General features: G+C 44.2%; 6 protein-coding genes across 19 annotated transcripts in view; 2 read left to right on the top strand and 4 right to left on the bottom strand.

Annotated features, from left to right (window-relative positions):
• Positions 1-28,289: 28,289 nt before the first annotated feature.
• Positions 28,290-44,051, bottom strand: mmut (methylmalonyl CoA mutase). 3 transcript variants are annotated; one of them, XM_054762044.1, is made up of 13 exons: positions 43,503-43,894; positions 42,459-42,845; positions 41,999-42,366; positions 41,768-41,925; positions 40,750-40,921; positions 40,433-40,681; positions 40,094-40,205; positions 35,700-35,815; positions 35,406-35,521; positions 34,457-34,588; positions 34,286-34,373; positions 32,346-32,513; positions 28,290-30,168 (listed from the first exon to the last, which is right to left on the bottom strand). In XM_054762044.1, exons 2-13 carry the CDS (start codon positions 42,838-42,840, stop codon positions 30,040-30,042), a joined length of 2,190 nt encoding a protein of 729 aa, XP_054618019.1. In that variant the 5' UTR covers positions 42,841-42,845; positions 43,503-43,894; the 3' UTR covers positions 28,290-30,039. The 3 variants fall into 3 exon arrangements, with proteins under 3 accessions (XP_054618019.1, XP_054618018.1, XP_054618017.1); XM_054762043.1 differs by lacking the exon at positions 43,503-43,894 and adding an exon at positions 43,907-44,051 and having other exon boundaries at positions 28,303-30,168; positions 34,226-34,373; XM_054762042.1 differs by having other exon boundaries at positions 28,305-30,168; positions 34,226-34,373; positions 43,503-43,893.
• Positions 44,052-44,324: 273 nt separating this feature from the next.
• Positions 44,325-69,866, bottom strand: fkbp1b (FKBP prolyl isomerase 1B). 2 transcript variants are annotated; one of them, XM_054762053.1, is made up of 4 exons: positions 69,383-69,838; positions 68,748-68,795; positions 46,914-47,026; positions 44,465-44,605 (listed from the first exon to the last, which is right to left on the bottom strand). In XM_054762053.1, the coding sequence occupies exons 1-4, from the start codon at positions 69,417-69,419 to the stop codon at positions 44,477-44,479; spliced, it is 327 nt and encodes a 108-aa protein (XP_054618028.1). In that variant the 5' UTR covers positions 69,420-69,838; the 3' UTR covers positions 44,465-44,476. The 2 variants fall into 2 exon arrangements, with proteins under 2 accessions (XP_054618027.1, XP_054618028.1); XM_054762052.1 differs by lacking the exon at positions 46,914-47,026 and having other exon boundaries at positions 44,325-44,605; positions 69,383-69,866.
• wdcp (WD repeat and coiled coil containing) lies at positions 69,516-78,664 on the top strand. 2 transcript variants are annotated; one of them, XM_054762046.1, is made up of 4 exons: positions 69,516-69,972; positions 71,333-73,456; positions 77,221-77,341; positions 77,494-78,664. In XM_054762046.1, the coding sequence occupies exons 2-4, from the start codon at positions 71,570-71,572 to the stop codon at positions 77,679-77,681; spliced, it is 2,196 nt and encodes a 731-aa protein (XP_054618021.1). In that variant the 5' UTR covers positions 69,516-69,972; positions 71,333-71,569; the 3' UTR covers positions 77,682-78,664. The 2 variants fall into 2 exon arrangements, with proteins under 2 accessions (XP_054618021.1, XP_054618020.1); XM_054762045.1 differs by having other exon boundaries at positions 69,517-69,972; positions 71,569-73,456.
• mfsd2b (MFSD2 lysolipid transporter B, sphingolipid) lies at positions 78,608-116,069 on the bottom strand. 4 transcript variants are annotated; one of them, XM_054762048.1, is made up of 15 exons: positions 115,743-116,066; positions 113,293-113,675; positions 107,507-107,632; positions 107,310-107,434; positions 103,411-103,534; positions 98,224-98,302; positions 96,909-97,093; positions 94,296-94,386; positions 83,666-83,787; positions 83,502-83,585; positions 80,645-80,764; positions 80,421-80,530; positions 80,162-80,305; positions 79,353-79,529; positions 78,608-79,288 (listed from the first exon to the last, which is right to left on the bottom strand). In XM_054762048.1, the coding sequence occupies exons 2-15, from the start codon at positions 113,656-113,658 to the stop codon at positions 79,246-79,248; spliced, it is 1,896 nt and encodes a 631-aa protein (XP_054618023.1). In that variant the 5' UTR covers positions 113,659-113,675; positions 115,743-116,066; the 3' UTR covers positions 78,608-79,245. The 4 variants fall into 4 exon arrangements, with proteins under 4 accessions (XP_054618023.1, XP_054618024.1, XP_054618025.1 ...); XM_054762049.1 differs by having other exon boundaries at positions 80,645-80,728; positions 115,743-116,061; XM_054762050.1 differs by lacking the exons at positions 96,909-97,093; positions 98,224-98,302 and having other exon boundaries at positions 115,743-116,067.
• A 4,102-nt stretch (positions 116,070-120,171) lies between these two features.
• Positions 120,172-133,947, bottom strand: ubxn2a (UBX domain protein 2A). Of its 4 annotated transcripts, none has more exons than XM_054762522.1 (9): positions 133,718-133,947; positions 132,867-132,920; positions 132,509-132,618; positions 130,940-130,991; positions 130,638-130,737; positions 126,704-126,813; positions 126,498-126,635; positions 126,116-126,277; positions 120,172-123,449 (listed from the first exon to the last, which is right to left on the bottom strand). In XM_054762522.1, exons 2-9 carry the CDS (start codon positions 132,899-132,901, stop codon positions 123,245-123,247), a joined length of 912 nt encoding a protein of 303 aa, XP_054618497.1. In that variant the 5' UTR covers positions 132,902-132,920; positions 133,718-133,947; the 3' UTR covers positions 120,172-123,244. The 4 variants fall into 4 exon arrangements, with proteins under 4 accessions (XP_054618497.1, XP_054618498.1, XP_054618500.1 ...); XM_054762523.1 differs by lacking the exon at positions 133,718-133,947 and adding an exon at positions 133,168-133,275; XM_054762525.1 differs by lacking the exons at positions 130,940-130,991; positions 132,509-132,618 and having other exon boundaries at positions 120,173-123,449; positions 133,718-133,934.
• Positions 133,948-137,167: 3,220 nt separating this feature from the next.
• Positions 137,168-144,179, top strand: part of atad2b (ATPase family AAA domain containing 2B) — a 101,591-nt gene continuing 94,579 nt past the window's right edge. For all 4 annotated transcript variants that reach the window (XM_054762140.1, XM_054762139.1, XM_054762138.1 and 1 more), the window contains exon 1: positions 137,168-137,366. In XM_054762140.1, the coding sequence (XP_054618115.1) occupies positions 137,268-137,366 (99 nt within the window). In that variant the 5' untranslated portion in view covers positions 137,168-137,267. The remainder of the gene's footprint in view (positions 137,367-144,179) is intronic.

Genomic DNA, 144,179 nt, shown 5'->3' with positions numbered 1-144,179 from the left:
GGTGTGTTCCAACTATAAGGGGGGGGTCACACTCCTCAGCCTCCCTGGGAAAGTCTATTCCAGGGTGCTGGAGAGAAGGGTACCACCGCTAGTCCAACCTTGGCTACAGGAGGTGCAATGTGGTTTTGGTCCTGGTGATGGAACACTGGACCAGCTCTACACCCTTGCAAGGGTACTTGGGGGTTTGCCCAACCGGTTGCTCCAAGGTGCTCCGGGAGGATGGGATTGGTGACACTTCTACATGTCATTGGGTCCTTGTAGAACCATAGCAGGAGTCTGGTTGGCCAGCAGTAAGCCAGCCTTTTTCCGCTGAGCGTTGGCCTCCACCAAGGCTGCCCTTTGTCACCCGTTCTGTTCATCATTTTTATGCACACAATGTCTAGGAGCAGCCAAGGCGTCCAGGTAGTCCAGTTTGGTGGCCTTGGGATGAGAGAGCAGATCCTGATGGTCCTGATGGTCTCATCGGGCTGTGACCTTCAGCACCTGTTGGAGAAGCTTGTGACCATGATGTCATGCAGTATGACACATGAGAAAGGATCACTGCATGCACGTTCGGCAGCTTGATGTGACAGGCTCCTTCTAATGAAACCATTACAACGCAATAAAGATTTGGTTGAACCTTCTTGCACATCCAGTATATTTAACCTGACTATCAAAGTTGAAGTCTTCTCCAGGATGACACTTAGCTTCATTCACTTCCTCAATCATTTCATTCTTAATTCTTACCTCAAATTCAGATTGAAAAATTTTATGTCATCTGCACAGTAAAACAGGTACTTATACTACTTACTGCAATCAAAAACTTATTCTGTTCATTCTCCCAAGAAAACACAAGAAAATGAATAAGAACATAAGAAACATAAATACCAATAAATTAAGAGCAACTATAAAATGTTCAGTGTTATGAGTGTGTGTGTGTGTGTGTGTGTGTTGTGTGCGTGTGTGAGTGCTTCGTTGAGAAGCCTGATGGCCTGTGGGTAAAAGCCATCAGCAAAAAAGGTTGGGGACCACTGTTTTAGAGGACATGGACATGGACAGTTGACATCTGGACAGCAGCTTGGTAGGTCTTTCATGTACATTGTGAACAACGGAGGGCCAGGACCAGACCCTTGGGAGGATAGCATGGGCCTGCTAAATCTTTGTCTCCTGATTTATGCACTGGGATCATTATTGCAGTTTTCCAGCTCTCTGGGAAGGTTTTAGTTGGTATTGACATGTTTACTAAGTAAGTCATGGGTTCCAACAGACAGCTGAGATATTTCCTAATGAATGCAGCATTAAAGTTCAATAAGTCCTGAGCCATGGAGTTCCTCATGTTGCCAATCTCTTTCTTAACTTCATCACCAGAGATGTGTGCGATCATGGTCCAATTCATCAGGAGATGACACAGTAGATTTCAAATGACTCGCTAATTCTGGTACACAATCAATAAAAAATATTTGAACCTTTTGCAGTAGACTCAGGACTATCAATAACTTCATGACACACTTTGAGGTAGTTTATTTTCGGGTGTGTTTGCTTGCTTGAGTGAGTGAGTGAGTGAGTTTATTGAGGCGTTGCCACAGTTTACAAGTGTTGCCAGCAGCCTCTTCAATGACTTTGGTGTAATAACTGTCTTTTTAATAACTTGCTAGTAAAATCTAATTGTGCTACACACATGTCAACTCTTCCAGCTGGTCTTTTGTATTCATTTGCCAGACTTTCCTGTTTATGTGATAGGACACCCTCTGTTGGACATACAGACCAGTGGGCCAGTTGCCACATGGGCTTTGGGTTTGACCCACGCCATCGACCCAAACTACCTTGGCGATCTACCGGTAGCTTGCTATCCACGTAATGAGCACCCCAGATTTAAGCTAACGTATTCTGCTGAGTTTAACCAGGTCTCCGTTAGACTACTAAGCTGTGTTTGGATGTGTGACATACAGGGTGATTCAAAAAGAATACGTCAAAATAATGACACATTTATTAAGTTTAAAAGCATTGCAATGGACTGAATCAGTGGTCATTTAATTGGGGAGTTCTCCAAGTTCGACTGGGTGTGAACGTCACAGCTGTGGTGGTTTTTCTTTGAAGGAAACTCCGTTTCAGGACAGATGTATCTCGAAATGCTCCAAAACTTTACTGCGAGCAGATTGGAATGAATTCATTTTTCAACAAGATGGGGCACCGCCCCACTGGCATCCTGGGGTTCAACCTCACTCTCTGCGCTTGGCCTGCCAGATCCCTGCACCTCACCGTGTGTGACTTTTTCTTCTCATGTGGGCTTGATGTTGTCCGTGCTGCCGGTGGTGGCCACACTGAGCACTTGTAAGACATGAAATAAAAACTTGAAGGTACGTACAACATGTGTGTCCAAGATGGACTCTTCTATTGCTTTTCCTTTTTGAAATATTGCATGATGGTTCTTATTGAATCACCCTGTATTATTTAAAATGCACAAAGTTTCAACAGAGGTCCAGTTTAAAAAGTATATACTGTAATAATGACTACAATAGTCACAGGGACATGCTGGAGCCTATCCCAGCTGGCTTACACTCTGGACTGGTGTCCAGCCAATGGCAGGGCACATATAGACAAACACTCACATTCATACCTATGGACAATGTAGAGTCTCCAATGAAGCTAACATGCATGTTTTTGGAATGTGGGAGGAAACCGGAGTACCCAGAAAACCCCCCCACACACACACGGGGAGAACATGCAAACTCCACACAGAAATGACTACAATATTACTTTTTGTAATATGGGAACTTATGCGGCACCCTGTCCAATATTGGGGACAAGTATTGTTACAACTATTTTCGTATCCCCTGCATTGGGTTTTTCGGATGAATGCCTTCATTCGTCCTGAGCCATCTGGAAATGCAGAGTTGCATTACTGGTTTTGGTCGCCGGGTGGCAGCAGCGGTGAGAGGAGCCACTTGAGGCGGTGCTTCCTCTACGGTAGTAGCAGACAGTGTTGCCAACTTGTCGCTAGGTCTGGCGGCATTCCAACCCCCCTTGTCGACATATTTACTCAAAAGCGACTTTTTCTCCCGTCGTTGGAGCTTTCTAATGTGGCAGCGGTGGGGGCTGCTGACATGTCCGCCCCGCCCAAAGGCAGTCACAAGCCGTGATGTGGAGCTCTACGCATCCCAAGTGCAGATGAGTTGCTATTACATACATTCACCAGAAGAGTGCGCTAAACACCAACCACATCTGTCATGTTCTTCATTGTGTCGAAGTAAATGATGCAAAAAAGGTTTTCTCCAGGGCGTTCTTCATTGACACCAAAACCGGGTCAGGTGTTCCCTCCAACACCGCTTGTCGGATGAGATGACGCATCATCTCTGCAGAGTTTGGATCGGCACCAGCTATTTCAGTCCACTGAACACACCTGACAAGATTCCACACCAGTTTCAGGGGGAGCATAGAGAGCGTGCAGGGTGGATACATGCTATGCAATACTTGACCCAAATTGTGCATTAGTCCGCCTGGAACTGGTTCGCTGTCTGGCATTTCTAGAATGCCGGCCCGTTGTTGCACGTCCCAGAGAAAAAGGAAGCTTTACTCAAATCTGAATTGTTGCGTTTGCAGGTGCAGGGAGCAAAGCGAGACAACTCAAAGGCCACCAAGGCTGACAAACAAATGACGTCCAAACAACTGACGTCACCCCAGAAGTCTGATTGGGTTCTTCTACCACCTGAACAACCCGCTCGGGGACCCGTTGATGGGATTCAAGCCCCTCAGGGAGTTGCTAAGCGTTGGCGAGGACATGGTAGGGCTATGAGGGTGGGGGTGGAGTGGGACCAGACAACACTCCAAGTGTGGAGACATTTATTGGGCAGCCTTGACCCCGGAGACGCCTGATGAGCCTGGCATTCTCTCCCTCTTCCATAAGTGGTCTCCATGGCTTAGAAGCCTGCACCCTTATCATCCATGACGTATGTTATGACAGCAAAGGTGACGTGTATTTTGACAGGTACACTCGATGCAGGGGGACTCCTGCTCCATCATGCGTCTTTTTCTTCCACAACTGGTGTGGCTTCTCATGTCGTGTTGACCGACCGGGAATCCACAACAATTCCGTGCGTCTCCTTCTCTCCCGGATTGGTGAGTCAGCTGTCAATCATGCTGTTGTGGACATCACATGAGACCATGGTAGGGAAAGAACTGACCATCCCGACAGTCAATCAATGTTAGATGCTCGACCACACACATGAATGGGCCTTTGCCTTTGACATTTCCACCCAGGCTCCCATTTGGCGTCCGCAGTAGCGGTGCTCTCTGAAGGCGGAGGACGGTCGGTCAGCCTCTATAGAGGGCTTGATTGAGTCCGGTGCGCTGGAACCCTCCTGCCCTCCTTGGAACACCCCGATCTTGCTGGTGCCAAAGGGGGGCTCTGACCTTTGCACCGTTAACGCACTAACTACCACACCCACCACTGCGGTCCCAAACCCTTTCTCTGCGTTATCAGCTCTTGATCAGACACCCACGCATTTCACCTTCATTGACCTTTCCAATGCATTGTTGTGCCTCCTGCTGGCTGAACACCAGACATTTTGTCCTTCAGGTTTAGGGGCAGGAAATGGCGCTACACACGTCTGCCACAAGGCTTTACTTTGTCACTCTGCATTTTTAACTCCGCCCTGAAGCAGTGTTTGTCAGGGGATGCGCAACTTGTTTGCTGTACTGGAGCGGACACCCGAAAGAGGCTCTTTCTTTGGCGGCCAACTACTCCACCCCCTTCTTTTTGGATGTTGCTGAAAAACAACACTGGAGGACGTGAGTGGTGTTTTTTTCACAAGGGGATGGAGGTGTGCGTAAAATCTTCATGTACATCAGCGCTCAACTCGACTCCATGGAGCTACGTCACCCAACATGCACAAGGTCATGTGACCCTCACTGACAGTCCTCACCGCAGTGTCACAGCCTACATCACCTCAGCAGCCTTCACACTCACGTCCTTGCCTCAGACACGCTTGGAGGACATTCTCACTGCACCCAACATGAAGCAGGAGGGGGTCCCACAAGTGTGCACACAGAAGGTGATGGACGAGCAGATGTACGGCCAGCCCAGTTAAGGGGCGTGATCAGAGCGTTAGAGGTCGCAGAAGGGAAAAGGGTTAACATGTAACAAACTTGGCTGGAGTGTGGAGTGTGGTACATGATGAGCTGGTCCAGTGGCAGGCAGTCAGGCAGGTTACAAGACCGCAACAGGAAACCCAGTGAAGCATCAACAGGACACTTTCAGCTTCCAGGACACACTTCTAAAGCCAACAGCTGTGCAGCAAAGGAAGCGGCAGGTTATAACCCAGCGTTACACGTGAGTGTCTCAGAAAGTGAAGGTATGTTGCCAAGATTCACATCTGACGTACTTAGAGAAGATCAGGAACAACACCAGAGGAGGAAACTTTGTGGTTAGCAAAGAACTGTAACGAAAAGGAGGCTGGGGCTTGGCTTTCGGGGATGGGCGTCCTGTCTCAGCTGGCTCAGTTGTTCTGGTGGAGGAACACGGACCGGGACATGTAGGTAAACAACAAATGATGTGAGCTGATACACTGGTACCATCCTCACATGGCAGACACAAGTGAGGAAAAGTTGAAAGCAAGTGTACCCGTGCAGGAAAGAGGTACACATTTCTAAAATGTATTTGCAAACAGCACAAAAGGCCGTAGGCTCAGTATACCATCCTCAATCACAGGGCAAAGGTCAAAGGATGAATCTAAACCTCCAAAATAAAATGGTAAAAATGATACAGGACTCAAACGTAACTTGGGTGTGCACACTTCCATCAGCCCTTGTGGCTGCTAGGTGTGCTGTAAACAGCCAAAACGGGGTTCCTGGACGTACTGCCGGCCCATGGAGGACCACGGGGGCCCTGGAGAAAATGAGCTATGGCACATATTATGATGCATTACAATGCTTGGTTGCAGGTTGCTGATACCAAAAGGAGGGTCCTGAGAAGGAAGTACACACAGCACCATGGGAGGATCTAAAGGCAGACTCATTGCTGGGTGCGTGGGAAACGCTTCCTGTCTGAAATACAATAATGGAAGGCCTGTCAGCAGGACTCGGGGCAGGGGGGCTCCAGCCAGATAGCGTGTACTATGTGGCAGGGAAGTAAGAACACTTTCAGGTAGAATTTTGGAAAAAAAATAAAGCGGCTGTCTTTGTGCGACTCTTGGGGACCAGTGATAGCGCACTCCGGCCACTGGACCTCAGCTGAGTTACCAAAAATATTCTCCATGACACGAGGCGCCCTAACTCAAGGAATCACTGATCATGTCACAGGCTGGCACGTGGCCGTTAGCAGGATTCCAGGATGCAGAGGAAGACACAACATTTCTGCATCAACAGTTTACTCCAAAACACAAAATGGTACAAAAACCAGGTAAGACCAAGAACCAAAAACCACGAGCTAAGCCACCAGAAAAAAGGGGTACTAAACTAAAAACGCTGCACACACAAATGGCAGGAGAAAAATACAAACAACAAATCACGACTAGAAGGGAGGAAGAAAGGTAGAACTAAGGGAGCTGCTGAAAACCAAGCAGTAGTGAAGTAACAAAAAATCACTGCTGCTGACCACCAAGCAGGAGAGGGCATGACCAGATGCTAGGGAACAAGGTATGCTGGGCCAAACGAGAGCAAGGATAAGGTGTGCACAAAGAGACAATCTGGCAATGAGCGAGAGAACAAGCAGGGTAGAAATAGTCCAACGCTGATTGGCCACAGGTGTGTCTTGGCTGCTCCCTTAGGTCGGTAGATGTGCTGCAACAACACACCATTAGATGGCAGCAGAGCAGCACCCTAGCTCATGACAGATAATCAGGTACTATATTCCACCTCCGGATTACAACCCCGACAGGAAATAACTGATGGAGTAAATGGGAAGGGAGTTCATGACTATTTTGTAATCATGAGGAAGTGTTGGCGACTCATCAGAATTAAGTTTGTTCCACCCAGTCACCAGAAGGCATTGTAGCTTTTAACAGATGATATTGATTATGTGTTGATTTATGAATACAGTTGGCAGTCGTGTGCCGAATGACCACGGCCCACACTGACGTGTGCAGGTGGAGGGTTAGGAATTTGACTCTGATTTCAAATGGTGATGATTGAGATCATAATAGGGAGGCAGGTGTTAAAATGAGTGGCATGACAGTGTGCTGAGCTATATTGTGCTATTTTATCATGGCTTACAGTATGCTTCACTTCTCTCATACAAATAAAATAACACCATCTCTTTGTATTATGGTGAATGATATCATGCATCATTTCCTGTCATATTGTTCCATATATTTATTACAATTTATAACTGATCCTTGTTAAGAATCATCATTTATCAATAACTGCCGTGATGGGTGCTCTTTTTGGCTTGACACCCCGCCCCGCCCCCTTTCACGCGCCTGTATTAAATCATATGATCAAATGATCTTTAATGTGTGGTATGAGTGGTGGCAGCGACGATGTGAGTGAAACGTATCTTTCACGCCTTGAAATGACTTAGTGACGCCGCCTTTATCAATACGACATGTTTACTAACAAGCTGTGCTCGGAGGCTCCATTCCAAGTACTGCTCGTTGGCTCGGACTGGACTGTGGAATCAACAGGTAATTCCATAGAACTCTTATGGACATATACAGTTGGTGGTATGAGTTCTAATAACTCTTAATGACATATACATGTCCATCAATTACGGAGCCCCGAAGAGGACATGGACAAAAAAAATATGATTGGTTAAAAAAAAACAAAAAAAAAACGAACTTTTGCGTACCCTCTCGCAAAACAGTTTTTCGAGATAACGCACAAGAGACTGTGGTAAAGGTAGAAACATATTCACATAGTCAGACTTCCGGGATGAATAAGTCCCAACACAGTAAACATACCTCTTTCCCACCGTTTACCAAAGTAAATAAAAACACGTTGATTATGTTAAGAACTACAAAAATATATAGGAAGCAACAAGACTGTGAATGTGCACTTTGACATAATATAGTCCAATTGTTATTAGCTTGTTAATAAATTCACTTGTGTGACGTGTAGGACCACAAAACTCACCGGCTGCTGTCTTTGAACCATTCACTTGGGACTTATTCATCCCGGAAGTTTGAATATGTCAATGTTTCCAGCTTTACCACAGTCTCTTAACGCAAAACGCAAAAGTTCGTTCTTTTTTTTTTACCCATCATTTTTTTCTCCATGTCCCCTGTGGGTCTCCGTAGTAAATAGGTCCATGACAAAGAAGGTGTTTTTTGTTATCCAAATGGATGTGGTGCATATTGTTATTTAGTCACCAAGCTGCTCGTACACGTTGTGTGTCATAAATGCTAATGTTCCACAGAGGGGCACAACTCGGCATGCTGGTGTTTGCGTGCGTGCGTTGGGCTTCATGCTGCCACGTGCTCAAATGCGCAGTATGTGACATAAGCTCTAAAAGTATGGTTATTGCCCATTTATGTTGATAAATAGATAATATCTCAGCACGTGACGTCTCATAGGCTCTGTGGTAAAACTCGGCGAGTGGAGGAAGTGACGCACATTTTGTACACATGCAGAACCGATCGTGTTTCCATAGTGACAGGGTGCTAAACGGGGGAGGTGTGCAAGCACTGATCTGTACGAAAAAAATCTGGATAGATCACACCTCGCTTGCGCCCGTGCAAGCCGCTGACGCCACAGCGCACGCATGAGAGGCCATCTTAGCACTCACACCTCGTACGTAACAGACTACATTGGCACACATGATCTGTACTAATATACAGTCAAACCTGTCTTAGCGGCCACCTTTATAGAACGGCCACCTGCCTATAGTAGCCACTGAAAAATCCCCCCCCAACAAATTTACATGTTATAGACCCTGTGTATAGCAGTCACCTGTCCAACGCAGCCAGCAGCCACCCATTTTGTCTCCCTTGGTCAATATCTGACCGCATATAGCGGCCAAATTACCAACTCAAGTAGAAGCTTCATGCACGAAAAAGTTTTGTTTTTCAATCAATGAAGCCGTCGTGTGTAGACTTTAATTACTGAGTCCTAGCTCAGTCACAATCATTCACAAGATCCACACAAACTGTCAGTTGTTCCACATAAAAAAGCCGTCTTCTTTTGAGCTTGCTATTTCCTGGTCAAACATGTAACTTTAAGAGCATTTGCACCAAAACATTACCGCAAAGTAGGCTGGGAACAGGACGTGCTCCCAGCGACGCTACAATAAAAAAAACATACGCTAGCATGCATGCGGCAGCGGGAGCAAAACTGAGTTGGGTTGTACTTAATTGAAGTATTTTAGAATGTACTCACGTTATTTTTCATCAACCCTCATCTTCCGTATTCGACACAAACAAAGCTGTCTTCTTTTCCGTTCGCTACTAGTCTGTTAACTTGTCAGTGTTATTCAGCTCCGAAGCCACGAAGGAAACTTCTCCTGTTGCTTCTGCCAACTTTATTTATTGAACGCGGCCACCAGACAGCAGCTCAGAACACACACACATCTCTCAGCATCGTCTCTCCTTCCTGCTTGCCCACAAGGCAAAGGTTAAACAAGCCCCACTACATAGCTGTCCAGCCAATGCCTGTAAGAAATGACACCGTTTATTTCCTGGTGTGCACTGGTCAATACTGTAATGCCGCTTGTGGGGAAGGAGAGACTCACGTCGCCGATGCACTTTAATGGCTTTATTAACAGCTGAGAACACTGCAGGACTTTACATCCACGCCAACATAAACACACTTCCCAACTCGCTCCAAACTCACAGCTAGCACTGAGCCTAGCTCTCCTGCTCGGGACGCCCACCGTCACTTCCCGTCACTTCCTGATGAACTAAAGCTGTAATGACACTGCCGTATAAAAAGTAAAATATTAAAAACAAGCGTAAGACATTACTAGCACAGCTTTGTTCTGTGGGTGGTGGATATATTCTATCAGTTATTATTAAGCCTCTAGCTTCCTTTTAGTAAGTAAAAACCTTGGCTATGATTGCACTACATTGTCATGTAGACCTACAAAGTACACTTGGAAGAACAAGAGGTGAATAAATGTATTGCAACTGATGTGAAACTGATGAGGGGTAGGATTAAATAAGCTTTGCTTCTTCCTACTCCTTTTTGGACATGCAAAATTGTGAATTGTACTATGTGATGTGCTAATGTTTGACTCATATGCATGTTCAGGATTAAAACCATGAACCATGATAATAACAAGCCTAGTAGTGCTGTACAACTTTTATCCGCAGTCCGCGGTGCCCTCTACTGGTAAACATTATTATTATTATTATTTCCCTTTTTTTTCTTTTTTTTCCCTCTACTGGTCAACATTGAAACTGGACGCCAACCTGTCTATAGAGGCCACCTGTCTATAGCGGCCACTTTTGCAGACTCCCTCTAGTGGCCGCTATAGACAAGTTTGACTGTATCTGGATATCCCATTGGTCAATGACTTGTGAAGCCACGTCTTCACACTAACCTCGCACAACAGGTGTGCTTGAGCTTAGTCATAAGGACTCGTATGATCATTTTTAAACATTCTGTGGATATCATACCATACCTGAGTCATAAGGCTTTACATGGGGGGCCGTGGGGGCTATGTAAACAAACAACCACCACTAGACTACTAAATCATTTGTGGTTGCTTGCAAATATAAAAAAATACATTTTTGTTTTGTGTTTGTTTCCCCGAATTTCAAATGATGCCCCATATGGAGACAATGTTTATATATTATTACATATTATATTACATATTATTCCTGTTTTTTGTTCAAATATATTTCTATATCAGAAAAGAGCTTATTTCTATTTCATAACACAAACAAAAAAAATCATCAAAATGTGAAATGATTTTAAAACTTGTCTCTTTTATGATTCATATTTTGTACAGACGAGAGCATAGTGAATTGTATGAAAGTAAGAATAAAAAGTAAAGGATCATGACCATGGATTTTAGTGGAAAAAAGGGATAGGATATGCAGTTAAAATGAAAATCTCTTTCTAGAGGAGTAAAACTATCATTGCTATAGGGGAGTGCTGAGCCAGGGGGCACAGTAGAATTTTGTCCCAAAGGCAATGAGAATTGGAAGGAAAAAGTACATTTAATATAGCCAAAAGATAGAGAATAACGTATCAAATGGTTTTTAAGGGACCAAGGTTGAATCTCCCCGCTTTTTGATGTAAAATATAGATGTTCTGTTGCCTCTGAAGCCACAGAGAGGCCATCTTAGCACTCACATCTCGTACGTAGCAGACAGTGCTGATTTTTTTTGTTTGTGTTATGAAATAGAAATAAGCTCTTTTCTGATATAGAAATATATTTGAACAAAAACCACAGGAATAATATGTAATATAATATGTAATAATACATAAACATTGTCTCCATATGGGGGTTCATTTGAAATTCCCCATAAAAAACTGTATTCTTTTATATTTGCAAGCAACCGCAAATGATTTAGTAGTCTAGTGGTGGTTGTTTATTTACATAGCCCCCACGGCCCCCCATGTAAAGCCTTATGACTCAGGTATGGTATGATATCCACAGAATGTTTAAAAACGATCATAGAGTCCTTATGACTAAGCTCAAGCACACCTGTTGTGCGAGGTTAGTGTGAAGACTAACCTTGTATTTCGTGTGAGTGGCTAACAAACTAGCAACACACTTAACAACTCACAAGTTCTCACATAAGTCCGACAAGTGTTTCTTGTGAGTAGCAATATGGCAGCCGTGTGGCTTCACAAGTCATTGACCAATGGTCTATCCAGATATATAATACAGATCAGTGTGTGCAGCAGCTCTTTGTTCTTTCACTTAACACACGCCTGCGTGGAACCGCTGATTTAGTTTCCACTCCGATACGGAGTCAAATTCAGGCTGGTATCGGTGATACTTTGTGTAAATTCACCTAACGTGTGGTAAATTTAAAGAAGTTGTGTATTTCATATCGTAGCATAGAAAATACAAGACACTGAAATCACTTATTCATGAAATGAATTATGAATATGAATACAAGAATGTAATGTATTTATTGTAAAGCCTGAAGTATAATGAGGTAGCAGGGTGATCTAGCCAAGCTAATATAGAACACAAAACAGGACAAAATCATATAAAATATGTAAAAGAGTCTTTTGAAATTAACTCCATTAAGAATGAAAACTTTACTGACAATTCACACATGGCTCCGTTTACGATTGCTCATTGTTTCAACAGACAAACGTTTCATAGAACACATTGATCATACAACACATGTATGTATTGTATACAGTGACCTCTGGCTAACATATGCTAGCAATAGTGCTTTCATAGAACACATTGATCATACAACACATGTATGTATTGTATACAGTGACCTCTGGCTAACATATGCTAGCAATAGTGCTTTCATAGAACATATTGATCATACAACACATGTATGTATTGTATACAGTGACCTCTGGCTAACATATGCTAGCAATAGTGCTTTCATAGAACACATTGATCATACAACACATGTATATATTGTGTACAGTGACCTCTGGCTAACATATGCTAGCAATAGTGCTTTCATAGAACACATTGATTATACAACACATGTATGTATTGTGTACAGTGACCTCTGGCTAACATATGCTAGCAATAGTGCTTTCATAGAACACATTGATCATACAACACATGTATTTATTGTATACAGTGACCTCTGGCTAACATATGCTAGCAATAGTGCTTTCATAGAACACATTGATCATACAACACATGTATATATTGTGTACAGTGACCTCTGAATTGGCCGCTGTATTCTCAGTATAAAGTATGATGTGTTTGCTGCTTCCATGTTGGCATGACATCCATGTCGTTTATGTTTTACTAGCTGACTGGTTGGAAGTCTGGTGTGGGGGGCACTCTGCGCACGGTGAATCTGGTGTACAGGGTGCAAAGGCAGTGTTGATGCTGAGTGCTGAGGAGAGGTGAGGCCCCACATGAGTCTCTGGATGGTGACTGTGGAAGTCCTTGAACGTGGCAGGCCCACCTTGTTGGCTTTTGTTGGGGATGATGGCATTGGATGCTGAATAGAAGCCTGGCGTAGGAGGGTCAGGGTGGTGTGAAGGACTGTGGCTATAGCATCCTCTGTTGACCTGCTAGTCCTGGATGGAAAGTGCTAGTGTGGGAGAGTCTATGGATGATGTGTCTCAGCAGTGTGCTCGTGCACAGACATGTTGAGCACACGGCTCGCATCATGCCAACATGTGACTGGCGTTGGCCGGTGGATGTGATGAGGTCACCTCTGCTGTCCTTCTTCACGTCCTCAGGGTGGAATACACTCCAGTCTGGGATGTTGACAGTCCTGCAGCTGTGAGGAGGCTCCATCCGCTTTTGAGGTGGGGGGGTGTCCTTTTCCAAAGGGGATGTAGCAAGGTAATGTAAACAGGACTATGTGTTCTGACTGGCCCAGGTGGGGTTCTGGGATTCCTTTTTAAAGTTTTCTGCTACGTTACTCATTTCACACGCTGATGTTGTTTGGGGAACACTAATTTGAAGGCTACATGGCTGAAACCCCAGCTAGTTGCAAGGATGCTGCTTTTTACCACGTGGACACTTTGGAATAAGTTCTGTAGTTCTAGAAACGTGCACCTCCACTTCATCTCTCCAAATTGTTCAGCTTTCTTCTTAACTTTAGCCCCAAAACTTTTAATTTTCCAAATTTAGTTTCTCATCATGTTATGACTTGGAAAAAAAGATATTTTTTTCTGACTATTTGAGCTAAAATGCTGCACGGTGGTCTAGTGGTTAGCTTGTTAGCCAACACAGGAACAGTCTGGAGATGGGAAGACCTGGGTTGGATTCTCCCTTGGGCATTTCTGTGTGGAGTTTGCATGTTCTCCCCGTGTGTGTGTGGGGGCGTTTTCTGGGTACTCCGGTTTCCTCCCACATTCCAAAAACATGCACGTTAGCTTCATTGGAGACTCTAAATTGTCCATAGGTATGAATGTGAGTGTTTCAAGATTCAAGATTCAAGAGAGTTTTATTGTCATGTGCATAGTAAAACAGCAGTTCTACTATGCAATGAAAATCTTATTCTGTTCATTCTCCCAAGAAAAGAAAGAAAACACAAGAAAGAATAAGAACATAAACATATATACCAATAAATTAAGCAACAAAAACAGAAGAGACATTAATACAAATAAATAATACAAATAAAAAAATAAATAAATAAATAAATAAATAAATAAAGTGCTATGAGTGTGTGCGTGTGTTGCGTGCGGCGTGTGTGAGTGCTTCGTTGAGAAGCCTGATGGCCTGTGGGTAAAAGCTGTTTGCCAGCCTTGTGGTCCTGGACTTCAAACTCCTGTAGCGTCTGCCTGACGGTAGGAGTGTGAATAATGAGTGTTGTGGATGTGTGCTGTCCTTGATGAGGTTGTGTGTTCTTTGTAGGACTCTAGTTTTATAAATGTCTTGCAGTGAGGGGAGGGCTGCCCCAACAATGTTCTGTGAGGTCTTGATCACCCGCTGGAGTGCCTTCCTATCACGTGTTGTACAGTTACCGTACCAAACAGTGATGGAGGCGGTAAGGACACTTTCCATAGTGCATCTGTAGAAGCAACTCAGGATTGTGGTGGGTATGCCAAATTTCCTCAGTCTTCTCAGGAAGTACAGTCTCCTTTGGGACTTCATCATTTGTTGGGTGTTGTGAGACCAGGTGAGGTCCTCGCTGATGTGTGTGCCAAGGAACTTGAAGGTTTTCACCCTCTCCACCTCAGTCTCATCAATAAACAGGGGTCTATGCGGCTCCTTTTCCCTTGTTCTTGGGTCAATGATCATCTCTTTAGTCTTATCTGTATTGAGAAGGAGATTGTTATCACGACACCAAGCTATGAGGTCCTCCACCTCTCTTCTGTATGATGTTTCAACACCACCAGTGATCAGGTCGATGACTGTAGTGTCATCCGCAAATTTAATGATGCTGGTGTTGTTCTGGGAGGCCACGCAATCGTAGGTGAAGAGCGTGTAGAGGAGAGGACTCAGCACACACCCCTGTGGGGTCCCAGTGCTCACAATTCTTGAGCTGGATGTGTGATTCTGGACTCTGACTGACTGGGGCCTGCCTGTTAGAAAGTTAAACACCCAGTTACAGAGGGAGGGAGACAGGCCAAGTGTGAGGAGCTTATCTGTGAGATTGTGGGGGCTGACTGTATTAAAAGCAGAGCTATAGTCTATAAATAGCATTCTGACATATGTGTCCTGGCCCTGTAGGTGAGAAAGGGCTGTGTGGATGGCAGTGTTGACTGCATCATCCATGGACCGGTTCTGGCGATATGCAAACTGTAGAGGGTCCACAGTGGCCGGGATGCTTTTTTTGATGTGGGTCATGACTATTCTTTCAAAGCACTTCATAACAATAGGAGTGAGTGCTATAGGGCGATAGTCATTCAAGCAGGTCACGTTGCTCTTCTTGGGTACGGGCACTATGGTGGTGGACTTAAAGCAGGTCGGTACAGATGCTTGTGCAAGCGACAGGTTAAATATGTCAGCAAGCACATCAGCTAGCTCTGATGAGCAAACCCGAAGTGCACGTCCTGAGATGTTGTCTGGGCCTGCTGCTTTTCGTGGGTTTGTTTTGTTCAGAACCCTGCGCACATCAGCTGATGTCACCATGAGAGGTGAGTCCTGTGTGCTCCCCAAGTCCAGCCACCCTCTCTGCTCATCAGGAGTTTGGGTGTCAAAGCGGGCATAGAACTCATTCAGCTCATCTGGAAGTGTGGTATGGCTGGACGTGGCTACGCTACTCCGCTGTCGATAGTCTGTGATGTGCTGGAGCCCCGCCCACATGCGCCGAGGGTCTGAGGTGGAATAGTAGCCCTCCAGCTTCTGTCTGTACTGTCTTTTGGCCTCTCGTATGGACCTCCTCAGGTCATATCTGGCCTTTTTGTAGTCCTCAGCGGTGCCCATGACAAATGCAGTTGAACGAGCACGTAGCTTAGCCCTTACATCACAGTTCATCCACTGTTTTTGGTTAGGGTATTTTCTGTAATACTTGGTGGTGCTAACAGTCTCTATGCATGTGCTCACCTGTGCATGTGTGTAGCCAGTAACAGCAGAAGCATATTCATCCAAATCAACAGTACAATCTTCCCTCCCCGCTGCAAACACATCCCAGTTTGTGCAGCCAAAGCAGTCCTGAAGTACTTGATCAGTTTCTTCATTCCACACTTTAACTGCTGTACAGGGGGAGCTTGTTTAAGAAGTTGTCTGTATGTTGGATAAAGGAATATGGAGATGTGGTCAGCCTTTGCAAAGTGGGGTCTTGGAACAGCCTTCAAAGCACCTTTCATGTTGCTGTAGACTTGGTCCAGGATGTTATTTTCCCTTGTGGGAAAGCTCACATGCTGGTAATATTTGGGGAGGACAGTCCTGAGGTTACAGTGGTTGAAATCGCCAGATATAATGAATACAGCGTCTGGGTGTTTGGTCTTGTGTTTATCAATGATGTCATGCAGGAGGCCTAGTGCATTAGCAGTGTTAGCTCGTGGTGGGATGTAAACAGCAGTTAAATACACAGTGCTTAACTCATGAGGTAAATCAAAAGGTCTGCATTTCACCATCAGCAGCTCAATGTCCTGCGAGCAGTGCTTTTCCATCATCTGTACGTCTGTGCACCACAGTTTGTTTACGTAAACACAGACGCCGCCACCTCTGTGTTTACCAGACGCTAAAGTCCGATCTCCCCGGTAAGCAGCAAATGTTTCCAACTGGATCGCCGAGTCCGGTATATCCTCCGTCAGCCAGGTTTCTGTGAAGGTGAGGACACAGCATTCCTTGATCTCACGTTGAGCTGTAATCCTTGCTCTTAGTTCGTCCATCTTATTTTCAAGAGAGCGAACGTTGGCTAGCAGCAGGCTTGGTAGCGGTGGCCTAGTGGCTCTAGCTTTTAGCCTAGCATGCAGGCCGGCCCGCTTGCCTCGTTTACGCCTCGGATGCTTTGCTCGCCGGGTATTCAGCTCACCAGGCCCGCAGGCTGCTGCGTTCTCCCGGCGCAGAAGAAAGGCAAAGTCTGAGAGGCTAAATGAAAGTTCATGGTGAACCCTGCCGATGTTCAAAAGTGTCTCTCTGTTGTAATGTACTGCGTGAGTGTGTTGAATGTCCAAAATGAACAATAAAATAGCAAAAAATAGAAAAACACGGGAGAGTGTCACAGAGACGTCTGCCACGGAGGGCGCCATCTTTGATCTATATGTGCCCTGCCATTGGCTGGACACCAGTCCAGGGTGTCCCCCGCCTGTCGCCCGAAGTCAGCTGGGATAGGCTCCAGCATGCCCCCACGCCCCTAGTGAGGATAAGCGGCATAGAAGATGGATGGAACTAAAATGTCAGTGTTTCTCTTGTTGAAATGGTATTGCTGGATAAGGTGTTTATTTCCAAAGCAACAGGGGTCCACAGTGCAACTGAACTATAATGAATGTGTGATGTCCAGAATGACATGGAAACAATGTCCTATGAGTCATGTTCATGAATAAGAACCATGACCCCCACCCTGATGACGTGTTTATTATCCTGTGACATGTTGCTTTAAGGCGGCTATCGTTGCAGGCTGCACTTGTAGAAGACGCTGCACAGGCGACTGGAAGCATCCTGACCTGATAGCCAACTGGTAGGTAAGAACTATTATTGCTTCTAAAGCAGGGCTGGCCAAACCTTTTCCAGCCAGGGCCACAAAGTGAAACTTTATTCTCTTCTGACTTTATTCTTGTAAGATTGCTGCTGATTGGTCAGTGGCCAACAGGCCGCCTGTTGGACACGCCTGTCCTACAGCACTTTGGGGATGAGGCTTGTATGCTGAATGAGTGCATTTTTTGATTTGAAATGATTTCAAAGTGATGAAACAGGAGCTAGAAAAAGGCAACTGAAGTGGGGGCTACTGGGGGGTCATCTGGAGGATGGAGTGCCCCATTGAGTCCACAATCACGTTTCAGCCAATTGACTAGCAGTGTTGTTTTTAGCTGGAAGTCTTAGTCTTTTGGAGCACATGTTAGTCATTTCTACATGGGACAGTTTTCGTCCAATTTTAGCGCTTGACAAAATAAAAGCACTAGCATGTTAAGGAAGTAAAATAGCCTTAACTGTCAAACAAGTAAAACGAAACAAGGATTTGAACCACATGACTGGCACCCACCCTGGGCTTCAAACAGCGGTGTCCAAAGTGCGGCCCGGAGGCCATTTGCGGCACACAGCTGATTTTTTTAAAATTTGAATATTAGGAAAATAAAGTCCAAATATTATGGGAATAAAATGATAATATTTTGAGAAGAAAAGTTCTGATGATTATTTGAGACAAAAGTTGGAAGTGGAAAGTGGAAATTTTAAAAAAACAAAGCTGAGGTCCACTTTTTTCTTGAAATAAATTATATATATATATATATATATATATATATATACACACACACACATATATATGGAGGAAAAGGCTTCTTGAGACGTCATCTGTACTTCTGTGAAGAAGGTGTCGCAAAGCACGCTAGACATACCGTGCAAGATGCCTCCAAAGACCTTTACCATCCCGGTGGCCATCATCCTCTTGGTCTTGATCATTGGACTCACCTGCATCTTCACCTTCATGCCATTGGCACCGCCTAACGTGCAGGATCAGCCAGAACCTAACATGCAGGATCAGCCAGAACCTAACGAGCAGGATCAGCCAAAACCTAACGTGCAGGATCAGCCAGAACCAAACGAGCACGATCAGCCAGAACCTAACGTGCAGGATCAGCCAGAACCAAATGTGCAGGATCAGCCAGAACCTAAGGTGCAGGATCAGCCAGAACCAAACGTGCAGGATCAGTCAGAACCAAATGTGCAGGATCAGCCAGAACCAAACGAGCAGGATCAGCCAGAACCAAACGTGCAGGATCAGCCAGAACCTAACATGCAGGATCAGCCAGAACCAAACGTGCAGAATCAGCCAGAACCTATCGTGCAGGATCAGTCAGAACCAAATGTGCAGGATCAGCCAGAACCTAAGGTACAGGATCAGCCAGAACCAAACGTGTAGGATCAGCCAGAACCTAACGTGCAGGATCAGCCAGAACCAAATGTGCAGGATCAGCCAGAACCAAACGTGCAGGATCAGCCAGAACCTAACGTGCAGGATCAGCCAGAACCTAACATGCAGGATCAGCCAGAACCAAACGTGCAGAATCAGCCAGAACCTAACGTGCAGGATCAGTCAGAACCTAACGTGCAGGATCAGTCAGAACCAAATGTGCAGGATCAGCCAGAACCTAAGGTACAGGATCAGCCAGAACCAAACGTGCAGGATCAGCCAGAACCAAACGTGCAGGATCAGTCAGAACCTAACGTGCAGGATCAGCCAGAACCAAATGTGCAGGATCAGCCAGAACCTAAGGTGCAGGATCAGCCAGAACCAAACGTGCAGGATCAGCCAGAACCTAAGGTGCAGGATCAGTCAGAACCTAATGTGCAGGATCAGCCAGAACCAAACGTGCAGGATCAGCCAGAACCTAAGGTGCAGGATCAGCCAGAACCTAACGTGCAGGGTCAGCCAGAACCTAACGTGCAGGATCAGCCAGAACCTAAGGTGCAGGATCAGCCAGAACCTAACGTGCAGGGTCAGCCAGAACCTAACGTGCAGGATCAGCCAGAACCAAACGTGCAGGATCAGCCAGAACCTAACGTGCAGGGTCAGCCAGAACCTAACGTGCAGGATCAGCCAGAACCAAACGTGCAGGATCAGCCAGAACCTAACGTGCAGGATCAGCCAGAACCAAACGTGCAGGATCAGCCAGAACCAAACATGCAGGATCAGCCAGAACCTAACGTGCAGGATCAGCCAGAACCTAAGGTGCAGGATCAGCCAGAACCAAACGAGCAGGATCAGCCAGAACCAAACGTGCAGGATCAGCCAGAACCTAACGTGCAGGATCAACCAGAACCTAACGTGCAGGATCAGCCAGAACCAAACGTGCAGGATCAGCCAGAACCAAACGAGCAGGATCAGCCAGAACCAAACGTGCAGGATCAGCCAGAACCTAACGTGCAGGATCAGCCAGAACCAATGACCAGCCAGAACAGTGCAGGATCAGTGAACAAGGTAAAAACAACTGATCTTGTAGAATTCAGCTAAAAACAGCTAAAATGAGAAGCCGCCTTCAGCAGATGAGTATGTGAGACCGACACAAGGGTGTCCAAAGTGCAGCCTGGGGGCCTTTTCCACCCCGTGGCACATGAAGAGGTCAAAGTTCTAATCTAATCTAGTTATTTTATGAGAATAATGTCATCCTGATGAAAAGTAACATCATTTTAGTAGCATCAAGCTAAAATATTCAAAAGTTGGCATTTTTGCAAATGAGGTTGCGTAAAAGTTCTGTTAGTTTTCAGGAAATAAAGTATAAGACGGAAGTGAAGAGCGTTGTCAATTGAGCATGTCCAAAAAGGTTGCTAGGATGTTAGCCTTCACAAATGTGGGCTATCACTGACACTGAAATCAAGTAAAGCAGAAGATGAGCTGCAGTTGAATAATCATTGTTTTGTTTTACATTCACAGCCTCAGCTGGTCCATAAAGGTTAGCATGCCAATCAATTTAAGTCTAAGAAAAATAATGTTCCTGTTGTTTGATACCTTTTCTTCATCTTTCATCTTCAGTTTGCCCTTCACCATGGATTAGCCATGACAATCGCTGTTTCCTGTATGAGAGTGTCGACAAGACATGGCATGATGCTGAGGTATGCCAGCCTTGATAATCCTTCAAATTAAAACCTGCAAAAATATTTGCTTTAAGCACTCATTTTTATACATCTACACTGTTACAGCACGCACGCACACACGTATCATTTTAATATGCAACGTAGCCTTGAAGCAAAAGCATTTACTGCATGCTTTGAATGGGAAACAGTAGCAGCAGACTGATCTAAAAGTCACAAATGGAAGAATAGTCCAAATAGGAATTTTAGCATTCGCTAGTGTACAGCAAGTAGAGGCCCTTTCTTCTGTGGTGGGGACATGACATGGCACCACAGCTGTCCAACTCCAGTGGATCATCCCCACGTCATTCCCTGACGCTGGGAACACCAAGCTTCATCAAGCACTCAGCTGCACACACACTGCCACTTCCATAGTATCATTCATAGTAGCCATGCCAGTCCTCACAACCTGATGGGCTTCTGTACTCACCCCCAAACCGCTCATCTCCTCACCTTTCATCTCAAACTCAAGCGTAACATGCATTCCATTTGAAAGCGCATGCAGAGCTGGATAAAGATGCTGTATGTTACTTCCAACACAGCTACCGCCATCTAGTGGAGCTCATCAGCGGTTGCCTACAGCCATGGTTCATGCCAGTCTATGCCATCCTCTGTTGCTTTTTCAGAAGCACTGCGTAGCTCAGGGCGGACACTTGGCCTCAGCTCACAGCCATGCCACGATTGAGCTCTTCCAGGGATTGATTCCTCGGTATGGTGCTTGGATTGGGGGCCACAAAGAGGTGGGTGATGAATGACCACAGGTTGACCAAGACATGCTGTTAATATAACGTGTGTATTGGACATACCAACATGTACGTCCATGTTAGTTTGGGCTGAAATCCTCAATGAAGATTCCATTTTTCATCTTGGAAAAGTAGCTCACAAGACAAATGCTCAGCACTGCTCTTTATTTTTCAGAACGATGTGTGGAAATGGACGGATGGTTCCCAGTTTGATGTGAAGCCGTATTACGAGAACAGGACACATGCTAGATGGCAAAAATACTACCCCTACGATGAGGATTGTATGGAGCTATATCGCTTTAGTAAGACTGCAGAAATGCATTCATCATTTCTGAACATTTTAACAACCCTTCATCTTGTAACGTTTTTACCTGATCTCTTGACAGGTTTACTCCAGAGTTCTGCATGCATTTACAGGCAAGCATTCATTTGTCAGAAGTGATGGGATGGTCTCGGCTGGGTGATCCGGCTGCTCCTTCAAAGACGCCGGTGCGGAAGGATCACCACTCTGTGTTAATTGGGTTTGCTTTCATGAATGGTGATCATAATCGGTGTGCACATGATCCCAAACAATCCACAAAACACCAATTTACAAACTAAGGCTCGTACTATTTGCAGTTCAGGAGCTAACACAATCAGGAGAAAATGAATTCATCCAAAACAAGCACATTTTCGACAACATATTTAGAAGCAACATCCTTTGTTCACATTGAATCACTTATTGAACTCAGCTAAAATGCTGCTACCTGGCAACACCAACATTTTTCTCAACAAGAGGGCAGATAAAACACACCGAAAACAAAACAGCAAAAATTAGAAAAAAAGTCCTCACTCAGTTATTCTACAAGATTTAAGTAGAAAAATGTGTAATCCTACGAGGAAAATAAATTATACAAGAGAGAAACTCACCATAATCGCATCCGGGATCGAGCAAGGGAACACACGGAGGAGAGAAGGATCGAGACCCGTCCGCCCCCACCACGTCCTGTATCGACCCCGCCAATGGAGAGGAGTTCCATACAGTGCTGACCTATGGAGACCGACTCGGCACCAATGGACACCCCGATGCAGCTGGGAGCTCGTCACCTCACACAAGCAGAGAGGACCCGACGCCGCAAGATGGATCTATGTCTGTACTGCGGTGATCCGGATCACCGGCTACAACAGTGTCCTGCCAGACCTCGACGGAGACAGGGATCGACCTCGGGATCGACCAAGAGCCTCACATCGGCATCTGTGATTGATCAACCCAAGGTCGAGGATCTCCCCGCGCTCGGTAACTGTGAGTATTCGACCAATACTGCTCATCGCCAGACTGATGCACCCCCACATAGACTGCAGATCCATGGAACTATCATGGGAGGGGGGGTAATATCCAGGTGTCAGTACTAATCGACTCTGGTTCAGTTGACTGCTTTTTGGACCCTAACTTTGCTAAAGCTTGTAATCTCAAGACATTAGAGCTCGCCTCCCCTAAAGAGGTTCAATCCTTGGATGAGCGTCTCTTGGCGGCTGTTTCTCATCAAACCGAACCTTTGTCACTCCGGTTATCAGGTAATCATTTTGAGAAGGTCCGGTTTTATTTAATGCCGTCTCGCTCCGCTCCAGTAGTCCTTAGAATCAACTGACTGAAATTACATACCCCCACTATTGATTGGAACCAGATGCATATCATTAAATGGAGATCCCTTTTGTCACGCTAATTGTTTGCGCTCTGCCATCACAGACACTCCGGTTATCCCCGTTGTCGAAGAGAAGATCGAACTATCCGGGGTACCCGAGATTTATCATGACCTTAAGCAGGTTTTTAGTAAGGATCGCGCCCAAACTCTGCCCCCGCATCGTCCGTACGACTGTGCTATTGACCTGTTACCAGACGCTACCTTACCAAACGCAAAATTATACAACGTGTCGGTTCCTGAGCAACAAGCCTTAAAGGATTATATTTCCTCATCTCTCGCTTTGGGATTTACCCGCCCGTCCTCTTCTCCTTTAGGGGCGGGATTTTTCTTTGTCACCAAGAAGGATAAGTCACTTAGGCCATGTATCGACTATAAGGGACTTAACAGTATCACTCTCTGCAACCGGTACTCGCTTCCCTTGATGGACTCCGCCTTCTCTGTATTACATTCAGCACAGGTATTCTCTAAGTTAGATCTTCGGAACGCTTATCACCTGGTGCGCATAAGGAAGGGGGACGACTGGAAGACAGTTACACTTTGAATATTTGGTCATGGCCATTCGGACTTACTAACGCCCCCGCAGTTTTTCAAAATCTGATAAATGATGTGTTAAGAGATATGATCAATCGCTTTTGCTTTGGATACCTTGACGATATTCTCATTTTTTCTAGGAGTGTACAAGAACATATCCGTCACGTCCGGCTTGTCCTCCAGCGACTCCTCGAGAATCAGCTATATGTCAAAGCAGAGAAATGCGAGTTTCACACCACCTCCGTGTCCTTCCTGGGGTATATAGTGGAGAAGGGCCAGATACGTGCCGATCCAGCTAAGATCCAGGCGGTGGTGGAATGGCCGACTCCTACAACAAGGGAGCATTTGCAGAGGTTCTTGGGCTTTGCTAACTTCTATAGACGATTTATTCGTAACTTTAGCAGCAAGGTTGAACCTCTGACCATGCTTACATCTTCCAAGATTCCTTTTGTATGGAACCCCAAGGCGGAGGAGGCGTTTAAGCATCTTAAGAGTTTATTCACTACCGCACCCGTATTAATTCATCCCAGTCCTGCTTTACAGTTTCTTGTGGAGGTCGACACATCGGATACGAGAGTGGGAGCCGTCCTGTCGCAGCGGTCCCCAGTCGACCAAAAGGTCCACCCGTGTGCATTCTTCTCGCGTGGCCTCACAAAAGCAGAGGGTAACTATGATGTTGGCAATAGAGAGCTGCTGGCCATCATTCTCGCGCTGCGGAAGTGGCATCATTGGTTGGAGGGTGCGGCTCTTCCATTCATGGTCATCACTGATCACAAGAACCTTGCTTACATCAGGACTGCCCAAAGACTCAATGCCCGTGAAGCCCGGTGGTCTCTTTTTCTCACCAGATTCAACTTCTCCATTACCTACAGACCCGGTTCACGCAATATCAAACCCGACGTGCTGTCCAGGACTTTTGGTACCACGGAGGAGGAGGCTGCACCGGAAACCATAATACCTGTGGCTCGGGTGTTGGGGGCAGTCCAGTGGGAGGTGGAGAAAAGGGTTTCCGAGGCCACCAACGGAATGGAACCACCTCAAGGCTGTCCACAAGGAAGACTATTCATTCCCCAGGATCTTAGGTCTGAGGTCATACAGTGGGGGCACTCGTCCAAGGTGGCTTGTCATCCTGGGGTCAGTCGCACACAAGCCGCGGTGGCGCAGAGGTTCTGGTGGCCATCCATGACGACGGACATAAGAGGATTCGTCGCGGCCTGCTCTGTCTGTGCCAGAAGCAAGACTCCTCACCGTGCTCCTGCTGGACTGCTTCAGCCACTACCCATCCCATCCTGCCCTTGGTCCCACATCGGCCTGGACTTTGTTACCGGACTACCCGCCTCTCGAGGCAAGACTGTTGTTTTGAGCATAGTGGAGCGCTTCTCCAAGATGGTCCACTTCATCGCCCTGCCAAGCCTGCCTTCTTCCCTGGAAACAGCACAGCTATTGGTGAGACACGTGTTCCGTATTCATGGCATACCACTGGACATTGTCTCCCTCAATTCACGTCCCGAGTATGGAGGGCCTTTTGCAAGACTTTGGGAGCATCTGTCAGCCTATCCTTGGGACATCACCCTCAGACCAACGGCCAGACAGAGCGGGCCAACCAGGACCTGGGGGCGGCGTTACGATGTGTTTGCCACCAGCATCCGGCAACATGGTCCTCCCACCTCCCCTGGGTAGAATATGCCCACAACACCCTTATAAGCTCGGCCACAGGTATGTCACCGTTCAAGGTTGCCTACGGTTACCAGCCTCCGCTATTCCCTTCACAGGAGTCAGATGTTGCAGTCCCATCCATTCAGGCCCACCTGCACCGCGCCCGAAGAGTCTGGCGGGAGACTATTGCGGCACTTAAGAGGACAGCGGCACGTAATCAACGCTTGGCAGATCGCCATAGGGTTCCGGCACCGGACTATCAGGTGGGCCAGGAGGTCTGGTTGTCGGCTAAGGATTTCCCGCTAGCAGGAACCAGCAGGAAGCTAGCTCCTAAGTTTGTGGGACCCTTCCCCATCGAGGCCATCATCAGCTCCTTCTCCGTCAGGCTCAAGCTCCCACCATCACTCAAGGTACATTCGGCGTTTCACGTCTCCTGCATCAAGCTAGTTTCCTCCAGCCAGCTGTGCCCGCCGGCCGAGGCGCCGCCCCTGCCGCGCATGATCAATGGTCAGCCAGCATACACTGTGAAGGCTCTTTTGGACTCCCGTAAGAGGGGTAGAGGGTTCCAATATTTGGTCGACTGGGAGGGATACGGTCCAGAGGAACGTTCCTGGGTCTCCCGCTCCTGTATCCTCGACCCTTCACTCATTAGCGACTTCCACCGTCTCCACCCTAATAAACCAGGTAGGCCGTCAGGAGATGCCTTATAAGAGGGGGGAATACTGTTACGATGGTGTTTGTTGCTCTGCTGCCGCCTTCTGTCTGTTTGCCCTCTGTGCAGCTTCAGCCGGTGTGGGTGGAGTTCCCAGCACACACCTGCTGACAACCAGCGGCAACAAGGAGCCAGAGCCAGATTGTACTCCTTGCTACCCCGTTACCTGTTCCGCTAGGTCCAACTCCTTACCTGCTTCCCTGCTTTCTGGCTTCCCTTCGTTACCGCTCTTTGTCGTGCTTATGGACTTGTACAGTATACCTACCGTTGTTCCGCTCAGGTTTGCCTGTAGTAATTCTTTGTTGTATCATAGTTATTTCCTGTCAGCCTTTTGCTGACAGCGTTTTCTGTTGATACTTTTAGTTTTGTACTTTTGCCTTGTTTGTATTTTTCCCTTTCTTGGGTCACCTTCTGTTATTAAACCTTTTTGTATCTTATTTTGGACTCCTGTGTCAGGTTCTGTGTGCTGCTCTGCTGCCCTCTGGCTGTCTCTCGTTATAGCACACCTCTGAGGTTGCAGGTGGGATTGATTAAGCACACCTGCAGACGATTAGGAGCTGCCTACTTAAGCTGCAGCCAGACTCCAAGCCAGTGCCATATTGTTGCCAAGCCTGCCCCAGCTACTTGCTCTTTCCAGCATCTCGTATCCAGTATTGTTGCTCTCTGACCGTGCTTTTCTTGTATGCCTTTTAGTCCCTGCAGTTGTGTGGTTCAGCAGCGTTTTCAGTTCTTGCTCTGCCTATTGTTTTGTGCAGCTTTTTGTGTTTTGTACCTTTTTCCTCTATGCTAGTTTTTCCGCAGCACCCTCAGTTTTCTCGTTTTTCCCTGTGATTAGCTCCAGGTGTTTTCAGTTGTACTTTGTGGTTTTTGTTGTATAACTTGGAACCCTTTGTTAGAATAAACTTTGGCTACTTACTTCTTGTCTCTGCTTTGGAATCCAGTTCACGGCTTAGCCGTTTCCTAACATCCTGTCTCTGGTTGGGATCCGCCACGTCACCCGTGGCTCCACCCCTTGTGACAGTTGGTGTGTGCAAACAGAAGAGCAAACTGGGTGAGATATAAAGCCAAAGTAGCAAGCCAGTTTTCTGAGTGAAAAGTGTGGACTGAACGTTTTACTGCTGGGCAGTGTAACAGATGCGAAAAAAACATGTATTATCATGTCTGAAATGTTTTTGTTTATGGATTAATTTCTCCAAAATCCTTACTTTGTGATTTGTTTTGGTTTCTTCTTAAGCTATAGTTTAACATTTGTAACTTTATTTTCGTATTTCCTTTGTCATGGTATGAGCTTTTATTTTGAAGGTTCAGGGGATGTTGCTCACGTTGCCAGTCAGTCCATTTTTGTGCTGGCTGACAGGTACTTTGGTGTGGGAGCAACTAAGTTCTGTAATAACATTTCAGTGGTTAAAATATTGTTTTATATTAACCTAATGGAACCGATGTTGTTACTTATGTTTGTTTAATAATATGTAGTGTGGTTATGGGGGTGTTTTTGACTGTGGGAGAGCAAGCTAACTATTTAGCTAACAGCCACGTTTTTCTCTCCTAATGGGGGTGTGCGTGAGCGTGCTATTGTGCATTGTGCTGAATGTGCCTTATTCTTGCACAGGCCTGTTGTTATTGAGGAGCTCACGTGCATGTCCTCTTCATATATTCCACCACACTGCAGGAATAAACTTCTGTTCCAAAGCCATCTCTGTTGTCCCTCAATCGTGCACCAGAACACAATGCAGTGTAGTTGGGACATGCGGATACACTGGCAGCCCGGCTACAACAGGCTGGACGTACTGGCTACAGGAAGTGTTACGCCGAGTTTGTGTTACTTGTCACTGTGCACTATGTACCCGGAACGCAATTGGTCCCGCTCACTTCCTCCTTTAGCTCATGTTTACGACAGTGCTTCCGTGACATCACGTGCTGTGGTACTGATTCTATTTGAAATGTATGAACATGAACGGTCAATGACCATACTTCATACACAGTGTGTGACATGCTGGGAGGTTACTTTAAGAGTGACTTGTTAAAAGACGTTTCTATCGTTTTATGACATCCACCAAGGCTGAGCTGTGTAAAATCGTACGCAATGCACGTAGCGCCGACGTAAAGGTCTTATCCGCTTACGTGTAACATACGTAAATACATGTGTATAAACCGCGCTTTTTTTCCACCGGTAAGACGTGAAAAACGGGTGCGGTTTATACAAGATGACAAGTTTGTGACCAGACAGAAATTGACCAGAAGCAGACTTTAGAATTGCCGTCTGTGGGTCAGACCGTTGCTTTGACTTTAGCGCCCTCTGCTGTACAGTTGCTGAAAGTGCAATTCCTTTTTCACTTATCTGACAGCTGTGTCTGTATTTTCACAGAGAAACGATCTCTATATACACTGAAGCTAACCTAAGCTTCCATTAAAACATTGCAGATGGTTTAAAATACAATACAACGTTGGAGTTTATTCACATTCACACTGAAGCAATGCAGTGTTATGTACAGTACATGGATAACTGATGCGCATGCGCAGAACGCCGCTCGCGTCTCCACTAAACCAACATTAGCTACCGTTAAATCAAGGCTAAAGCTAAAGCAGCTAAAGCTAAAATGCCACGGCGATCTTTCACAGCAGCATTCAAACTCTCCGTCTGCCGGTAAGCAGAAGACTTTGGGAACCGGGCAGCAGGACGGCAGCACGGTGTGGACGAGTCAGTCATCCGGCGTTGGAGAGCGGACATCATCGGCAAGTTGACGGCAAAACATTTCTTACATGAATTCCATTGCAGATGAATTGATGGACGGCAGATTTCTCCTTTCTTCTTTTTGAAATTGTTTAGTACCTTTAGCATGTTCATTTGAGATGAAAGAGTTGGCAAGCATTTATGAAGTAAATTTTTTTTCCCCACCGTGAGACTGAAAATAGGGGTGCGGTTAATACACCGTGATTTACAGTAAACCACATCCAAAGCAGTGATTTCAGTGTAAACAACCATTAGCAGTGTGGAATGATGGATTCATCTGGAGTGTTTTTCTAAACGGGGAAATAGCATCCATCCAAACACACCTTCCTGGCATACCTTCCTTGTCTGGATTTTTTTCAGTGGCGAAAAAAACGGCATATAATTTATGGAACAAAGAAAAGAGGGCTCAAATTGTCCACTTGCACCTTGGATAAAAGAAAATATGATCCATCCATCAATTTCCCTCCGCTTATCGTGGGTCCAGCAGTCTCAGTAGGGAAGCCCAGACTTCCTGGTTCCCTGCTAACTCCTCCGGCTCCTCCGGTAGGACACCATGGACTTCCCAGGCCAGCTGTGAGACATAATCCCTCCAGCGTGTCCTAGGTCTGCCCCGGGACCTTCTCCCGGCCCTGCCTGCTGTCATCGGCCGGACTATCAGCCAAATTGTTGCTGAAGTCTAACACCTTTCCAGCGTTACGTGGTGGTGTTGAAGAGTCAGAAGAGCCAACTGTAAGGAACAATGTATCAGTGTCCTAATGTGTGTATTTTGGTAAGTCATCGGACTAAAGGGGGTCTTCTGGGGTGCGACCGATCACAGCAGAGTGGGCGTACCTGGGGTGGAGTAAATGACACGGACCGTTTTGGCGGGAGGCAGGAAACACTGCAGGAAGAGTCTGGTCCCCTTCAAGTGGACGTAACCACCACAATATCATCAGAGGAATGAAAGAAAGCCTTGCAAGATTAACAAATAGTGCCCATCATTATTCAGGATCACAGCAACATTTAATGGGCCCCTGCTTTGCCCAAGCCCCGCCCCTCCAAGGAAACTTTGCAGAAATCCAACAAATATGTTTCATGTAATCCAGCTAGCGCCTAAACAAACTGCAATGAAAGCATAACCGTGTTTGCAGAGACAAATGTCAAACTGTCCAACTAGACGTCAATAATCAAGATGGCGCTACATGAGTGACCCATCGTAGCGACCACGTCACTGTGCTGGATTACAAATATGTCTTTTTAAATTTAATTCCTTTACAAATCCACTTCCTGGGACGCGTGTCCGTTCACATGGCCTGTCTGATCTTTTCCAGGCTCTTCTCAATGTTGTCGATGACCTCCACAGCAGCCTGTGGGATCCTGGTGCCTGGCCCGAAGATGGCACACACGCCGCTCTTGTACAAGTAGTGGTAGTCCTGCGGTAGGAAGCCAAGCATGACGAGAAATCCCACTTAATGACATGTTTTTACTTTGTCGGAATGCAACGGTGGCTGTTGCTTGGTAACAACGCTGATGCTGAATCCCATGTGAAAGCTTCATGTAACGATTAACACCAGCTCTTAAACCCTTGCTAGCTTGCTTGACCAATGACGGCCTGTCAGTTCCACAATGTGGCTCCACCTGCTGGACCTGGTGGGAACTACCCCACTTGGAGCCAGGCCAAGCAGCAAACACAGCCCCTCCCTTCATGATGCTGTGTGTCCTAACTACTGACTTTGTGAGACAAAAAGCATTTTGAAAAAGTAATTTATTGAAAACAACAACTCAACTGAAATAGGCTGTTTATCAGCTGATCAAAAGTTTAAGACCATCGCTCAAAAAAGAACCAAAAACTCTCCAAAGCAGAACCAAAAATGTTGTCAGTAGGACTCTAATGAGGAGCTCCACCGTTCTTGTTCATCACTTCCAAAATGGCATGCTTGATGCCAGTGTCCAGGAGGCTAGTGGGAACATTGCTCCAAGTGGTGAAGATGGCTTCACCAAGGGCATCAACTGTCTGGAACTGATGGCCATTTTTATAAACTTCCCTTGCCATGAATTCCCAAATGTTCTCTATGGGATTTAAATGAGGGGAACATACAAGATGGTCCAAAAGAGTGATGTTATTCTCCCTGAAGTCCTTGGTCAAGCCAGCATTGTGAACTGCAGCGTTGTCCTGTTGAAGAACTCAGCTGTTACCACACAGACGAGGGCCCTCGGTCATGAGGGACGCCCGCCACGACATCTGCATCCTTTTGACGACCCCGCACCACTTGAAACTCCGGTGTTCCACTGAATGAAAAAGCACCCCAGATCATGATGGACCATCCTCCGCTGTGCCGGGTAGAAAACATCTCAGGTGGGATCTCCCTGTCATGCCAGTAACGTTGGAAGCCATCTGGACCGCCAAAGTTACATTTTTTTCCTCATCAAAGTCTAAGCGGGCACTTTTGTGGCGTTGAAGGAGACGAGGTCTTTGAATTTCTTTTTTGTTTTTTAAAGCCTTTTCCTGCAGATGCCATCTGATGGTTATTGCGTGCAGTCGGCACCAGTGAGGGCCTTCATGAGGGTGAAAGACACCCCTGTGTCTTGATGGACAGCCAATGGGATGCTCCGGCTCAGCGCAGGTGTGATGTTCTTGGGTCTACCACTTGACTTTTTTGTTCCATAATGCTCAGGATCTGCTCCCAACCTCAGCAGCCATGGCACGCTGCGAGAGGCCTTGCTTATGCAGCTCCACAATCCCACCACGTTGAAAAAGAGAACGCTTCTTAGCTTCACCATCAAGAGGGCATGACAGTGGGAATGATGACACGACATCAACATTCGAAGCACATTTGGGCTTTTAAAGCCTGTGGTCTTAAACTTTTGATCAGCTGATAAACAGCCTATTTCAGTTGAATTGTTGTTTTCAATAAATGACTTTTTCAAAATGCTTTTTGTCCCCCCCCCTTGTGTTTGCATATTGTAGCTCTACTTAAAACCTCATTAAGATCCAAATGTGCAAAATGATCATTCTAGACATTTTTCAACTGCTCTTAAGATTTTGATCAGGAGTGAATCTCTGGTCAGTGCCGCTGATTCTTGCATAATCTGAACATGTTCAAGTTGTTTATTTACAAATACGTTGTGTTCAGTTGAACGTTCTCAGAAAAAGGAACGCGTTCATTGAACGCGTTGAAGCACAACACTGCAGTGGTGAGGTGCAATAGAAGTGAATGAAGCCTTGCAGTATTTCACTGATTGCTGCTGCTTTTGTACTACAGTGGAAATGTGTGCTGATCTGAAGTTGCTGTTTAGGAAGTGTATTTTTACAGAACATGCCATCTCAGCTGCAAACTGTACAACTTGTGGAATGTAGTCATATTTTTACAGAAAATCATTCAGTTAAACACAGGCAAATATGAACATAGCCAGTATGAAATGATGTTTAGATTGGAAGAGTCTTCTTCCCAACACATGCTGCTGTCACTGAAGATACAGCTCTCACTGTTTGCTCTGCTGCAACTATGAAATAGCACTACTGTCCTCCCATATCATGTACCAGCTGGGAGGATTTTGGGATTCCAGCACACTGCTATCACATTCTCAAAGGTGTCAGGGTGGAGTTTACCTGGGGGGGGATGACGCCTCCACAGATGACCAGAATGTCGGGCCTATTGAGCTTGCGCAGCTCCTTCATCAGCTCTGGCACCAGCGTCTTATGCCCAGCGGCAAGCGTGCTGACGCCGACGCAGTGCACGTCCGCGTCCACCGCCTGCTGGGCCACCTCTAGGGGGGTCTGTGGAGACAAAAAGAAAGCCTATGTCCTCTAGAGCTAAGGGTCTGATTAGGCCGCCCGAAGCTTTTCATTTCACATGCTATGCATCACTCAAATAATCAAAGCATTCAGTCTAACTGCACACATGCTCATTCATGCAGTACTTGCTCCACTCAGCAGGGGGCAACAACAATGTGTCCGGGTCACAATGAAGCAGCAGCAAAAGACTAGCATTTAACTCATTCAATACCAAAGACACAAGTGCACATTAAGATATGTTGGAGTAGTTTGAAGCGTACCCCGCCTGTCGCCCGAAGTCAGCTGGGATAGGCTCCAGCATGCCCCCGCGACCCTAATGAGGAAGAAGCGGTATAGAAAATGGATGGATGGATAGTTTGAAGCCATCAAAACGGCCACAAGATGGCAGGAGTGAGTTTGATAAGAACTCAAAATGGATCTTTTGCATGTATTCACACTCAACAGCAAGGAGGACATGAAAAAGTGTGCAGAATTGTAGCGTGCACAAGGTTACACCTTGTAGGGAACTTTTAACACATGCACACACACACGCAGTTTAGTTCCAAATGGGTTAGGGTTAGGGTTACTGTAGGCAACTGTAAATAGTTGATTGTGTTATGTTTGATAATAAATAGTTATTTGGATGTTTTTTGTGTTGTTTATGTTGGTATACTTGTTTAAATATTTCAGCTGTCACAAAAGCAAAGTGAAAGTTATGCTTGAAATGTATCTTTTCACAAAAAGCTGCTTTTCTCCCTGTTTTAGTTGGGAATTGATATTTTCCTGAACTTACCTATGATCTACTGATGATTACTAAAGACTGCAAAAATGGATGATGAAAGACGGGAGTCTAATGTTTCTTTTAGTAGGTTCCATGTTTATATAGCCATGGAACACAATATTCTGTGTGCGTTGAAAATCAGTTTAAATGGTGTAAAATGGCCACTACTGAGGGGGCTGTCTTTTGGAAAAAGGCAGGGATTGAATGAGTTAAACAACTACGGTGCTGCAACTCTAAAAAGAAAAATAGATGCTAAAAGCAGTTCATTACTAATATAGTCATAAAGAAGAAAACAAAAAAACAAGCAAAATGTTACCCTAATCACAAATCTTCTACATGACAGAGCACTCTGCTGTCTTAAAGAAACCTACTGCAAAACCACACAAATGAAAAGCCGTCTGCTGTTTACTAGGATCTATGCTGCTGCAACAAAACATCCAGCCAAAGATCCTTTCTACAACAGCAGCGCTCTGCTGTACCTTCCACAGCACAGCCTACTGGTAAAAGAAATGCTAGTCAAAGATCTTCTATATGACAGGAGTGTTCTGACATGTTTAAGGACCTCTTTCAAAAAACCCACACAAAAACAAACACTCCTGAAAGATCCTGTACTGTATATAACAGCAGTGTTTTTTACATGTTGCTCATCATCCACCATCCTTATGTGAAACACGTCTTCTAAGATACAAAAACAGGTCAAAAGAGGCAGCTAAGAATGCACGTAATGGGACACACCTATTCTGCCTATAAAACCTCCAAAAAGCGCCAACAAGGCTCCACTTCCATAATGTGTGCTGCATTATTGTTATTAACGTTGTGACGCCCAAGAACTACCTTCCTGCGTAGTGAAGCCTCGCTACAGTATACTGTATGCCAGGAGGGCCATAGATGTATGTGTCTACTTTAACAACATGGGGGGGTGGTAAAAGGAGACCTGAAAGAGCGGCCCAATGTCTACGTCGAAGCCGAGGTCAGCGAACCCTGTGGCAATGACCTTTGCTCCTCTGTCGTGGCCGTCCTGCCCCATCTTGGCCACCAGGAGGCGAGGGTTGCGTCCTTCGTGGTTCTTAAACTGGGTGACTCTGCATTTATTGAAAGGACAGATGGTGAAACCTCTCAGCAGCTCGCCGAGATGCGCCCACAGCGAGCCGCCAAGATCTCGTACCTGCTGTGAGCCTGTGCCATTTCCTCGTGCTCGCCAAACTCGCTGCGGTAGGCGCCACTCACCATGCGCGTGCTCGCTTTGTGCTCGCCAAACACTTTCTTCATGGCGTCCGTGATCTCACCAACGGAACATCTGAAGAAGACACAGCGCTGATTCTGCTTTGCCACTGGTATTCGTACACAGTACTGCAAATCCATGTGGTGATGAGGACAGCGTTTGCAAAAACAAAATACTGCTTGATCAGAGCTGACAAGCTGCCACCCCATCATTTGACTGTTGTCACTGCTCCCCTTCTGCGGTTTCTGTAAAGTGGTAGCCAACAAGTTCAATGACTTCACCAGGGGCGGATCTAGCTTTTTTTGAAAAGGGGGGGTGTGGCCGAGGCCGTAGTCCGAGGCGCTGGAAATGGAGGGGAGTGTGGGGGCCCTCCCCCAGAAATTTTTTTTAAATTAGACCTCATTTCCTGCAATCTGCTGATATCTGAGGCCAATTTTATGTCCTTAATTTCAAGAGTTTGTTGTTATTTTTATCCTTGGAATATATCGTTTAAGCCAAAACATTCTACAGTGGTATGAAAAAGTATCTGAACCTTTTGGAATTTCTCACATTTCTGCATAAAATCACCATCAAATGTGATCTGATCTTTGTAAAAATCACACAGATGAAAAAACAGTGTCTGCTTTAACTAAAACCACCCAAACATTTATAGGTTTTCATATTTTAATGAGGATAGCATGCAAACAATGACAGAAGGGGGAGGAATAAGTAACTGAACCCTCTGCCTAAGGAGACTTACAGAGCAACTGAAACCAATTTTTACCAAACAATTCAAGTCAGGCGTGTGCCCAATCACTGATGAGTGGTTTAAAGCAGCCCTACCCACTATAAAACACACCCCTCACACCCCCCTCTAAAACCACGTCTGTTCACATTAAAAACGTGTAGGTACCTGGCACGTGCCGCCTCCACGGCTAACGCTAACAGGTTGCCCTGTCTGGTCCGTGCGCATTCCTTGATGGCGGCAAGACACTTGCTGGTGGCCTCGGCGTTGCGGCTCTCCCTTACCTGTGACAGGATATCCTCAATACCAGCTTGTTCTTTAGTTGCCATGTTACTGTGTTTGTACTTCCTGATTAGCTAGTGCAGGTGTATCTAATTAAGTATCTGCTGTGTGTGTGTGTGTGTGTGTGTGTGTGTGTGTGTGTGTGTGTGTGTGTGTGGCACTCGCTTGGCCAGCGCTGACCTTCTTCAGCTTCTCAATCTGTTTCTGCCGCACGAGCGTGTTGTCTATGGCCAACACCTCCACGCTCTCCTCCTCCTCCAGGCGGTACTTGTTGACTCCAACGATGACCTCTGACCCTGGGTGGCAAATAAACAAATAAGACAAAAGGGGGTGTGCCTCCTGAAATATTTGCCAAAAACAGCAAAGTAGAGCAGGAACCACACACACACTGCACAGCCATTACAGTCTGCTACCTACAGGCACACACACACACACTGCACAGCTACTACAGTCTGCTACCTACAGTCACACACACACAACCCCACACTGCACAGTCACTACAGTCTGCTACCTACAGTCTCTCTCACACACACACACACACACACACAGCACATCTACTACAGTCTGCTACCTACAGTCTCACACACACACACAGACACACACACTGCAGAGTCACTACAGTCTGCTACCTACAGTCACAAACACACACACACACTGCACAGTCACTACGGTCTGCTACCTCCAGTCACAGTCACACACACACACACACACACACACACACTGCACAGTCACTACGGTCTGCTACCTCCAGTCACACACACACTGCACAGTCACTACGGTCTGCTACCTCCAGTCACATACACACACACACACACACACACACACACAAACTGCACAGTCACTACAGTCTGCTACCTACAGTCACAACCCCCCCCACACACACACACACAGCACATCTACTACAGTCTGCTACCTACAGTCACACACACACACAGACACACACACTGCAGAGTCACTACGGTCTGCTACCTCCAGTCAAACACACACACACACTGCACAGTCACTACAGTCTGCTACCTACACTCACACACACACACACACACACACACACACACAGCACATCTACTACAGTCTGCTACCTACAGTCACACACACACACAGACACACACACACACTGCAGAGTCACTACAGTCTGCTACCTACAGTCACAAACACACACACACTGCACAGTCAATACGGTCTGCTACTGTACCTCCAGTCACACACACACACACACACACACAGCACAGTGACTACGGTCTGCTACCTCCAGTCACACACACACACTGCACAGTCACTACAGTCTGCTACCTACAGTCACACACACACACTGCACAGTCACTACAGTCTGCTACCTACAGTCACACACACACACTGCAGAGTCACTACAGTCTGCTACCTACAGTCACACACACACACACACACACACACACCCTGGCATTCACTACTAACAACCATGTCAACATTTGTACCGATCAACACCTGACTTACTGTACTGTATGTGTGCATGTACGTGCACATGTATTTGTATGTACAGTATGCATATGTACATGGCTCATCAACACCTGACTTACTGTATGTGTGTACATGCTTGTTTACACCACTCCATTACTCAACCAGGGATTGCTTTTATTTGATTGACTGATTTGGTATTTACTGTATATTTTGAACAAAAAGTTTATTTTCATTAAGTCATGACCTACTTCTCGTGTATTTATTGTGCTGGCAGCCTTTCTTCTCTTGTGTCTAATTGTGAGAGTGAACTGCTGGTTGGTGTTTCTTGATGATGCGCTGCACAAATGAAGTTCCTACCGGATAAATAAAGTCCTTCTAATCTCGTCTGAACACGATGTTAAGACGTTAGAAGAAAGGAAGCGGCGATACATCCCAATGATAGAATAGGATGGAAGGATCAGATCATCATCTTGTTTCATCTTTTGTGTTTGCATCATTTAAGATGCCAACGTGCACGTCAACACTCACTTTTGCAACCGCAAAAAAAAAAAAAAAATGTATTTTTACACTTCATATTTCTTTCTCGCATATGGATATGCATATTTAATAGTTATAACTAGGATGCATATATACTGCTCAAAAAAATTAGAGGAACACTTGGAAAACACATCAGATCTAAACTGGGGGAAAAATGATCTTGAATATCTTTCCTGATAATAAGTGGGTGATGTATTAGTAACAAAATGATGCCACATAATTTGATAGAAATGAAAATGATCACCCTATAGAGGGGGGAAATCAAAGACACCCCAAAAATGAAAGTGAAAAAATGATGCAGCACACTGGTCCATTTTGCTAAAATGTCATTGTAGTATACTTTATTGAAGTATTTAACAATGTACTCACGTTATTTTTTATCAATCCTCATCCACAAATCCATCAAAGTCCTCATCTTCTGGATCCGAAATGAACAGCGGCGCAAGTTCTGCATCAAACACGCCAGGTTCCCTGTCGTCATTCTCAGAGTCAGTCTCGTTGCCGTGTGGCACCTCAGAAATGATGCTGGCTTTTGCGAAAGATCCAACAACAGTGCATCAGACACGTTAGCCCAAGCATCCACAATCCATTCACAAATTGTGGCCACTCAGCCATTTTCCTCATCCTTCCAGCCCCTTTGATTGGTCCGGCTGGAAACTTTCCTTTAGGCAGCGTCTTCCTCTTAAAAAAATCACCACAGGTAGCAGTTTCTGTCCATTACCATGGCAACCAAGCACAACAGTAAAAGCCAACTTCTGGTGCCCCGTTATGTGTATCTACCGTGCTGGTCTTCTCTACAGTGTGCTTCACCAGGATGTGGAAAGTGAGCGGCACGTCGTCCATGTTGGTAATGTAGGTAGTTGGGTAGTAGTTGTCTGCAATGTTTTTATTGCAGTAGGAGCGGAGGATGGTCAGCTTTCCTTGTAATCCGCTGGATTTTGCTGTGCCACAGTAGTCCTTGCCCGGATGGATAGATGGCACCGTTTCATTCCTCTAGTATATAAGCAGCGTGTCGGCAGGAGACGCTCCCAGTCAGTCGAGCGGAGAACTCATAAAAGTCACACAGCAACACGTACAGATTTTGGAACTCGGTACACACCTAAGGCGCGCCGCATTATAAGATGCCCCGTCCATTTTGGACAAAATTTCAGACTTTTAAGTGCGCCTTTTGGTCATGAAAATACGGTATATAGAATATTTTATGAATCTGTGTATGTACAGTAGTACCTCGCACAACGTAAACCTCCTTTTTCGTAAATTCCACTGAACGTAAAGAATTTATGTAAATTTTTTGCATTGTATTACGTAAGGAATTCCATATAACAAAGCGTCAAGTCCGTGCAAGCGACAGAGAGACTAACAGAGTACACTTGGTGACGCCTTCTGGCTTCACGCTCTCATTGGCTGATTATCGGGGCACCGCCTACACTGTTATCTCATTGGCTGACTTATCCAGCACGTCCAAGTTTGTATGTGAGCTCCCTTCCTCATCGTAGTCGCCCTTACTTAAACTAGTTTGCACGCATTGAAATCTGTTCTTAACTTGTTTACTTTTCTTTGTGTTAAAATTACCGTAGTCATAGGCCCTAAATTAAGTGTAAGGGATAAGAAAAAAGGGAAAAGTTGTCAATCGAAAGGAAGCAGGAAGTTATCCACAAATTCTGACGCTTCATGCTCTCATTGGCTGATTATTGGGGCACCATCTACGCTCTCATCTCATTGGCTGATGATCGCTGCACCGCCTATGCTCTTATCTCATTGACTGACTTATCCAGTGCGTCCATGTTTGTGTGTGAGCTCCGTTCCTCATCTTAGTCGCCCTTAAACTAGTTTGCACGCATTTAAATCTCTTCTTAATTTGTTTACTTTTATTTGTGTTAAAATTACCGTAGTCGTGGGCCCTAAACCAAGTGTAAGTGGTAAGAAAAAAGGGAAAAGTTGTCGATCGAAAAGAAACAGGAAGTTATGCAGAAATTCTGATGCTTCATGCTCTCATTGGCTGACTAATCCAGCGCGTCAGTGTGTTTATGAGAGACATGCTGCTCTGTTCCTCATCGTAGTCGCCCTTAAACTAGTTTGCACGCAGTGAAATCTCTTTTTAATTTGTTTACTTTTCTTTGTGTTAAAATTACCGGAGTCATGGGCCCTAAACCAAGTGTAAGGGATAAGAAAAAAGGGAAAAGTTGTCGATCAAAACAAAGCAGGAAATGATCCAGACGCATGACGGTGGTATGAAATTAAGTGATGTTGCTAGACTATACGGCCGTTCCCCATCGAACATACAAACAATAATCAAACTTATTTATTACCTTATTTTATATTGGAATGTTACTCTACTATGTTTATGCTGTTTTCTTATATTTTCCCACCATATTTGGTGGACTTTGACTATTTTGAAGGCCCAAAGGTGTGAGTTTGGGAAGATCTTGGAACGGATTAGGCTATTTACATGTATTTTACGCTTCGTATAGCATAAAATCCCTATAACATAAAGGTTCTTGGAACGGATTATTTACGTTGTAGGGGCGTCTACTGTATTTGTTTTCCATGGTGTCATTCATCAGTTGATTGCATCATTATCAACAACAACAGCAGCAGCCTACTTGAGTCGATGCGGGCCTGCCGACGCGCAGCACACTCCTCGATGCGCAGTTTCGGGATGCCCTCGGACACCGCCCTGGCCATGCCGCCCATCTCCTCGATCTCCTGGATGAACTGTGGGGTGGGAGGACACCTACTGTCACCTAGTGGCCTTTTCTTTGTACTGCCAGCTTAAATGCTAACATCTATGTGTGCTTGCAAACGTTTTGCTATGTCGCAGTAAGTTCTATGGTTATCATCACACTCCCTCTTTGCTGTCACTGGTAGCCTTGTGTGTCGTGTTCCCACTCAATACTTTCATCCGCATCGTTTAAGATAATCCTAAACACGCACGGACCGACCTTCAACGCCGTGTTGTAGAGGTTCTCGGTCAGTGACTCCATCATGTGGGACCCCCCCCAAGGATCGGCCACCTTGGGGATGCCCGACTCCTCCTGTATGATAATCTGCGTGTTGCGGGCGATGCGGGCGCTCTTCACCGTGGGTAGGCCCAGCGCCTCATCGAATGAGTTGGTGTGGAGCGACTGGGTGCCGCCGAACACGGCCGCCATGGCCTCAATCACCGTGCGGATCACGTTGTTGTATGGGTCCTAAGGGAAGGGGTCGTGGGGCACTTCATTAAGAGCATGGATTTAACACAAGACCTTCTAGGACCTACCTGCTCTGTGAGAGACCAACCGGACGTTTGGCAGTGAGTGCGGAGAAGAAGAGACTTGGCGTTTTTGGGCTGGAACTTCTCCTGGATCAGCGTGGACCACAGCCTCCTCCCCGCCCGCAGCTTGGCAATCTCCATGTAGAAGTTCATGCCGATGCCCCAGAAGAATGACAACCTACACACAGATGACAGACGCCATTCAATAAAATAACATGAAAAATCTACATAATCACATTTTTCAAGTCAGCTGGAGAGCATCATGTCTGCAGTCTGACAAGACATGAAGGGTCGGAAATGGAAAGCGCCCAGCGGACACAACTGAGTGCCATATTGACCTTTCCGCTCGGGCATCTGGAATGAATCTTTTATTGCAGTTGCAGCTCAATCAAAACCGGGAGAAAGCAGCTTACTGTGGAAAATACTTGGGACAACATTAGCATTGACTGTTGCAAGAAAGTACATCAATAAAATCTGACTATGGAACTGCAAAATACTGGTAATGGTACATACTGTACATATTTTACTTTCTTATACAGTTCCACATGTCCAAAAGACCCCCCCTCTTCGTTACTCACTTAGGGACAAAAGCAATAATTAAAAATAAAATAATATCTATACCGTCCTTTAAGTTAAAATAAACAAGGTGATTGAGGCAATATGATGTAATAATAATATTTTTTTTTTTTTACCATTGCAGCATACCAGACTAGGGATGGAATAATAAATGAAAATATGTTTTTATATATTATTTTATCTATATATTCAAATAGACATATATATATATATTTGTATGTTTCCCTTTATACAGCATTTTATGGTATTTTAAATGAATGTGAAAATAATTCATATTCTAACTGGTCAATATCACTCCGCATGCCCCCTCGTGGCTGCAAGCAGCATGGGGCTGACGTCAAGGCAACCTGATTGGATGATTTATCATTGTGGCCTTTGACTGTTCTGATCCAATAGTTGGTATCCGACGTGTTTTCATTAAGTTGGAAAAAAGCACAGGTGGCCATACCTGGGTGCAAACTCATCAATGGTCAAGCCGGCTTTGAGTCCGGTGCGACAGTACTCCAGGCCGTTAGCGATGGTGTAGGCGACCTCCAAGATGGCGTCGGCTCCAGCCTCCTGGAGGTGGTAGCCGCTGATGGAAATGGAGTTGAACTTGGGCATGTGCTGCCAACACAGTTAGCCATGACCGATAAAACATCACACAGAATATGAGAAATGACCTTTTTGCACACAATACCTGTGAAGTGTACGCGAAGATGTCTGCAATGGCGTGCATGGAAGGTTCCGGCGGGAAGATATAGGTGTTGCGCACCATGAACTCCTTCAAAATGTCGTTCTGGATGGTGCCGGTCAACTTGGCCTTGGGGACGCCCTGCTCCTCGCCAGTCACAATGAACATGGCCAACACGGGGACGACGGCGCCGTTCATGGTCATGGACACTGACATCTTCTCCAGCGGGATGCCGTCAAAGAGCATTTTCATGTCCTCCACCGTGTCAATGGCCACGCCCGCCATGCCGACATCACCGTGGACCCTGGGGTTGTCCGAGTCGTAGCCGCGGTGGGTGGGGAGGTCAAAGGCCACGGAGAGGCCCTGTTGGCCGGCTGCCGTGGAAGAACAAACACTGATGAAAACACATGCTAAGCAGACACTTCATTAGGTACGTCAAATGAGATGCACTGGATCTCACTAATACCTTTAATGTTGTCCTTGTAGAACTTGTTGCTCTCCTCCACGGTGCTAAATCCAGCGTACTGCCTGATAGTCCAGGGTCTGTTGGTGTACATGGTGGGGTAGGGCCCCCTGGTGTAGGGAAACACTCCCGGCAGTTCGTCAGCACTCCGGGCAGAGTCGGCTTTGGTGTAGACCGGCTTGATGTTGATGCCCTCGGGTGTGCGCCATATCAGATCTTCCGGGTTCTTCCCCTTCAGCTGCTTCTTGGCCAGGCTGGCCCACTGCGGGTGAAGCTCCACCTGGTCCTGAGACGACGACACGCAGGTGTGGACGCGGGAGGACAGGGATGCTTGAACAAGGTGCCGGGCAGCCGGCGTCCTACACGCTCTGTGTGCCCTCAGCATGCTTCCTGTTTCTCACACACACACACACACACACACACACACACACACGGATGACATGACGTAGTGGTGGGTGGACATTTTAATACTCTGCTTATCTATGGAAATGTTGTACAGTACGTCGTGAATTTCTCTTGGAGACAAATAAAGTGTCTGTCTACTGTTAACCTCCTGGATGTGCATACACAAACAACAATCTCAAACAAAATCCCTTAACCAAATACAATCAACAGTAGTCTTTGAAACCTCAATCAGTTATATATTTCACTTGATTTTAGACCAGTTAGGACTAACGCAGTTGACAAAAATAGCACTATTTGCTGTACTGGGATTGAACAAAAATTTGCTATAAACAAAGTCAACGTGAGCTACATACGTTAGCAGCATTAAGACGTTTTGACAACTTTACGATACACCGCAGAAAACACACAAAATGCATCTTAAATCCATACCCATACAGCTGTGAATTCTTTCCAATAATATTAAACAGACAAATTTTCAGTTTGAACAACCGAAGTCAAACTAGGCGTGTAGCTAGTTAGCCTGCTTTAGCCAACGGCGGCAAGCTAACTTCTGTCTTAAAAGAATATAGACAGACGTCAAATAAATGTGTAATTTAGCCGTTTCATAGAATAAATAATAAATACTCGGTATTTTTTTCTGACCTTGTCTCTTCTAGTAATATTTCAGGTTGACGAAAGGCGTGTGTGCTTCTATCCAATGCACTTTCGTAACATTAGCCGTTAGCCAATCGGCAGCTCCGGCTGCTAGTCTATGAACTTTGACCGAACAACCCGGACGTGAATTTTCGGCAGCCATATTGGAGCGGTACAGTACAACTACCGAGAGCTGCCACATTGATTGTTACTCAACTAAATCGTGGAGTGCTACTAATGAGCTAATCTTCATATTTTGTCGTGCAAACATTCTACAAGTAATTTAATTGGTGTTTTAATTGTTTTATGTATAATATGAAGTGAGTAAACACTCTCCTTTCTGAGTCAAATTCCTTGTTCGTGGACGCATACTTGGCCAATAAAGCTGATTCTGATAAAAGATGCAATTTTACCTCTGCAGTTGTGCCATTTTTATTCAAGAGTTGGTGAACAAATGGTAGACTGGATCAACTGGAGAAAAAAACACACTTGCAGTCACTGCTTTTAAAGAGGGTTACAATATATTTCACAAGGAGCACTCAGCAGCACAAACCCTGATTATTAAAGTGGCGATGCAGACAGACAGGTTGTGTATACTGTATATTGTATGGATTATGTTTATATATAGCTATCTATAGAAAAAAATGCCCCGTCAGGATGCAGCGCAGAAATATTGGGACCTTTTAATGTGCTTATGCTTTGTTGCTAACCCTGGAAGGCAGTGTTTGTGTGTGTGTGTTTTGATTGTAGTATTGTGCACCTTTTCCTCCTTGCTTGTGACAAAATGTACAGCTTTGACTGACAGCAAATAGCATGACATGGTATACATGGTTAAAAGATGGCCACCAAGCAACAGCAGATGAATTTAAATAATAAACTGAAGATGAGCGGGATGGCAGGGAGGCGGGAGGATGAGGCAGGTGGACAGGGTCCAATCTCCCTGTACAAGCCCAAACGGTGATCCTCATTTAGCTGCCGTGCTTTCACTCCAGTTTGAGCAGCTCCACATCGAAAATGAGTGTAGCGTTGGGGGGGATGACCCCGGGGTGGCCTGTTGCACCGTAGGCCATGTCTGGTGTGCACGTGAGTTTTACCCTCTGGCCCAGACTCATCTGAAAGACATTTCAAAAGTTTGCAGTTAGGAAAGTTATGACAGTAGTATTAAATATTGTTCAAAGTTAAAAACGTTAACGTTCTTAAAATAGTGAGACAGGCATTCTTTCTAACGGCCACCAGAGGGAGTTGTTCCACTAGTTACAAATGAGGACAGCCTCTTGGAGTAAGTCACTTTCAGTGGTCTAATTAGAGCAAGCCTGTCCAAAGTGCGGCTGGGGGGCTACGTTCGTTTTTAAATTTATATATATTTATATATATTATATATATTATATATATTATATATTTATATATATCTCATTATTAATGAGATATATTATAACACATTCATACAGCAGTGCTGCCCATGAATGTTTGGTGGCGTTTGGAGAGGTCACATGTTTCTGCCAGTCTGCCCCAGGGCAGCTGTGTTTAAGTATATGTAGATTACCACCAGCGTGAATGAATAATGGCTTCACTGGGAAGCGCTTAGAGTAAAGGCACTACATAATGCATACATTACACTAACTTGCTTCCTCACCTACAACATCAAGATGTGGATGTTTTGTTCAGATAGCTGAGCCTTTAAAGCATAAAAGTCAGGGTAAAATGCATAGACACCTCTGATTTAGAGGAAAATATCTAGGAGGGTGTACCTAAAGGGATAGTTGACATTTTTTTGACATGAAGTTGCATGAGATCCCCATCAGCAGTGTAATGTGTCGGACCTAGCAATTTGGGGGCCTAAGGCGAACACAGCCAGGGGCCATCTTCATATGTTCTTTTAACACAAAAAGGCAGCCTCCCTACCAAGATACAACCTTGCACTAAATGAATACACAATGACAGAATCAAGTTTCACATATACTGTAAAACCAGTGCATGTGTAAATGCCAGATATGTATTTTTGAACAAAAACAACCCAGACATCATCACAACAGATGTGTGTGTGTGTGTTTCAGAGAGAAAGAGGCTGTGTGTATGTATGAAGATGAAGACAAGCCATGACTGTACGATATCAGCCATGATGACCACACACACTGTCAGGAGGAAGGCATAGGAATGGGGAGAAATCAACAGCTTGCAAAGATGACTTACGTGTACGTGTCAGAGAAAGAGAGAGATAATTTTATTTAGAAATGTATACAATGAAGCAACTTCAAAATATCTATGTCTAAATAATTACCATTTAATTAATACAACCCTCCCCCCATGCGTGTCTCACACATGAACACCCCCTTTCTCTTTGTGTCTCTCTATCTCACACATAAACACCGGTCATCCATGGGAGAGAAGTCAAATGGAGGTTTTTCATGTTTGTACAAATCCATAATGTGGATGCTCATTATCTTATCATTGTATCTTTTCGCTGTATCTTATCGTTGTATCTTACCTTATCTTATCTTATCTTATCTTGTTGAAGTGTGTCCATATTGTTGTCCATGTTTTTCATAGCATAAATGCCAAAGAAATCAAGTCCTACTTGTTGCTACCTCCCTAGTTGGTAGTTAGCGCCGCCTGGTTGACATTATTTTTTCTACCGACACCGTAAAGAATCTTGAGACCTTCGGTAATGAGGCAATATATTTTCGGCATCCTCTTGCCATTACCTCTTTGAACAGTCCACTGTAGTGTGGGGGGAGATGGGGGCAGACAATATGAATTTAGCTTTCTTTTTGCTATTTGTTTGTTGAGTAAGCTAACATAGATATACATGAAAATAGTTGGGGGTGCTGGCTGTGGTGGCCCTGGCCCATGCTGGTTGGCGGCCCCTACTAGTGGGGGACCTAACGCAAACGCCTACTTTGCCTTAATGGTAGGTCCGCCCCGAGTGTATCAACAGTGACTTTTGTTCCATGAGCGGAGTTCTGGTTGGATTTCGGTGAGGAGGAACGTAGTTCTGCTTCACGTGCTTCTCAAAACAATACGCGGTCAAAAGAGTAATACATTTGCATCACAAAAATGTCACACCTCTCAGTCGCCTCTCTGTTGGTATCACTACGCACTCCCGCCTGTCCATTGTTGTGTGTGTGAGTTCCACAGTGTTAACATGCGAGGATGGAGACTGCAGTAGCAGCACGAAACACACAGACAGCAATGCAAATCTGACGCTCACGGAACAAAGTGGGGGCTAAGTCCTTGTCAATACAACTTCATGTCCCTTTAAAGGTGGGGCTTCCCTTTGACTGACATGGCGTCTCCAGTGAACAAGTCAAACTTCCACCGGTGACATCATAATGTATGTGCTCCTTGGGTGCTGGCTTTGGAGTCCCACGTGTAGGACCATTTACAAAGTATTCTATTTCAGGGTGAAGTTAACCTCTTTACCTGAGCCACGCCTTCTTCCCAGCCTTTAATGACCTCGTTTCGTCCAATCTTGAACTTGAAGGGCTTGTTTCTGTCTCGGGACGAGTCAAACTTTTTCCCATTCTGCAGCATACCTGTATTGGAGACAACACCATCACTGCACACCTTGCTTTGCTGGCATTCCAGGCTGTTATACTCCTCAGTCTGACAACTGCACCATCTTTGGAAACGAGGCCTTTCTCAAAAGATTTAACAAGAATTGTTATCGAGATCTCGGCCCTATTTCAGTGATCTCAAATGCACAAAGGGGAGGGGAATTAGCAAGCTGTGGCCCAGTTTAGGGGATTATTTTTCAAGTTAACCAGGCCATCGCTCGTCAGTATGGCGGTCGCAGGGCAGGGAGGGTGGAAAAAAAGTCCATCCATCCATCTTCTATGCCGCTTGCCCTCACTAGGGTGGCGGGGGTATGCTGGAGCCTATCCCAGCTGACTTTGGGCGAGAGGTGGGGTACACCCTGGACTGGTGGCCAGCCAATCACAGGGCATATTTAGACCACCAATCATTCACACATTCATACCTATTTACACTAGTTAAGCTAACGTGCATGTTTTTGGAATGAGGGAGGAAACTCACACAAGCACGGGCAGAACATGCAAACCCAAACAGAGATGCCCAACGGAGATTGCAGATCTCCTGACTGTGTGGCCAATGCACTAACTATGACTTCATTATGAGGTTTACAAAGAAAAGCTGTGTGTTTTCAACCAAACCTTGCGTAGAACAAGGGAGAGTTATTTTTCTGAAGTCATCACCAACTGTTTGCTATGAACAAAGCCTACAGTTTCACTGCCCTTACAACCCATTTCTACAACTAAGTGCACCGACTTTGCAACATTCTTTCACGACAAAGTTCAAGGTCTAAAAAATGCAATCATTTCCACAACACAAATACAGTCAAACTTGTCTATAGCGGCCACTAGAGGGAGTCTGCAAACGTGACCGCTATAGACAGGTGGCCTCTATAGACAGGTTGGCGTCCAGTTTGAAGGTTGACCAGTAGAGGAAAAAAAAGAAAAAAAAAGGGGGAATTTTTTTTAATAATAATGTTTACCAGTAGAGGGCACTGCGGACTGTGGATAAAAGTTGTACAACACTACAAGGCTTGTTATTATCATGGTTCATGGTTTTAATCCTGAACATGCATGAGTCAAACAGTAGCACATCACATAGTACAATTCACAATTTTGCATGTTCAAAAAGGAGTAGTAAGAAGCAAAGCTTATTTAATCCTACCCCTCATCAGTTTCACATCAGTTGCAATACATTTATTCACCTCTTGTTCTTCCAAGTGTACTTTGTAGGTCTACATGACAATGTAGTGCAATCATAGCCAAGGTTTTTACTTACTAAAAGAAAGCTAGAGGCTTAATAATAACTGATAGAATATATCCACAACCCACAGAACAAAGCTGTGCTAGTAATGTCTTACGCTTGTTTTTAATATTTTACTTTTTACAGCTTTAGTTCATCAGGAAGTGACCGGAAGTGACGGTGGGCGTCCCGAGCAGGAGAGCTAGGCTCAGTGCTAGCTGTGAGTTTCGAGAGAGTTTCGAAGTGTGTTTATGTTGGCGTGGATGTAAAGTCCTGCAGTGTTCTCCGCTGTTAATAAAGTCATCAAAGTGCATCGGCGACGTGAGTCTCTCCTTCCCCACAACAAGCGGCATTACAGTATCAACCAGTGCACACCAGGAAATAAACGGTGTCATTTCTTACAGGCATTGGCTGGACAGCTATGTAGTAGGGCTTGTTTAACCTTTGCCTTGTGGGCAAGCAGGAAGGAGAGACGATGCTGAGAGATGTGTGTGTGTGTTCTGAGCTGCTGTCTGGTGGCCGCGTTCAATAAACAAAGTTGGCAGAAGAGGGAAAGGCTTCTTGAGACGTCATCTGTACTTCTGTGAAGAAAGTGTCGAACGTTTCGCTCCTCATCCGAAGAGCTTCGTCAGCGAACTAACAAGTGCTGGTAGCCTAGGCCTTAAATACAGTAAGAGTGGGCGGAATTGGTGTGCCAACACCCTCCTCCTATAGGTTCCTTGCACTAAGACTGGGCGGAGTAATCCTGCCATTAGCACCTCCGAACAAAGGGAAGTGTAGCTCCCTGTAGTTGGGTATGAACGACTCTGATACTGGCTAGTTAGCATCTATTGTTCTGGCTTGGCCCTGGCTCTACCTCATTTGCAAGACTAAGAGCTGTGGGTTTTGGTCTCAGTAACCTGCTGAACAGAGGGTCCAAATTAAACCTCAAACCACCATTCCGATTCAATGATGGGTTCTGTTGTTTGACAAAAATAGCTTCCTTTACTCCTCTTTCAAACCATCTGTTTTCTTTGGCCAAAATCTTTACCTCGCTGTCCTCAAAAGAGTGATTGGTTGCTTTAAGGTGTAGATGTACTGCTGATTGAGGACCACTCGAATTGTCCCTGCGGTGTTGATAAAGCCTTTTTTGGAGCATTTGCTTAGTTTCCCCAATGTAGTGCTCTTTGCATTCCTCATCTTTACAGTGGATGGAATAGACCACATTGCTCTGTTTTTGGTTTGGAGCCTTGTCTTTAGGATGCACTAGTTTTTGTCTCAGGGTATTTACTGGTTTAAAATAGGTTGGAATTTTGTGTTGCCATAAGATCCAAAAGTAAAAAGGAGAGGAGTGGTAGTCCCTTATGTAGCGGGGGTCTCCGAAAAACTCCAGAGGATCTTATGGCAACACAAAATTCCTACCTATTTCAAACCAGTAAATACCCTGAGACAAAAATTAGTGCATCCTAAAGACAAGGCTCCAAACAAGCAGCGCTAGCCAGTGAGCAAAAAAGCCCCGGGCGTACCACAGCTGACTTGGTAACGCATTACAACGCATCTGCTCATCAAATAGTGATATATTGAACATACAATGACGTGTTCAAGAAATATCAAATGTTTTTTTTAATTGCCCATGCACATGCACGCTGACGGCCGTGAGTCAATAACTTCATGTTCTGTTAGTCAGGAAGGTTGAAAACCATAAAGTAATGCCACACACTTCTTATGACACAAACCAAAAAGCTCAGTTTTACCCATCAAAGCAAAAACACTGAGTGGGCAATTATGCAAATTGCTGCCCCACAGCACTGTACAGTAATTCCCCGTTTATGGTGGTTCATTGGTTCCAGACGGTGATAAATCAATTTCCACAAAGAAGGATTCTTATTTATAAATCTAATATTTGCATAGTTAGAGCATGAAAAGCCTGTTTACCACCTCCTAATTATTACAGCCGTCTAGACATGAACTAACACCCCTATGGTCACCTGTACACTTGAATTACCCAATATAGTGGACATCATAAGACAACATAAGATATAGAAAACTGTTTGCCACCTTCTAAATACACTTTGAAACATGATTAGAGCCCTCTAAACATGAAATAACACCCCATAGTCACCCTTACACTCCTATTACCTAATATAGTGGACATCATAAGACAACATAAGACATATAAAAGGTAATAAGCCTCATTCTCGTGTGTGTTGCTGTGTGTGTTCTGCTGCCAGGGGAGACGAGTAGGGGGGCAGACAGGAAGTGACGTTGGGGGATTGGGGTAGAGTTTTAGCTCGGTGTGGGTAATGGCTGCAATAGTAGCCCGTGTTAGGGATTATTGTACCTGTGGTGAGATCATTCAAAGCTGCAGTAAAACTCTGTTGTTCTGCCCCTCAAGTCTGGTGCTTGTGTGTCTCACCAACATTACTGACACCGAGTGACCAGTGTGGAATACTACATATCATCTTTGAATTCCTGTTCTGAATGCCTTATATTTGTATTTTACTTCACTTAGCCATTTCACGCTTGAAAATACAAACATGCGTAACATTAGCTTAAATGTGCATATTTGCTGATTAATAAGAGGCCACCATGATTCATGAATGAATACAATTTTGAAAAACTGTGATGGAGCAAAGCCGTGACACTCAAAGCATGAGGAAGCAAGGGATTACTGTATACTGCAGGTGCTATGGTGACCGCCACCGTCTATTAGCCAAATGTTGTCTTCCTCTGCTTCGAATCAGCTTGACTTTACAGCCCACACGCCAGTTTGCTTTCTTTTACGCTGTAAAATGTTAGCATCTGATATTTCATCCCTCGGGTGCAGCTGTGATATTCCTCCGTAACAGCCCTTTAATTTATTGTCACTCAGCAAGCGTGAACAGTTGGCAAGTAAAGACTTTTAATGTTGGTGTTGCGCTCGTCTTCCTGGGGGGTATGACAGCTAATGCCAGTACTGTATGGGCTCTCCACTTTCAACTCACCCCATCTAAACTTAGCGGGGCCGCCATTTTCCAAGAATCACAGAAGCCCCAAATATCAGCGGACCGTGTTCCAAACGAGGAGCCGTCAAGTGCAAATGCAGAGGCGAGCACCTGCTACGCCACATCCTGGCCACCAAAATCAAAAAGACAATGTTCATGCTCTGGAACTCTGGAAACAGGCTTTAACGGTCCATGACTACACTCACTAACTCTTAAGACTCCATCCATCCTCTTATCCTCATTAGGGTGGAGGGGGTATGCTGGAGCCTATCCCAGCTGACTTTGGGCAAGAGGCGGGGTACACCCTGGACTGGTGGCAGCCAATGGCAGGGCACATATAGACCACCAACCAATCACACTCACATTCATACCTACGTATGGACAATTTAGAGCAGTGATCCCCAAACCCCTGGGTCATTTGGTACCGGGCCGCACAGAAAGAAAAATTAATTTCCATTATTTTATTTTTTGATGTTTTATTTTGAAACGTGGACGGATTCTCTCTGTTACATCTGTCTCACTTGACGGTTGTCCAAACTAGTAGAACAGTAGTACAGTAGACTACTACTGTATTTTTAACCATTTTTCTTTCACCTCATATTTGCAGTCAAATGCTGAAACTATGTGGGAATGCATAAAGGTACGTTTTGATGACTTATTGAGTGCTAATGTGCACATTTGTCTGAAGTTATTTCATGCTAGCACACTGCCTTTTACCACACGTCAAACATGTTATTATTATTATTTTTTTTTAAATTTTTTTCCTTGACGGGGAAGGACGTGTATGGCAGGAGCTCTGTTGATGATAGTGGAAATTTTAACTATTTTGGTGCTTTCCTGACTACACTTCATGAGCACAGGATCAGTGCTGATGGCTGAATCCCCCATCTGAATTCCTTTAACTTGGATAGTCGAGAGGTACAGATACAAGTATCGATACCTGCTAGCAAGTCTAGCTAATTAGCAAACTGCTGAAGTTCAAAGAGGTTGCTTAGCAACAGTGTCAAACACAAAGGAAAATGATACTGGCTCTGAACTTGAAGAGGAAAATGATTCAGGCTCTGAATTCACAGTGGACATGGACATAAAAACAGCATACCATTTTCCAGGATACCTAGAGTTTATGAATGCTACCAAGGAGTTCCTCAAGGGTAGAGAGATCACTCTACCACAAATAATGCAAACAAATGAGAAGCTGCATTCAATGGCAGAGAAACATTCAGCTTCAAATGCAGTTATAAGGAGGGCTATAACGTCTCTGGAAAGAGATGTTCAGAGTAATTACAAAAACCTCCTTGAAGTCACAAGGGATGTCAGGAATGGTATCACAAACATTATGGCAGAAAATAGAGTACAGGGTAAGTCAATCACAAACATTATGGAAGAAAATAGAGCACAGAACAAGTATATCAAAAAATTAGGAAACGAAGTCAAGAAGTTGCAAGATGAAAATGCAGACCTGGGTGCTGCTCTTAAGGAGGTCAAATACCCTATGGAAGATATCAAGGCTCTGCAGGACGATATTAAAGAACTGTTGAATGACAATGCTGCCTTGCGCTTTGCTCTTCAGGAAGCGATAAAACGTAAAGAAAATACAGCATTTTGCAAGGATGTTAGGTTTCTGCAGCATGATATCAGGGCATTATTGGAAGATAGTGCTGCCTTGCGCACTGCTCTCAAGGAGGCTATAAACCATATGGAAGCCACCTCATGTAATGATCTTAAGGACGCTAAAGACCCCAGGGAAGAAAATAGAGCATTATGCAATGATATCAACATTCTACAGGATGACATCAAGGCACTATTGAAGGATAATGGTGACTTTTGCACCACCCTTGAGGAAGAGAAAGAAGCAAAGGAGAATATCAAGGAGCAAATTAAAAACTTCATTGACGAGATGGATCAGATGGCACGAATGAATGATGTGGTCCTCACAGGGCTCCAAATCACACCCAAGTCAAGAGATGTTCCTTCAATAAAGCACCAGATTACTAACTTCCTACAATCGAAAGAGGTGGATGTCGATGTAAACAGTATTGACACTTGTGTCCCACTCCATGGCAGAAACAACACCACACCTGTCATCATTAAGTTCACCAACAGGGAATTCAAAACAGCACTGCTGAAACAGGGAAAGAAGCTAAGAGGCACCAACGTCTACATGAATGAGCATCTCACAAAACGCAATTCCGACATCGCCAAGAAAGCACGAGACCTGAGGAAGCAAGGAAAGATTCAAAACACTTGGCGCACTAACGGGAAAATCTACATCAAACTAAAAGGAAGTTTAGGAGTCGCAAGAGTGCTTGTTGTCCAAGACATCAGCGATCTGGATACATATTATAGATCATATTACTATGATAATAAGCATAATGGAGGAAACACCCTACAAGACAGACCAATACAACGAGAAGGACTACATTACATAGCAATAACCTTGACATAGTTAATAAAAGGAACTCTTGTATACAAACTCAGCGTCACTAGCAGTGCAACACCAAAGAGGATGTGGATATCAACAGGAGAGAAAGGACAGGATAAATAGAAAGGGAAAAGGAAAGGAGAAGGAGGAAAAAATGGGAAAAAAAATAAAAACTTTTTTTTTTTTTTTTAGCATTTGTGTACCTGTATACTGTATATGTAAATATGCGCGTACTTGTGTAGGTGCAGATGTAGGTGTATATATATGTATGCACGTGTTTGTATGTACACACATGTATTAGCAATTGATGTGCTACGAAGAGGGGGTAGGATTAAATAAGCTCTGCTTCTTCCTACTCCTTTTCGGACATATGTGTGTTAAAAATAAATTAAACCAAACCAAACCAGTCAAACCTGTCTTAGCAGCCACCTTTATAGAACGGCCACCTGCCTATAGCAGCCACTGAAAAATCCCCCAAAGCAAATTTACATGTTATAGACCCTGTGTATAGCAGTCACCTGTCCAACGCGGCCAGCGGCCACCCATTTTGTCTCCCTTGGTCAATATCTGAACGCATATAGCGGCCAAATTACCGACTCAAGTAGAAGCTTCATGCATGAAAAAGGTTAGTTTTTCAATCAATGAAGCCGTCGTGTGGAGACTTTAATTACTGAGTCCTAGCTCAGTCACAATCATTCACAAGATCCACACAAACTGTCAGTTGTTCCACATAAAAAAGCCGTCTTCTTTTGAGCTTGCTATTTCCTGGTCAAACATGTAACTTTAAGAGCATTTGCACCAAAACATTACCGCAAAGTAGGCTGGGAACAGGACGTGCACCCAGCGACGCTACAATAAAAAAAAAAAAACATACGCTAGCATGCATGCGGCAGCGGGAGCAAAACTGAGTTCGGTTGTACTTAATTGAAGTATTTTAGAATGTACTCACGTTATTTTTGATCAACCTCATCCACAAATCCATCAAAGTCCTCATCTTCTGTATTCGACACAAAAAAAAAGCCGTCTTCTTTTCCATTCGCTACTAGTCTGTTAACTTGTCAGTGTTATTCAGCTCCGAAGCAAAGAAGGAAACTTCTCCTGTTGCTTCTGCCAACTTTATTTACTGAACACGGCCACCAGACAGCAGCTCAGAACACCCACAAGGCGAAGGTTAAACAAGCCCCACTACATAGCTGTCCAGCCAATGCCTGTAACAAGTGACACCGTTTATTTCCTAGTGTGAGACAATGTGCACAATGTGTGTCAATACTGTAATGCTGCTTGTTGTGGGGAAGGAGAGACTCACGTCGCCAATGCACTTTAATGGCTTTATTAACAGAGGAGAACGCTGCAGGACTTTACATCCACGCCAACATAAACACACTTCCCAACTCTCTCCAAACTCACAGCTAGCACTGAGCCTAGCTCTCCTGCTCGGGACGCCCACCGTCACTTCCCGTCACTTCCTGATGAACTAAAGCTGTAATGACACTCTGCCGTATAAAAAGTAAAATATTAAAAACAAGCGTAAGACATTACTAGCACAGCTTTGTTCTGTGGGTCGTGGATATATTCTATCAGTTATTATTAAGCCTCTAGCTTCCTTTTAGTAAGTAAAAACCTTGGCTATGATTGCACTACATTGTCATGTAGACCTACAAAGTACACTTGGAAGAACAAGAGGTGAATAAATGTATTGCAACTGATGTGAAACTGATGAGGGGTAGGATTAAATAAGCTTTGCTTTGTTGCGTGCAGTCAGGTAGAGATCCCAATATGCAGAGCCAGACACAATCCAGGTAAAAATAATATCTTTAATTTAGTTGAACAGGAACAAAGTAACAACCAAATAGCAAAAACTTCTGAGTCCAAACTGAGGTAGAACGGTGCAACTAAGGTAGTAAAACAAAAGGGCACCGTGGAAAAAGGAAACAACTCACTGATGAGCAGACGGCGTCACAGGAGGCAAGGAGCACGTGGAACGGATTTTGAAAGAACACAGCAATCTTACGGCAAAGAGCACAGGAGCAAACAAACTGGTGTTTCACAGGCAGCATGCAAACCAGTAGTAACAATCCCACGTCCTCCTCCTGCAGCCATGTGGCTTAAGAGCCCTAGATGACCAAGTGGCTACAGGTGTGCCTCGTGGCGCCGCCCACTCAGGGAGTGAAGGGATCTACAAAGAAACACAGGTCAAAGGGTGACAACACAAAAATGAAACAAACCTAACAGTACCCCCCCCCTCAACGGACGCCTCCTGGCGGCCTACCAGGCTTGTCAGGGAACCGTTTGTGAAAGTCAGAAATTAGAGAGGGGTCAAGAATAAGCTTACCGCCAATCCAGGAACGTTCCTCTGGACCGTATCCCTCCCACTCTACAAAATATTGGAAACCCCTACCCCTTCTCCGAGAGTTAAGGATCTTGTTAACAGAATAAGCGGGATGGCCGTCGACCAACCTAGGAGGAGGAGGTGACCTGACTGGAGGGCTGAGAGGACTAGTAGAGACTGGCTTGAGACGGGAGACATTGAAAACAGGATGGATATTAAGAGATGCAGGGAGCTGGAGCTTGACTGCGTTAGGGTTGATGACTCGTTCCACTGTGAATGGGCCGATGTATCTAGGGGCCAGTTTCTTGGAAGTAGCTGCCAGAGGGATGTCCTTTGATGATAACCAGACCTTCTCACCGGGTCTATAACTTGGAGCTGGGTTGCGGTGGCGATTCGCTAGACGTTGGTTCCGCTCTGAAGTGCGTCTTAGGGCTGCTCTGGTGTTGCGCCAGGCACGGCGGACACGGCGTAGGTGCTGGAGCACAGAGGGAACGGCCACATTAGATTCCAGGGATGGAAAAGCTGGGGGCTGGTAGCCGTACACAGAATAGAATGGGGAAACACCTGTAGCAGAACTGACCAAGGAATTGTGAGCATATTCCACCCAGGGAAGATGTGTAGCCCATGAAGCAGGTTGTTGGTGGCAGATGCAGCGGAGTACTGTCTCCAGGTCTTGATTGGTTCTCTCTGTCTGTCCGTTTGATTGCGGATGATAGCCCGAAGACATGCTAGTGGTTGCACCTAGGGCTTCACAAAAACACTTCCACACGGCAGAGGTAAACTGAGGGCCCCTGTCGGAAACAATGTCCAAAGGTATGCCATGGGGGCGGAAAACATGGAGGATTAGAAGTTTGGCCGTGTCCAATGCAGATGGGAGTTTGGGGAGGGGAACAAAATGGGCCATCTTGGAGAAACGGTCAACTATAGTAAAGATCACAGAGTTGTTGTCAGAGGGGGGCAGTCCACAAACAAAATCCACTGAAATGTGTGACCAAGGGCGGAGGGGTAATGGGAGTGGGCGGAGAAGTCCAGCCGGAGCCTGGTGGGAAGCCTTACTGCGTGCACACACTGAGCAGGCCGCTACAAACTGCTTCGTGTCCACTCGACAGGACGGCCACCAAAAACGTTGACCAAGCAGGAACAGGGTGCGGTGGAAGCCTGGATGGCAAGCAATCCTGGAACTGTGTGCCCAGGTCAGAACCTCAGAGCGCAGTGTAGGGGTGACGTATAGCAGGCCAGGTGGACACTTCGCTGGGGGGGTAATGTCCTTGAGGGCATCTGTCACTCTGCTCTCAACCTCCCATTGGAGAGCGCCCAGGATCCGGGTCTGCGGAAGGATGGGTTCAGCCTCAGGGATCTCTGAAGAAGGGGAAAAGAGTCTGGAGAGGGCATCCGGTTTACTGTTACGAGAGCCAGGGCGGTATGTAATGGTGAAATTGAACCTAGCTAGAAATAGGGACCACCGTGCCTGGCGAGGGTTAAGTCGTCGTGCGGAGCGGAGGTAGGCTAGGTTTTTGTGGTCAGTAAATACAATGAAAGGGTGGGTGGAGCCCTCCAACCAATGTCTCCACTCCTGTAAGGCTAAGACGACGGCCAACAGTTCCCTATTGCCTATGTCATAATTACTTTCGGCAGACGAGAGACGGCGTGAAAAGAAGGCACAGGGGCGGAGTTTACGGTCAGTGGAAGAACGTTGTGAGAGCACGGCCCCGACCCCGGAATCTGAGGCATCAACTTCCACAATAAACTGGCGAGAGGGGTCAGGATGGGTGAGGACGTTGGAACTTATAAACAAGGATTTAAGCTTTTTAAATGCCGCGTCTGCCTCTGGGGTCCAGACAAATGAGACTTTAACGGATGTAAGCTTAGTGAGAGGTTCTGCGACTCGACTAAAGTTGCGAATAAATCTACGGTAAAAATTGGCGAAGCCCAGGAACCTCTGCAGCTGCTTCCTTGTTATAGGAGTGGGCCAATCGACCACGGCTTGTATCTTAGCCGGATCAGCCTTGAGTCGCCCCTTCTCCACAATGAACCCCAGGAAAGACGTCGACTCGGAGTGAAAATCACACTTCTCCGCCTTCACAAATAACCGGTTTTCCAGGAGTCGCTGAAGTACTAGTCTAACGTGATGTATGTGTTCATGAAGGGAAGGGGAAAAAATCAGGATGTCGTCCAAGTACACGAACACAAAGCGGCCTAGCATGTCACGTAGCACATCATTGATCAGATTCTGAAACACTCCGGGGGCGTTAGTGAGGCCGAACGGCATAACTAGGTACTCAAAATGCCCATAGGGGTGTTGAATGCCGTTTTCCACTCGTCCCCCTCTCTAATTCTGACTAGGTGGTACGCGTTCCGAAGGTCCAATTTAGAAAAAATTACAGAGGAGTGAAGTGAGGAGAACGCGGAGTCGATAAGAGGAAGTGGGTATTTATTTTTGATGGTTATGTCATTTAGCGCCCGATAATCAATGCATGGTCTTAATGAACCATCCTTTTTGTCCACAAAGAAAAACCCGGCACCTAGAGGTGAGGAGGAAGGGCGAATGTGTCCGGCTGCAAGGGAGGTGGAGATGTAATTTTCAAGGGCTGCGCGTTCAGGATTGGAGATGTTAAACAGTCGGGAGGTGGGTAACTTAGCTCCTGGTAGGAGGTCAACGGCACAGTCATAAGGTCGATGGGGTGGGAGCTCCATAGCCCTGTCCTTACTGAATACCTCCTTGAGGTCATGATATTCCTTCGGAACTTGAGAAAGGTCAATCTGTTCAGTGGGTGAAAAGTGAGCAAAGGGTGCATGAACGGACGCGGAACGGAGGCAGTGGGAATGGCAGTACTGGCTCCAATTGGTAATAGCAAGTCTAGACCAATCAATACAAGGATTGTGAATCTTGAGCCAAGTGAGGCCTAGGACTAGAGGTGCCGAACGAGAAGGTACTACAAAGAATCTCAGCTTCTCAAAATGATTACCGGATACTCTTAGGGTAAGTGTCTCGGTTTGGTGAGTAACGTGAGCCAAAACGCGCCCGTCGAGCGAACGAACCACTTTGGCCTCCTTAAGACAGAACACAGGGATGTTATGCAGGTTAACAAAGTTGTAATCCAAAAAACAGTCATCTGCCCCAGAGTCAACAAGTGCACAGATATTAAGGCAGTTCTCCTCCCAGGCGAGTGTACCTTTCAGTTGAAGGCGCCCTGGCGACGCTTCGACGGTAGACTGGCCCACGGTGAATGCTCCTCCAGTGGAGGTCGGGCGTCCTGCAGGTCGAGCAGGACACTTGGTGATGACATGATCAGCACGGCCGCAGTATAGACAGAGATGCAGGCGCAGCCGGCGTGTCCGCTCGGCCGGAGTGAGACGACCACCTCCCAGTTGCATGGGTTCCTCACTGGGTGCTGGACCAAAGACTGCTGCGCTGGGAACCACATCTGGAGTTGCTGGTTGCAGGATGGAGATGGAAGAAGACTGGGTGCAAGTAGGATTTCGTTGCTCTGCATAGTGCTCTGCCTTGCGCTCATTGATGCGGTCATCGAGCTTAATGGCGAGGGAAATGAGCTGCTCCAGTGACTCAGTCTCATCTTTTGTTACGAGCTCATCCTTTATATTAGAGTTCAAGCTGGCTAGAAAAATATCACAGAGGGCTGTAGTGTTCCAGCCACTCTCTGCTGCGAGAATGCGAAAGTTTATTGAGTGGTCTGCCACGGAAGCCTTGTGCTGGCGTAGAGCCATCAGACGGCTGGCTGCCTGGCGCCTTCTTAAGGGGTGGTCAAACACTTTGCGGAACTCAGAAATGAAGCCAGATAAAGTGTCCCGTAGCTCCGGACGATTCTCTAATATAGCCAGTGCCCACTCAGCAGCTCTCTCCGACAGGAGACTGACCATAAAGGCTACTCTTGCTCGGCAGGTGGGGTAGGTGAAGGGTTGCTGGTCAAATACCAGTTGGCATTGGTGTATGAATTGTTTGCACTTTCCACGGTCGCCAGCGTACCTTGACGGGTGAGGAATTACTGGTTCCTTTAAGCCACTGGCAGAGGAATGAGGAACAGATGGCAGCAGCTGGGGAGGAGTGACTATGCCATCAGCTGGAGCCGACAAGGTGGAGCTTGTTCCCTCGCTGACGAGCCGGTCCACGTTGCTGGAGATGGACTGGAGAAGCGTGGACATATCCCTGATAGCCAAATGATGTTCGCTAATCATACTTCCATGTGCCTTGAGTGCAGCATGCACCGGGTCAGACTCTGCGGGATCTGTTTGCATGGTGGGATTGTTCTGTTGCGTGCAGTCAGGTAGAGATCCCAATATGCAGAGCCAGACACAATCCAGGTAAAAATAATATCTTTAATTTAGTTGAACAGGAACAAAGTAACAACCAAATAGCAAAAACTTCTGAGTCCAAACTGAGGTAGAACGGTGCAACTAAGGTAGTAAAACAAAAGGGCACCGTGGAAAAAGGAAACAACTCACTGATGAGCAGACGGCGTCACAGGAGGCAAGGAGCACGTGGAACGGATTTTGAAAGAACACAGCAATCTTACGGCAAAGAGCACAGGAGCAAACAAACTGGTGTTTCACAGGCAGCATGCAAACCAGTAGTAACAATCCCACGTCCTCCTCCTGCAGCCATGTGGCTTAAGAGCCCTAGATGACCAAGTGGCTACAGGTGTGCCTCGTGGCGCCGCCCACTCAGGGAGTGAAGGGATCTACAAAGAAACACAGGTCAAAGGGTGACAACACAAAAATGAAACAAACCTAACATGCTTCTTCCTACTCCTTTTTGGACATGCAAAATTGTGAATTGTACTATGTGATGTGCTACTGTTTGACTCATATGCATGTTCAGGATTAAAACCATGACCCATGAACCATGATAATAACAAGCCTAGTAGTGCTGTACAACTTTCATCCGCAGTCTGCAGTGCCCTCTACTGGTCAACATTATTATTTTTTTCCCTTTTTTTTCTTTTTTTTTCCTCTACTGGTCAACATTCAAACTGGACGCCAACCTATATAGGACGCTATAGACAAGTTTGACTGTATATGTAATAATCTCTCTGGAAAAACTCCAGGCTTTAACTGGTGGATGGTGGGTCGGCATTCATTTTGTGCTTTTAATTTGATGTTATTCATGTCTTAGTTATACACAATACATAATAAATAAGATATGTTAGATCGCTGTAATGTATGAACCCCCCCTTGTGGGAACACAAGCTGGTCTGTGGGTCAAAGAAGGTTGGGGACCACTGATTTAGAGTCTCCAATGAAGCTAACATGCATGTTTTTGGAATGTGGAAGGAAACCGGAGTACCCAGAAAACCCCCACACACACGGGAAGAACATGCAAACTCCACACAGAGATCCCAACACAGGTCCTCCCCATCTCCTGACTGTGTGGCCAACATGTCTAAAGGCTCCATTGAAGGCATTTCAAGCACCAGCGTTATGAGAGTGTCACACCCTCATGCATGTGCAATAAGGTGTCAGTAATGCGCGTTACAAACCGCCAAGCACTACACATTGTTTTCACCACAGCACCATCTGCTTGATCTGGTGGCAGGTCAGGTGCCCCCGATGCAGGCGTACTGTAACAGTAGAAAGTCAGTTGGTCTGCGTGGAAATGCCAACTTAACACGCTCGCCAAATGTCATTCCAAAACAACGGAGGTGTGTGTCATCATCTGGTGTGTTTTTTTTTTATGTTATTGCACAGGTTGGCAACAATAAAAGGACAGTCCAAAATGTACACTTGAACTAATGGTGGTCACACCAGATACTACCCGATTTTTGGACACCCCTCCCTCTGCACATTTTATTGTGGCCAACCTAATTCCATCTGCACAATGACAATGCTGTCCAATCATCTTACTGGATGAATTATGACTTGTGAAGGCTCACTACCTAATTTGTGGACAAAATGGAAGAAGATCAGGCCCTTTGTGTACATAGCAGCACATGAAAAATGCATGGCATTTGTATTTGTAAGTGTAACTAGCCTGGTCTCTAAGAACAGGGTGTGGCATCATGATTTTACAGCTGCATTTTGACTGCCCCCAGTAGAGGGCACTGTGACACTGCTAATGGGACCAACAGACGCTGGGGAGCTAAAGCTAAATGGAAAGCTAAATGGTAGCTGTATGATACAATGTGTGATTAAAGTTTATGAAGAGTTAATAGGCCTGCTTAATTCTACACCACCCACAGAACACTACCTCTTTTAGAAGACTCCAACCACCACGACCATTTGTCCTTTTTTTCAATAACTCCTCCTCCTCCACCACAACGACATATGCTCTACCACTCCTCTTCAAAGGTAAATAACATTTATCATTACGTATTATTATATCATTTTTATTATTATTTTTTTCATTAACTTTCCTCGTTTAATATTACTACTACATCCAAACTCATATGTACATACATACGCATATACTGTATATGTATACACGTACATGTAGCACCCATATCATTGGTAATACTACCTTTTCCCCGACTTAACAACAATTAGGACTTAAGAACGGTCGTCTGGAACCAATTGTGTTCGTTGGTTGGGGACTTAGTGTACATGTGTATGGCTGTGTTATCAGCCAGGGTTGATGGGTGCGGTGATTGTGGGGGGGTAGCAGCAGTTCCTGACGCCACCCATTTAGGACTCTCAAGAGAAACCATTGACTGCGTCAGCACAAAAAAAAAGCATTAGCGCACAGAGGCGGGGGTATTTTTACTCCCACATATCCTGTCTCGCCCTGTCTAGAGGAGCTGCCAGCAGCACAACACCCCCCCCCCCACCCCCCACCCCCCCACCCCCCCCCGGTCCCCATCCCCCCCAGGCTATATGCCTGAGCGCGTACTGCAGTGAGTATGTCACTGCTGGAAGTTGCTGACATGAGAACAACTCTCAGCACAAGCCAATGATGCCTTTATTGATTCACTGCAGTGATTGATAGCATGTTTGGTTGCATTACACCCACCTGAAGCAAACAAGTGTTTGCAGCTTTAACAGCTTCTGACCACAATGTCTGGCTAAGAGTGACTTTTAAGGTTATTTAGGACTCAGATGTGGCAGCACCTGCAGTCTATTCCTGTGTGGAGCTCCAACACATTTAGGCATGACATCATATCCCCCCGCTGCTCACACGGCTCAAATGCTCTGTTATGGACGATATCGTTGTTGTATTTTCACGTATAATATTTGCCTAACAATCCTTATTGCACATACAGTATGTGCCTCTGTATGTCCTCCAACATTTCATGGCGCTGGTCGTTTTCATGTGTGTAATAATTAGTGTCGCTTGAACACATCCTCCATCCTGATCAATAGTTACATTTCATTGTATTCCTTTCACCTTTCAAGGAAACTACTTTTTTAAATGAATTCTAGTTAGGCTGAAAGGGTTAATGTTGTTTTGATGGCATACATTTCTTTTTTTTTCCTGTCCTGTCCAGCCTTTGAGGTAGATAGAATTGTAGATCTAAATGCCCTCAAGTGCTCAACAGATTTACTCTGCCAGGGAGAAGTGTGATATACACTTCCCCTGTTATACAGAATTTATTTGACTTGGGTGCGTGTTATTATTCAAGTTTGGAGCGACCGGACCGGAGCAGGAGGGGACAGAGAAGAAGAGAAAAGAACACAGAGGGGGGTGTACGGGGATAAGAGGGGGAAAAAAGACAGAGACAAGGACAACAGCAGAAACAACAATTGTGACAACAACAGAAACATACAGGACTACATCAGCAAATGTCTGTGATGACTATAAAGACCATGATGGAAAAGACAAGATAATATCAACAACCACAATGACAATGCTGCATTGAAACAGTCACACATAATAGTAGTAATGAAATGATGAACTATGATAGTGAACAGAATGACAATAACTGTAATGCACATCATTGTAAAAAAAAATTATAATCATACTGCTGAAATCACCGTCGCTGTAATAAAAGCAACAACATAATAACACCCTGGTTAACTCAGTGAGTAATGTGGGGAAGTACGTATGTACTGTGAGTGTGCATATGTACATGTGTGCAGGTATCTCTGTAAAGTATGTGTGCAAGTCTTCACATATATAAAGGTGCAAGAATGTATGAGCGTGTAATTGTGACTGAGATTGCATGAGAGGTAAGGGCCCCCCCTCCACCACCCAGAGAGCCCCGCCCCAAATAGCCCGGGCGAAAGCCGCCAGGCCCACAGGGGCAGGCAGCCCAAAGATCAGCGCCCCAAGAGCCAGCCGAGAGAGCCCTCCCCCACGGGAAAATCAGCAAGGGGCCGCAGAGAGGTAATCCCAACCAAAGACAGGGCGCCAGAGGACAGCCAATCCACGAGACCAGCGAGCGATCACACCCCACAAAGGCAGACGAGCGCCGGGGGCCACACCCAGGCAGGCCCAGAGACGCCCCCGCAACCGGAAAGAAGCCCGCCCACGCCAGAAGCGCCACTCCCCCACCACCGCCACCCCCAGGGAGCGGAGCCCGGCCCTCCCCGGGCCAGCCCTTGCCCGACCGCCCACCCAGGACCGCAGGAGGCACCCCCCCACCCACCCGGCGGAGGCCCGGGCGGCAGAGATGTATCGCCCAGCACCAGACCCCACGGAGCAGACCCCTGTATGCCCCCTGCCCCCAAAATAAATAAATAAAATAAATAAATAAAAGCACCCACACATACGCACGGACACACATATACACACACATAAACACACACACACACACACACACACACAAACGCACGCACGCACACACACACACACACACAGTGGTCGACTGCCCAACACCCGGAAGCCTCGCTCCCGGACATCTCCCGTCAGCAACCCAGGGCGCAGCGGAGCCGGGGACCCCGGGGCCCCAGACACACATGGCATACATTTCAATGGTTTATTACATAACGCGCCAAACTGTTACATTTCTTCCAAAAAAACATTTGGTAATACCTTCTGGAATATCTAACAAGTGATGACAAAATTTGGCAAAGTTTATTACGGGATGCATTCAAGAATTTTATTAGAAAATGCGGCGTAGCTTATTACATAATGCGGTCAAAATGTCTGAGATTATTACATAATGCACCATTATTACATAATGTGTAGATACAAGCTTTGCAGTGATGTACAGATGACATATTAATAACAGAGGGGGTCAGGCTTTCACAGGATGCAAACCACAATACTCTGACGGTATCCACCTGACTGCCGGTATCGTTTTATTTGGATGCAACTGGTATATGGGGTGTACCAGATGTTGTTTCCTGTGAGTGTACATGAGAGAAACAAAGGATAATAATAATTAAACACAAAAGGATTAGCTTCAGCTCTGTGTGGGGAGAGGATGAGCGGCTTTCCCTAATTATGTCAGCCTGCCAGTTGCATGAGGCCTCGTGACTCTCTTGCCATATTTGGGAAACTCCCACTAGAGTCAAAGCAGGGTCAGCTGCATGCGGGGTGTGTGTGTGTACGTGCGCATGTGTGCTTTAAATCCCAGTGTTGAAGGTGAAGATGAGGAAAAACAAGAGTGTGTTGTTGGATGAAGAACATTTAAATATTATGCTCCAGTATACAAACCACAAAACAAGCTACCGTACCGTATTGTCATTATCTTTGCTGGTATTCATCAGGAAGGATTTCCAATCTACAGCTAGCCGCTATCAGAAGACATCTCCTCATGGGATCTTGCCGTAATCTTGGGTCTTATGAAAGCAACGTGTCTGACCCGCCCCTACACAAACTACACCATGTGACCAAGTTCAAAAGACTGCAGCAATTATGTTTGGAGCAAAAATACCCTCTACTCGCCATGTATCATATCAATTTAAGCACTTCCACCTCCTTTACTCCCCTCATGATATGCTGCTAGGTTGCTGCAACTAACTTTCAAAGGTCCCATATTATGTTGATGTCCTAATAGTTGTCCTATGTGTCCCTACAGCCTGTTTATAAGCACCAAAACTCCAATCAACACAAATCAACTCCTTCATGTTTCTGAAACAATACAAAGGCTTTGCTACACATCTTAAAAGTCAGCCTGGCGCTCTACCAACTGTCAGCTACAGGCGTGGGAGCTCTACGTTTGATCATGTTGTTTTCCTCAGCAAATAGGCTAAGCTGGCACGATGTTGCTGTTAAAATGTGAGCGGAATGCTAGCACTTTAGCTAACTAACATCTGTGTCGTCCTGTCGCACACATCTAATACACTATTGTGGGACCTCTAACACTCATATTGGTGCAAAAAACAAATAAATACTTAGTGTGCTAGTGTCTGTGTAAGCTCTCAGTCGTACACGAGTTGTCCATCAAGGGAAAGACTTCTTGAGACGTCATCTGTACTTCTGTGAAGAAGGTGTCGGACGTTTCGCTCCTCATCCAAAAAGCTTCGTCAGCGAACTAATAAGTGCTGGTAGCCTAGGCCTTAAATACAGTAAGAGTGGGCGGAATTGGTGTGCCAACACCCTCTTTCTATTGGGAAAGAAACCCAAAAGCCCACAGAAGCAAAAAGGAGAGGAGTGGTAGTCCCTTATGTAGCGGGGGTCTCCGAAAAACTCCAGAGGATCTTATGGCAACACAAAATTCCTACCTATTTCAAACCAGTAAATACCCTGAGACAAAAATTAGTGCATCCTAAAGACAAGGCTCCAAACCAAAAACAGAGCAATGTGGTGTATTACATCCACTGTAAAGATGAGGAATGCAAAGAGCACTACATTGGGGAAACTAAGCAAATGCTCCAAAAAAGGCTTTATCAACATCGCAGGGACAATTCGAGTGGTCCTCAATCAGCAGTACATCTACACCTTAAAGCAACCAATCACTCTTTTGAGGACAGCGAGGTAAAGATTTTGGCCAAAAAAAACAGATGGTTTGAAAGAGGAGTAAAGGAAGCAATTTTTGTCAAACAACAGAACCCATCATTGAATCGCAATGGTGGTTTGAGGTTTAATTTGGACCCTGTGTTCAGCAGGTTACTGACACCAAAACCCACAGCTCTTAGTCTTGCAAAGGAGGTGAAGCCAGGGCCGAGCCAGAACAATAGATGCTATCGAGCCAGTATCAGAGTCGTTCATACCCAACTCAGGGAGCGACACTTCCCTTTTATCGGAGGTGTTAATAGCAGGAGAGGATTATACCACTACTCCGCCCAGGCTTAGTGTAAGGAACCAATAGAAGGAGGGTGTTGGCACACCAATTCCGCCCACTCTTACTATATTTAAGGCCTAGGCTACCAGCACTTATTCGTTCGCTGACGAAGCTCTTCGGATGAGGAGTGAAACGTCCGACACCTTCTTCACAGAAGTACAGATGACATCTCAAGAAGCCTTTCCCTCGTTAGTGTGCTAGTGTTTAGCATTTCATAGCCGTGTGATCTTGATAAATAGGTCTTGATGAGAAAAGCAGATTTGTAATGCATGAAGAAACAAATCATCAAAGAGTAAAACCTTCACCAAACAAAATCTACATCAGCATGGTCTACCAGCTGTGCATCAAGTGCAAGTCTGTTCTACCATGCCCACAGTTTGACACATGAACAGATTCCTTCTACAAAATTTTATAAAAGCGCAAAAATCTGATGTTGATGAGCAATACGGAATGGACTGTGTTCCACCTTAGCTGTTCCCCAGGTACCATTCATAAATTCCGACAACTGAGACGTAGCCAATGGAGTACTGCTCGCTAGGAAAACAAACCCATTCCACATCCACAAATCCTCTGGCCAAAGCCTAACGTTGGTGCCACTCATTTCCACTGGCAGACTCAACAACAGGTTTATTGCTCTTTGGGGGTTTTCGCGCCGTGCTCGAGCAGCAGCAAGTAAAAAGGACAGACGGGTGGGGAGTGAGAGAATGTGATTCACACACACTGGAGACATCCTACAAACATGGTAGCACATTGTGGTGTTGACACGACACCAGTCAGACAACAATTGGTCTGAGCGTCAGCGTCTTGTCGGTGTCTCAGCATGCACGCGTTTACAACAAAGCCTACGCTAGCTAGCTTTTATAGCGGTGTCATAAACCTGCTGATCCTCAGGCACAGCGATGATACCGCCACTGACTTTTTTGTTTGCTTTCTGTCTGACCTACTTGTCTGGACGCAAGCACCCTGAGGCACACGCTAACCCAAATGTCTGTCCCCGATGTCTCAGCGTTGCACTCACCCACCCAGAGACCGAACAAAGGGACAATGTAGGAAACGCACAGACATACTGGACTGTGAATGTGGGCTAGCATCTGCGACATGGGACCACATGAAACCACACGACAAGACATGGGAGACAACATAAGGGATAGCATGGGAAAACATGACACAGCATGGACAATATGGGACAAAATGCTGACCAAGGAGGCCCTTTTCACCATTGCACATCAGAGGGACAGCTATGAAGTGCTCTCCGGCTTCAGGTACCCTGTGGTTCATCTATCTGAGGATCTCCACTGGACACTTCATTATGTCCCCCAGGCGGCACTGCACCAAAGAAAAGGCAAGCCATCGCAATGGAAGTGAAAATGAGCATCACAAAAAGCTCTGAGCTGCTCTTATTGTCCTGACCGCTCCACTGTCGCAACGTTCAATTCATCTTAAAAAAAACATAATTTGTCAAAAAAGGACAAAATAGAGGACAACATAAGGTCTGGGGCGTGGCAGCGTCCTCCTGTCAGATGTTCCAAAAAGCAGGCATGCATGTTAGCATCGCAATACACGAAGCACAGTGCAATAGGACGTATCCGCATGTCTCACATGAGGACACAAGAAAGACAGACTTATGTAGCATAAGACAGACTTACTCACCAATGTAATGAACAACACACGTCTGACCCTTCTTTGGAAATGTGCTTCCTGTGGGAAACAAATATTTGACATTATGATAAAAATACACATAGGTAAATATAGAATAGATATTTTTTACTTATACCCATTTTATACTAAGAATTGACATGTACTATTATCAATGGTGACATTGTACTGTAAGAATGTCGTCACAATGCTAGTAAAACATGTGATCAGCTTGCTCTTACGTCATCACTATTCTGCTTACAGCCACTAGGGGGCATACGTTCAGGTTGATATGATAAGCTGCGATGTACTTATCAGGTAATAGCATATCTTTATTGATATTATCCTCTATTTTGTATAATTTCACATAGGGATAAACTCTTTAGGGATACGTGCTTCAATTTCAATATAAAACCCAATTTGAGCGTTCATACAGCGTTCTAGTAGCAAGATGTGCTCAGGCTACAGATGACAATGAACTAAGATGGAGAATTCATATGTAGCTAGTTAAGCACATAGATAACCCAGTTAACATATACATATATATATATATATATATATATATATATATATATATATATATATATATATATATATACCATAAACCACAGTAGTGTGGCAATAGGAATCCCCGAAGTAGCAAAGCTCACCATCACCGGGAGATATTGTTTCTACTTCCACGCCCATGTTTCCAATACTTCTTCCAGTCCTAGCCGTGGAGCATAAGGCCTTCCCAAGAGAGCGTTTCCCCTTGTATTCACTCGGTGTCTGCCGCAGGACAGCATATGCAGTCACACGCCCGCCAACAGCCGAGAGCCTCCCAGTCCGAGATGAGAGCTCGTTTTGTCAACTCGCACCGTTTGTAGTAGTAGTAGTAGTAGTAGTAGTAGTCTTGGTTGTTGCTACATTACAAGATGGCGCCACTCCGCGGTTGTGTGGAGAACTAAGTGATTTCGGTTGTTTAGTAAGCTCAAATCTCAACGACTGCATACACAAATGTCTCCTCTTGTTGATTTAATTTGGGTATTTTCAATCTGCAGGCAAACCGCGCCGACAACATGTAAAAGCAGCTCTGTCTTCGAACTCAACTACATTTCCCGTAATGCATCTTACATCAAGCACGGCGACGATGAGAATCACTTCCGGGTCATTGATCGTGAACGTTCGGGTCGCTTTTTCGCCGGCAAAATGTGAAGATCAGCGGGATAACGTTCACAAGAAATACTAAACATTAGACAAGGTACGTGTTTAGAACAATTAAACTAATATCCAAGCAATGTTTTAGTCGCTAGATGTTTGTGTATGTTAGCTAGTTTAAGGTGGAGCTACTGTAGAGCTAACTATAGAAATCATTCGTACTAATGTTATTCTTCATCAGAATTTGCTCTAACAGGCGAGAGCAGGGGCGTCAAACTCGTTTTCACCGTAGGCCGCATCGCAGTTATGGTTATTCCTTAAAAGGGCCACTTTTATAATTCTATTTTATAATTTTGTTAATTAATTATTACATTATTTTTTCATTAAAAATAAAAAAATTAAATAGTCATTTAAATTGGATTTGACAACAAAAAAAATATAAGGTTTTCTGTCAATATTGACAACAAATACATTTAGCAAGAAAGATTGTCTTTTTGATGAAAAAATATATTTTTGAAAGTTGTTTTTGTTAGCAACATTCATTTTGTTTTCACTTAAATATATTTTTTAATTTATTGTAAATGCAATGGTAAATGTTTCTTAAATTGCTGTAAAAATATGTTTTAAAAACCACATTTTTTATAATTGTAAAAATATTTTTTTTTATATATTACAATATTTACTAATTTAAATACATTTATATTAAGTAAAAAATAACAAATAACAGCATACTGTACAGCATACATATAAAAATACTATATAAATATAATTTTACAATAGTATAAAAGTAAAATAATGAAAAATAAAGCTGAAAAAGGTAAAGACAATAATAATAACACAATTACAATATATACACAAATATATTTTTAAATAACATTAAAATAAGTGTCCTTTCGACATGCTTTATTTCAAGGCTTTCGTGGGCCATATAAAATGATACGGCAGGCCAAATTTGCCCCCCGGGCCTTGAGTTTGACACCTGTGGGCTAGAGTAAAACACTTTCAAACAAACTTCTTCTCAACCCAAACACATATCCTGCCAAATCGTAACTTTTGTGGCCTGATAAAGAAACTTGTGGAAATGTTATAATTGCCAATACCACATTTTATAAATTGTATTTTATGCGTTTTTATTGGTTGTACCTCCATTGAACACCCGTTTGCTCATATAAACTGGTGTGTAGATATTGTAAACAAAACAAACTAGCTACTAGCTTGTTTTTTAAAATGTATGACTGGAATGTTCCCCGCAACCCTAGTGAGGAGAAGCGGCATAGAAAATGGATGGATGGATGGATGGATGGACTGGAATGTTTTGTTTTGAGGTTCTTGTGGGCTCCTTGTGGGTCATTGGGTTCTACTTTTATACATCATCAGTGCCCAGTTTAAGATTGTATTCACAGCCAGGTGGCTCGTTTGCATGGTATTGCTATGATATGCTGCCATGTGTTTCGTTTCTTTAGTCAATGTCAGCATGCCTCGGGTCCTCAAAGGTCATCTAATAGCTTTAATCAGCTATTAGCACTCGCCACGGCCACCTCGGCTCAGGCCAGCGGATTAGGCTGCCTACGTGGAAGGAGATGCAGGAGAGGCTTTTCTTAATCTGCACTGCTGGTTGTCACTCCTCACCCACCTGGATCACGCTGCTGTTGCCGCTAATGGTTGCTTTTTGAATTGTCTTGGTTTCTCCTGCCGCCAGGATGGACCTGGGCAAGGCCAAGCTGCTGCGAAGCGGGGTCAACACGCTGCACCGGGCCATTCACCCCATGCACGGCATCGCCTGGACCGACGGCAGGCAGGTGTGTCTGACGGCGCTGTACTTCGTCCACGGAGAGGTCAAGTTTGGCGACACTAATGTGATCGGGCAGTTTGAGCACGTCCTGGGGCTCTTCTGGGGGCCGCTGTGCTGCCCGGACTCGCCCGCCCTGCTGGCTGTGCAGCACAAGAAGCACGTCAGCGTCTGGCAGCTGCAGCTGAGCACACTGGAGCACAACAAGCTGCTGTGCACTCAGACTTGCGAGATGAGCGAGCCCTTTCCGCTGCTCCCTCAGGGCTGCGTCTGGCATCCCAAACTGGACATCCTAGCCCTCCTGACCAAGAGGGATGCGTCGGTGCTGTTTTCCGTTAGAGTGGACAACAGGAGGACCAAAGTGGACATCAAAGGTAGTGGACTGATCCACTGCGCTTGCTGGACTAAAGATGGCACCCGGCTGGTGGTGGCCATCGGCAGTGAGCTTCACTCCTACGTCTGGAACGACATCCACAAGAGCCTGGTGGTCTGCTCCTTCTGCCCCATCTTTGATGTGGGGGGCTACATCTGTGCCATGGAGGCCACAGGGGACTCTCAGGTTGCTGTGGCAACAGAGCTGCCTTTGGAGAAACTCTGCGGGCTGAACGCCGGCATGGCCTTCGAGATGCCACCTGAGGCAGACCCACCGCAGAGCCAGACTCTGGAAAATGACCCCCCTCTGGACTCAAGGAGACGATCCTTTGAGTCAGAGAGGTCCCACGCGACCAGCTTGGGCCCCCTGGACCTCACCCACCTGCTCGCCAAGCACCGCCGTTCAGACCCGAGCCCCCTTATTCACCTTCGACGCAAGGATGCGGTAACGGGCTCAGGCCAGGACTCATCGCACCTGGTCTTGATCACATACGAGCGCAAGGTCACCACCACCCGCAGAGTCAGCATCCCCGGGATCCTGGTGCCGGATATTGTGGCTTTTGATCCCCGGGCTTCTACTGTGGCCGTGGCATCCAACACTTGCAACATGGTGCTGGTCTACTGCATCACGCCGTCAGCCATGCCCAACATCCAGCAGATCTCCCTACAGGCCAACGACAGGCCCAAGGGGGTGTGCTTCCTCAGCGACAAGGTGCTCCTGCTGATGGTGGGCCGCCAGAAGTCCATGGACCCCGCCTTTCTTCCGTCCTCCAACACGGAAAAATACATCCTTTGCCTTTTAGCCAAAGAGTTGATGTGCGACAGAGAGGGTGGCATCTCGCCAGCTCCCTCCCCTCTCAACCCGGAGTCTCCCTGTAATTTTCCTGGGATTAGGACGTACTCGGAGGACAGGGAGCGCCCGGGGATAAAGGACTTTGTGCTGCCAGGCATGGGCGTTGTCCGTTCACCCGGAAGCAGACGTCGGCTGGTGGAGGAGGTGAGGAGTGGCGAGGCCAGTCCCGTAACCAGCTCCGTGGACTTCTCTTTGGAAACAACCCAGTCCAGCGCATCCTCTTCTGTCGCAGTCGAGAACTTTGACGCCGACCACGTCAGCCGCATGGCCAGCTTGGCGGTGGCCGGCCAGGCCTGCCGGGAGTCCGGCCGGGCAGCGTCGCCTTGCCCGGAGCTGAACGCGGAGGCAGTGCCGGCGCCTCCGCCCGTCCAGGAGAGGCTCGGAGGTGGGGTCGGCCCAGGCCGGGAGCGAGCGCTGGAGCAGCTGGTCTGCAACACCGAGCGGCTGTTTGCTCGCTTTGCAGACGTGCAGCATTGCCTGAGCGAGATCCGGGACTACACGCAGAACGGGAAGAAGGTTCTGAGCATCTACCCCAGCACCGGAGAGCCCCCTTACGTCAACATCACATGTCAGGTACGTTTCCAGCTAACAGCGTCCTCCGTTGTTTTCTAGTTTCCACTCATCTTCTTTGCTGTTAGCGTGACTTGACTCTTGAGCTCTTTGGTGCCCTCTACGCCCCACGCCGTCTTCTACACAATCCACTGCAAAAACAGAAGCCCAAATGATCTTCAAATCAGACTACTTTCCTTATTTCAAGCAAAACATTCTGCCAGTGGGGTCAGCAAAAGTTGCTTGGCTGCAATTCTTAGAACTGGAATCTTTTTCTTGCATGGAAATTCACTCATTTTTACATTGATGAACTCAATAGAAGAGAGTATATTTTCTTAAATGGAGTTGAACAATATGACACATTTACACAGATAGATTGCAGTGAATACGCTCCATGAAATGTGCTGTGTAGCCTTCACATCCCGTCCCGAACCAGCAAATCTTGACATTTAGTTTCTTAAATATAAAAAGTTTAGAACTCACTTTTATTTTTCACTGGAGACAAATATTCTTCATCTGTTGTTGATAATGATGAAGGTTATTAGACAAAAGAACTCATTTCTGGAAAACATATCTTGATTAGATTCTTAATACAAGATCATTTATTATATCTTGAATAAAAATTGCAGTGTTGTTCTGAAATCAGCAAATCTTTAGATATACTGTATTTCTAAATCCTTTATTAAATTTAGAAAGTTAGGTGATCAGTTTTTGCTGTTAATTTAAGTATATATATATATATATATTTATATTCATATTTATTTGTTGCTGAAGAAGAATCTAAATGAGGTTTTCAGCTTGTTATTAGACAAAAGAACTCATTTCTGGAAAACATATCCTGATAAGAATTGGCTAGCTATGCTTTCTTAATACAAGATTTTTTATTTTTCTCAAGTGAAAATTGTAAGACAGCATGTTTATTTCTTTTTAGGACAAAAATAATCAACGGTTGCTTAAAATGTGACTTTCTTGCTTTCTTGAAATGGAGTTTTTGCTGCGTCTCTTCACATGGGGCTGTGGGGCACACAACACATGTCACTGTCTTACGCTGCAGAAACTCCCATTTTTAGCAACCATTTCTTAGTTTCTTCTTCAAAAGAAAAAATATCTTGTCTGGCAATTTTCACTTCAGAAAAATAATCTTGTACTCAGAAAGCACAATTGGCCATTTCTTATCAGGATATGGTTTTGCCAGAAATGAGTTGTTTTTCGAATATCAAGCTAAAAACCTTATTTGGATTATTCTTCACAGATGATTTGCTGGTTCGGGACTGGATGTGAAGGCTGCATAGCACATTTCATGGAGCATGTTCACTGCAATCTATCTGTCTAAATGTGTCATATTATATTCAACTCCATTCAAGAAAATATACTCTCTTCTATCGAGTTCATCAATGTAAAAACGAGTGTATTTACGTGCAAATCATGCCAAAAAAGAATCCTCATCATGTCTTCAATGCAGTCACACACTGGAACAAAAGGTTCCATCCACATAATTTGCATCATGCTTGTTGAAAACTAACATGCCAACAAAAGACATCTGTGCGGAACAGAGGAGTACTGGCGTCCTCCCGTAAACATACCTACTGTACATGTGATAGCGGTTGTAAGAAAATACTACAATATGGAAAAGCATTTTTGCTGAAATCCACCTCATAAAAGCACATGTGATCTCATTGTAAGAATGTTCTAAAAGAGCAGTTGACTTCTAACCTTGTATGGAATCACAACAGTAGATTTAAATCTAGCTACACTTTGTGATGAAGAACAATGTGCTTATTTTTAAAGACTCCTTATATTCTCATTATAGTCACCGGAGAAACATTCCAGTTGTAAGAATTGCAGCCAAGCAACTTTTGCTGACCCCACTGGCAGAATGTTTTGCTTGAAATAAGGAAAGTACAGTCAAACTTGTCTATAGCGGCCACTAGAGGGAGTCTGCAAAAGTGGCCGCTTTAGACAGGTGGCCTCTATAGACAGGTTGGTGTCCAGTTTGAATGTTGACCAGTAGAGGGAAAAAAAAGAAAAAAAAGGGGAAAATAATAATAATAATAATGTTGACCAGTAGAGGGCACTGCGGACTGCGGATAAAAGTTGTACAGCACTTTGTCTTGTTATTATCATGGTTCATGGTTCATGGTTTTAATTCATCCTGAACATGCATATGAGTCAAACAGTAGCACATCACATAGTACAATTCACAATTTTGCATGTTCAAAAAGGAGTAGTAAGAAGCAAAGCTTATTTAATCCTACCCCTCATCAGTTTCACATCAGTTGCAATACATTTATTCACCTCTTGTTCTTCCAAGTGTACTTTGTAGGTCTACATGACAATGTAGTGCAATCATAGCCAAGGTTTTTACTTACTAAAAGGAAGCTAGAGGCTTAATAATAACTGATAGAATATATCCACGACCCACAGAACAAAGCTGTGCTAGTAATGTCTTACGCTTGCTTTTAATATTTTACTTTTTATCCGGCAGAGTGTCATTACAGCTTTAGTTCATCAGGAAGTGACGGGAAGTGACGGTGGGCGTCCCGAGCAGGAGAGCTAGGCTCAGTGCTAGCTGTGAGTTTGGAGAGAGTTGGGAAGTGTGTTTATGTTGGCGTGGATGTAAAGTCCTGCAGTGTTCTCCGCTGTTAATAAAGCCATTAAAGTGCATCGGCGACGTGAGTCTCTCCTTCCCCACAACAAGCAGCATTACAGCATTGACACACATTGTGCACATTGTCTCACACCAGGAAATAAACAGTGTCACTTGTTACAGGCATTGCCTGGACAGCTACTGTATGTAGTGGGGCTTGTTTAACCTTTGCCTTGTGGGAAAGCAGGAAGGAGAGACGATGCTGAGAGATGTGTGTGTGTTCTGAGCTGCTGTCTGGTGGCCGCGTTCAATAAATAAAGTTGGCAGAAGCAACAGGAGAAGTTTCCTTCTTTGCTTCGGAGCTGAATAACACTGACAAGTTAACAGACTAGTAGCGAACGGAAAAGAAGACGGCTTCAGGATGTCGCTGGGTGCACGTCCTGTTCCCAGCCTACTTTGCGGTAATGTTTTGGTGCAAATGCTCTTAAAGTTACATGTTTGACCAGGAAATAGCAAGCTCAAAAGAAGACTGCTTTTTTATGTGGAACAACTGACAGTTTGTGTGGATCTTGTGAATGCTTGTGACTGAGCTAGGACTCAGTAATTAAAGTCTACACACGACGGCTTCATTGATTGAAAAACAAAACTTTTTCGTGCATGAAGCTTCTACTTGAGTCGGTAATTTGGCCGCCATATGCGGTCAGATATTGACCAAGGGAGACAAAATGGGTGGCCGCTGGCCGCGTTGGACAGGTGACTGCTATACACAGGGTCTATAACATATAAATTTGCTTTGGGGGATTTTTCAGTGGCTGTTATAGGCAGGTCGCCATTCTATAAAGGTGGCCGCTAAGACAGGTTTGACTGTAGTCTGATTTGAAGATCATTTGCAGTGATTGGGATGGGGTTCAGACGTGAGGACACTTTTGCGATGAAAGCATCAGAAACAAGTGCAGGATGCCCCATGCGGTACATGATGGTCGTTTCCTTCTGTCTTAGTTCTGGTTCCTCCGCTGTCAGACCCTATAGTTTGTCGTGAAAACATCCTTGTGGGCGTGACTGGCATGTTCCAATATGTTTTATTGTTACGATTGAGTCCCTGCAAAAGCAAGTGTCTGCTAGCTAAAACTGTGTCTCGGTCAAGACGTAACGCCTCTGCTTGCTTATATGACGTATCGCTGACTTTGTTCCGCCTTTGCAGAAGCAGCTTTCTGAGAACGTGTTCATCGACGAGCGGCGGCCGGTGCTGCTGTGTGACGGCAAGTTGTGTCTGCGCGCCGTGCAGGAGCTCTTCAACCTCAGCATTGTGGAGATGCTGCACGGTACGTTTATTCAATGTTTTTTTGCTGTTCTCCTCATGGCCGCAGCTATAATTGGAGGTGATTAGCAGCCCGCTCCAGATTAGCTGTGCTAAGCTTGTTAGCATGCATCACGCAACGCACTGAGCAACTTCCTCATGGTTTTGTTTTTTCAGGCCCCCTGTGGATCGTCCTGGTGGCGGACGCAGACGGCTTCGTACCCCTGACGTTCAACCCCAAAGAGGAGCTCACCGTACGCAACGGCATGCGTAAATCCACCCTGCGCACCCCCGAGAACTCCTGCTCATCCAGTCCGGCCCCCGGTCACAATCCCAACATGATGATGGCGGAGGCCTCCACGTAGCGCCACCTCCGACACACCCGGCCTGAACCACACAGAAGACTTTTTTTCAGTAAAGTCCTTTTAATGGTTGTCTTGGTTTGAGTGTTCAACCCTAACAAGCCCAAACTTCTACAATCTAATACAAAGATTCTAATCTGAAGATGATATTGTTTTCAGTAACATTAAATGCTAGCTGTAGCCTAGTGGCCTCTTCTAGGTACTGCTGAAATCCATACCAGCTGGAAAACTACTAATTGTTGTTTCATCTAGTCTTTTGCTTTTTTTGTACTGAGCAGCCTTTGTCACAGAAACGTACATTTCCTGTTCTATGGTTATCATCACAGTTTTAATCCTTCAGATCGGGGTTGTTCAGTTGGAGGTCTGTGGGCCCCGCCTGACATCCGAGTGGCCCGCAAGTTCCGTTCAAAATTTGGGAGCACATTGCTGTCATCTCCAGGATCTTTGATTAACATTTTTTTCAGTGAGTTCCTTAAAACAGTAGAACACTCCTGTTGCCTTTGTGGTTTTTCAGTAGGTCCTTAAAAAGAGCAGAGCAGGCCTGGCATATAGAGGATCTTTGGTGACTGTTTTTGCAGTTGGTCCTTAAAAAGAGTTGAGTAGGCGTGGCACGTGGAAGATCTTTATTTTTTTAGTAGGTCCTTTAAAATAGCAGAATGGTCCTTTTGTATAGAGGGGATCTTTGGCTACTGTTTTTGTAGTAGGTCTTTAAAAACAGCACAACGCTCCTGTTATTTAGAGGATCTTTGCATTCATTGCGTTTTTTGCAGTAGGTTCTTAAAGGCAGAGGATCTTTGATTAGTATGTTGCGATGCTCACTGAGCTCAAGTCTCGCGAGATTTTTTGGTGCTAGCTTGCCAGTGTTTGCTTTTGGAGGGTCCACTTTATTTAATCACCCAAAATGAATATTTACCATAAAAACAGACTAATCGTGATGAAGAGGTGCTTTATTGTGGATATCAGATTAAAAAACAGATTTTCATGAACGTTGTCATCCTGACACTCCATCCCATGCCAATCTGATTGTCTCAACTTCGCCTGGTGTCCACGCTGATTGTCCCAGACATCACTCCCGTGTTGAAAAAAACAAAAGGCTACTGGATTGCATCAAATTTCCCTTTTTGAGCGGAAGTACGAAAGGTCAATACCACATCCTACCACTAGAGGGAGCAATACACGACTGCACTGTAGCTTAGAGGAGCCGCAGGAGAACACAACTATCGTTAAATAAAAAATCAGGATGTTTTTATTATTGCTGCTTTGCTTACATACCTAGCTCATCTCCACAAAGTAACACAACACACAATCTGCTCTGCGTCACATTCATCTCCTTCCTCCTTCAACGGCGTCATCGTAAATAAATAACAGTGTAGCTAAACACAGCAAGAAAAAAAGAAAACCCTGATGTACATTAATTTGTATAAATGATCTTATTTACTCCATGATGACTTTACAGTACGTGTGAGAATGAAAACAAAAAATGTTTGCTAAAAACTGTTCCCAGTGTAATATACACTAATGAGGCATATTTCCCAGCATGCACTGCTGGAATGCGTCGCCTTTCACGTCACATCAATCCCAAATCCTCCCTGGAGCTGCTGCTTTGTTTCCTGCAGAAATCATTCTAATCATTCAAATGCTAATAATAATAGTCATTGACTGGTCAGCACTCACCGCAGGTCCTCCAGGTGGAGTTTATTCCTCAGCCGTACTTTCTCCGTGATGGGGTACAGGAGCAGGATCATGAGGCCCGTGATGATGAAGGCCACCGGGGCGGCGCCAATGAGCAGCTTCAGGGTGTACACCACCGCCGCCGGCTGCTTGCAAGCTCCGGTGTCGTAACCGGCGAATCTGTGCCAGAAATCTCATTTAAGCACGAAAGACATTTTTTTTTTGCCAACAATGATTTTACATCCTTTGGGATTACTTTAGGAATTTTAAATCTAAAGACTTAATTTACAAAAAAAAAAAATCTGTTATAGGCTCTCTGAAAAATGAAATATGCATTGGGAATTTCATATATCAGTGTCAAAAATCAATTCAACATCTTTTCATTCCTATTACAATAAGTAAAATTTTTATATTACTATATTATCATTTACTTTTAAAAAGTAAAATATTTATATTTATTATGTATTATATTATTTAGTATTTGTTTTTAAAATCATATTTTATCTTAACATAAATACAATTTTATACATTTATAATTTTCTTTTTTAAATTTAAATATATATTTTAAATGTTTTTATATTATTTCTTTTTTTTTACTGTTTTAGTGCAGATCTGGATACAAAGCCCAGATTAAAGGTGTTAAAATCTACTTGCATTGGGGCCAAATATGGCAGTGACCTCCCAGATCCAACAAAAACAGTCTGCACTCACTTTGTCATGTGAATTACTGCCACCTACAGGACTGGAGTGGAACTGCAGCACTCAAGACCATCAGCTCCGCCTACGTTGGTAAAGTTGGATTTGTGACTTACTCCAGGCACAGCGTGGACACGCCCAGGGAGATGGCGGCTGCAAATTTAGTGTAGAAGACGTAGAAGGAGTAGAAGATGGCCTCGTGACCTTTGCAGTACGGGTTGGCCAGACGGAAGTCGTCCACCACGTCTGGCAGCATGGACCTGAAGTCAAGTAGACTCTTTTCTGTTATTTTTGATGTGATCATGTGATGCAGGCAGCCAAGATGGTGGTGAGGGCTTATTTTTGTGTTTTCTCAAGGGTTTTGGAGTGACTGACCAGGGCAGCAGGAGCGAGGCGGCCACGCTGAGGCCCGATGAGACGGCCACAACGTACGCCACTGCCACGTTGGGGATGAACACCAGCATCATGGTGAAGGGCATGATCCACTGCAGGCAAGACAAGGTGAGAGGTCAGGCATAAGCTGTCGCTGAGGAAATAGGGCGCAGTGCCTCCCAAACGGCCACCAGAGGGCGCCGCTAAAAAAAAAACAAGACACTCACCGTGATGCCACAAAAAGCTGCCGTCTTCTTGCCAAACCTCTGCAGGAACCACTGCCACAGCGGGATGCTGATCACAGCAGACACCTGATGCACAACAAGCACACGTGCTGCACGTGTGAGCTGCAGCACCATAAAATACAAAACATCTTCAAGTCGTACATCAGCTACTGCACCGAGTGAAGACAGAGTCACAATTGCGCATCATCTCCTGATGGAAAATTCATGAAAATGAATCTGCTTCATATTTCACAGAAGCAGTCCAACTCTGCCAGGGTTGAAAAATCCATCCATCCATTTTCCTCCTTTCTGTCTGTAGGTTGTAGCCAAAGCAGTCCTGAAGTACTTGATCAGTTTCTTCATTTCACACTTTAACTGCTGTACTTACAGGGGGGACTTCCTTGAGGAGTTGTCTGTAGGTTGGATAAAGGAATACGGAGATGTGGTCGGCCTTTCCAAAATGGGGTCTTCAAACAGCCTTCAAAGCACCTTTCATGTTGCTGTAGACTTGGTCCTGCTTTAAGTCCACCACCATAATGCCCGTACCCAAGAAAAGCAACGTGACCTGCTTGAATGACTATCGCCCTATTCTGTAGCACCCACTCCTATTGTAATGAAGTGCTTTGAAAGAATAGTCATGACCCACATCAAAAAGAGCATCCCGGCCACTGTGGACCCTCTACAGTTTGCATATCGCCAGAACCAATCCATGGATGATGCAGTCAACACTGCCATCCACACAGCCCTTTCTCACCTACAGGGCCAGGACACATATGTCAGAATGCTATTTATAGACTATAGCTCTGCATTTAACACAGTCAGCCCCCACAAACTCACAGATAAGCTCCTCACACTTGGCCTGTCACCCCCCCTCTGTAACTGGGTGTTTAACTTTCTAACAGGCAGGCCCCAGTCAGTCAGAGTCCACAATCGCACATCCAGCTCAAGAATTGTGAGCACTGGGACCCCACAGGGGTGTGTGCTGAGTCCGCTCCTCTACACGCTCTTCACCTACGATTGCGTGGCCTCCCAGAACAACACCAGCATCATTAAATTTGCGGATGACACTACAGTCATCGGCCTGATCACTGGTGGTGTTGAAACGTCATACAGAAGAGAGGTGGCGGACCTCATAGCTTGGTGTCGTGATAACAATCTCCTTCTCAATACAGAGAAGACTAAAGAGATGATATTGACCCAAGAACAAGGGAAAAGGAGCTGCATAGACCCCTGTTTATTGATGAGACTGAGGTGGAGAGGGTGAAAACCTTCAAGTTCCTTGCCACACACATCAGCGAGGACCTCACCTGGTCTCACAACACCCAACAAATTATGAAGAAGTCCCAAAGGAGACTGTACTTCCTGAGAAGATTGAGGAAATTTGGCATGTCCACCACAATCCTGAGTTGCTTCTACAGATGCACTATGGAAAAGGTCCTTACCGCCTCCATCACTGTTTGGTACGGTAACTGTACAACACGTGATAGGAAGGCACTCCAGCGGGTGATCAAGACCTCACAGAACATTGTTGGGGCAGCCCTCCCCTCACTGCAAGACATTTATAAAACTAGAGTCCTACGCAGAACACACAACCTCATCAAGGACAGCACACATCCACAACACTCATTATTCACACTCCTACCGTCAGGCAGACGCTACAGGAGTTTAAAGTCCAGGACCACAAGGCTGGCAAACAGCTTTCACCCACAGGCCATCAGGCTTCTCAACGAAGCACTCACACATGCCGCATGCAACACACGCACACACTCATAGCACTTTATTTATTTATTTGTATTAATTATCTGTATTAATGTCTCTTCTGTTGTTGTTGCTTAATTTATTGGTATTAATGTTTCTTATGTTTTGATTCATTTTCTTGTGTTTTCTTTCTTTTTTTGGGAGAATGAACAGAACAAGAATGTCATTGCATAGCAGGACCACCAGTTTTACTGTGCATATGACAATAAAACTCTTGAATCTTGAATTTTCTATGCCGCCCATCCTCATTAAGGTCATGGGGGTATGCTGGAGCCTATCCCAGCTGACCTTTTGAGCAAGAGGTGGGGTACACCCTGGACTGGTGTCCAGCCAATGGCAGGGCACATATAGACAAACACTCACATTCATACCTATGGACCATTTAGAGTCTCCAATGAAGCTAACATGCATGTTTTTGGAATGTGGGAGGAAACCGGAGTACCCGGAGAAAACCCACGCACACACGGGGAGAACATGCAAACTCCACACAGAAATGTCCAATGCAGAATCGACCCAGGTCTTCCCGATTGTAGCAGATGAAAATATTTTAGATGAAAAGTCCTTAATTCTTTAGAACCGACCCATTTCATTTTCATAATACTGTACATTTGTCGATGGTGATGTCACCATCCATTGGAGCGACAACTCTCACACGCACCTCCATTTTCACGTCTTCTCTCCACTCCTCACCTTGCCCTCCCGCCCACCCCAAAGGCAGCCTATCAGCTGATGCTCAACAAGCCCAAACACGACAGCCACTTCTGGGTGTGAATAAGCATTGTTTTCCACCTCCAGCAACTTAAGTACAAGAAGCCCAATGCACAAAAACAGATTTAGATGCAGGCAACTCGCATATAGAAACTCTGAAGTTTAAAGAGAAAAAGATCATGCACTGAATATGACTGGAATGAATGAATGAATGAATGGCAATGAATGCTTTAGTTGGACACCACAAATTATTATCATGACCAACGTAAACGTTTGGCCTCTTGAACACTTCTTTGGATTCAGTTTGGTTGTGGAGTAGTGGAGGAAGCTAAACCTCCGCCAAGGCCACAAATAAGTTCAGAGTCACGACAAGAATGAGAAAGCGTGTGCTCACCAGGATGGTCAGCACAATGTTCTGGAAGTGCTCCCGCAGGTCGGCAGCGTAGGTGCAGAAGAGGACAAAGTTGTTCTGTACCAGCTGCAAAAAGAAAGCAAGACACTCAGGCCCCCATCACTCAGATGGTCCGCTGACCTGGCATGGATCCACTTAGCGCTTACCTGGATGGCCACCAGGATGAAGAGAAAGGCGGCGGTCAGGATCAGGTAGGGCCCGTGTCGCATCACCATGATGAAGCCCTGGTGGAAGGGAATGGGCTTCTCTGTCTTTGGGGCGTACGGATCTGGAACGACATGTGATTGGCATTTCAAGTATTTTCAAGTGCACCCGTGGGTTTATTTGTGAGGGCCTGGCTTGCATACAGCGTCTTGAGTTAGGGCCTGCTATTGACTAAAAGGTCTGTCCCGTTACTTTTGTCCATATAACGCCTGTACATATGAAGAAAAAAAGGAACATTGATCTGTCTTTCAAGGTGACCACATTTATACATGCGTCTGTCCCACAGGCTCACCGGCTGCTAAATGTGTCCTCCCCTACCCCTCCCGAATAAACAAAATGTCCTCTTGGCTGTGGAAGAACGCGGCTTGCGGCGACCACTTCTTGGTTTAGGAAAAGTAGCCAGTGAGCAAGGAAGGAAGGAAGGCATTTTGCTCCAGAAATACCCCCAAGCGCTGAAAGGGATCATGTTTTCATCGCCCAACACTTAGTTAGTTACACAACAAATGATCAGCAGTGACGTGGCCACGAGGCAAAAGGAAGACATGATTACATTTGAATGCAAGTCTGGAAAAGATAAACGTGGTCCTCCGGGAACAAGGACACTTCTGTATATTCGCTTAAAACCTCATTTTGGTCCTGGCTCGGGAACTAGTTACAGTGTGCGACGGTGGAAGAATACGGATGCGGTGTATGCCTGGGCGGATGAATACGCTGTGTGTACGGTATTAATGCTGTATTCATCAACAATTAGCTCTTCACTCCTCCCTGAGATACAACCTCATCCTGGTGGCAGGATGGCATCTAAGGTGGCTGTGGGACGTACACTACATGGTCCTTGAGGGGGCCAAAGTCCAAAAGAGACGCAGTGTCCTCTGCATTCACACATGTCGTGTTTTGTTTGCTTTGACTGCCCGCTTTAATGGACATGACACGGCTTTGTCTCGGACACAATGGTGGGACAGGCCCGCTGTTACGCATGGAACACTATAAGGCAAGTTTACGCTGATGGGACCGCGGTTAGGGACAGGAACGCAGAACAGAATATCCATAAGGACAGCGCGGTGCACAAGGCGGCGAAGGCACTCAGCTTCAGTTGGAAACTCAACGTTAGCTTCCAGCTAACACGCCGACGGCACCGCTAACCTGGGACTCATTGAGGTTTCATCGTCACGGAAACTCGGCGTTGGCTTCCAGCTAATGCACCGACGACATTGCTAACTTGGGACTCATTGAAGTTTCACTGCTACGGAACTCAACGTTAGCTTCCAGCTAACGCGGCGACTGCATCGCTAACCTGGGACTCACTGAAGTTTTACCGTTACGGAATCTCACCGATTATTTTTCATCTATTTTTTTGATTGTTTGAGAAAGAAAGAATGCCGGATGGAAGAAGCAACATGCGGGATAAAGCCATGGCAACTACAGACGACTTGGAGGAGATTAAAAGATCACTAAACTTTATGTCAGGTGAGCTCTCAAGGCTAGCATCACAGCAGGAACGACTAATTGGACTAATGGAGGAAGTAAGATCATTGAAAGACATGCTAACGGAGAAAGATAAAAGGATTATTGTGTTATTGACAATATTTTCACAAACGTAGGTGATGGAAGAGTTGTGGGTGGGATCATGATAACTGATGTAAGTGATCATTTACCTGTTTTTACAGTTTATAAAAATTATTTTATGAAAAATAATGATGACATTTTTGAAAAAATTAAAATAGTAAATGAGTTCAATGACTTTTTTGTTAATGTGGGCCCGAGTCTTGCAGCAAACATGTCTACAATAAAAAGCAATGTAAATAAAAACACAATAATGGATCATGTGGACAGTACCTTTTTCTTTGTAAGGTAGAAAAAGAAGAAATACTAAATATTGTAAAAAGTTGTGCAAGTAAAGGATCCACTGAATTTATGGATATGGACATGATATTGGTAAACAATATCATTGAATTGGTTATTGAACCATTTACATAATTTTGTAATATATCCTTTTTGTCAGGAGTTTTTCCTGACAAAATAAAAAATTGCCGTAGTAATTCCAATTTATAAAAATGGAGATAAACATGCTTTCTCCAACTATAGACCAGTATCCTTGCTTCCACAATTTTCCAAAATATTAGAGAAATTGTTTGTAACTAGGTTAGACAAATTTATAGATAGAAGGAATATTTTAAGTAACAGTCAGTATGGATTTAGAACTAACCACTCCAAATCTATGGCTCTTATGGAATTAACGGAAAAATATCTACCGCAATAGAAAAGAAACAGTTTTTTGTGAGTGTTTTTGTTGACCTTAAAAGGGCTTTTGATACCATTGATCATACCGTACTTCTTAAAAAACTGAGCAAATATGGTATCAGAGGAGTTGCACTTGAATGGGTTTCAAGTTATTTAGAAAATAGAAAACAGTTTGTGCAGATAGATGAGGTAGAATCTAAATTGCATCATATTCGGTGTGGAGTACCTCAGGGATCGGTCCTCGGACCAAAATTGTTTGTTTTGTATGTGAATGATTTTGTTTGTATATCTAAACTGCTCAAATGTATTTTGTTTGTGGATGATACTACTCTATTTTATTGTGGGGAAGACTTTGGGAAGGTGTTGGATGTGGTTAAACAAGAATAAAAAAAAATAAAAGTGTGGTTTGTTGTAAACAAATTATCGGTAAATGTGGAAAAAACAAACTTCATGATATTCAGTAACAGAAGGATAGACTCTGGTGCTTCAGTTAATATAGATGGTATTGAAATTAATAGAATAAGAGAAATCAAGTTTTTGGGTGTAATTCTGGATGAGAAGTTGTGTTGGAAATCACACATACAGTACACAAAGGTAAAAATATCTAAAATAATAGCATTGTTTGGTTTGGTTTGGTTTAGTTTATTTGAACATGAAGGTTAGAATGGAATACATCTCATGAATCATTATTTCACAGTTCCTCATGTCCAAAAGGAGTAGGAAGAAGCAAAGCTTATTTAATCCTACCCCCCATCCAAATCTACATCTTGTACAGTACATGTAGTACTGTACAAGATGGCTCTGTAACCATATTGACCATATAGTTTGCATGTTCTCCCCGTATGCGCGTGGGTTTTCTCCGGGCACTCCGGCTTCCTCCCACATTCCAAAAACATGCAGGTGAGGTTAATTGGCGACTCTAAATTGTCCATAGGTATGAATGTGAGTGTGAATGGTTGTTTGTCTATATGTGCCCTGCGATTGGCTGGCGACCAGTCTAGGGTGTACCCCGCCTGTCGCCCGAAGTCAGCTGGGATAGGCTCCAGCATGCCCCCGCGACTCTAATGAGGATGAAGCGGAATAGAAAATGGATGGATGGATGGATATATATATATACATATACATTAATAATAATAATAATAATAATAATAATAATAATAATAATAATAACAATACTAAATAAATAAATAAATAACAAGGCTTTTTTTTATAAACAAAAGAAAATAACAAACCTGACAGAACAATCAAGACTCTTCTGCCTTGTATTTAGCAAACATCAACTGCTTGTATTGTTTATGAATTTGCTCATCTCTGTACTTTGTTGGAGTTCCTTACTCAATCCCTTCCATCATTTAATTCCACACACGGAAATGCTGTGGGTTTTCAGCGTAGTTCTCACATATAAATGCTTTAGGTTTAATTTTCCTCTAAGATCATATTTCTCCTCTCTGATAGAGAAATACTTGATTAGGTTTTTGGGTAACGAGTTGTTATTAACTTTATACATTATTCTAGCGGTTTGAAAGTGTACTAAATCTGCAAATTTTAATATCTGTGATATTAAAAATAAAGGTTTGTATGTTCTCTATACTTGGCATTGTGAATTATCCTCACCATCTTTTTTGCAGTACAGTGAGGGAGTGAAGATTGCTTTTGTAATTATTACCCATATCTCCACACAATACATTAAATATGCTAATACTAAGGAACAGTACAGAGTGTGGAGTGATTTTTGGTCAAGAACATATTTTGCTTTATTAAATATAGAGATATTTCTCGCCACCTTTTGTTGTATATTTTTAATATGAGATTTCCAACTCATTTTTTCATCTATTACAACCCCAAGGAATTTATATTCTTCCACTTTTTCAATATCCACTCCATTAATTTGTATTTGGTCGTACGTGTCCTTTCTGCTATTACCAAATAGCATTATTTTAGTTTTACTTAAATTCAGGGATAATCTGTTCCTGTCAAACCATGACTTTAATTTGACCTTTTCATCCTTGACCTTTTTAATGAGTTCTTGTGTGCTTTCACCAGAACAGAAAGCAGTGGTATCATCTGCGAATAAGACCAATTTTAAGTCCTTTGTTACTTTACAAATGTCGTTAATGTACAAATTAAACAGTTTTGGTCCCAGTTTGGACCCCTGGGGTACTCCACACTCCCAGATAAATATAAACTCCCAGATGTATATTCTCCTAGCTTTACAAATTGTTTCCTCTTTGCTAGGTAGCTTTTAACCCAATTCAAGACTAAACCTCTGAATCCGTACCTTTCTAATTTTGAAATTAAGATAGTGTGATTAATTGTATCGAAGGCTTTTGTCAGATCCATGAATACTGCAGCTGCACATCTTCTGTAGTCTATAGCAGTAGTGATTTCTTCCGGAATTTCCATCAGTGCCATAGGAGTTGAAATGTTGGCTCTGTAACCATATTGACTGCTAGCCAATAATTCATTCTTATTAATAAATTTGTCCAACCTATTATTAAATAGCTTCTCCACAATTTTAGAGAATTGTGGTAACAAGGAAACTGGCCGATAATTTGTAAATTGGTGTTTGTCTCCTTTTTTGAAAATTGGAACCACCTTGGCTGTTTTCATTTTGCTTGGAAATATTCCAGTCTGAAATGATAAGTTACTAATATATGTTAACAAAGTATTACATAAAGTAAAGGATTCACTAGATAACAAAGCATTGTATATGTTGTACAACACCATGATTGTTCCACATCTGACCTATTGTATTGAAGTATGGGGAAATGCTTGCAAAACATACACTCAGTCAATATTTATTTTGCAAAAAAGAGCAATAAGAATAATCACTAGAAAACAATACAGAGATACAACAAATCCACCATTTCTTAAGTTAAAACTATTGAAATTTAATGAATTAGTAGAATATAATATATTGCAAATTATGCTGAAAGCTTATAAAAAAAAGTTTGCCAATTAATATTCACAAAAGATTTGAAAGAAGAGAAAGTAAGTATTTGTTAAAAGGTACAATGATTTTCAAAAAAACTAAATTCAGCACTAAAATAATGGAACGTTGTGTTTCTGTAAAAGGAGTCAGTTTATGGAACAATCTAAATAAAGAAACTATAGAATCCAAGTCTGATACCATATTTTAAAAAATTGTTAAAACAAGTATGTTGAGGAAATATGAACTATCTCCGTTATGATTGGCTGTCATACTATGGTTATTTTTGTTGTGGGAAATGGCATTGGTTGAGTTGTAATTGAAATGTGTAACCACCTGTGCGGCTGGTTACTATAGGTATATTTTTTTGTTTTTATTGTTTTTAAATATGACTTTGTTTGTGGCTGAAAAAGGGGTAGAGATAATAAGACTTGTCTTCTTTCTGCTCCCATTTATTCTGGTTTGAAGAGTGTTTGGTTTTATGTTATAGTGTTTTAATATTGTTCAGCAGCCTTGATGAGGAGTTCAGGGTCTCTCGCACAAGTGAGGCCTTGCTCTATCGCGACTCCAAGGACTCTAAAGTAGCATCAGCGGGCATCGTGGTGCGAACTGGCAGGAAATGGAGGGCTCAAGATGGTCTGGTGGTGGCTGAGTCCCGGCTGAGACACAGGGCTCTGGTGGGCACAGTGGCAATGGGTCGATCTGGGCTGGGTGCGATTCCTCAACCTTACTATGAGAAGGCACATGGAAAGGACAAACGAGAGCTAGTCCTGAAGGAGGTGCGGGCAGGGGTCGAGGAGGAACGGACCAGCAGGATGGTGGGCATGCAGCAGCAGGGAGCATGGACAAAGTGGGAGGGGGTGCTGGAGAGGAAGGTGACCTGGTCTGAGATCTGGAAGGCAGAACCCCAGCGCATCGGGTTCATGGTCCGTGCTGTTTACGATGTCCTGCCCAGCCCAGCCAATCTCCATCTCTGGGGCATGAGTGACTCTCCAGCATGTGCCCTGTGCTCCAGGAAAGGCTCTCTGGAGCACATCCTAAGCAGCTGCTCAAAAGCCCTCGGGGAGGGTCGTTACCGTTGGAGGCACGACCAGGTGCTGAAGACTGTTGCTGAAACCATCTCCAAGGCCGTGGCCAAAAACATCAGCCACAAGCAACAGCTTGGCAAGAGGAACATTGCCTTTGTCAGGGCTGGAGAGCAACCACTACCACAGCCCAAACCAGCTGGCTATCTCACCTCAGCAGTGGACTGGGATCTCCGAGTCGACCTAGATAAGCAGCTCAAGTTCCCAGACCACATCACAGCAACTTCCCTGAGGCCAGACATCGTGCTAGCGTCAGTCTCTTCAAGGCAGGTGCTTCTGTTAGAACTGACAGTTCCCTGGGAGGATCGTATAGAGGAGGCAAACGAGCGGAAGCGGTCAAAGTACCAGGAGTTGGTTGAGCAATGTCTAAGAGCAGGGTGGAAGGCACGATGCGAGCCCATTGAAGTAGGGTGCAGGGGCTTTGCTGGCCGCTCATTGTGCAAGGTTTTCACACTACTTGGCATCACCGGGGCTGCAAAATGGAAAGCCATTAAGTCCACCATGGAGGCAGCAGAGAGAGCCCTCCAGGTGGCTGTGGATCAGGAGGAGCGATCTGTGGGCCCATGCTACTGGGACACAAGCCGGGGAATGATCAACCCTAGGGTGGGTCACCTGAGTGAGGGCGTATGATGTTGAAAGACCCGAAACGCCCGATGAACTCAGGAACATCACTGATGATGTGTCCCAGTGCATCTCACGATGTATCTTTCATTCATTCATTGTTTGTTTTCTTCTTTCTTGAATGGAATAAATGTTTCAATCAATCAAAAGACCAATCAGGTCTTTAATTAAGGTGAAAGTGAAGTTAAATGTTCATGTATCCCTTTCATTCATCATTCATATGCATTTACTATCGTTGTAAAACTATTAATTTGTGATTCGGCAAGATTCCCCTCATTGAGCTTTAAGAAATTTTGCAGAAGCAACCAGACCCTGACGTCGCTTAAGCACTGGGAAGGGCTGTCGGGGGCATGGTCATGTTTTGTGCATGGTTGGTAAATTTGGCAGTCATCTGCATAAGGATAGGATAGGAGAAGCCATATTTTCCAAATGTTGCACTGTGGGATAAGGGGGCAAGGTACAAGGATGGGCCCAAGAATTGATCCCCGGGGGACTCCACAGTCAAGGGTGGTGGTGGATGAGGTGGAGTCCCCAGGTCCCACACTGAGAAGGCGTCTCCTGGCAGTCCCCCTGACACCCACAGTTTTCCAGGCGGGATGAAAGAATGGTATGGTCCACCGTGGCAGCAGTCAAATCTAAAAGCACTACAATGGCTGAACCACCAAAAATAGGCCTTTAAAAGTGCAGACTCAGTGCTATGGAAGGCTCTGTAACCTGACTGGAAGGTGTCTAAAACCCCATTCGCATCTAAAAAAGGCCTGAAACTGTGCAAGCAAGCTTTTTTCTAAAATCTCTGAGACAAAGGTAGTTTAGAAACAGGCCGATTTGGTAACATTGAAGGAGCAAGACCAGTCTTTTTAAACAAAGGTTCAACAGCAGTGTTTTTACCAAAGGGTGGCACAGTACCAGAGGACAGGCTGCTGTTGATGATATTGGGGCCAATAGTTGCCCACATTTCCTTAAAAAACTGAGAGCAGACTGGGTCGATGGGAGAGGAAGAAGGCTTAGGACCATCAACTACCTTGGTACTAAAAGCCACCGACACAGGTTCAAGGCCAGTAGTTCTTGGCGGAGCTTTCCGGAGGTCGGCGGGGTTTGTGCCGCCTGAAGTCCCAGGAGGGTGGCGAGGGCGCAGCTTACAACGCTCTTCGTGTTGTCCAATGATGGGCACCAACCAGGTACCAACAGAAGTGAGCAAGTGCCGAGAGACAAAGCGGCGAAAACAATCTTTATAGTCAAGTGGAACATTTTGTGGGAACCGCACATCCTCGGGAGAAAATACCAGCCAGGCTTTGAGCTTCACTAGTCTGCCACCACGTGCCCCCTGGCATCTGCCTTTCCTGGGAAGCAACGCCTCCACCCGCAGCAAGAACTCTGGCACGTCAGCCAGTAAGAGGGACGAGGTTTGTTTGGCCCCCGGTACTCTTGTTTCGCTCAGGTGGCCACAATATCCTGGATTTTAAGCAATTCCTGACGGTCATACGCCAGTGGAGAGTCGATGTTCCTCGCGACAAACGATAAAACCAAGATAAAACCAATCACAGGGAGCTGAGGGAAGCGGCGAGACAGACACAGTGGTGCTTGTCGTGGCGGTAATCCCAGAATCCCTTGGTGGACACCAGACACCTGTCAAGCTGAAGAAGGAGTTCTATCGGGTCTTTTTGGCCCATGGGACTCCAGAGGCAGCTGACAGGTATCAGGGGGATGCTGTGGATGTTTTTTGGTTGACACGACTCTGCATCAAGTCTGCCAATCCAGAGGCACACCTCGCGTGGACAGATTGGGGTGATGGTCCCCCTTTTTAAGAAGGGAGACCAGAGGGTGTGTTCCAACTATCGTGGGATCACACTTCTCAGCCTTCCTGGTAAGGTCAATTCAGGGGGAAGAGGTTCCACCGCATAGTTGACTGTCAGATTCAGGGGGAGCAGTGTAGTTTTGGTCCTGGTTGTGGAACTGTGGACCAGCTTTACACTTTCAAAAGGGTCTTCGAGGGTGCATGGGAGTTTGCCTAACCAGTCTACATGCGTTTTGTGGGCATGGAGAAGGCATTGGACTATGTTTCTTGAGGAATTCTGTGGGGAGTACTCTGGGAATATGGGGTACCGGCCCACCTAATTCAGGTTGTTCGTTCCCTGTATGACCGGTGCCAGAGTTTGGTTCGGATTTCCAGCAATAGGTCGGACTAGTTTCCAGTGAGGGTTGGACTCCGCCAGGGCTACCCTTTGTCAGCGATTTTGTTCACTTTTATGGACAGAACTTCGAGACGCAGCCAGGGCGTTGGTGGCTGTAGGATTGTGTCTCTGTTTTTGCAGATGATGTGCTCCTGCTGGCTTCGTCTCCATGGGGAGGTGTTCAGGGAACCTCCAACCAGTAGGAGGCCTCGGGGAAGACCCGGGACATGTTGGAGAGACTATGTCTCTCAACTTACCTGGGAACGCCTTGGGATCCACCGGGAGGAGCTGGACGAAGTAGCCGAGGAGAGGGATTCCCTCCTTAGGCTGCTGCCCCCGCGACTCGACCTTGGATAAGCAGTAGAAGATAGATGGATAGATGGATATGTTTCCCACTCGGCAGTGTGCTCAAGAAAAGGGAAGCCATCACCATGGAAGTGAAAATGATCATTGATGATGTTCATTTTCACATAGGGTGAAATATCCATCCGTCTCTCATTGGCATGATGCCCAATGGCTGGTCAGGACAAAAAAAAAAAAAAAAAGAACATCAAACCCACCAACATTGCTCGCTCTTTTGGTCTGCGGCAACCATCATTAAGGATAAAGATGACTGAATGCTAATGATTGCTAGAGGGGTCATGGATTCTGTGCGCTGTTACAAGGAGATCTGGGAGGAGAAGATCAGGTTATCCTTCCAGACCAGCCTGGAACAAAAAAGCCTGCAAGACAACCACAGCGATAAACATAGGATTTTCCTTTTTGCCACTACAGTCAGGTGCAGATCTACCATTAAGGGAAAGTAGACAATTGCCTTAGGCCCCGAACCAGCTGCCCCTACCCCAAACAACACGGGCCAAGGCCACCACAGCCAGCAACACCCCCAGCTATACAGGTATATAATTATGTTAGCATACTAACCAAACAAATAAAAAAGCCATCTGAAAGCTAAATTCATGTGATCTGCCCGCCTCTCCCCCACTCTAAAATGGAATGTTCCATGATGATGAAAGACTGAGGAGCCAGGAATTGATGTGGGACAGTCCAGTATGTGGCGGTAATGAGCCTTTAAGTTGGTTTGCTCGCCGCCATTACGCAGAAGAGGAAGAAGTCGTGAGTTTGTGAGAAGCAAAGTGTGAAGCTACTTCAAATGAAGCCAAATTACCAGAGTGGGACCAAGAAGAGGAAACGGCAAGAGGACGCCAAAAGATACTGTACATTGCCTCATTACCGAAGGTCTCAAGATTCTTTACAGTGTCGGTAGAAAAAAATGTCAACAAGCCTGTGCTAACTACTGCGGCTGTGAGCCGAGTCCCGGTCGGCTACCGGACAATGCTGAGTTTGGTGCTACCAGCCCAGCGTGTGTAGTTCTCATGATGCTGGCTTATATTGTATTGTCACGGCTCGTGTTACATTATAGTTGTATGGTTACATACTGATTACAGTCTGCTTGCATTGGGGGACAAGTAGGTGCAGGCCATCTCCAGGGCAACTGGAAGAGAATAGCAAATGACTCAAGTCTCACCGTCCTTCTCTTTGACACCCAGGAACATGACGATGGTGCAGACGAGAAATATGCTCCCGATGACGCCGGCGGCAATCATGTAGACTTCTTTCTGCAAAGACACAAATGAGACTTCATGACGTTTGTCTCTTTCTGAGCTATCCAGACTTCTCGTGTGTTATTTCGTGCAGAATGCTGAGCAAACAGGACAAACCCTCAAGGAACATCCTAAAAATAGAGCCTCTCTGCCATTCCTGCAGGGAGCGCCGCCTCCTCCTCCTGCTCTGTTTGTTTGCTTCTTTTTCTGTGGTGCTTATTATTTACAGGGCATCAAACACCCCCACGCTGGCCCAAATGCCACCCAGGCACCGCTAGGGAGGTGATGGCGGCGCCCTGATGGGGGCTGACCCAAAGGGCGACAGAAGGAACTGCTGAGGTCCAAATAGCTGCGGCACAAAAAACGAAATCCTGCAGGAAACATTTTGGACACTTGGCAGCCATGTTTGTTCCTGTCACGTTACTTTTCCAGCCAACGGAAGAAGACTAATAGTCACAACAACACGCGCTCTCAAATGTTCCGCGTGGGATGAAATAGGCTCAAAAAAAGGCAGAGCTATAAACCTGACTCATGGCGCCCTCTTCTCCAGCGGATATCTGCAGCTGTGTGTCAGATGGACGCCACATTAAGGGAAAACTGCACTTTTTGGGGAATTTTGCCCATCATCCACAATCCTTATGTGAAACATAACAACACATTTCTTTCCCTAAAGACAGAAAACGAGTTAGCATGAGGGAGCTAACAATGGACGTCACGGGACTCACCTATTTTGACGATAAAGCCCTCTAATACCAACGCGTTATGTTTTTTTTATCCATGCTGTGATCATGCATTAACAGGTACAGTGATGATAACATGGGATATTATTTTGATCGTTTTAAACATTACCGGAACTTCTTTCCTGGGTGCATTGATTCCACATAGCCCATAGAAGCTAACGCTGCTTTCGTCAACAACAGCAGCATAGAAACAGCTTGTCTGTTTGCTCTTACTAATCACGACAGACTTCCTGAGAGCCGGCATCGCCACTGACGACTACTTTTGGACAAATGAGGAACCAGAACCTTATTGTTTAAGCCTGAATATGTGGAGGATGAGCTACAGCTTATCAGGTAAGACACCCCCTTGTTCCCCTTAGCGCTAGTGCTAAATGTTTCATGAATAAGAGTATAACGAAAACAGTCACTTACGATGTCCAGTCTCATTGGGATGGCTGTGTCTTTCAGCACAAGACTTGTGCTCCCCGTAGAGCTGGTAAATTCAACATAGTAGCAAACGAGCTTGTTGAGTCTCTGTAGCAAAGTTGAGAGCCAGTAGTATCCACTCTTCAGTCTTGTGGTTTAGTTGGTAGCGTGTGGAATCTCAAAGTTGACCAACTTTTCGGCTTATTTTCGCAAACTTCTACAATACACGTGCAAGGCATGGTTTACAAACTAGCGTTAACTTTTCAAAACTCACAAACAACACAGTAGCAGCTGCAGAATGTAGCGTACCGCTCAGCGGTGGCTTGAGGCGTAGAGTTACTCCTCCAGAAATATAGTCAGCTGCTACAATAAAAATACGGCTGTAGCTTGGTTAAAATACAGGTCACTTGTGTAAATGGAACATTGTTGCCCTTTTTGAGGCTTTGCTTTTAGAGCTTCATTCTCAAAACAGGTGAGTGGCACAATGTCCACTGTTAGCTGCCTCATGCTAACTCGCTTTCTCTCTTGAGAACGCGCACAGAAGGGGAAGAAATGTGTTGTTGTGTTTCACATAAGGATTGTGGATGGTGCAAAATTTTTAAAAAAAGCGACATCCTCGCTGGATGTCCTTGCCCATAAACATGGCACGTGCCTCGTGGTGGCGTAGCAAACAACTAGCACAGATAAGAACATGAGGTGCATTCATGGACATCGGGTCATTACATATTTATTTTGGCCAGGCAAAGACTCGCGACCCACCAGTTGAGAATGAAAGGCTTAATGGACTTAAGAGACTGAAGAGATATTTGGAGCATTCATGTCTATAAACACTGAAGGAGGACACAAAAACAACAGCTTCTTTTTTTAGGGTATCAGACAGGAAAAACCTGGCTTTTTGGAAGCCCTGTTGATTCCATGTGGATCCAGTAGCGTTCGACCCGCTAAAATCCCAAAAGCTGTGGCACAGAAGCCTAAATCCGACCCGAGACGCTGGAGATGACTTTGCAGCTGCGTTAACGCCTCAAACTCAACCTCACCATCACTTTTCCACCCCAGAGAGAAAGGCTAATATTCCCAACACCCTGGACGTGAGGTTCCTTCAAAGGTTCTGGCCGGCTAGGATATAAATAGGCTAATGACTTCCAGGCCGGCGCAGGAGACCCTCCAGTGAGGGGACATGAGGGAGGGACGTCTTTTGCGGCTAGCGGGCTCAGGACGTCAAGTCGATATCAAAGAAAGGTTCTTCGTGCCTAATCCCGTCTGTTCAAACACCAAACAGCTTCGAATGTCAGGAAAGATGGAGCCAATTTGCAAAACCCTCCTGGATGTCAAGCAACCTGAGCACACGCCGCTTACTTGGGAAGGTCATAAACGCTAACATGGGACACTTACTGCGTGGGACAGGTATTCCTCCGAGCGCACCAGCAGGCTTTTCACCACCTCGCCCCCACTGTCGTTGCCCGGGTGACCCGCCGACACGTTATGGGTGGGGCAGTGCTTGAGCGTGTGGGCGCTGGCCACAATCTGACCCTGGATGGCCGCGCCCACCAGCGTCCCCAGAACCTCCAGTGTCATCCCTGCAACCCCACGCACAATCACTCATCACTTTTGTTTGAGACGTTTGAGAAGATGATTGACAAGCATTTCAAGTCTGAAAACATGATACAGAAAGATTTAGATGATCTAGATAGAGTTTGAAAAGATGATATATTTCCTTAGAAAATATGACCTAAATAGATTTAAACGGAGTTAGAAAAGATGCTACAAATATATCTGTAGTTCGCATAGCTGATGTAGACAGTATGAGATGGAGTTATGCTAAAGAGATCGAGTTATGCTAAAGAGATAGTTATGCTAAAGAGATGGAGTTGTGCTAAAGAGATAGTTATGCTAAAGAGATGGAGTTGTGCTAAAGAGATAGAGTTTTGCTAAAGAGATGGAGTTATGCTAAAGAGATGGAGTTGTGCTAAAGAGATGGAGCTGTGCTCAAGAGAGGATTATGCTAAAGAGATGGAGTTGTGCTAAAGAGATAGTTATGCTAAAGAGATAGAGTGTGTCAAAGAGATAAGAGTTATGCCAAAGAGATAGAGTTATGCGAAAGAGATTGAGTTATGCGAAAGAGATAGAGTTATGCTAAAGAGATAGAGTTATGCTAAAGTGATAGTGTTGTGCTAAAGAGATGGAATTGTGCTAGAGAGATAGAGTTATGCTAAAGAGATGGAGTTGTGCTAAAGAGATGGAGTTGTGCTAAAGAGATTGAGTTGTGCTAAAATGGAGTTGTGCTAAAGAGACTGAGTTGTGCTAAAGAGATGGAGTTATACTAAAGAGATGGAGTTGTGCTAAAGAGAGAGTTATGCTAAAGAGTTGGAATTGTGCTAAAGAGATGGAGTTGTGCTAAAGAGATGGAGTTGTGCTAAACAGAGAGTTATGCTAAATAGATGGAGTTGTGCTAAAGAGATAGTTATGCTAAAGAGTTGGAGTTGTGCTAAAGAGATACAGTTGTGCTAAAGAGATGGAGTTGTGCTAAAGAGATGGAGTTGTGCTAAAGAGAGAGTTATGCTAAAGAGATGGAGTTGTGCTAAAGCGAGAGTTGTGCTAAAGAGATGGAGTTGTGCTAAAGAGATAGTTATGCTAAAGAGATGGAGTTGTGCTAAAGAGATAGTTATGCTAAAGAGATGGAGTTGTGTAAAAGAGTATGAGATGTTACGGTAGGCGGTGGCTGAGTCTCGCTCTCGCTGGTCTGTGCTGAGGAACATGGTGAGAGCAGAGTAAGGCACGTGAAAGCACTGAGACAAGAAACACAACACACAGGAGACATTGTGTCAGGTCATAGGTCATCATAATACACCATCAATCACAACTGGCATCACCACATACTGTATCATAGCAAGAATTCTATGTTGGTGTATTGTTCCAACTGTAACATCTTGTAGATTTTGGAGCAATATTCCACATTCCATGACACTAATGACACTGTTGGTGAATCTTAACACAAAGCCCGGTTCCAAAGTGGGGTACGCGAACAAAAATGAAGAATTAGAAGGCCTCATGGTGGAGGAAGGAGTTACAGCTTGAAGTTGCTGTGTGTGCATCATACAGTCTGAAATAATACAGTACAGTACAGACTGGGAAGCGCTCTGTAGTCCCCATGGCAGTGACGTTGACAGCATGACACACTGCATCACAGACAAATTAACTTCTGTGTGGAGAACACTGTGCCCTCCAAGTTGGTGCGGTGTTTTCCCAACAACAAACCCTGGGTGACATCTGAGATAAAAGCCCTGCTGAATAAGAAGAAGAGGGTTTTCAACTCGGGGGACAAGGAGGAGCAGTGTGCTGCGCAGAGTCCAGAGGTAACTCCGGCATAAGATCAGGAAGGGGAAGGACTGCTACAGGAGGAAACTGGAGAAGCGGCTGGAGCAGAATAATGCCAGGGAAGTTTGGAGGCCTGCAAACCATCACAGGCCATGGTAAAAGAGTGGGGCGAGATCAAGCCAGTGTGGACAAGATCTGGGCAGATGAATTCAATCTGTTTTTCAACAGATTTGAGTCTGACCCCCCTTCCTTCCTTACCCACCCTGCCCCCTCTTCACACCTTCCCGGGACAGCCCCCGTCCCCATCCACTCTTCAGCCTGCCATCCTCAACACCCAACCCCCACCAGCCCACTCCCCCCCTCCCCCCACCACTTCACCACTCCCTTCTTAACCCCCCCTGAGACTCTCACCACTCTTCACCCCCACATCCCCATCCCAGCCATCCTCTACCCCCCTCTCTATAACTGATGATCAGGTGAGGAGTCAACTAAAGAAGATCAAGGCAAGGAAGGCCCTGGGACCAGATGGCATCAGCCCTAGAATCCTCAAGGACTGTGCTGACCAGCTCTGTGGAGTTTTCAGGCACTTTTTCAATCTCAGCCTGAGCCTGGAGAAAGTCCCGGCCCTGTGGAAGACCTCCTGTGTGGTCCCAATACCAAAGAAACCGCGTCCCAAGGAGCCTAACCACTTCAGGCCTGTTGCCTTGACCTCTCACCTGATGAAGACCATGGAGAGGATTATCCTGCAGCACCTGCGACCCCTGGTGGGCACTCAGCTGGACCCCCTGCAGTTTGCTTACCGGTGGACGACGCAGTGATCTACCTGCTGCACAGATCACTGCTACACCTGGAGGACAGCGGGAGCACTGTGAGGGTCATGTTTTTTGACTTCTCCAGTGCCTTTAACACCATCCAGCCGTCACTACTCAGAGTGAAGATGGAGAGTGTGGGAGTAGACCAGCACCTGACTGCATGGATTATAGACTACCTCACCAACAGACCACAGTATGTGAGGCTCCGTCACTGTGTGTCTGACATGGTACTCTGCAGCACAGGTGCCCCTCAGGGTACGGTGCTCTCCCCTTTCCTCTTCTCCCTCTACACCTCGGACTTCACACACAACTCCACACAGTGTCACATCCAGAAGTTCTCCGATGACACAGCCATTGTTGGTTGTGTTTTAGAGGGGAATGATCTGGAATACAGGACGGTCATCAGGGACTTTGTCAGCTGGAGTGAGCTTAACCAGCTACAACTCAACACCAGCAAGACAAAGGAGATGATCATTAACTTCCAGAGGAAAACTTCTCACTTCACACTGGTGAACATCCAGGGAGCGGACATAGAGTTGGTAGACAGCTACAAATTCCTGGGTGTTCACCTTAACAACAAACTGGACTGGTCCGTCAACACCCACGCCCTCTACAAGAAGGGCCAGAGTCGCCTCCACCTGCTGAGGAGACTGAGGTCCTTTGGTGTGTGCAGGACTCTCTTACGGACCTTTTATGACTCTGTGGTGGCCTCAGCCATCTTCTATGCTGTGGGCTGCTGGAGAGGGGGCAGCACGGACAGGGACAGGAGCAGGATCAATAGGCTGATCAGGAGAGCGAGCTCTGTCCTGGACAGTCCTCTGGACTCCGTGGAGGAAGTGGGGGAGAGAAGGATGTTGGCTAAGCTGACATCCATCATGGACAACACCTCTCACCTGCTACATGACACTGTGGGTTCCCTGAGCAGCTCCTTCAGCAGCAGACTGTTACACCCACGATGTAAGAAGGAGAGGTTCCGCAGGTCCTTCATACCGACCGCCGTCAGGCTCTACAACACCTGCACCACCTGAACCATGTTGTAGTCACTATGCATTCTTTACTTATGTATCTTGCTTTCTGCTGTAACAAGTGAATTTCCCTGCTGTGGGATTAATAAAGTATTATACATGTATGTATGTATGTATGTATGTATGTATGTATGTATGTATGTATGTATGTATGTACTGTATGTATGTATCCATGTATGTATGTATGTATGTATGTATGTATGTATGTATGTATGTATGTATCCACGTATGTATGTATGTATGTATGTATGTATGTATGTATCTATCTATCTATGTATCTATGTATCTATGTATGTATGTATGTATGTATGTATGTATGTATGTATGTATGTATGTATCTATGTATGTATCTATGTATGTATGTATGTATGTATCCATGTATGTATCCATGTATGTATGTATGTATGTATGTATGTATGTACTGTATGTATCTACGTATGTATCTACGTATGTATCTACGTATGTACTGTATGTATGTATGTATGTATGTATGTATGTATGTATCTATGTATGTATCTACGTATGTATCCATGTATGTATGTATGTATGTATGTATGTATGTGTGTATGGATGTATCTATGTATCAGTGCTCATGTCAAACGTCACCATGTAAATATACAATTTTGACTTGGAATGAATGTACAAAGCAAGTCCTTCTGCTCAGTAATTGAAGTTCACTGTGATAAAAAGCGTGATGTTTTGAAGTATGCAGTAGTAGGGGGTCCATGGCTTGGGGAGAAATGTGTGAAGGGGTACACCACTGCTGTACTGTATGCCAGAGAAGGTGTGCTGTTTACGCTGCTTTGTGCTTTCCAGCACAAGCCATCCAGCATGGGGAATGTGTATGACAGCTAGAGCACTCTGCTGCCACACACGCCACCATGAAGGAGCGTGTGATTGGAGAACCAGCGTGATCACCTTGTTATTATTTTATGTATGTTATATTTTAATAATAATTTCACATTTGATCTGCACCTAAAACTCTAATTATACTCGATAAAATGTAGAGTTTGTTAATATTTTCTATCATTATTTATATCATTCATTGATTTTTTTTATAATTCTCTATAGGTCTTTATTTTATAATTGTTCATAGAACTATTTACATTTTTTACGCAAGTAAAACTAGAATTTGACTTTCTAAAAGATATTTTTTGTTAATATTTTGGGGTGTCTGGAAGGGATTCATTCAGGGGTGTCCAAAGTGGCCCATGGCTGGGAAAAATCACGTCATTTTAGTTGCATAAAGTTGAAATATGAAAGAAAAATATCTTCTTTTTGACAGTCACAATATTATGTGAGACAAACTGTTGCGAGAATAAAGTTAAAATATGGGAGTAGGATCAGGAAGAAAGCTGAAATATTTGGAACATTCAAAAACAGCAGAAATGGAAAAAGAAGCTGGAATTTGCCAAGAAAAAAAGTCTAAATATTAATAGGAAAATGTCATATTTCAACAAGAAAGAAAGTCTCAATTTTACAACAACAATCTCAAAATATTACGAAAACAATAAAATCATTTTACTAGCAGAAACTTGAAATATTAAAGAAAAAATACTTTTTTTCTCTGCTGCAATATTATAAGACACAATCCAAAAATCACATTTATAACAAACATTCGGTTGGGGAAAAACGTATAATATTGTGACAATAAAGTCATAATATTATGAGAAGAACATTTACAAAGAAACAAAGAAAGACAAGAAAGTTGAAATATTTTGAAAATTTAAAAAACAACAGCAAAAATGGAAAAAAAAAAGAGTGACGTTGATATGAATCATCTGCTTTTTCCCCTGAGAAAGCAGAGATGCACTTTTGTCTTGAAATAAATATAACTAACCTAACCTAACTTAACCTAACCTAAACCCAACACAACCCTAACCTAACCTAACCTAACCTAACCCAACCGTAACCCAACCCTAAACTAACCCAACCCAACCCTAACCTAACCCAACCCTAACCTAACTTAACCTAACCTAAACCCAACCCTAACCTAACCTAATCTAACCTAACCCAACCCAACCCTAACCTAATCCACCCTAACCTAACCTAATCTAACCCAACCCAACCCTAACCTAATCTAACCCAACCTAATTTAACGCTATCAAATCTAAAAAACATCAAATCTTTCATTTTCTTGATGCGTCCGTCGCTGGAAAGACTGGATTTACAAATTTCACAATGGAAGAGAATACATCAGGTTTCACACCTTTGTTCTTGTTGTTTTGTCGGACCTTTTGGAACAAATTCCTAACAAAACATGGAAAGTCTATTTGAAGGTTATTAAAAGCCTAAAGTTTGACTTGCCATACATCAAACTGGCTTGAAATTTCTCACACGGCTGAATGTCCTCCACAAAACAGCTGCTGTAACTTCACATGCCTTTATGCAACTGAGCAGCACGTGTGTGTATGATTGGTGGACAAACACGTGTTTGGCTCAGCAGCTAACGTCAATCCAACCTGACTTGTACGCGGGCAGGAAGGAGCGAAACCAAAGTGCGGGAAAAGCAAGACAAACAAGAAGAATAGCACAAAAGAAGAAATGAAAAGAAATCGGCTACAGACAAGGTCCCCCCCACTGATTGTAATTGGATCGAGGGCCCTCGAGCGGCGACCGGTCGATGGAAGCGTACATAAATAATGAGAGCCCCCATAAATACAGTAAGACCAGCGCGTGTCTACCGCATGTTTGCATTTTGCATTTAGGGGGCGCCACGACACAAGTGTAGCTTGTACTCACGGTGATGAGGGTCTGGTAGAGGCAGTAGAATCCCAGGTACCACACGAACCTCCCGCTGGCGAAGGGAGGGACATACCAGAGGTAGAAGTAGGAGACCACCAGGAAGGGCGTGCAGCCCAGCATCCTGCAGAGCGACATCATCGTCAGGACGTCTGATGACCGCCAATCCATGTGGTGATGATGGCGGCCTTCAAATAAACCAGCTCATGCCGCTTCAACATCAGCATTTCGTAGATAAGCATATTCTACAGTGATTGTGTACCTGAAGAATTGCTACAGAAACAAGTGGTGTCCCTGCAGCTCGCCACCAAACCATCTCCTTGACTTCGGAGAGAAGAGGCACCGAAACGCTTACTTTTCAAGTTGCAACTTTTAGCAGCAAAAAGACCTCCTTCCCCAGGCTTCGCTACACATTTTAAAATGACTCTGCCACTTATTTACTGGATGTGGGATGTTTAAGTTGGATGGAATATAGACTAACCTACTGTAGCAAGATGCTGCTCTCAAGTGTAATGTTAGCACTTTAGCTATCGCGCTTCAATGGCTCAAGACCCGACCGTGATAAGCAAATGACTTATTTATGACAATAGAATATTTTCATAGGTAGAGCATAGAAAACCTGATTATGAAACATGATTAGAGCCCTCCGGACATGAAATAACACCCGTAGAGTCACCTTCACACTCCTATTAGCCAATATAGGAGACATAATAGGAGAAAATAAAGAGATAAATAATATAGACTCAAACATGTTAGCATTGGGAGAGTTCCTTGTTGATGTTGGTTTTTACTTCCTGTTTCCATTCAGTACTTCCTGTGGTGGCTATTGTCTCATCAATGCAACATTACTGACACCTGGTGACCAGTGTGGAATACTACATACAGCATCATCACAACCCCTTCTCAATGCATTATATTCCTATTTTACTTCATGTACACATTTTTATGCATGAAAATGCTTCATTTAGGCAAAAGTATGTGCAATTTTGCTTAAATATGCAGATTTGTGGCCTCATGACAGGCGGTATTCAACAGCGATGATTTATTCTTTCATATAGTTCAGAAAAAATGTTTATTGAGTGTTTCTGTTCAAAGTACACAAAAGTGTCAAATGTACACAAATGTGTAAAAATACACCAACGTGTTTCCTGGAGACAAACACATGTCATTAGCATTAAAGCTACACGCAAAAAAATCTTTTTCTGTCGTTTTTTTTATGTCGCAAATGAGATTTTAGATGGGGGAGGGGTCACAGCAGGACCCTGCTGCTTGTTAAGAAGAGCGATACTCCAAAAGCGTCCAATAAGACTGGTGCTGTTTGAAAAAGACTATGATTACTTGCGAAAAGAGTACTGCAGGTTACCTAGCATGCCTTGCTTGCGGTGTGTAGATAAGGGGGTGCTTATACTGAAAGCACTAAATTCCACAAGCTTTCACGTCAATGACTTGTATGATGCAGGTTTGCAGCTTTAGTGATGGAATTTAGGTGACGGTGCTAAAATGAGGCAGGGGCCGCAACCTTTGACCCACACCACAACCACAACAGGAACACTAAAAAAAAAAAAAAGCAACAGAGCGAACGAGTGATTTGTGGCACGGTGCGGCCAGGTCACTGTGCTCTCCTCTGGATTGTTAGCTAACAAAAGCTGGCCCACAACGCTGGTGCTGCAACATTGCTGCTTGTCAATGGCAGCATTCGAATGTTCCTGCAAGATGGGACGTGTGTGTGTGTGTGTGTGTGTGTGTGTGTGTGTGTGTGTGTGGTGGGGGGGGGGGGGGGGGGGGGGGGGAGGGGCTACAAAAACACAAAAACAATGCTGATAACTTCTGCTCTCCATCAAGCTGCAGCAATTACACTTTGTAGGTCATCTACAGCCGCACGTGATGAGATGAAGCTGCATTAAATGTGCCAACACCCATTCCATGTGGGTCGATATATGCTGAACGGGGGTGTCCTAGGTGCCCATGGCTGTTTTTTTATTGGCCTGTGGCACGTTCCAAAAATATCAGCTAGCAAAAAAATGAAAAAAAACAACAGCAAAAATGGAAAAATGAGCAGTAATTTTACAAGAACAAAGTCAAAATATTGAGAAAAATAAGTTAGAAGCCGAAAAAAAGTTGTAATTTCATGAGAATATTATCAAGAAAAGTAATAATGTTGAAATATTCAAGAAAAAATACTTTTTAAAAGTGGCCATATTATAAAAAACAAAGTAAAGTAAAGGACATATAACGGACACATAAAGAACATTTACAAGAAGAATGTTGAAATCATTTTTAAATAAAAGCAACAGCAGAAAAAAATGTTAAGAGAAAAAAGTTACCATTTTCAAGAATAAATGCACAATATTATGAGGAAAAATAATAACCTTAGTACCATAAAGTTGAAATATTAAAGAAAAAATGTTTTTAAAAAATGATGTAATATTATGAGGAACAAACAAAACAATGAATAAAGTTGTAATCCTTGGAAAATTTGATTGGGGAAAAGTTCTAATAGTCTGACAATAATGTGAAAATATTATAGTAATAAAGTCATAAAATTACCAGAAGAAAATTTACAAGAAGAAAGTTCAAAAATTTTGAAAATATAAAAAAATAAAATAAAAAAACAGCAGAAAAAACAGCTGTCATTTGATGAGAATAAAATCAAAATATGAAGAGAAAAAAGTAATAATCAAATGAGAAAAAAGTTGGAATTTCAATAACAATAATGTGTAATTAGTAATATTATGCCAGAAGTAGCTAGTATATTTCTACATGTGTTGCTTTACAAAATAGAAAAGTTGCATCCCTTTCATGTTTCTCTTTGCGGCCCCCGCTGGGAAACGTTGGGCCACCCATGTGTTAAACTACCAAAACAAAACATCCACGTCTTAGAAAATTAAAGTTGAAGTATGATCATGAAAAAAAAACAAGTTCGATTGACAAGAAAATGTCCCAAAGTGTCAAAGAGTAGTGAAGCATTCCTTCATCCACATCCTTACAATCCCAGATCTGACCAAATGGTGTTAAAAATGGGGCCTTGTGTGTTTCCTGGGTGATTTAGAGAAAATGTGGCTTCAGTTAAGATACTGTACGCCTCTAAAGTTTATGATCATGAAACAAATCAATGCTTTGTTCTGTCAGTTGGAGTCACGACTAGGGCTGTCAAAGAGAAAGCGCTAACGGCGGTAACTCATTTATTTCACCAATTAGCTTCCATTTTTCTGTGTAATTAAGAGCAAGCACGCCTCTCTGTAAAGCACAGCGGAGCGTCCCCACACCGTCACTGATCTCTTTCTAACTTGGTGGTGAGGTGAACGCATCCACAGCAGTAGAGTTCCAGCAGCACATCCTGGATGCACCGTGGACCTCTAGTCCCTTCATCCGAGGAAGCACACCTCCTCTTTCTCTTTGCAAGAACAAGGGATGCATTCAGGGACACTCCCAACATCACCAAAACAGCTGGACAACGCGTGCGTGCGCGTGTGTGTGTGTCTGTGTACATAAACAAGAAGATAAAGAACAACATGACGTGGATATTCTATCACTCACTTCCTAACTCTTAACTGGGAAGTACAATCTGCTGCATGTAAGTATGCTGGAAAATACACTGAAAACGTTCACCTTCAGTCCAGTGTTTGACAAATTGATTTTTGGATCGGTTAATGCATACAAATATGAAGTCTGCATATATAAAGGACATACATAAAGTCAAAAGTTGAAGCGCTATCATGAAACAGATGATTTCTTTGTCAGCTTGATTCAAAAAATGAAAGAAAATGCCTAAAACAGCCTATCATGCACTGTCAATGGAAGTGACACAAAATATGGATTCCAGGTTCCATGAAAATGTTGCAAACAGTATTTTGTGTACTCCTGCTAAATCCCTGGTGGAGGTAATAAAGGGTGCGTACCAAGGCATGAGTCTGCCGATCTTGGTCCACTTGGTCTTGGTAATGAAGAAGCCCACCACGGGGTCAGTCACGGCACCCCAGGCCCTCCCGATGAACAGCACCATGGACGCTTGGAAGGCATTGATCTGTAGCATATTCCTTGTTTTTTAAATTCCTCTTTGGTCACGTGACTACATGGCCCGGCTCAGATACGTTACCTGGGCCACGTCCAGCAGGTAGATCTGCAGGAAGAAGGCTGTGGCGCTGGCGGCCACCTCTTTGGGCACGCCCCCGATGGCGAAACACAACTTACTGCACACTGACAACTTGGGACTGAGGTCTGTCTGCGAGAAAGAACGGGGGGGGGGGGGGGGGGGGACATCAGAAAGTTGGAATATGTTTGACAGGAATTTCATGCAAAACAAACATATTTGCACAGAACTTTCCTTTTCCCGATTAAGGAACTATTCCAACAACAGGAAATGTAACACAAGCATAAAAGTGGCTAAACAATGTCAAATCCTAACATAAGAAAGCTAACACGTGTATGTCTATATTATCTTTGATTATGTCCACCATGGGGCCGCACGGTGGTCTAGTGGTTAGCATGTTGGCCAACACAGTCACAGTCTGGAGATGGGAAGACCTGGGTTGGATTCTCCCTTGAGCATTTCTGTGTGGAGTTTGCATGTTCTCCCCGTGTGTGTGGGGGGTTTTCTCCGGCTTCATTGCAGACTCTAAATTGTCCATAGGTATGAATGTGAGTGTTTGTCTATATGTGCCCTGCCATTGGCTGGACACCAGTCCAGGGTGTACCCCGCCTGTCGCCCGAAGTCAGCTGGGATAGGCTCCAGCATACCCCTGTGACCCTAATGAGGGGAAGCGGTACAGAAAATGGATGGATGGATGTCTACTATATTGGCTAATAGGAGTGTAAAGGTGACTATAGGGGTGTTATTCCACATCTGGAGGGCTCTAATCATGTTAAAAAGCATATTTAGAAGATGCTAAACTGGTTTTCTATGTTCTAACTACCAAAATATTCCATTTATAAAGAACAAAGGATGACTGTGTTGCCTGATGGGCTGCCCATGGACAGCTTCTGGATTTTTTAGTCACGCGTTCCAATAAGCAGAGTGTTGTTGCTCTACCTAGTAGCCAAGTTATCTCGTACCTTGGAGCAAATAAAAGTGTCATCAATTTGTCCACATTTTTGAGATTGCATCTTCAGCCATTGTCTTTGAATACATTGTCTTTGAAATGATGGGAAAATCTAGCGCATTTGGAACAAAAAGCACAAAGTGGGTCTCGCAATGAACTTTTATGAAGGATATCCTGAGAATTCTCCAGCAATTGAGCTTTCTTTCCTCCGTAATTCTGAGCTGAGCTGCAAACCGTTGATGATCTAACCTCTAATTGCTCCTCTTGCCATACGAGGAGGTGTTTTTTTGCGTTCATTACTCATGGTGTCATCACACGCCTCCAACGGGGAATTAAGAGGCCAGAAATAAAAAAAGAAACGTGTTATCATCCATTATTCAACGTCGGTGAAAATAGAAACCCCCGCAGATTGCTCACACGCACCGGCTAACAAGCAAAGATGGTGTGTCCATCTTAAAGAGATGACGTGAAGATGCTGACTTATTAACAAAAAGGGCAAAAGTGGTGCTACTCAAAGAATGCAGTGAAACAGGAAATAGTATGATGCATGCTGGTATGTGCATTTTTTAGTATTTTCTATTAGAAACGCTGCAAAGGAGGCGCTATAAATAGAGCATATGAATATAACACACCAAAATGATAGTCTAGTAAGCATGCAGAGTGTTTACTCTTCTCAAATAGAAATAAAGAGAAATAAAGCAAAAATCAACAGACACTCTCGGAACAAGCATCCTGTTGACACCGCATCGTCATCATCAGCATCATTTTCACCAGCTCAGCCAACGGCGTGCACTGCCGTTCAGAAGCAGCCCGACCCGCCAGAAAAACCTCCCAAAAACACAACCGCCGGCATGCTCGCCACCAAACATCTACTCAGCACTTTATTCCTGGCAAATAGGATATGCCAATTCTCCGGTCGGAATGACAGACTGGATTTGCACGTGTTTCTAAACACAGGATGTCGCTCAGCTGCAGCGCAGACGTACGCCTGCCTGATAAGCCTAAAAGGCTTGGGTGCCGTTCCGAGACTGTGATGCAAACGGCTTTTGGTGGAAGTAAATAGAACAATCTTAAAGCCTTCCATCTCAAAAGTAACACTACAACACCTTATAGTTATTACTGTCACTTTTATAGGAGCAGATCCATTCCAAGTACAGCAACATGTTTGTGCTTATCTACCACAGAGACGTAACACACACACACAAGTCCTTTCACTTGGAACAAATGCAGCCTGTTGTTTTGACGTGTGCACACACACACACACACACACACACACACACACAGAGTCTCTACATATGCCGTCTTTTGCGTTTAGCTGTACAACGCTAGACTGGCTGGGGCCTAAAAAAAATCAAGTTTACACCCATTGCATCACCTCTCTGACAAAAGCCATTAAGAAAAGAGGACGGAGACCAGTTACCTTTGTTGGCAGCTGATCGCTCTCTCCAGTGCTGCCATTACAACTGTTGGTATCTACTCCAGTTGGAAAGCAATTGTAAACTGTCCTTGAAACGCCTAGACGAATTTCGGACACGGCACTGCCTGAGCTGTACAAAAACACCTGAGACTGTGTTTTAACAGATGCATGCACATTTCATCTACTGTACAAGCCACTTATGGAGCTCTGATGTTTACCCCATGGCACTGCTGAGCCTCACCAGCCACCCGATTTAAAACGGAAGTTTTGTTCTGACTTTCAGAGGTGAAATATAGTAGAAAATACAGGATTCAAAGGTAGATTTTCTATGTATTTCTATGCTTCTTTCTTAGGACCTGACCCACAGACGTTTGTTGCTCATGTTGCGTCATAAAAAGTGAGTTCATGAATAGTTTGCTGACATCATTTGAATGCTTTGAAGAGTTACTTTCACAAGCATATTCCATTCCACAAATTCATGTTTGGAACAAAAGCCTATTACTAAAAAAAAAAAAGGATGGGCACAGGACGGGATTGGCCAAACGAGAAAAAAAATGGTCTCATCTCTGAAGCCAAAAAGTCTGGATGGAGACATCCCTATCTTCAATGATTTGCTGTTTTATGTTCCCACATGTGAATAAGGGAGGAGCCAAAGCGTGCGTGTGAAAGACAAATAAACACCAAAGTGACCGCATCTCGGAGTGAAACGCTATCATTACCCGGCCCCGTCACGGCATCAAGGGCCCGGGAGAGCGACAATTACCAGGGGGGCTGCCGTGTAATTATTCAATCTGGAGACAAGCGGCCAAGAGGTTAGACGTGAAGGCTGCAACTTCTAAAGTCTTGCAGCAGTTAGGGCTAATTGGAGAGGAAATCAAAGTCTTTGGTGTCTGGAGATTGCTGTCCCGCCGCACTGACGATGTGCAAATGTCTGCCCTGTGTGCTTGTCTTGCAGTCTTCTTTTAGCCCCCAAACTCTCCCGCTATGGACTTGTGACCATCAAAGGATGCAGATGTGTTTATTATTGTGGTTGTAGAAGTGGAGTGCATCACACTGGGGGCTGCTGGTGAAGCTATCCTCATCATTTCTTTTCAAATGATATTGGACCTCAGCGGGACACGACAGTATAGTCAGTTTCTTGGAATAAAATACAACGTCAAAAAATGTTTAGTCCAATGAGAGCATTTAAGGCGTGGCAGATGAGTCTAATCTGCAAGAATAATTGGACTCCTCAGATTTGAGGATAAAAAGTGCTTAGCAAAGCCAAACGACTTGCATCAGTGCTAAAAGTGCAGCCATTAGCTAAGCCGCTACCTCCCCCACCCCCACCAACCCCATCACACTGGCGGATTTGCACTTTCTGGGCACATCATCATCAGCTTTTACCCACAGGCCATCAGGCTTCTCAATGAAGCACTCAGACACGCCACACGCAACACACACTCATAGCACTTTATTTATTTATTTATTTATTTGTATTATTTACTTGCATTAATGTCTCTTCTGTTGTTGTTGCTTAATTTCTTGGTATTTATGTATATGTGTTTATGTTTCTTATGTTCTTATTCTTTCTTGTGTTTTTCTTTCTTTTCCTTGGGAGAATGAACAGAATAAGATTTTCATTGCATGGTATAACTGCTGTTTTACCATGCACATGACAATAAAACTCTCTTGAATCTTGAATCTTGAATCTTGAATGGTTAAAACTCTTGTCACTCCAGATTATGGATTATGTGCGGAGGTTGCCAAACGCTGTAATGTGTAAGGATGTATGGATTAGCTGATGTTCACAATATTCCTTTTGCATCATCATTTCTCCAGTTACTCACACGTTCCAGGAAAGCAGCAAGCAGACGCTCTTTCATGTAACATGTTTCATTCCTGCACGTGCATGGAAGATGTTTCATTCCTGCATGCTATGGACGCATGTAAGAGCATGCTGTGCATCATATACAGCAAGAAAGGGTCCAGTGGGTCAGACGTGACTGGCAGGAAGCCAGGCACAATTAATCATGAAATGAGAAGAGAAGAGAAAAGGGCTGCAATGCTTCTTCTAAAACAGAATGTCTAAAGTGGGGTCGTACAGTGCTTTTCCAAATTTTCCAATTTTTTTCTACATTTTTCAGGAAAAATATGCCTCTGAAGTTGCCAAACGTCACAGTTGGAGTCCCCGTCACGTGTGACATCACACCAGCATCTAAAACCCTGTGTCTATTTCCTCTCCTCTCACGGAGAACTGAAAGCCAAAGCTCTGAGTGAGTCATGTGATGGTGTCACTTTAGGAGGGAAGTCAAGCTGCCTCTGGTATCGACGGCGTACGCAAGTCGCACATGTGACAGGCAGTGAGAAGGTCGGACATTGTGTTGTTGTGTGTGTCCTTCAGTGCGTCTGTGAGATCAGAGCTCATTGATGTCTGACTTGTTCTTCCACACCAAACTCCTCCAAGCCTCATGCCAAAGGATTTCATTAAAGACGAGTTCTGAGAGCATCGTTCTTTTTGTGTGTGTGCCTTAAAACAGGTTGAGTGACAATGTTTGACGTTAATAACATGACAACACACGTCTGAAGCACGCCAACACAAAGTTACACAAGCAGCAAGCTGGTTCCTGTTGTTTCCATGCATGTACTCTCCACATCACTATTTTTATGTTACATCCCATTCAAATTCAATTCTTCTCAAAGACCTCACTTTTGTTCATTTTTTAAATATTACTTCATACGTTTAAAATATGTATTTTTACTGCTTTTTACTCTTGCTCTCAATAACGTATGTGTCATCTTCCAGTGGCGACTTTGAATTAGGGGCAGTGCCCCACCACATTCAGCAGATGACACAGTTTTCTCTTTTTATTCCATATTGAATTAAAATCCCTATAGTTATGTTTTTGGAGGTTTTTAGAATGTGGCCGACTGAGCAACAAAGGTTTCACGCAAGTTTCTAACGCATCCCAGGAGCAGGAATTTCAGCTTTTCTGACGTGTCTGCGTCGACCACCCTGCTGAAAATGTCAAATGTCGCATTTTCATAATAAATTATGCACTTAGGCTTCACCTTGTTCTTTATCATTCGTTCTCATTTCTATTGTTACTTCCATTAAATGACTTCCATAGTTACATTACTTCCGTAGTTACAGTACTTCTATAGTTACATTACAAATATAATTCAGTAGGTCCCCTGTGCGCAAATGCAATCCAAGTGCAAAGCTAACCAGCAGATGCAGCAACGTGAAACAACACAATTGCTTAGGTTCCTTTTCCTTGTTGCTAGGCAGACTTCACTGGGCTCAGGTAGAACTGCCCCATCAGCTCAGGAACAGCAGAATTTTAAGGATGGTGTGACATTCACTGCTCTGCATGTCATATCAAATCACAGCAATTCTTTTTTCATAGCAAAGACTTTCACTTTGCGAGGTCGAGGCGGTCCTACCTGAGGGGCTTTGGTGCCGGTGAACAGCGGGTCCACGGGCTTGATGAGCTTCCCCCCGGCACCCCCTTGGACCCCACTCTCCCCCTGGGCCATGGTTGAGAGGCTGTGTGTGAGGCGGCAGGTGTACTTCAGCGAGTGCGTGTTGAAGTGTGTGTGACTGCGACTCCGGGTGTGCGCCAGCAGACGAGGAGCTTGCCGCTGTCCGCCACCTCCTCCTTCTCTGCCCCCACTGGTGCGCATTGGGGGCGGGAACCGGACGTGGCTCTGACTGCGGGCGTGCGCCGAAGCACGGGCAGGTAGACCTTCCTCCTCCTCCTCCTCCTCCTCCTCCTCCTCTCTGGCAACTTTTCTCTTTTCTGCCGCCATTCACATGCTGCTCTGCTCTGGAATACAGGAGGCCAGCAAAAGGATGGACATAGTCGCGCACGCGCACGCGCACGCACAAAATAGACATAGACTCAATAGCAAGTATGCACAACATGCCGGCTCGGGAATGCTGACACATGTATGTCACACACGCACACACACACAGCTTCTCCACTCACTGGATGCTTCATTAGGTACACTATGCAGTGCTATCCAATACAAGAGGTGTAAAAATAAAGAAAAACTACACATATTCGTAAATTGATCAGGTGATACAAAATATTGATATCGCAATGTATCATATCGCTACCTCTGTCCTTGCAAAAATATCGATACTGGAAGCATCTTTCACTACTTCCCTCTTTTCAGGCATCGCCATTGCGTGCGATACTATATTACATATACATGATATCATGCATTAGAATAGAAAACAAAAATACATTAGAATCGAGCCATTATTTGTATTATTTTATTACATTTTTTAAATGCAACTTTATTTTGAACAAACAAGTTTGCCCTTCTCCAGTTACGCCGATATCGTAATGTATCGCAGGTGATTTTTTATCCAATATAGCGATCATCACACAATGGCCGTATCGCCATACTCTCGTTATTGTGCCGCTCTCAACATACGCACTACATACAACTTGGCCACATCATTAGGTACACTGGCTGAGGAGGTCTAAATAGGGATCGGCCCACCGATATTGGCGTAAAAATGTAATATCGTCTATGATGAAAGCCGATACACGGTGCCACAGGTAAGCCTATTTTTAATGAATTATTTTTTGCGATTTGGGTTATGGTTTGTATACAAGATTACTGATATCGTCATATCGTGATACATCCCCAAAATATCCTCATACATGCTAAGGTCCACATGGCCCAACCCTAATTCATATGTCGATGGGGCGGCGGGAATGTAAAAAATGCAAAATAGCGGCAGGCAGTTGCGATAGTTTGCTTACGCGAGATGTTGCCTACAGCCACGTGGAGAAGCTGATTGATGATACTGTATCCATTAGTTTCACAGCCGATATGTGTTCATTCCACCACAGGAGACATGTCATGTTACACATATCGGTATCGCTTGATATCGGAATCGGAAATTGAGAGTTGGAAAATATCGGCATATCGGATATCGACAGCGAAGCCAATATCGGACATCCCGAGATCTAATCGAAAAAGGTCAGCCTTTTACCGATATCACAATGTATCATATTGCTACCTCTTATGATACAGTATCAATACATTTTCAAAAATATCGATACTGGAACCGTAAACACTACAAATAGCAGCATACCTCTACGTTTTCAATATCGCCACATTCTGCTTTAGATATCAGTATGTATCGTTCTTCTATTTGCACCCCATATATGAATTATGACACAAAGGCTGTATCGCCATACCATCGTGATCTGGAGCTATCCTGCGATTCCCAACAAAGGCACTGCAACTTGGCCACTTTATTAGGAACACTAGATCATGACATCTGCAAATTTAGCTCCTATTGATATCATGGTGTATCGCATTGCTACGTGATACGGTATAGATACAATACCGGAATAGTAGGCACGGCAAATATAAACACACTTTGTGCCCCCCCCCCCGCCCGTACGTATTTTCATCCCGTATGCGGTACGGTCATTATCATTGGCTAAATATCACCACAGATGATTTGACTGTGACTCCATTGCATCATTGGCTGTTCGGAGGGTCAAAGTATTAGGAACAGCTTTTAGTGTGCCACAAAGCACAACACAACAATCAATCATCAACATTATTGTTTATTAATCGCAAGCAATATCGTGTTTCCACAGCCGGGTGGTGTGTTTGTGATATTTCAACCCTTTCGAGTGGCTCAAAAACATTGGGAACAGACGTGAGCAGGTTTTAGTGTGTGTGCAAGTGTACCTAATGAAGTGACCGGTGGTGTGAGCATAATCCAAACGGGATGCAAAAGCCATCCCGTGTAGAAGGAGAGCGCTACTATTCCCAGGAGTACGTGCATTCATCAAACATCCACACACGTGCAGAAACAGCCAAAAGCCAATGTTAGAGGTAGAAGAAAGATGTGGTCTTACCCCGTGTTGGTGGTAGAAGAGGCCAGCTGGAGTAGGGATGACTTGGCTGGTCGGAGTCCGGGTAGCAGTCTGGCAGCAGCAGCAGCAACAGCCGGGCGGGATGAGGAGGAGACTGCGGAGACCAGGGGGCTCTTTTAACCTGCGTCCCCATGCGACCGTGACGCGTACTGCAGGCACCGTACACAAAGTGTGTGAAAAAAGAAATGTTGAGTTACTCATCCTGATATTATTCTGTGACGATGCAGGTTAAACATTGAAGCAAAAGTTCTGGTTCAGTTCTACTGGCTGACATGAAACCACAATATTTGCCACACGTTCAACGTTTGCGTGTAACGGTGTTCACTTGCCAACATGTACATTACTGTGATGAAAATGTTCAATGCACTACACGAGGAAAGTGCACAGCTTAGAGGCAGCTCTCAGTGTAGCACAAATGTATTTATTTGATGATATGCCATCTTTACTGTATATGCAGTCTAAATCAAGTAGTCATGGTATGCTCACGGCAGTCACATCATTAACATTTCTTCCTGGTGAGGCACTGACTCCATTTGATTATTATTTGATATTATACTATTGATCTCATTTCATTTCACTCTTCTAGCTGTCATTTGTGTTTTTTCCACTTGTATTTATTTTACTTTTCACTTCACTTTCACTTTCACTTTGGTCCTAGCTGTAGCTGTTTTCAGGTGCTTCGTGAAATAAAAAAAATAAAAAAACAATGTTACATGTATTTTAGAATTAGAAAAACAATAATAATAAAGCCTGTTTTTGTTTTAATATATCATATGTATTGACATATTCATTTAATATGGTAACTTTACATCAGCTAGTGGGACTGAAATGAGGTGAAAATGGCCTTTGCAAAGTGCAGCTTTCATATTGGATCATTTTTGGGTGGACCTAACCTTGTGGTTTGTGACCTTGCTCAATGATTAATGGTGAAGCATCATCCTGTTGCAAGCAGAACCTGTGTGAACCAGCAGCAGCAGTTCCATCACGCAGGCTGTGATGGCTCATGATGTGACAATCACTTCTCCCTTTGCTGCCCAAAAAAAGCAATTGCCATCAAGTTATTGTAAAAATGGCAGAGTGACGGCATGCTGGGCGTGCTTGGCATTCCAGCGTCGATGCTTCCCTTCCACAACACTCCCCTGCTGATGGTACCTGTAATTTAGCGGCAGGTGGAATGCTAAAAATGAAGTCGGGCATGTCACTCAAACTGTGGGCTTCCTCAGAAAGGCGTGTGCCTGTGAGAAAAAACATGACACATATTTCCCACAGAGCATCATCAGGTTCTTTCTAATCGTATCTTTACAGAATAAGAATAAGTTGAGTTAACTCAACATGTCATATAGCAACCAAAGGATGCTCTGACCTTGGTGAGCACCTGTTCTTCACGCTGACCTTGGGGACAGACCGTGGAAGGAGTGCAAGCGGAGGACGCTCTCATAAAGGAGCTCTTTTGCGCTCGCTTCTGCTCCCATTCGGTCTCCATCAAAGAGCACACGGTGTTGACACAGGAACTGACCGGAAGAAACAAAACATGACTTCCTTGTTGGAAGACGGTTGACTTAATTGAGTCATTCTGTAGTTACTACCTTAACGCTTTGGAAAGAAGTCAACGGATATTCAGTACAAAGTAGAGTGGGGTACAGGTTAAGGCAATAAATATTCCTTTCTGTTTCTGAGTTGTGTGTAAAAGGTGATCTTCTGTTAGGGCTCTGATGCTCCTTTTTCCTGGTCCCCCAGTGCCAATGATGGTCAAGAGTCACTTCTCTACCTGCACCACAAAGAGACACAACCACCACCTCTGCCTCACATACAAAGCTGTCCTTCCATCCCTTCCTAAAAGATTCCATCATTTAGCCTCTAACAAACACACAGCGCATCATTACATCTGAATGTAATGTTAGCTATTCCACTCAAACGACTGCTGTTGGCCGTCAGAGGCCCCACTATACTGTATCTTAACGACTGCCGTTTTGCATCACTCAAGATTGAAACCCTTGTTGTCTGCCTTTACAGGTTAAGTCACATCCATACGGGAACGGATCACTGGGTGAAAGCTATCGAAGAAGAAAGAACGCATGTGCATAAGGTCCATCGGATTCCCACTGGCCATTCCCATTGTCTGGACTTACGGCCAAGTGCATTTATTTCTCCAAGTCAAGACCACGCAAAATATCAGGAGAATGTCAACCGGGGTACGTCATGCCAGTCCAAATATTCACATACTGTAATATGTTGGCTCGTCGGCGATGCTCACATCTGGTCACATGATGGTGACAAGGTGGCAAAGGGGGGCACCCAGAACACTGTTTCCACGTAGATGAAAGGCTGAAACCATCTAATTCTTAGCCATTTAGACCAGTAAATGTTTGCGTGTGGACAGCCCTAAGACAACCTGTACAGTCCAGTTCTGGTGGATTCAATGCTGTGGGAGTACAATGACCTAGATGAATGACAACATTCACAGGCCTTGATGACTGTCGTTTTGCACCACTAAAGCGTGGAACTCTCTTGTCTGGGAATGACTCTACCTTTAGAACTGGTAAAGCCTCCTCAGGTCAGAGGTGAAATGCCATCTAAGACAACCTGAACAGTCCGGTTGCGATGGAGTCAATGTGAGAGTACAATGTCCTGGATGAATGTGAACATGTCTCTGTGAAAGGTGCTTTTGCCACATCTAAAAATGCCGACATAAAGCGCTGCCATTGTTGCACCAGGACATTTGCGCTATTTCTTCCCATTGTCCGCAGGAGCCGCTCCTCCAAGCGTGAGAGCCAACACGGCACGGGGACTTTGCCGCAAAATTCCGAGCACTTGTGCCAGCCAGGCAGTCAGCCCCTTCATCCAAAACCACACCAGTGAGTATGACAAAAGTGGGGATCGGGGATATGAAGTGCATTAGCATAGGTATGTTTCCCATAAAGCGTGCAGGGGAATGTGTAAAATGAAAAGGCGGCGTGAACGGGTCACTTTGAAAGGAAATGTGGGAGTAATTCCCCGCATGCTTAGCCTTATTAAATATGTAGCACAAAGGAAATGTGCTCGCTCTCCTCTTTAGCTAGACCCCCCCAACAGAACCCCGAATGATGCCCACAGCTTCAGGAATTCAGGTCAAAAAAATTGAGCAAGGTGAAGCATGAAAGACGGGGAATTAGGATGTTGACGATGCTGCTGCTGCCCTGACCTTGACCATCCCTGTCCGACACTCATCCTGTCTTCAGGCTGTCTTTTGGCTCTCTGGTCGCTTTAAATATTCAAGATGGATAATGGCGCTGGAAGTTTTCCCTGTGGCCAAGGAGAACGCCGGGAGAGAGGAGGAAATGTCCGTGAACAATCCTCTCACACGTGACAAGAGACACACAAGCAAGATGCGTCCTTCAAAGATAGGAACTAAAGCAGGGAATTTCCCTTAACCCCCCCACCCCATGTTCACACCGTCTTACCCACTTTCAGCCAAAACCCGATTACAGCAAATGTGTAACCCAACCACCGTGATAATCCACTTCCTCGTCTTTCAGCAGGCGTCTCATGACACCTGGGACGCATTCTGACAACTACTGAAGCTGGGTGTCTTCTCCGTTTAAGAGTTGGATCAAAAATGTCTGGAAAAATACGCCTCTTAACCGTCATCGTGCGTGATGTCCGCCAACAGTGTAAGACGTCAAAAAAGTCGGCATCTGAAGGAATAATTCTATGTATTTAGCTTTTTCTTTGGCTTTATCACCATCTGTTTGTGATTCAAATGGAAAGCATGATGATAATACGTAATCCGCCGAGTCCAGGCTCGCGCTTGCCATTGAGCTAAAATACGTACAAAAGGCCACTAGGTGACGGCCTCATCATCTGTTGCCCCTCTGAGCTTAGTTTTGATACATTACGGCCATCTTCTTTTTACACATACATGAGGGTCAAAACGTCAATCTAAAGGCAAATGCAATGGGAATGCAACTCAGGTGTGTCCATCTGTTCTCCTCGCAAGAGAAAAGACAATCTTGGCTGGGTTGAGTCTGTTTCTTTGAGTAGTTATACAGTCCAGTACTTGTCTTGGTTATCTGCAAGGATTTCCCTGACACCAGATCTGCTGAGCATGCTTTGTTATTGATGACGGAATGACCTTTAAAAACATGCTCTCGTGCATCAAATGTATTATATTTGAAATAAAGTGAGACCACATGACATGGCAGGACACTACTAGTTGGTTGGTCAAATGGCCGAACGACGCAAAAACTACTAAACCACATTTGAGTGCGGATCTGGACAAACGTCCGCATCCAGGAAGACATTATCAGGGCACAGCCCAACCAGGAACTACAACCTAAGTAAGAAACTAACACAAGTACTATTTCTATTCAGTCTGGATGTAGCTGCATGTCTTATGTATATGTCTTATGTTTGTTTTATGCAACAAGACATAAAAAGAGCTTTGAGCTGTGTTTTGAAATGCATGTATTGGATGTAAAAGATGCAGGCTGATAACATGATACATTCATGATACATGGGTTCCCTTAGCAGCTTCTTCAGCAGCAGACTGTTACACCCACGGTGTAAGAAGGAGAGGTTGCACAGGTCCTTCATACCGACTGCTGTCAGGCTCTACAACACCTGCACCACCTGAACCATGTTGTAGTCACTATGTATTCTTTACTTGCGTATCTTGCTTGTTGCTGTAACAAGTGAATTTCCCTGCTGTGGGATTAATAAAGTACTATACATACACATACAATACAATTCATACAGGAGTAGACCTCAGATTGAAGACAGCAATCTAAATGTGCTATGTAAATGCAACATCTTATTATTACTTGTACAATGAATACTCTGTCAGTTACATGAACATTCAATGTGAAAACTCAAGCAGCATCCTGGCTTGAAAAGTGGAGTAAAATATGACACAGTTGAAGGAAGACTTGAAAGTGCTGCTTTATATGTTTATATTGTTTATGTATGTGAGTGTGCAGGGGGGGCGCAGGGGGAAGGGATGGGTGTTATGAACCAGCAGATGGACACCAGGATTATTACCATCTGCATCAGGTACCACATTGGATTTTTTTCTGGCAGATTGTCCTGTGAAAGGGACGGGACCCAAAGCAATCAGTGACAACTGCTGCCTTCTACCCGTTTGACATGCTGGAGACATTGCCCCTCGCAATCCTGTTTGCACCTGGCATTTGGGGGTTTCATTTGTATCATTTCATAGCACCTATCTTACAAGATACAACTTCATTTTTTATTAAGGACGTCTGATTATGTCAGACGACCAATATTGGCATAAATCAGTATCGGTTTCTCTGCCACTGTTGACATCGATGCGCTAGTGAGGCCTCATCAAGCTCCACTGTGCTATGCAGAGTAACAAATCTTGCTAGCTCAGTATGTCTGCAGTCTGGAATTATTTCCATTGCAATTTTCAATTATTGTAATGTGCTTTTTTAGGCAAGGAGGTAGTGAGGCGTCTTCCGATAATAACACACCACAGGAAGAATCACTCATAGTCAAATAAGCGATATACTGCATACAGGGGTGGGAAAAGTATTTGGCCCCGTCCTGATGTCTTACTTTTTTGCATGTTTGTCACACTTAAATGTTTCATACCATCAAATAAATTCAAACATTAGTCAATGGCAAAAAAAAATCCAAGGCTACATGGCCCTGTGTGAAAAAGTGATTGTCCCGTTAAAATATAACACATGAACTGAGATCTATCAGCGTGGAAAAGGTTATAAAGTCATTTCTAAAGCTTTGGGACTCCAGCCAACCACAGTGAGAGCCATTATCCACACATGGCCAAAACAAGGAACAGTGGTGAACCTTCCCAGGAGTGGGCGTCAACCAAAATGACCCCAAGAGCGCAGCCATGACTCATCCGAGAGGCCACAAAAGACCCCACAACAACATCCAAAGAACTGCAGGCCTCACTTGCCTCAGTTAAGGTTAGTGTTCATGACTCCACCATAAGAAAGACACTGGGCAAAAACGGCCTGCATGACAGAGTTCCAAGAAAAAAAACACTGCTGAACAAAAACAACATTAAGGCTCATCTCAGTCTTGCCAGAAAACATCTTGATGATCCCCAAGACCTTTATTTACGAAAACACTCAAACATTGAACTTTTTGGAAGGTGTGCGTGTCCCATTACATCTGGCATTAAAAAAAGTAGCATCATAGCAAGTAAAATATGGTGGTGGTAGTGTGATGGTCTTCAGGATCTGGAAGACTTGCTGTGATAAATGAAAGCATGAATTCTGCTGAAGGAGAATGTCCGGCCATCTGCTGGTGACCTCAAGCTGAAAGCAACTTGGGTTTTGCAGCAGGACAATGATCCAAAACACACCAGCAAGTCCACCTCTGAATGGCTGAAGACTAGTCCAAGTACTGACCTGAATCCTATTGAGATGCTGTCGCATGACTTTAAAAACGAAAAGCCTCCAATGTGGCTGACTGACAACAAATGCTGTGGGCTGCTGGAGAGGGGGCAGCACGGACAGGGACAGGAGCAGGATCAATAGGCTGATCAGGAGAGCGAGCTCTGTCCTGGATGGTCCTTTGGACTCCGTGGAGGAAGTGGGGGAGAGAAGGATGTTGGCTAAGCTGACATCCATCATGAACAACACCTCTCACCCGCTACATGACACTGCGGGTTCCCTTAGCAGCTCCTTCAGCAGCAGACTGTTACACCCACGGTGTAAGAAGGAGAGGTTCCGCAGGTCCTTCATACCGACCGCTGTCAGGCTCTACAACACCTGCACCACCTAAACCATGTTGTAGTCAATATGCATTCTTTACACTGTACTCTTTACTTGCGTATCTTGCTTGCTGCTGTAACAAGTGAATTTCCCCGCTGTGGGATAAATAAAGTACAAATACAAATACAAATCAGGAAGGGACGGGGCCAGCACTTTTTCACACCACTGTATGTACTTTACTTTGTTCTTTTATGGATGTTTGTGCCACATAGAAATGTGCAACTTCCAAAATTGTATCATTGCTGTTGACAGTAGGGTTTTTTTTCATGATTTCTGTAACAACGACTTTAAATATGTCACTATATGTCATATATAAATATGTCACTTTTTCTATAAATGCCATTGCATTTATTTGTGAAATGCATCCAGTAGCATCACAGTAAAAGAAGCATTATGTGTTCATTCCATGGGGAAAGCTGCTGCCAATATTGGTATAGGTTGATACTGATATCGGTAATAAAGTGCTGGACAATATGGGTAAATCCGATATCAGTAAGAAAGCCACTATCAGGCATCTGTACATTTTACATATGGTCATAAAGCCTCTATAATATCTGATGAAGACAGAATCCATCAGTTGTCAAAAGCTTGTGATTGGATGAGAGCAATGGAATGGTGTTTCTGATGCAGTATGTTCTAGAAATCAGACTTCCCACCCTCCTATCAGCTCCAGAGACAAGGTGTGCCAGTATTATAACACCACATCTACAATGGATGAAGGAAAGGTGAAAGTTCACAAGGGAATCAGAGGAACGACGGTGACAGTCGAGAGTGTCCGAAGGGCTCCTGTGTTTCCAGGGGCCGCTGGACAATGACGGCGTTGGCCAAATCCGCCTCCTGGAGGCTCAGCTCTTGGTTGTTCAGCTCCCGCATGGGAAGCGACGTGGTCAGGACGAAAGGCGGGCAGCTCCTCTGACAGCGCGCCACAAAGTCTTGAACATCCACGATCCTGCCGGTGAAAGACGGAGGAAAGTGAGTCGCAATCACTCCCGTGTGGATGCTCCCAATTCAATAAAACGCTCACACAACTCGAAAACTGGCTAACATTTCTAGGAGAAACACGCCATGACACTTGAGCAAATCATGTGAGACTTATTTAAAAATAATAAGAAGAATTTTTGAAGTTTTTAAACATTAATAAAATAAAGACATAAAAAAATTTAAATGAATACAAATAAAGACGTTTTTTTAAGTAAAAACAATCCTAAAAAATAAAAGCGACATTTAAAAATCATGTGGCAATTCTTTTTAAAAATAGATTAATATGAAAAAATGTAAAATTGTAAAAAAAAATTGTAAAAAAGGCCAAAACTTTCGAAATGGCTTTATAACCTTTTCCACACTGATAGATCTCAATTACACTAAGCCCCCTACTAACGAACATCCGACGTGCGAACACTCGTAGATACGAACACAAGCCGACTGGTCTATTTTTTTCATGATTTTTTTTTTTTTTAATTGCCATATTTTGTCATTTACATTTTTTCTAAATACAAAGGCGCTATTTTTGTATTGCGCACCATTCCACCGCTACGAATGGTGGGTAGCAGCATCCTTCTCACATGATCTTTCTCAGTTCGTCTGCACTTGTCGCTGATAACATCTCGGAGCACGCCATTTGTACCCCATTCGATACTTTAGAGAGACGTTTGTTATCCGTTATCATGGCTGATAAAGCAAGTGCAAGTGCTTGTAGTAGGGGCAGGAAACGTCAAGCAATTTCTATGGAAACGAAGGTGGCCATCATCAGGAAGTTGGATGGTGGCGGGAAAATGGCTAATGTAGCGCGTGCTTATGGAGTGAATCGCACAACCATAGGAACAATTTACAAAGGCAAGGTTCGAATTAAGGAACATGTGAAGACTTCTGTACCAATGGAATCCACTATCATTACAAAGAGGAGTCTAACGACGACAAAGATTTGTCCTTTCTTCAATAATTCCTCCTCCTGCTCCACCACTACCACCAACAACGTATGCTCGACCACTCTTCAAAGGTAAATAACATTTATCATTACGTATTATTATATCATTTTTATTATTGTTTTTTTCATTAATTATCCTGGTTTAATATTACTACTGTATCCAAAATCATATTTACATACACACACATATACTGTATATGTATACACGTACATGTAGTACCTACATCATTGGTAATATTACCTTTTCATGGTTTCATGTAAAAACTGCATTTTGTGTTGGGTTGTGTTGTCATTGACTAATATTTCCATTTGTTTGACGATCTAAAACATTTAAGTGGGACAAACATGCAGAAAAGAAGAAATCAGGAAGAAGGCAAACACTTTTTCATGCCACTTTAACATTTTTCAATCCTGTGAGATTATTTTAAAAACAAAATTAAATGTAAAATTTATTTTAAAAATTAATTAAACATTTAAATTTAAAAAAATGCTATGAGACTTTTAAATTTTTTTTTATAAATTTAGATTTTTTTTTTAATTCTTAGGCTTCTTTACCAACAGTCATCAAAGAAGGTGTGTTAAGAGTAAAGAGTATACAGTAGAATAGACAGGAAGTTACATGAAGCAAAGCAGTAAAAGGTGGGTGTGGCGCGGCGGTATCCACGGTGACCACTGACAATAGTGAGGATGTAGAGCCTGGGTGCCCAAAGTGTGACCCGTGGCATATATGAATGATACAGTATATTAAGCTGTAATGTTACCAGAAAAAGACTCAAATATTGAACTGCTTTGCGTGTTTTGTCCTATATTGCTCTGGTTTTAGCATGTTTAGTGAATAAAGGCCACCGTAATTCCTTATGCTTGAGGATTGGGTCCCGTGCTAACGTCAACTAGCTAGCCGCCGACCGCCTAGCTGCATCATCACAGGTTTTACCGTTTTGACGCGATACGGTGCATTTGTAGTTAACTACCTTTTACACTTGTATTGTATTTGTGCTTTATTTATCCCACAGCGGGGAAATTCACTTGTTACAGCAGCAAGCAAGATACGCAAGTAAAGAATACATATTGACTACAACATGGTTGGTAACTTGAATGGTAAAAACAAATAGATATGGGTTCTCATTTGTTGTTTTAATTAAATATGCTAACTTCTTTTTACACTTGCATGGTGATTAAGAATGTTACTGTTGCTATTAATCATTTATGACGGGGAGTTTGACCTTGGAACTGATTATTGCAACTTGCATTTTGTGTAATGGGGACAGGTGTATTATGTTGGACCGTGCTGGTTTCTCCCCACAGGGGTCAGCGCCTCCATTATGCATGACCACCCGGCATACCCTTGGCGGCGTCCTGCTCACACCAGGCTAGCAGAAGGTTGAAGGGCTTGGGCGGTGCTCTCCATCCTTGAGCTCCTAACCCTGTTATATAAACGCTGCATGGGGGTTACGCAACCCCTTCTCCTGGGATTTGATAGATCCACTGTTTCACTGCTGCATCTCAGATTATGTTCTCTCCAGCACTCACTGTGGCCGGGAAACAACCCGCCTTCAGCACTATCAGACTAGAATTATGTAATTCTCAAACACAATCTCCAAAACTAGAACAAGCAGCATCTTTTTGTCATCCTTTCAGCAGTGCTAGAGATTAAGCTTTGCTGATGCTGAACATGGCTGGGCCTTACGCACCGATGTGACAGGTTGAACCTCTGCACCAATCTCCTGCCGTCAGCCAACCAGATCTGTAAGGAGGTCACGGGGAGGGTGTGGTCCAGCGTTACCATGGGGATAGGAGGAGATTCTCCGTCCTCGTGCACAGATGGCGACCTGGCCACGACTCTGGGTGCCACGCTGTGGACGGGACGAGCAGAAATGAGAGGTTAAGAGTTGGATTTTCAAACAGCAGCATTGTGTGTGTTGTTAAAACAAATTAAATAGATGCAGCTCTCATCTCCTCTGGGTGATGACCTGCTTTTCTAAACTTGGATGTTGACTGACACCTAGTGGTGTGCATGGAAATTGACAATGACAATTACTTTTAGTACAATATCAAGACTCAATCACTCCTCACCTCCCAAGCCGGTATCCTCTCCCGCTGAAAGGATGGAAAACCTTCTTCTTGGGAACGTATGCTTCCTCCGTCAGGTCCTCCACGTTGACCTCCAGCTCCTCCTCCTCAGCTCTGCTCTCCCATTCTGTCGGAAGCTCCCTGAAGCATGAGCATTTATTTCATGTGACTGCTGCTCGTCCTCATGAACGTGACGAGTTTAAACTGACCCCCTTTTGATGGCGTCCAGGAACTGCTGGTTTTCGGGTATGGAGTAGCTGCGGAACTCCTGGTCGTTGACGGTGAAGCCGTCCTTCCAGAGGCGCACCACCATCTCAACCTGATTTTGTAATCAATTTACATATTGATTCACTTGCAAGAACTTTCTATAAGAACCATATGAGCAAATTCACTTCTTTATAATCAGAAATATTTGGGTGTTTTTTTTATGCTAACTTAAATAGAATGCGGTTCGATGGCTCTATCCGCAGGGGGAAAACAGGGCTGCAACTCTGGATTCAGCAGAGGGCGCTGCCTCCCAAGTCAATTCACCGAACCTTTTCCACCAGGTACAAGCTTTGACCAGATGTTTTGGGCTACAAAGGTGTAATAGTATAACACTGACAAAATACTTTTATTTTATGAGCATAAAGTCATGATTTGACAAGGAAAAAAATTGTAATATGGCAAAAAAAAAGTTATGAATTTACTATTTTATGACAATGCAAGTCGGATGATTATGAGAAAAAAAGGGTGTCATAAAAATATTGAAACATTATATTATATTACAAGAATGAAATTTAAAAAACTCTTTTATCTCAGATGATTTAAATGGTAATGTTCAAAGAAAAAAAATCAAAAAAGTCAAACTACAAAAAGAAGTTTTCATTTGACTAGAATACAGTTGTCCATGGCAGGGCACATATAGACAAACAACCATTCACATTCACATTCATACCTATGGACAATTTAGAGTCTCCAATGAAGCTAACATGCATGTTTTTGGAATGTGGGAGATTCAAACCCAGATCTTCCATTATGTTATGACAATAGTCAGAATTTTATGAGAATAAAATTATAATATCACAAGACAAAAGTGGCAATTTCATGAAAATAAACAACAAAATATGCTAACAAAATGCAGTCGTCCCTTGCTACATCGCAGTTCAAACATTGATCCGTCACTCTATGGTGTTTTTTCAAAAATAAATAAATCTCGCATCCTGCGCATTCCAGTTGAACAATGTGGTTTAAACACAAAATGATAGGAGTGTAAAAGGGGGCTATAGAGGTGTTATTTCATGACTACAGGGCTCTAATAATTGTAAAAATCAGATTTAGACAGTCATAAACAGGTTTTCTATGCTGTAACTACAAAAATATTAAAATACGCACACACTCATAACACTTTATTTATTTATCTATTCATTCATTCATTGGTATTCATGTCTCTTCTGTTTCTGTTGTTGTTGCTTAATTTATTGGTATTATTGTTTCTTCTGTTCTTATTCATTTTCTTGTGTTTTCTTTCTTTTTTGGGGAGAATGAACAGAACAAGAATTTCATTGCATAGCAGAACTACCTGTTTTACTGTGCATATGACAGTAAAACTCTTGAATCTTGAATCTTCAAGGGCGTAACTTTTGGTCTACCATTGGGGGGACTGAAACACCTATTTATTTATTTATTTACTTTTTTTTTTTAAGGAGTCAGGGTAATTTGGCGTGCCTGTATTACAAATACACTGTGATACTTTTCCTGTGATTAGGCTGTGCCTCCTTGGTCATTTCCTTCTCTTTGGTCACCTGTTCGGCAATCACATTCTGGGACCTGATATGAAAAAAGTTGAGTTCATGTTTGAATGGTAACAGCCCAATTAAAAATGACAAGTGATGTCAAAGCAGAAATGAAGGAAATACATTGAGGTAGCTTGTCAGAGCTTGTCAGAGCTTGTCAGAATTGACAACATGAAGTCGCTCTCTCCTTCTCTGTCGCTGTCACCTGCTGCTGCAGCAGGAGTCAGGACTGGTACGTAAGGTCACTTGAAGGAGCATCTGTCATCACTATGGTTACCAGTCCCACCGCAGCAGAAACTCTGCTGCATTTAAAATGTAGAAATGCCTGGTTAAATGTAGCTTCTGTGTATGCTATCGCGTTATTTGAACAGTAAAATACCTTCACTACTGACAAGATATTTGAAGTGGAAAACAGCGACGTTACAATCACTCAACCGAGAAATGTAGTTCAACTAGTAACACTGCGTATTGGTCCTGCACGGTACACCCCTGACCCCCTCTGGCAATGGAACAACTAGCTTGCCAACTTCAGTCACTAATCATCACCTAGCTTAACAATACAGATAATTACCTCTTTTTGGTCAGAATTTTTTCTTTTTTAATGAGGTTTAGGTGTCGAGCAACAATGAAACATTGTTGTCTTTAGTGCTCTTTTCACTTTTCCACGGTTCTGCTGTCTCCATCCATGCCAAACATACAGCAAATAGTGAACATCAGGTGGAGAAAGAGGGCTGGGTAGTACCAAGTATTCAGCGGGGGGTTACATTACCAGATGACTAAACATGCATCTGTTTTGCTGGCAAATGATATAAATAAAGAACATCAACAAGATATGAATGCAAGATAATGTATATTTTATTAAACTGGAATGATGTGGTTATATTCGGGGGGTTATATTATATTAAATTACGCTCCTTGACTGTCTTACAAGAATAACTGTCCAATTTTTTATCTTACATGATTTAAGCTCTAGTTTTAGAAGGAAAAATTGGCAAAACTGTACAAAACCATGTTTTCATTTTACGACAATTAAGTTAAAACATACTGAGAAAAAAGTTGTAATATTACAACCTAAATGACATAACTTCAGAAGAATTCAGTGGTTATTTTATGAGAACAAAATGGTGATATCAAGAGGGGGAAAAGTCCTAATTTTACAAAAATAAAATCATATTACCAGAACTGCTAACCTTGAAAAATTATGAGTACTTTCGCATACTGAGAAGTTAAAGGATGTGGGTGGCCATTTTGAATTTGTGCACGCACATATTAACATGTCTGTGATTAGAACCTTGTTGTGTTTGCAGATACATATAATTATACTGTTACATGTTGACCAGTAGAGGGCACTGTGGGACTGCGGATAAAAGTTGTAAAGAACAACTAGGCTTGTTATTCTACACCACCCACAGAACAAAGCTGTGCTACTATATATACGGCAGAGTGTCATTACAGCTTTAGTTCATCGGGAAGTGACGGGAAGTGACGGTGGGCGTCCCGAGCAGGAGAGCTAGGCTCAGTGCTAGCTGTGAGTGTCGAGAGAGTTGGGAAGTGTGTTTATGTTGGCGTGGATGTAAAGTCCTGCAGTGTTCTCCCCTGTTAATAAAGCCATTAAAGTGCATCGGCGACATGAGTCTCTCCTTCCCCACAACAAGCGGCATTATAGTATTGACCAGTGCACATTGTCTCACACCAGGAAATAAACGGTGTCACTGTCTGCAACAAGCTCCAAAGAAGACGGCTTTTTTTATGTGGAACAACTGACAGTTTGTGTGGATCTTGTGAATGATTGTGACTGAGCTAGGACTCGGTAATTAAAGTCTACACACGACGGCTTTATTGATTAAAAAACAAAACTTTTTCGTGCATGAAGCTTCTGCTTGAGTCGGTATTTTGGCCGCTATATGCGGTCAGATATTGACCAAAGGATACAAAATGGGTGGCCGCTGGCCGCATTAGATATGTGACCGCTATACACAGGGTCTACAACACGTACATTTCCTGCGGGGGACTTTTCAGTGGCCGCTATAGGCAGGTGGCCGTTCTATACAGGTGGCCACTAAGACAGGTTTGACTGCATTTTCATTTTTTAAAAAGGCTAAAAAAGTGATATATATATATATACATATATATTTAAAGACTTTTTAAAGACCTTTCAGCTTTTGCACTTTACATTGTGCCTTTTTGCTTGTTTTCTTTTTTTTTTAAATTTTATTTCTACAACATAACTCATAAGACATTCAAAAAAAACGCAAATGACCCACCTGCTCTACAGTAAACATCTCATAATTTGATCTGCTTTTGTTTTCAATGAAAATACATGTCATCTTGGGATGCAAATTACAAGACAATCTCTTTTGTTTCTGACCTTAGATGTCCCGGACGCATCATAACAGATCTTCTCCACCTCATCCAGGAGGTCTTCTACTGAGAAACTACATCTCATCGGAGCCTCCTCTTCATTGTCCCTTGAAGAAATACATATACAGGTATCATGATATAACAAAAAGTACCCACATTTCCTCTTAGCTATTATAGAGCTATATAAACGTATGAATTCTGGACATACATTTAATCAGAGGAATTTTACACGAACGAAAATATCTGAGAGATCGACAGTGCAAAACCCTTAAATGATCAATCATAAATCTACATTTCAATCATACTTACAGGTGAAATGTTCGTCCACAGCCTTTGAACTGGCGATTTGTGCAGGAAATAGCTGCACATGCAGGTATCTTAAGGCAAAATTTGTGTCCAATCCGAATTAATAAAAGAAGTTCACCACGAATGCAAAAGCTTGTCGAGTAGTGTTTCTTGCGAGTAGCAATATGGCGGCCGTGTGGTTTCACAAGTCATCGCCAATGAGCTATCCAGATATATTATACAGCTCAGTGGTCCTGTCAGACAGTTAAAATGAAGACAGAGAATGAAAAGACATGGTCGTGATAAAACTAATGTGATTTCACTCTAAAAGACAAATTTTTGGAAGTTCTGAATATATGAAGTTAACAAATGTGCCTGATTTGTGTGTTTATGTGTTTGAAACCCACACCGTTTACATTTTCCAATTTGCATAAGACGCTATTTGACCAGTGTTTCGTGTTACGTGTTTCACAGTAAGTCTGTTCGGATTTCGACATAAATCTTTTTACGGCTTCAGTGTATTACCATCTTCGAGGGATTTAACACTTTTATTGTTATTAGATTAGGTGAAATAACTGGCGCTAGCCCGACAGCTAGCTTGTTGTGGGGGAAGGGATCACAACAGTTGGCTGGCTCGCGTCCCGTATTGGGCAAGTCTGAACTTGATGAACTTTCGGCAATGTAAATACTATACATTCACTTTATTTACCAATACACGCCGTTACCAACTATGACCATGATGCAAGACGATCGACAGCGTTTGTCTCAGAATGTAAACATCTGCCTGTCAGAAAAGCTGATAGCAAACAGCGACTATGGTTAACAGGTTTGGAGTTCAACTGCTATAATATGTTTGCTTGCTTGGTCCATATTTTTAGTTAGTGTTGCAAACTACAGAATATTATTTCACCATGTTTCAATGAAAGGCTGTCCCTAGGATTTAATTGCTCAATAAAAGACATCACAGAACAGTGCAGTAGAGTACTGTATATCCACAAAGCTAAAAGGTCAGCAGTCAAAAGGTACTTTGTGGATTACAGCCACGGGGGGGCATTTTTGTGTGTCTGTATGGATAGATGTCCTGCCTACTTGGCTCGGTGTGGCTCCACCTCCTTTTGGTGCCCCAGCACTACATACTCCAGTCTCCACTTTGTTTTCTTGCTGCCCTCTGTCTACTATTGAATAAGATTTGTCCCTGTGGTCCCCTGGTTTTGGCTCTTTCTGACTGGTACCTTTTAATGTGTGTATGTGTGCCGTGCAAGTGAAGAGGGTGGCTGCAGTGCACGCGTGGAGATGGCTCCTGTAGCTGATAGTCTTTTACCCACATTTGTTGGCAACATCAAAGCACAGATGTGGCTCATGGATCGGAAATCCCAGCAGGGGCAATTTCCCATATGTGAATTACACTGGTATCACAACCCGGTACTGATACCAAATCAGATCGGCTCCATCTCGAGTGCAGAATTGATGATTTGGAACAGTTGATGCGCATGAACAATGTGACATGACAGGGCAGCTGATAACAGCAGAACACGATGTTGCTTCAACACAGCAACAGGTGGACAACTTTATGCAATCTAAGGGAGTGGATACGGATGTCATCAATATCGTTGCATGCATTTCTGGCAGGAATAACGCCATACTTGTCAGCACCGAAGTTCACAAACCAAAACAAGTTGGCATTGTTGAGGCAAAGAAGCAAGCTGAAACACACAAAAAAATGATGGGTTGAAAATAACCCAACTGTAACCCAGCCGCTGGGTTACTATAGCACCAGCCCAGCGTTAGTTGTCATCACTGGCAACGCTTTTAAGACACAAAACAGCACCACTGTGTGTCTGTGTGCCTTGACATTCGCTACGTCATTTCAAAACATGCAGTCTGGGGGCTGCAGAGCCAAAATCTATGTGATATGCTGGGCACAGGACATAGAAAATGGAAATTTTCTTACCAACTGTCATCATTCTCGATGTCATTCTGTATCATGTCGTCTTGTGTTGTCCATCTGAAAACAGAAACAGAAGACAAACTGTCATCTCAGAGACATTAATAACACAATTAAGTGTTAAAAGGTCTAGTTTTGTTTTCTTTTGTTTTAATGTCAGAATGCAAGGTGCTTAAGGTGCTATTTATTAACATCGTTGGCTCAGTCAGTAATGCACGAGTCACGATACAGAACGAACATCGACATCAACATTTTGAAAAAACAGACAACATTTGCATTCTGACATGTAAGCTACAAGCTAATGTACCAGTATTTTGTCGGCTGACTGGCAGCTACAAACGTCCTCATCTACCGTACTCGTTTACGGCAGCAGCTCTAACATCAAGCAGCAGCGACGTAAATTGGATGCTACTGTCGTAACGGTTGCTCTTTGTCCTGTCCACTGATCTGTATAATATATCGGGATAGCTCATACGTCGCACTGCACCCGCCCGTGCAAGCTGCTGAAGCCAAAGAGACGCCATCTTACCACTCACATCTCGACTACATGGCACAGCGTACATAGTGTACAAAGCAGATGAAGAGGCTCGCAGAACATCTATATTTTACATTAAAAAGCGGGGAGATTCTCCCATTCCTTCAAGTAACGCAACCTTCGTCCCTTGAAGAAATACATATATCATGATATAACAAAATGTACCCAAATTTCCTCTTAGCTATTATAGAGCTATATAAACGTATGAATTCTGGACATACATTTAATCAGAGGAATTTTACACGAACGAAAATATCTGAGAGATCGACAGTGCAAAACCCTTAAATGATCAATCATAAATCTACATTTCAATCATACTTACAGGTGAAATGTTCGTCCACAGCCTTTGAACTGGCGATTTGTGCAGTAAATAGCTGCACATGCAGGTATCTTAAGGCAAAATTTGTGTCCAATCCGAATTAATAAAAGAAGTTCACCACGAATGCAAAAGCTTGTCGAGTAGTGTTTCTTGCGAGTAGCAATATGGCGGCCGTGTGGTTTCACAAGTCATCGCCAATGAGCTATCCAGATATATTATACAGCTCAGTGGTCCTGTCAGACAGTTAAAATGAAGACAGAGAATGAAAAGACATGGTCGTGATAAAACTAATGTGATTTCACTGTAAAAGACAAATTTTTGGAAGTTCTGAATATATGAAGTTAACAAATGTGCCTGCTTTGTGTGTTTGTGTGTTTGAAACCCACACGTTTACATTTTCCAATTTGCATAAGACGCTATTTGACCATTGTTGTTGACCTGTGTTGCGTGTTTACGTATTTGTGATATATAAGACCATCGCTCAAAAAATAACCAAAAACTCTCCAAAGCAGAACAAAAAATGTTGTCAGTAGGACTCAGTAATGAGGAGCTCAACCGTTCTGGTTCATCACTTCCAAAATGGCTTTGGGCATGCTTGATGCCAGTGTTTCCAGGAGGCTAGTGGGAACATTGCTCCAAGTGGTGAAGATGGCTTCACCAAGGGCATCAACTGTCTGGAACTGATGGCCATTTTTATAAACTTCCCTTGCCATGCATCCCCAAATGTTCTCTTTGGGATTTAAATGAGGGGAACATGCAGGATGGTCCAAAATAGTGATGTTATTCTCCCTGAAGACGTCCTTGGTCAAGCGAGCATTGTGAACTGCAGCGTTATCCTGTTGAAGAACCCAGCTGTTACCACACACACGAGGGCCCTCGGTCATGAGGGACGCCTGCCCCAACATCTGCATCCGTTTGACGACCCCGCACCACCTGAAGCTCCGGTGTTCCACTAAATGAAAAAGCACCCCAGACCATGATGGACCCCCCTCTTGTCATGCCAGTAACGTTGGAAGCCATAAGTCCTCCACCATAGTGCCCGTACCCAAGAAGAGCAACGTGACCTGCTTGAATGACTATCGCCCTATAGCATTCACTCCTATTGTTATGAAGTGCTTTGAAAGGATAGTCATGACCCACATCAAAAAGAGCATCCCGGCCACTGTGGACCCTCTACAGTTTGCATATCGCCAGAACCGGTCCACGGATGATGCAGTCAACACTGCCATCCACACAGCCCTTTCTCACCTACAAGGCCAGGACACATATGTCAGAATGCTATTTATAGACTATAGCTCTGCATTTAACACAGTCAGACCCCACAAACTCACAGATAAGCTCCTCACACTTGGCCTGTCACCCCCCCTCTGTAACTGGGTGTTTAACTTTCTAACAGGCAGGCCCCAATCAGTTAGAGCCCACAATCGTACAATCGTACATTCAGCTCAAGAATTGTGAGTACTGGGACCCCACAGGGGTGTGTGCTGAGTCCGCTCCTCTACACGCTCTTCACCTACGATTGCGTGCCCTCCCAGAACAACACCAGCATCATTAAATTTGCGGATGACACTATAGTCATCGGACTGATCACTGGTGGTGTTGAAACATCATACAGAAGAGAGGTGGCGGACCTCATAGCTTGGTGTCGTGATAACAATCTCCTTCTCAATACAGATAAGACTAAAGAGATGATCATCGACCCAAGAACAAGGGAAAGGGAGCCGCATAGACCCCTGTTTATTGATGAGACTGAGGTGGAGAGGGTGAAAACCTTCAAGTTCCTTGGCACACACATCAGCGAGGACCTCACCTGGTCTCACAACACCCAACAAATTATGAAGAAGTCCCAAAGGAGACTGTACTTCCTGAGAAGACTGAGGAAATTTGGCATGTCCACCACAATCCTGAGTTGCTTCTACAGATGCACTATGGAAAGTGTCCTTACAGCCTCCATCACTGTTTGGTACGGTAACTGTACAACACGTGATAGGAAGGCACTCCAGCGGGTGATCAAGTTAACATTGTTGGGGCAGCCCTCCCCTCACTGCAAGACATTTATAAATCTAGAGTCCTACGCAGAACACACAACCTCATCAAGGACAGCACACATCCACAACACTCATTCTTCACGCTCGTCAGGCAGACGCTACAGGAGTTTGAAGTCCAGGACCACAAGGCTGGCAAACAGCTTTTACCCACAGGCCATCAGGCTTCTCAACCAAGCACTCACACACGCCGCACGCAACACACGCACACACTCATAGCATTTTATTTATTTATTTATCTATCTATTTATTTATTTATTTGTATTATTTATCTATATTAATGTCTCTTCTGTTGTTGTTGCTTAATTTATTGGTATATATGTTTCTTATGTTCTTATTCTTTTTGTTGTGTTTTCTTTCTTTTCTTGGGAAAATGAACAGAATAAGAATTTAATTGCATAGTATAACTGCTGTTTTACTATGCATATGACAATAAAACTCTTGAATCTTGAATCTGGATCGTCAAGGTTACATTTTTTCTCATCAGAGAATAAAACTTTGTTCCACCTTTCAATGTCCCACGTTTGATGCTCCCTGCAAAGTCTAAACGGGCACTTTTGTGGTGTTTTTTGTTTTTTACAGCCTTTTCCCTCAGATGGCGTCTGATGGTTATTGCACTGCAGTCGGCACCAGTGAGGGCCTTCATGTGGGTGGAAGACCGCCCTGTGTCTTGATGGACAGCCAATGGGATGCTCCGGCTCAGCGCAGGTGTGATGTTCTTGGGTCTACCACTTGACTTTTTTGTTCCATAATGCTCAGGATCTTTCCAAAACTTCGAATGACTGATTTCCTGCTCCCAACCTCAGCAGCCATGGCACGCTGCGAGAGGCCTTGCTTATGCAGCTCCACAATCCCACCACGTTGAAAAAGAGAAAGCTTCTTAGCTTCACCATCAGGAGGGCATGACAGTGGGAATGATGACACAACATCAACATTTGGAGCACATTTGGGCTTTTATAGCCTGTGGTCTTGAACTTTTGATCAGCTGATGAACAGTCTATTTCAGTTGAATGGTTATTTTCAATAAATGAGTTTTTCAAATGCTTTTTGTCTCACCCACCCTTCTTGTTTTTGCATATTGTAGCTCTACCTTGATCAAGAGTGTATACATTTTCCCTATATTGGTGTCGTAGAAACTTCACTTGGAGGGGCATTCAAATGCAATTTCCTTATCGGTAGTCTGAAATGTGTGAATCCCGAGTGTTCGAACGCAACAGTAGCATGTCGCTTCTAAGCGATGCTATGACATTTTTGCAAGATGATTGATTTCCCCTTAGATCTGTTAGTAGAGGAAAGAAAATCTTGAAGACACACACACACGCACACACACACGCGCTCACTCGGAGAGAGGGAGGAAGAGGGAGAGAGAGAGAGAGAGAGAGAGAGAGAGAGAGAGAGAGAGGGAGAGAGAGAGGGTGAGAGCGAGAGCGAGAAAATGGCGGCTGGATGCTGCGCTCTATGAGCCAGTGTTTGGAGCCGGTTTGGGAGCTTTTTCAACGGGAATAAGCATGGTGAACACTCGGAATAGCTCGCGGCCGCGTAGCGGCCCGTTCATCTCCTCCAGGACTCGCTCGTCGTCGAGGAACGAACGCCACTCTGACGAACACGTAAGCCGGTTTCTTCTTGTCTCTCGCCCGGCTAGCTAGCACTCGGCACGGCTAGCTAGAGCAGCTTGTAACCGTGTGGCCTGGAGGTGGGTGCCCTTACCATTGGAGCATTGTTCCACGCAACAAGACACCGGTGCGGGACTTGACACCCACCAGACCACATTCACACATGGCGAAACATTTCAACGAGGCTGTTTGAACGCCTGTCATTGACCCAGGATTTTATTACGGAAGGTTTAAAGTGAAGGCTAGCGACAATAGCTTGTGGCTAGCTTCAACTTGAGTTCCCTTTGTGTTTGCCACTTTGAACCCAGACAAGTTTGCTTCATATTTATACTCCCTCGTCACCATTTCACAGTAAGTCTGTTCGGATTTCGACATAAATCTTTTTACGGCTTCAGTGTATTACCATCTTCGAGGGATTTAACACTTTTATTGTTATTAGATTAGGTGAAATAACTGGCGCTAGCCCGACAGCTAGCTTGTTGTGGGGGAAGGGATCACAACAGTTGGCTGGCTCGCGTCCCGTATTAGGCAAGTCTGAACTTGATGAACTTTCGGCAATGTAAATACTATACATTCACTTTATTTACCAATACACGCCGTTACCAACTATGACCATGATGCAAGACGATCGACAGCGTTTGTCTCAGAATGTAAACATCTGCCTGTCAGAAAAGCTGATAGCAAACAGCGACTATGGTTAACAGGTTTGGAGTTCAACTGCTATAATATGTTTGCTTGCTTGGTTCATATTTTTAGTTAGTGTTACAAACTACAGAATATTATTTCACCATGTTTCAATGAAAGGCTGTCCCTAGGATTTAATTGCTCAATAAAAGACATCACAGAACAGTGCAGTAGAGTACTGTATATCCACAAAGCTAAAAGGTCAGCAGTCAAAAGGTACTTTGCGGATTACAGCCACAGGGGGGCATATTTGTGTGTCTGTATGGATAGATGTCCTACCTACTTGGCTCGGTGTGGCTTCACCTCCTTTTGGTGCCCTAGCACTACATACTCCAGTCTCCACTTTGTTTTCTTGCTGCCCTCTGTCTTCTATTGAATAAGATTTGTCCCTGTGGTCCCCTGGTTTTGGCTCTTTCTGACTGGTACCTTTTAATGTGTGTATGTGTGCCGTGCAAGTGAAGAGGGTGGCTGCAGTGCACGTGTGGAGATGGCTCCTGTAGCTGATAGTCTTTTACCCGCATTTGTTGGCAACATCAAAGCACAGACGTGGCTCATGGATTGGAAATCCCAGCAGGGGCAATTTCCCATATGTGAATTACACTGGTATCACAACCCGGTACTGATACCAAATCAGATTGGCTCCATCTCGAGTGCAGAATTGATGATTTGGAACAGTTGATGCGCATGAACAATGTGACATGACAGGGCAGCTGATAACAGCAGAACACGATGTTGCTTCAACACAGCAACAGGTGGACAACTTTATGCAATCTAAGGGAGTGGATACGGATGTCATCAATATCGTTGCATGCATTTCTGGCAGGAATAACGCCATACTTGTCAGCACCGAAGTTCACAAACCAAAACAAGTTGGCATTGTTGAGGCGGAGAAGCAAGCTGAAACACACAAAAAAATGATGGGTTGAAAATAACCCAACTGTAACCCAGCCGCTGGGTTACTATAGCACCAGCCCAGCGTTAGTTGTTCCGACCCAGCACGTTGACCTGTCCAGCAATAATGACAAAGTCCTGAGATCCCAGCATCAGGATGTACAGGGATGTTCTCGATGCCTTGGCCTCATGAAGCTCCTCCACCATGTTTGTTCCAGGCTGAAAAAGAAACTGTGAAAAAATGTAAGACAAGTGTGAGCATATGAATGAAGAAAGACTGAATCAAGTTCAGTAGAATTAAAATAAAAAAACGGTGGTTATGTGATGCAAATGTATTACTCTTTTGAACGCATATTGATTTGAAGCAAAACACTCAAGTTAAGAGACCCCAGCAACTAGGCGTAACTACTTTTCAGATCACAACTTGGCTCAAAGGACCAAGTGGGGGGAAGTCATCGTTGATGCACTATACTGCTGATGGGGATGTCATACAACTTCATGTAAAAAAAAAACAGAAGTATCCCTTTAATATATTCATTTCTGCGCTCAATACTTTGTCGGGGCCTGTTTGAGAACAAATGACTCCATCAGTTTGGTGTGGTACGGTACGGAGGTGATCAGCCTGTGGCACTACTGAGGTATTCTGATGGTGACCAATGCATCGTAAGGTTGTAGATGGGCTATTTTCCATATATTGTCAAGCTATTTTTCATGCCTATCCCGCAAGTACAGTAAAACAAAGCTGGATTATGCGTGTGTGCATGCACACATTCTTCCCAGGTATATATGTTTATAAAAGAAATACAAGGTGCTCCATTAGATGTGCTGGAGGACTTACAGGCCAAGCTGCATTCCTCTATGGTGTGGCTAATCATTTTTGCGCCACGGCGTACCCAGTTGGAGGAAGCCAGAATAGCAGCTGTGTCAGGGAGGGTTGAACAGCATCTGTATGAAGACATTGTAGATATCAATACCATGTGGAATGGTATTCCTGTCATTTTGTCAAATAAAGGCTATAGGTGCGTAAAATAATACTGAGGTCCTACAGCCACAGTGGGGTTTGCCACAGACACCCCATCCTAGCACACTTGTTGTTCCTGTTAATAGTTTAGGGCAAGGTCATGGGGTATTCTGTGAAGCCAGTTTAGTGGGTTAGCGAGCTGTGTTGAGTGGAAAGCCAAGGTCGCTCTTTTAAAGCAGCTGTATCACCATGGCAACTTAGGCTAAACTCATAACCTGGTCCCAGCTTTCAGCTTAAAATTGGCTATAAAAGTGCCACTGTTTGATTGGGAAATGATGTCACCATTTATTGATAACTTATGACGTTGCTGAGGGGACATGGAGGAAAAAACATTGAAAAAAGGAGCATTGCCAGATGATAATATCCATCTATAAGTGAGATGGAATCAACTGGAACAAAACATTAAAACAAGGAAAAAAATGGTTTTTAAAGGTTGCCACAACTCAACACTGCCATCTAGTGGTCACAACGACATACAGAAATATTAAAAGATGAAAAAAAGACAGTTGGTGCTCCAATGTATTTATTTGTTAAATGGATGAGTCTTAATATTCCAAAGTTGCGCACTTATAAATGAAAAGACTAGTATGGTATAGTTACCGAAGTATAAAAACTGTAACTTGCGCATTTGCATGCTGCATGCTGGCATGTCAGCAGTCCTCCCTTGCTCTATTGGTGGCCACAGTGTTGCTTTTAGCAGTCATAATCTTTTGGGAACTCCTCATAACGCTCCATATTAAGTGCTTGCTCATTTCGGGTAAAACACTCTGGCTGGAATCGCCTCACTTTTCAGTGTAAGTAAAATAATATGATTAAAAAAAAAAAAAAAAACCTGAACGCGCACTTGGCACAAAACCAGACTTGATGAAGTAAGTTGATAACCACCGTTGCATACCGTTTAATTCTGTTTTAGGGAATTTATGTTTTGTTGAGCTGCATCTTCAGCAAAAAGCCTGAGATGGTTGAGCCACTTTCGCAGAATGCCCCCAATGTGTTCCCCAGTTAGGCTAGCGGTCCTGTTGTCAGCTTTTAAATTCTGGTTTGACACATTTAGAGATGTGAGCTAGACCTGCCTCACTGCTGAAACCTTATGTTGACATTTGCAAGTTTTGCAAAGAAGGATATATTCCATTCCATTCCATTCCATTTTCCTTCGCTTATCCGGGTCCGGGTCGCGGGGGCAGCAGTCTCAGTAGGGAAGCCCAGGATATATTACCTGTTGTAAATCCATCCAGGAAGGGTCCATTTCAGCTTCCCCTCAAGTCTTGCCAGGTGCACAAACGATCTTCTCAGCATAAATGGGGTGCCAAGTTTCAAACTTTGATGCAGCATCCCCATGCAGGACAGGAAAGTCCTGTGCGATCAATAAAATGGAAAAAACATGTTAAAACTAATTCAATGTGGCACACTAACAAGACATAAACATTGCATCCTTATCCATGTAAGTTGATCCTAAATTAGCATGCCTCTGATCATTAGGGAACTCTCCAATGATTCCATCCATGTTCCAACTGGTGTGCCTAAAGCACGTGGCCGTGGGGACTGCTGGGGCTGATAATTGTTTCTCAACCGGTCTTTCAGCTGTGACGCATGTTCATCTGATATTTTAAGGTTCTGTAAAAAAATTAACTAAAGAATGTTGTCATTCACTAAAATATGGATGTTTTGCATCATAAAATCATTTTTAATTTAGCAGAAAAAGCAAAAAATGAAATTGCTTTTGTATGAACTATTCATGCCATTGCTAACAAACAAACAAACAGAAAGCTAAACACTGCAATGCATTGTTGGTAATACACATCAGCGACCACACCACTCTGATTGGTTAAAACCAGTCAGCGGCTGTGAGACTCTGCGCTCTGATTGTTCAGATGGACTTAGCGCCATATTGGGAAAAAAATAGAATTGTTATAGCGCCTTGTAAAAAGAAAAGTTTTTTGACCCGCATTTTAAGTCCACCAATTTTGAGAAGCAATATTGCTATTGAAATGCATAAATGGAAGAAGCAGCTATTTATGTAAAAGAAGCCTTAAAAACGCGCCATTTGGAAATGGGCTCTTCTGATATAGATAAACCAATCCTTCATAAATAATTGATATATAATACATTGCATATACACATACATGCAACTTGAGCTAAGCTTATATTCGCAAGTTATGTCCCCAGGTAGAATTTGACTGGAATTGTCCTTAATATGACGACTTACCTGGCTAGCACTCAAGGGAGCCAACAACATAGCCAATGTCCTAGCTGGTGGACTTCAAATGAACATGGCCACATGCTCATGGGCATTATAAACAATAATTCATTGGTTAAATGGCCAAGAACAAACAGAAAAGCTGCATCCTTGTGTGCTGACATGATAAATGCCTTGTTAGTAACCAAATAGGCTGAACAAGGCTACTACTTTCACGCAACTTGACAATGTCAATGAAATGTAGTATGCATATACACACCTTTTTATTGTCTATTGGCCTTCCACTGGGAGTATTTATTCGGGTTCTTGGCGCCGCCTTCGTCTTGTTCTTTTGGTTTAATGGTGCCTGCCGTCTTTACCTGTGGGGAGGCGGAGCAGTGGGGGAGCACGTCTGTAAACGTGATGACCCAATGGCATTTGAAAAAAAAAACCCAACCCAATCACTCTGTCAACCGAGCAGAACTAACTATAAAGAGTTAAAAAATTTATAACCACACGGTTGAGTAGATCAAATGACACAGCTGCTGTATTGCCATAACCTGAATCCCATATAAATAACTCATAATGGGTAACATTTCATAACACAGTGGTCGTGTAGAGAAAGTAACCCAGCATTTTTTAGGGTGAAGGAACAAATGTCTACATCAATGCGTGTCTGACAAAATGCAATCCTGACATGGCCAAGAAAGCACTAAACTTAAGGAAGCAGGGGAAAGTGCGAGGCACCTGCAGCACTAACTGCAAAAACTAAATGAACAATTGGAAGAAGCCAGAGTTCTTTTTCTCAAAGACATCAAGGAACTGGACAAATATGAAGATGACGGCATCTTTGAAGCACCTTCAAGTCACAATAATAACATAAATGATGCCAAATTCAGCAATATTAAGCAAGACATTGCCATTGTTAATGAAAGTATTTTCCAGACTATAAGTCACACTTTTTGTCATGGTTTGGCTGGTCCTGCGACTTGTACTGTATACGTTGTTTTTCACACTGGCAGCCGCGAGAGGGCGCTCTAGGCTGCTACTCCTATCACTCATGTAATAAACTTAGAAAAACAACTATCCACACAGAAACGTTTTCAGTATTTTATGGTTTCAGCCTCTCATCCACACATTTGGCACAACGGCTTTTTGTGAAAACTGCTTGCAGAGGGGGAAAATCTGAAAACGCTGGATTATATACAGGCAATTCAAGAACGTTGACGTCACCGGCCCACCGCTGCCTTGTCGCTGTCAAAAGCCAACTTAATATGATTATTTGGACGGGCATAACTCGCCTCAGTCGGCATTCTCCTGATATTTTGTTGCCGTCATGACTTCCAGAAGTAATGCCACTTCTTGTAAGCGGAAGACGACCGACTTATGGGCATCCGTTCTTTCTGCTTCTGTGGTTTGGAGTGTCACGTGGTTCCGTCTGCATGCCTGTTCACAGCACCACACGGCGCTTATAAAGACAACTGAGAAAGACAGAACAAGGCAAATGCCCCCAAAAAGAAAATCATATTGTGCAGATTACACGCTGCAAGTAGTGAAGTATGCAGCCCAAAACGGTAATTGAGAAACACTTGTGAGTGACTGGTTAAAAGCGAAGGCTACTCTAACTGCAATGAAGAGGAAAAAAAAAAGCTAATTGCGGACTAAAAGCTAGATGGCCACAGCTACAGGAACACGTTGATAAATGGGTGCTTGAAGAACGTGCTGCTGGGAGAGGCTTGTCAACAGTGCAGGTACGTCTCCACACCCACGCCCAGGTAGGTGCCAAGGCATGCGGGTTGTTCAGGCTGTTGTTATCTGAAGAACTGTTAACATACCACCTATTCACATTACATTAACAGATGCCCTTTCAGCCTGTTGTTCTCCCTTTTTTTGGTATTACTATAACTTGCCTTTCAACATGAAATGGCTGTTCTTGGTCTCTGATTTTATAAAGTAAAATTCCCTCCAAAATGCGAGTTATATGTTTTTTTTCTTCTTCATTGTGCATTTTTACTGGTACGACTTATACTCCGGA

The sequence above is a fragment of the Dunckerocampus dactyliophorus genome, chromosome 19 (genome assembly GCF_027744805.1).
Source record: "Dunckerocampus dactyliophorus isolate RoL2022-P2 chromosome 19, RoL_Ddac_1.1, whole genome shotgun sequence".
Classification (NCBI taxonomy): Eukaryota; Metazoa; Chordata; class Actinopteri; order Syngnathiformes; family Syngnathidae; genus Dunckerocampus; species Dunckerocampus dactyliophorus.
This window is presented reverse-complemented; position numbering and strand designations above follow the sequence as displayed.

What these genes read in the sequence shown, in the direction of transcription:
- wdcp (XM_054762046.1), top strand. Translation starts at nt 71,570, where the DNA reads ATGGACCTGGGCAAGGCCAAGCTGCTGCGAAGCGGGGTCAACACGCTG. An exon ending in ACGTCAACATCACATGTCAG is followed by an intron (nt 73,457 to 77,220) that starts GTACGTTTCCAG and finishes CCGCCTTTGCAG; the next exon opens with AAGCAGCTTTCTGAGAACGT. An exon ending in CATTGTGGAGATGCTGCACG is followed by an intron (nt 77,342 to 77,493) that starts GTACGTTTATTC and finishes TTGTTTTTTCAG; the next exon opens with GCCCCCTGTGGATCGTCCTG.
- ubxn2a (XM_054762522.1), bottom strand. Translation starts at nt 132,901, where the DNA reads ATGATACAGAATGACATCGAGAATGATGACAGTTG. An exon ending in CAACGATATTGATGACATCC is followed by an intron (nt 130,992 to 132,508) that starts GTATCCACTCCC and finishes CTGCATGTGCAG; the next exon opens with CTATTTCCTGCACAAATCGC. An exon ending in ATGCGTCCGGGACATCTAAG is followed by an intron (nt 126,814 to 130,637) that starts GTCAGAAACAAA and finishes TTACAAAATCAG; the next exon opens with GTTGAGATGGTGGTGCGCCT.
- mfsd2b (XM_054762048.1), bottom strand. Translation starts at nt 113,658, where the DNA reads ATGGCGGCAGAAAAGAGAAAAGTTGCCAGAGAGGAGGAGGAGGAGGAG. An exon ending in TCATCCTGGTGGCCATCCAG is followed by an intron (nt 83,586 to 83,665) that starts GTAAGCGCTAAG and finishes TTCTTTTTGCAG; the next exon opens with CTGGTACAGAACAACTTTGT. An exon ending in GCCTCGCTCCTGCTGCCCTG is followed by an intron (nt 80,306 to 80,420) that starts GTCAGTCACTCC and finishes ACTTGACTTCAG; the next exon opens with GTCCATGCTGCCAGACGTGG.
- fkbp1b (XM_054762052.1), bottom strand. Translation starts at nt 69,419, where the DNA reads ATGGGCGTGGAAGTAGAAACAATATCTCCCGGTGATG. An exon ending in AACAATATCTCCCGGTGATG is followed by an intron (nt 68,796 to 69,382) that starts GTGAGCTTTGCT and finishes TGTTTCCCACAG; the next exon opens with GAAGCACATTTCCAAAGAAG. An exon ending in GTGTGTTGTTCATTACATTG is followed by an intron (nt 44,606 to 68,747) that starts GTGAGTAAGTCT and finishes AATGTCTTTCAG; the next exon opens with ATGAGTCTGGGCCAGAGGGT.
- mmut (XM_054762043.1), bottom strand. Translation starts at nt 42,840, where the DNA reads ATGCTGAGGGCACACAGAGCGTGTAGGACGCCGGCTGCCCGGCACCTT. An exon ending in GTTGGTCTCTCACAGAGCAG is followed by an intron (nt 40,682 to 40,749) that starts GTAGGTCCTAGA and finishes CCCTTCCCTTAG; the next exon opens with GACCCATACAACAACGTGAT. An exon ending in GTGGAGGCGGCACGTGCCAG is followed by an intron (nt 34,589 to 35,405) that starts GTACCTACACGT and finishes TGTCTTCTTCAG; the next exon opens with ATGTTCCGTTGGTGAGATCA.